This window comes from Ranitomeya variabilis, chromosome 2 (assembly GCF_051348905.1).
Source record: "Ranitomeya variabilis isolate aRanVar5 chromosome 2, aRanVar5.hap1, whole genome shotgun sequence".
NCBI classification, from domain to species: domain Eukaryota; kingdom Metazoa; phylum Chordata; class Amphibia; order Anura; family Dendrobatidae; genus Ranitomeya; species Ranitomeya variabilis.
The window spans coordinates 1096883458-1097027636 of NC_135233.1; positions in this window are offsets into that span (position 1 = coordinate 1096883458).

A 144179-nucleotide genomic window follows, 5' to 3' on the forward strand; every position below is an offset into this window, starting at 1 on the left:
CTTCCACAGAACGCAGTCTGCCAACCACTCCATCGGCAGATGACACTGTTGCACACCAGTTGTCCCATTATGGGCCAGCTACTGCCAAGCGTCAGCAGGCTGAATTGGCTATGAAGTGTTTGGGCGACAACAGACACACCGCGGAAGTTCTGTCCGAGTTCTTGCAACAAGAAACGCAGTCGTGGCTGGGCACAGTAGATCTTGAGGCAGGCAAGGTAGTGAGTGATAACGGAAGGAATTTCATGGCTGCCATCTCCCTTTCCCAACTGAAACACATTCCTTGCCTGGCTCACACCTTAAACCTGGTGGTGCAGTGCTTATTGAAAACTTATCCTGGGTTCTCCGACCTGCTCCTCAAAGTGCGTGCACTTTGCTAACATATCCGACGTTCGCCTGTACACGCCAGCCGTATGCAGACCTATCAGCGGTCTTTGAACCTTCCCCAGCATCGCCTCATCATAGACGTTGCAACAAGGTGGAACTCAACACTGCACATGCTTCAGAGACTGTGCGAACAGAGGCGTGCTGTTATTTATTTGTGGGAGGATACACGGGCAGGCAGTAGGATGGCAGACATGGAGTTGTCAGGTGTGCAGTGGTCTAAGATACAAGACATGTGTCAAGTCCTTCAGTGTTTTGAGGAATGCACACGGCTGGTTAGTGCAGACAACGCCGTAATAAGCATGAGCATCCCCCTAATGCGTCTGCTGATGCAAAGTTTGACGCACATAAAGGAGCAGGCGTCTGCACCAGAGGAAGAGGAAAGCCTTGATGACAGTCAGCCATTGTCTGGTCAGGGCAGTGTACAGGACGAGGTAGCGGGCGAAGAGGAGGTGGAGGACGAGGAGGATGATGGGGATGAGTATATTTTTAATGCCGAACCTTTCCCGGGGGCACAGGAAATTGGTTGCGTGTCACGGCCGGGTTCTGGTTTTTTGAGGGACACAAGTGACGTAGATTTGCCTGCAACTGCCCCTCAACCAATCACAACCGGAGATTTGACAACTGGAACTTTGGCCCACATGGCGGATTATGCCTTACGTATCCTAAAAAGGGACACACGCATTACGAAAATGATGAACGATGACGATTACTGGTTGGCCTGCCTCCTTGATCCACGCTATAAAGGCAAATTGCAAAATATTATGCCACATGAGAACTTGGAACTAATATTAGCAACCAAACAATCAACTCTTGTTGACCGTTTGCTTCAGGCATTCCCAGCACACAGCGCACGTGATCGTTCTCACACGAGCTCCAGGGGGCAGCAGACTAGGAGTGTTAGGGGTGCACACATCAGAAGTGGCGTTGGACAGAGGGGTTTTCTGACCAGGTTGTGGAGTGATTTTGCTATGACCGCAGACAGGACAGGTACTGCTGCATCAATTGAAAGTGACAGGAGACAACATTTGTCCAGTATGGTTACTAACTATTTTTCATCCCTTATCGATGTTCTCCCTCAACCGTCATTCCCATTTGATTACTGGGCCTCCAAATTAGACACCTGGCCAGAATTGGCAGAATATGCATTGCAGGAGCTTGCTTGCCCGGCAGCAAGTGTCCTATCAGAAAGAGTATTCAGTGCTGCAGGTTCAATATTAACCGAAAAAAGGACTCGTCTGGCTACCCAAAATGTTGACGATCTAACATTCATTAAAATGAACCACAACTGGATTTCGAAATCTTTTGCCCCACCTTGCCCGGCCGACACCTAGCTTTCCTATGAAAAGCTCTTGCCTGTGAATTACTTTTCTAATGTCTAATTTGCTGCAGCTGATTGTACAGCATACGACATGTTTACACCTCCCTAAATGGCCAAACTCCCCACACGGGGCCGTGGTATCGCGACTTGGCGCAAGCACCCGTGAGACTGCTGTTTGTCTGAAGAGGTGGGTGTGCTCGCTTTTGGTTGACGGCATTGCTACTGGGTCCCTCATAGTACAATGTAGTGTCTCTGGCGGTGGCGGTGCGCACCCAACGTCAGACACACCGTTGTAACATGAGGGGCCCTGGAGCGGTCCCGCCGGCCTCAAGAGAGTTCCCCCCTACCCCAGCTCAAAATGTGCTCTACCACGTGCAAAATTATGTCGCACAGCTCCACCAATCTTTAGTCTATTCGCTGACATCATTCAATGTCTGGCACTGACAATACAAATTTGTAGACATCTATGATGCAACTTAAAGTAGTCTGTGTCTGTGTCCTATATTGGCACCATTAAATAGTTACTGCCAAATTACTATGTCAGAAACTCAGTAGATGAGCCCACCCCTGTACCTAAGTATGCCACCTTTTTTTTTGTTTTGGTTGTTTTGCGAGACATTAACATCTATTTATATTTTGGGAGTACTGGGACAGACACTCCTTGCACTACTCCTCCACTCACCACAAAGCTGCCTGTGTATCCATGTAACCGCTGTAAAGCTGCCATGAGCCTATTGTTTGTTATTTTAGGCCTTTGATAGCCTGTCTGCGGTCCCTACTTTAAATACTCCTCCACTCACCACCACCAAGCTGCCTGCCCGTGTATCCATGTAACCGCTGTAAAACTGCCATGAGCCTATTGTTTGTTATTTTAGGCCTTTGATAGCCTGTCTGCGGTCCCTACTTTAAATACTCCTCCACTCATCACCAGCTGCCTGCCCGTGTATCCATGTAACCGCTGTAAAACTGCCATGAGCCTATTGTTTGTTATTTTAGGCCTTTGATAGCCTGTCTGCGGTCCCTACTTTAAATACTCCTCCACTCACCACCAAGCTGCCTGTGTATCCATGTAACCGCTGTAAAACTGCCATGAGCCTATTGTTTGTTATTTTAGGCCTTTGATAGCCTGTCTGCGGTCCCTACTTTAAATACTCCTCCACTCACCACCAAGCTGCCTGCCCGTGTATCCATGTAACCGCTGTAAAACTGCCATGAGCCTATTGTTTGTTATTTTAGGCCTTTGATAGCCTGTCTGCGGTCCCTACTTTAAATACTCCTCCACTCACCACCAAGCTGCCTGCCCGTGTATCCATGTAACCGCTGTAAAACTGCCATGAGCCTATTGTTTGTTATTTTAGGCCTTTGATAGCCTGTCTGCGGTCCCTACTTTAAATACTCCTCCACTCATCACCAGCTGCCTGCCCGTGTATCCATGTAACCGCTGTAAAACTGCCATGAGCCTATTGTTTGTTATTTTAGGCCTTTGATAGCCTGTCTGCGGTCCCTACTTTAAATACTCCTCCACTCATCACCAGCTGCCTGCCCGTGTATCCATGTAACCGCTGTAAAACTGCCATGAGCCTATTGTTTGTTATTTTAGGCCTTTGATAGCCTGTCTGCGGTCCCTACTTTAAATACTCCTCCACTCATCACCAGCTGCCTGCCCGTGTATCCATGTAACCGCTGTAAAACTGCCATGAGCCTATTGTTTGTTATTTTAGGCCTTTGATAGCCTGTCTGCGGTCCCTACTTTAAATACTCCTCCACTCATCACCAGCTGCCTGCCCGTGTATCCATGTAACCGCTGTAAAACTGCCATGAGCCTATTGTTTGTTATTTTAGGCCTTTGATAGCCTGTCTGCGGTCCCTACTTTAAATACTCCTCCACTCATCACCAGCTGCCTGCCCGTGTATCCATGTAACCGCTGTAAAACTGCCATGAGCCTATTGTTTGTTATTTTAGGCCTTTGATAGCCTGTCTGCGGTCCCTACTTTAAATACTCCTCCACTCACCACCAAGCTGCCTGTGTATCCATGTAACCGCTGTAAAACTGCCATGAGCCTATTGTTTTTTATTTTAGGCCTTTGATAGCCTGTCTGCGGTCCCTACTTTAAATACTCCTCCACTCACCACCAAGCTGCCTGCCCGTGTATCCATGTAACCGCTGTAAAACTGCCATGAGCCTATTGTTTGTTATTTTAGGCCTTCGAAGCCTGTCTGCGGTCCCTCCTTCCACTAGGCCTCCACTGACCAGACCACTGCTGCCCGTGTACCCCTGGAACCAATTTTAAAGTGCCTACAGCCAGCCCATTTTATTGTGTTAGGCCTTCGAAGCCTGTCTGCGGTCCCTCCTTCCACTAGGCCTCCACTGACCAGACCACTGCTGCCCGTGTACCCCTGGAACCAATTTTAAAGTGCCTACAGCCAGCCCATTTTATTGTGTTAGGCCTTCGAAGCCTGTCTGCGGTCCCTCCTTCCAATAGGCCTACACTGACAAAGGTACACCTGACAACAGACACATGGACCTGTAGGCATGGCCACGGAAGGTTACGTGTCCTTTGTGGCTCAATGAGTTAATGTATTGGATGCATGGTCCACACAGGGGACAGCCTGCTAAGTCTGTATGCAGTCCCTAATTCAAGTTGTCCTCAACTGAATAAAGCTGAGCTTCTACCTTCTGGCTCTCATTAAGTTTTTTTTAAAAAACAAAATGGTGGTTCCGGCCTACTAACGGTGTCTGCCCCTGCCTGGTGTTGCCCTCAACTGAATAAAGCTGAGCTTCAACCTTCTGGCTTTCATTAAGTGTTTTTTAAAAAACAAAATGGTGGTTCCGGCCTACTAACGGCTTCTGCCCCTCCCTGGTGTTGCCCTCAACTGAATAAAGCTGAGCTTCTACCTTCCGGCTCTGATTAACTGCTGTTTTTAAACACATTGCTGGTTCCGGCCTACTAACGGCTTCTGCCCCTCCCTGGTGTTGCCCTCAACTGAATAAAGCTGAGCTTCTACCTTCCGGCTCTGATTAACTGCTGTTTTTAAACACATTGCTGGTTACGGCCTACTAACGGCTTCTGCCCCTCCCTGGTGTTGCCCTCAACTGAATAAAGCTGAGCTTCAACCTTCTGGCTCTCATTAAGTGTTTTTTTAAAAAACAAAATGGTGGTTAGGGCCTACTAACGGCTTCTGCCCCTCCCTGGTGTTGCCCTCAACTGAATAAAGCTGAGCTTCTACCTTCCGGCTCTGATTAACTGCTGTTTTTAAACACATTGCTGGTTCCGGCCTACTAACGGTGTCTGCCCCTGCCTGGTGTTGCCCTCAACTGAATAAAGCTGAGCTTCAACCTTCTGGCTCTCATTAAGTGTTTTTTAAAAAACAAAATGGTGGTTCTGGCCTACTAACGGCTTCTGCCCCTCCCTGGTGTTGCCCTCAACTGAATAAAGCTGAGCTTCTACCTTCCGGCTCTGATTAACTGCTGTTTTTAAACACATTGCTGGTTCCGGCCTACTAACGGTGTCTGCCCCTGCCTGGTGTTGCCCTCAACTGAATAAAGCTGAGCTTCAACCTTCTGGCTCTCATTAAGTGTTTTTTAAAAAACAAAATGGTGGTTCCGGCCTACTAACGGTGTCTGCCCCTGCCTGGTGTTGCCCTCAACTGAATAAAGCTGAGCTTCAACCTTCTGGCTCTCATTAAGTGTTTTTTAAAAAACAAAATGGTGGTTAGGGCCTACTAACGGCTTCTGCCCCTCCCTGGTGTTGCCCCAAACTGAATAAAGCTGAGCTTCTACCTTCCGGCTCTGATTAACTGCTGTTTTTAAACACATTGCTGGTTCCGGCCTACTAACGGCTTCTGCCCCTCCCTGGTGTTGCCCTCAACTGAATAAAGCTGAGCTTCAACCTTCTGGCTCTCATTAAGTGTTTTTTAAAAAACAAAATGGTGGTTAGGGCCTACTAACGGCTTCTGCCCCTCCCTGGTGTTGCCCTCAACTGAATAAAGCTGAGCTTCTACCTTCCGGCTCTGATTAACTGCTGTTTTTAAACACATTGCTGGTTCCGGCCTACTAACGGTGTCTGCCCCTGCCTGGTGTTGCCCTCAACTGAATAAAGCTGAGCTTCAACCTTCTGGCTCTCATTAAGTGTTTTTTAAAAAACAAATAGGTGGTTAGGGCCTACTAACGGCTTCTGCCCCTCCCTGGTGTTGCCCTCAACTGAATAAAGCTGAGCTTCTACCTTCCGGCTCTGATTAACTGCTGTTTTTAAACACATTGCTGGTTCCGGCCTACTAACGGCTTCTGCCCCTCCCTGGTGTTGCCCTCAACTGAATAAAGCTGAGCTTCTACCTTCCGGCTCTGATTAACTGCTGTTTTTAAACACATTGCTGGTTCCGGCCTACTAACGGTGTCTGCCCCTGCCTGGTGTTGCCCTCAACTGAATAAAGCTGAGCTTCAACCTTCTGGCTCTCATTAAGTGTTTTTTAAAAAACAAAATGGTGGTTAGGGCCTACTAACGGCTTCTGCCCCTCCCTGGTGTTGCCCTCAACTGAATAAAGCTGAGCTTCTACCTTCCGGCTCTGATTAACTGCTGTTTTTAAACACATTGCTGGTTCCGGCCTACTAACGGCTTCTGCCCCTCCCTGGTGTTGCCCTCAACTGAATAAAGCTGAGCTTCTACCTTCTGGCTCTGATTAACTGCTGTTTTTAAACACATTGCTGGTTCCGGCCTACTAACGGTGTCTGCCCCTGCCTGGTGTTGCCCTCAACTGAATAAAGCTGAGCTTCAACCTTCTGGCTCTCATTAAGTGTTTTTTAAAAAACAAAATGGTGGTTCCGGCCTACTAACGGCTTCTGCCCCTCCCTGGTGTTGCCCTCAACTGAATAAAGCTGAGCTTCTACCTTCCGGCTCTGATTAACTGCTGTTTTTAAACACATTGCTGGTTCCGGCCTACTAACGGTGTCTGCCCCTGCCTGGTGTTGCCCTCAACTGAATAAAGCTGAGCTTCAACCTCCTGGCTCTCATTAAGTGTTTTTTAAAAAACAAAATGGTGGTTCCGGCCTACTAACGGTGTCTGCCCCTGCCTGGTGTTGCCCTCAACTGAATAAAGCTGAGCTTCAACCTTCTGGCTCTCATTAAGTGTTTTTTAAAAAACAAAATGGTGGTTAGGGCCTACTAACGGCTTCTGCCCCTCCCTGGTGTTGCCCTCAACTGAATAAAGCTGAGCTTCTACCTTCCGGCTCTGATTAACTGCTGTTTTTAAACACATTGCTGGTTCCGGCCTACTAACGGCTTCTGCCCCTCCCTGGTGTTGCCCTCAACTGAATAAAGCTGAGCTTCAACCTTCTGGCTCTCATTACGTGTTTTTTAAAAAACAAAATGGTGGTTAGGGCCTACTAACGGCTTCTGCCCCTCCCTGGTGTTGCCCTCAACTGAATAAAGCTGAGCTTCTACCTTCCGGCTCTGATTAACTGCTGTTTTTAAACACATTGCTGGTTCCGGCCTACTAACGGTGTCTGCCCCTGCCTGGTGTTGCCCTCAACTGAATAAAGCTGAGCTTCAACCTTCTGGCTCTCATTAAGTGTTTTTTAAAAAACAAAATGGTGGTTCCGGCCTACTAACGGCTTCTGCCCCTCCCTGGTGTTGCCCTCAACTGAATAAAGCTGAGCTTCTACCTTCCGGCTCTGATTAACTGCTGTTTTTAAACACATTGCTGGTTCCGGCCTACTAACGGTGTCTGCCCCTGCCTGGTGTTGCCCTCAATTGAATAAAGCTGAGCTTCAACCTTCTGGCTCTCATTAAGTGTTTTTTAAAAAACAAAATGGTGGTTAGGGCCTACTAACGGCTTCTGCCCCTCCCTGGTGTTGCCCTCAACTGAATAAAGCTGAGCTTCTACCTTCCGGCTCTGATTAACTGCTGTTTTTAAACACATTGCTGGTTCCGGCCTACTAACGGCTTCTGCCCCTCCCTGGTGTTGCCCTCAACTGAATAAAGCTGAGCTTCTACCTTCCGGCTCTGATTAACTGCTGTTTTTAAACACATTGCTGGTTCCGGCCTACTAACGGTGTCTGCCCCTGCCTGGTGTTGCCCAAAACTGAATAAAGCTGAGCTTCAACCTTCTGGCTCTCATTAAGTGTTTTTTAAAAAACAAAATGGTGGTTCCGGCCTACTAACGGTGTCTGCCCCTGCCTGGTGTTGCCCTCAACTGAATAAAGCTGAGCTTCAACCTTCTGGCTCTCATTAAGTGTTTTTTAAAAAACAAAATGGTGGTTAGGGCCTACTAACGGCTTCTGCCCCTCCCTGGTGTTGCCCTCAACTGAATAAAGCTGAGCTTCTACCTTCCGGCTCTGATTAACTGCTGTTTTTAAACACATTGCTGGTTCCGGCCTACTAACGGTGTCTGCCCCTGCCTGGTGTTGCTTTCAACTGAATAAAGCTGAGCTTCAACCTTCTGGCTCTCATTAAGTGTTTTTTAAAAAACAAAATGGTGGTTCCGGCCTACTAACGGTGTCTGCCCCTGCCTGGTGTTGCCCTCAACTGAATAAAGCTGAGCTTCAACCTTCTGGCTCTCATTAAGTGTTTTTTAAAAAACAAAATGGTGGTTCCGGCCTACTAACGGCTTCTGCCCCTCCCTGGTGTTGCCCTCAACTGAATAAAGCTGAGCTTCTACCTTCCGGCTCTGATTAACTGCTGTTTTTAAGCACATTGCTGGTTCCGGCCTACTAACGGTGTCTGCCCCTGCCTGGTGTTGCCCTCAACTGAATAAAGCTGAGCTTCAACCTTCTGGCTCTCATTAAGTGTTTTTTAAAAAACAAAATGGTGGTTAGGGCCTACTAACGGCTTCTGCCCCTCCCTGGTGTTGCCCTCAACTGAATAAAGCTGAGCTTCTACCTTCCGGCTCTGATTAACTGCTGTTTTTAAACACATTGCTGGTTCCGGCCTACTAACGGCTTCTGCCCCTCCCTGGTGTTGCCCTCAACTGAATAAAGCTGAGCTTCTACCTTCCGGCTCTGATTAACTGCTGTTTTTAAACACATTGCTGGTTCCGGCCTACTAACGGTGTCTGCCCCTGCCTGGTGTTGCCCTCAACTGAATAAAGCTGAGCTTCAACCTTCTGGCTCTCATTAATTGTTTTTTAAAAAACAAAATGGTGGTTCCGGCCTACTAACGGTGTCTGCCCCTGCCTGGTGTTGCCCTCAACTGAATAAAGCTGAGCTTCAACCTTCTGGCTCTCATTAAGTGTTTTTTAAAAAACAAAATGGTGGTTAGGGCCTACTAACGGCTTCTGCCCCTCCCTGGTGTTGCCCTCAACTGAATAAAGCTGAGCTTCTACCTTCCGGCTCTGATTAACTGCTGATTTTAAACACATTGCTGGTTCCGGCCTACTAACGGTGTCTGCCCCTGCCTGGTGTTGCCCTCAACTGAATAAAGCTGAGCTTCAACCTTCTGGCTCTCATTAAGTGTTTTTTAAAAAACAAAATGGTGGTTCCGGCCTACTAACGGTGTCTGCCCCTGCCTGGTGTTGCCCTCAACTGAATAAAGCTGAGCTTCAACCTTCTGGCTCTCATTAAGTGTTTTTTAAAAAACAAAATGGTGGTTCCGGCCTACTAACGGCTTCTGCCCCTCCCTGGTGTTGCCCTCAACTGAATAAAGCTGAGCTTCTACCTTCCGGCTCTGATTAACTGCTGTTTTTAAACACATTGCTGGTTCCGGCCTACTAACGGTGTCTGCCCCTGCCTGGTGTTGCCCTCAACTGAATAAAGCTGAGCTTCAACCTTCTGGCTCTCATTAAGTGTTTTTTAAAAAACAAAATGGTGGTTAGGGCCTACTAACGGTGTCTGCCCCTCCCTGGTGTTGTCCTCAACTGAACAAAGCTGAGCTTCCACATTCTGGCTTTCGGCCTATACTATCAGATATTAAACTGCATTTGGCCTACTAGTGTGGTTAGGCCCTTGAAACAGTGTCTGCTGCTCTTGGGTTTGCTACTCCACTGAACAAAGCAATGCCGCCTGTTTAGTCCTGTTACCAATTTTGATCTGCATTTAGCCTACTTTATTCTTTGGCCCTATATCTGTTTCCTCATCATCCTGCCCATTGCCCAGCCACTGCTAGATGAGTCTGCTGGTACATTGACCTAGACCACTACATTCCCCTGTGTACTCTACACAGCCAGAATCTGACCCTGCTGAAAGTAAGGTTCCCCTTCCCGCATATTATACCACCTTACACAGGGACAAAGAGGAAGGTGCAGATGAAAGTGCAGGTTCCTTCATCAGGTGGGCGGGCATACTCGTTGGCGACGTCACTGGCACAGGGCCACTCAGAGTACGCAAAAGTGTCGCTGCTGGTGGGAGGCGCCCCCGCCATGCAAACACACCGCCGTACTTTGAGGGGCCCTGTGCCAGTGCCAATGCGAACGAGTGGGCCCCCCCTGCTTGCTCAGGATCACAGCACTTGCAACGTTGAAATACTTACCTCTGCCTGCTCCACCGCCATGACGTAGTCCATGTTTCCTGGGCCCACTAAAACCTTGAACCAGCCCTACCCCCACAACTTTTGCCAAATGACCCCCAATTTCCAGTGCCCAACTATTATTATAAAGTTAATTAAGATTGACAAGCTTCAGAAAACAAGAATGGATGTTTTTGGCAGTAAAATGTGCACTGTAGGTGTTTTCCTGGCCTCCACTCACTGCCGGCTATGCTTCCCCATTGACTTGCATTGGGTTTCGTGTTTCGGTCGATCCCCGACTTTTAGCGATAATCGGCCGACTTCACTCGACTCGACTCTGGACTAAATCGGGTTTCACAAAACCAGACTCGATCTTAAAAAAATGAAAGTCGCTCAACCCTACCAGGCCCAATTATCCAATACAGTGTCTGACCTCACAAATGTTCTTCTGGATGAAAACTTTTCCATAGAAACTCTCCATCATCCTAGGCCTCCATTACACGTCCTGGTAATTCTTGTGTGGGAAAAACCAGCACTGATGAGATTCATGGTCCATATCTGTGTGCCATCCGTATGTATATATGTGACAACCATGGGATAACGCTGTATCCGTTTGATGTCCCTGTGTCCGTGTGTCCATGTGCTGTTCATGTGTCCAAGTGACAAGTACCGTCACCTGGTAAAAGCAGCACAGTACAGCTCTCATCACTGTGGCCTGGTCTCCCTGAGAATAGCGCACCCAGGTTACAATGATCAGAGTTGTATTAACCACCTGCTGTGTGCTGCCTGAGTAAAATAAAGAATTAACCCCCTTCATGACGGAGCCTTTTTCATTTTTGCGTTTCCGTTTTTTGCTCCACTGCTCACCAGAGCCATAACATTTTTATTTTTACATTAATATGGCCATGTCAGGGCTTGTTTTTTGCGGGACGAGTTGTGCTTTTGAAAGACACAATTGGTTTTGCCATATCATGTACTCACAAAGGGGAAAAAAATTCCAAGTCCTGTGAAATTGCAAAAAAAGTGCAAATCCACAACTGTTTTTTTTTATTTTATTTTATCATGTTCACCAAATGCTAAAACTGACCTGCTGTTATGATTACAAGTTCATAGACTCCAAACATGTGTAGGTTCTTCTTTATTTAAGTGGTGAAGAAAAAATCAAAAGTTTGGTAAAAAAATATATATATATTGCGTCATCTTCCGAGACTCGTAACATCTTCATTTTTCGTGATCTGGGGACAGGTGAGGGCTTATTTTTTGCGTGCAGAGCTGACGTTTTTAATGATACCATATCATACCATATGTTCTTTTAATTGCCTGTTATTGCATTTTAATACAATGTTGCGGTGACCAAAAGAACCTAATTCTGGTGTTTTACATTTTTTTCTCGTTCACCGTTTAGCGATCAGGTTAATTCGTTTTCTATATGGATAGATCAGGCAATTCTGAATATTATTGTTTTATTTTGAATGGGACGAAAGGGGGGTGATTTGAACTTTTATATATTTTTTATTTTTTTAGTATTTTTAAAAACAATTTTTTTACTTTTGCCATGCTTCAATAGTCTCCATGGGAAACTAGAAGATGCCATAACCTGATCGGCTCTGCTACATACAGGCGATGATCAGATCACCTTTATGTAGTGGAATTTCTGACTTCCTATGAGCACCGACCACCAGGCGGCGCTCATAGCAATCCAGCATTGACAACCATAGAGGTCTGCAGGAGACCTCTGGTTGTCATGCCCACTCATGATCAAGGGTCTCCGATGGGTGGGATTTCCGGCGCAATTGCAGGAAGCATGCATTAAATGCCGCTTTCAGAGTTTGACAGCGGCATATAACGGGTTATCAGCCGCTAGGGGGATCGCAATTCCACCCGCAGCTGTTCCGGGCACATGTCAGCTGTTCAAAACAGCTGAGATGTGTCGGGAAAGATGTGGGCTAAGCGCCAGAGTCCACATCAAAGGGACAGACACGACATGAGTAGTACTCGTACAGTGCATGTCGTGAAGGGGTTTAATGCAAAAAATGGCGTTGGCACTCGTGTAATTTTCATAAACAGCAGAGGAAAAGTCCACGACTGGTGGCTGATGTTAATAATCTGGGAAAAGGGACAATATCCCAAAAGGCTCCCAGGCTATTAATAACAGCTCACCATAACTATCTGATTAGCTTTTACTGGTGAATTTACAAGGGACCCCAGAAAAAATGATGTTGGGTCCCATTTTAAATGCAAATTAGCAAAGGCTTAACAGAAAACTGTGGTTTGATATTAATAGCCTGGAAGGGGGCCAGAGATATTGCCCCCCCCCCTCCACAGGTTACCAACATCAGCAGTTATGGGTGCATCTTAGACAGGAAGCTGTATAGGGGTGAAACAAGCAGAGAGCACTACCTGCACAAGGTAAGTATGATATGAATGATAATAATGCAAATGGTGTAAGCTCAACTGCGCTGGTTATGTGGGATAGGCACAACACTGTACAAAACCTTACATGTGTCTGAAATCTTTCTCTACGGTTTGCAGCTCATCCGGGAGGCGTGGAAGTGTGCTTGTCCCGGTGCAACACCAACTCCACTGGGGAGTGTGATTGAGAAGAGTGGATTCTGGAGGCGCTTCCATCTGATGGGCAAGATTCTTGTGTGACATAGAATGTTCAGACCGTACCTCCAGTCTATGTCAAGGATGGTGAAACAGTGATCCATACCAGTAATTAGGACCACAAGCAGTGATAACGAATTGTAAACTATTTATTCCAAGTGGTTGCAGACATTGTGAGTATACTGCATTTCAATAGTTTTTTAAAAAAAGATGCTATGATGATAAAATATTAAAAAATATAATAAAAAATCTTAACACAACATGTTTTCTGCTCTGAGAGCCTTCATCAGGTGTCTAGGACCATATAACATGGAATATTACAATTATCCCCATCAATTGTGGGTGCAAATTCTCATTTAAATGATCCAGCCAGGTTTGTTTTCTATGCTATGTTACTCTTGATCATCTTACCCCTTCGGAAAACTATAGGTCTCAGAGGGACCAACTCTTTCAATATTGGTTCTTTTTTTTATTAGGAACCAATATTTGTTCAAAATTCCACAAATTATTTGATTGCCCTTATTATATGTAGTGATATAGTGATATACCTTTGCGACGCCCCAGGGTCCTGGTTGTCACAGTGGCATTGCTTTCCTCATGGGGAGAGTGATGGAAGATTCCTTTTAACAGGTAATTAGCACATATAATACCATTCTGACTTCAGGCCAGAAGGGGAAGTTCTAGATCCAAAATCAGGGGAGCTGCACTCTCTTTGGTCGGGAGGAGGAGTTAGTTGCTAGACAGTTGGAAAGATTTAGACAGTTGGTGCCGAACAGCAGACTGGAGCAGTCTGAGGCAGAAGGACGGGTGAGGAGCTGTACAGCCTGAGGTGCTGTAGCTCCTAGATAGCAAGATAAAGAAGGAAGAACAGCCTTTAGCTAATGTGCCGGAGAGCGAAGCACAGGAGAGTGACAACAAGGGACAATAGCTGGGACTGGGCTACATCCCTGATTGAGCGCAGACACCGGTATCCGGAAGACCAAGAATTTTGTGGGACTCTAAGACACATAGCAGAAACCGGCAGAACAGCTGGATTATATATCACCTGTTTGTCCTAACACCCAGGAGACACAGTGATGTCATGTTGATGTATTTTCGATTGTATTAGATGTAGTAGTGGATTTATTTAGGCAGTCATTCTGAGTAAGAGCCACAATTTTTTGTTAAGCTATCTGTACCAGCAATTTTGGATACCTTTTTTTAACTGAATCTAGTGATTCGAATTTTGGATTGTTCAACGTACGCTGGAACTGGCTGAATGGTATATTAAGTTTCCACTTCGGATATTGTGGACTATAAAAAGCTAGATAACCATTAGTATCTACCAATTTGAAATGAATTTTACTATGAATAGACTGATTTTAAATAAGCACCTCCTGATCAAGAAACACTTATTTTCTCCTTGGAGATACTTGCTGTGAAGGAGAGTCCCCAATTGTTGTTAAGATTTTTAATACAGTATGCTTGTTATTGGTTTCCTAATGTATATTCATGACTAGAAATGAGCGAACCTTTGAAGGCTCGAATCGGTTCGATTTGACAAACGACCAGACATTCGCCAAAAGTAACCAAACCCCATTAGATTTAATGGGAGGCCAAACCAAACGTATACACAACACCTTAAGGGGTGACAAAAAGCTTCTCCAACCACTAAAATTATTGGTAGACACCAAGAAAACTGGCATCAATTGATCCACAGTAAAAATGTGCAAATGGCACAGCAACAGTCAGCCATGGGCCATGCATAAGGCATCAGGGTTTGGCCCAGCTCTTACAGCTTGGAATTGATGTTTCTAAGAGGACCTGGTGGTTAAGGAAGCGGTGTAAGCTTTTTTACCTGGGAGCCCAGATACTTCATGCAACAGCTATTTTTTTTTTACCTTCCCATTAACACTCCGGTGGCACAAACATCAGATTCATAGACTACTATCGGTAGAAAAATATAAGTATAGTAACACAGGTAATTGACTGATCAATTGACCCACAATAGAACCTTTTAAAATGAAGCAGAAGCAGTCAGCCATGTACCATGCATGAAGAATCAGAGTCTGTCCCAGCATTTACAGCTTCGAATTCAAGTTTCAAATAAGACGTGGTAGCTAAGGGAGTTGTGTAAGCCTTATATGCTGGGATCTCAAATACCTCATGCAGCACCCCATTTTTTTTAGTTTCCCAGGCACGCTCAGGTGGCACAAGCATAAGTTTCATAGACTACTATTGGTAGAAAAATGTAAGGAAAGTAGCACAGGTAAGTGACTGATCAATTAACCCACAGTAGAACATTTTATACTAGTACAGCAGCAGTCAGCAATAGGCCATGCATTTGGTATCAGGTTCTGGGCCACCATTTAAAACTTTGAATTTAAGTTTAAATTAAGATGAGGTGGGTAAGGGACCAGGGTAGCCCAGCTGTGCTGGGAGCCCTGATATCTCATGCAACAGCTCTTTTTTTCCCAACCAGACTCAGGTGGCACAAATATCAGCTTGGTAGAGCACTAATTTTAGAAAAATGTAGGATAGTAGTTGACTGATCAATTGACCCACAGTAGAACCTTTAATAATGGAACAGAAGCAATCAGCCATGGGCCATGCATGAGGTATCAGGATCTGAGGCAGCATTTAGAGCTTTGAATTGACGTTTCAATTAAGACATTGTGGCTAAGAAAGCGGTGTAAGGCGTCTTATCTGGGAGCCCTGATACCTCATGCAACAACATTTTTTTTGCCAGACACACTGAGATGGCACAAACTTCAGTTTCATAGACTGCTATTGGTAGTTTCAAACAGTACTATTGGTACAAAATTGTAAGGAAAGTAACACAGGAAGTGACTGAAAGTGAGTGCAGGTCTGCCTATCTGGAAGCCCTACTTACCCAGGCAACCCACCAGATGGAGACCCAACTTGGAGTCTCCACATTTCAAAAAGTAATTGTCACACACCACTATAGTGGCATCAATTTCCACAGAGAAGAAACAGTAAGGCTGGGATCACACATACGTGAGATACGGCTGAGTCTCGCAGGTGAAATCCCTCCTCTGGCACCGGAACTTGGGAGCGGAGCATGCAGCTCCATGTGTTGCTGTGTGGCTGCACTCTCCGCTCTGGAGTGTTGGCGCCAGAGGAGGGATTTCACCTGCGAGACTCGGCCGTATCTCGCTCATGTGTGATTCCAGCCTAAAATAGGCCTCTGACACACCTTCCACCACAGGCAACCCCTCTGATGGAGACCCAAATTTGAGTTTCCACATTTAAAAAAATATTTATCACACAGCACTAAAGTGCCATCTATTTCCACAGAGTAGAAACAGTATAATGGGCCTTTGACACACCTTCTACTACAGGCAACCTACCAGATGGAGACCCAACTTTGAGTCTCCACATTTCAAAAAAATAGTTTTCACACACTACTAAAGTATCATAGAATCTTAGAGTTGAAAGGAACCCAGACAGATGTCTGTCCAGCCTTTCTTTGAAGACTTCCATGGACGGAGAACTCACCATCTCTCATGGCAGCCTGTTCCACTCATTGATCACCCTAACTGTCAAAAAGTTTTTTCTAATATCTAATCTGTGTCTCCTCCCATTCAGTTTCATCCCATTGCTTCTAGTCTTTCCTTGTGCAAATGAGAATGAAGATGATCCTTCCACAATGTGACAGCCCTTGAGATATTTGTAGACAGCTATTAAGTCTCCTCTCAGTCTTCTTTTTTCACAGCAGACCTTGGACTTATCTGTCCGTCAATTTTATTACTGATCTACCTGTGTCTGCAGGGAACACTAAAATCCTGGTGGTGGTAGATAGGTTCTACCACCACTAACTCTGGAGCAAATCTTCCTCAGGGAAATAATAAGACTGCATGGTATTCATACGGATATTGTTTTGGATCGGGGGGTGCAGTTTATCTTTTCACCCACAGTCTAATGGGCAGACTGAACTGGTTAATCAGAATTTAGAGACATATCTTAGATGTTTTGTGTCTGAGAATCAGGAGCACTGGATGACCTACTTACCGTTGGCTGAATTTGCAGTTAATAATCGCTGTCTGGAATCATCCAGTAAGTCCTCATTTTTTCGTGGAATATGGGTTCTATCCACAGTTTAGTTCATTCAATGGTGATCAACCTTCTGGTTTACCGGAGGAGGAATGGTTCTCTTCTTCTATTTCTACTATATGGCAGGGGGTGATTAATAATTTGCAAAAGATAGGTTCCAAATATAAGAGTGTGGCTGATCGGAGACTTTTGGTGGGTCTGGACCTGTGTGTTGGTGACTTGGCATGGCTGTCCTCAAGGAACTTTAAGCTTAATGTTCCATCTTGAAAATTGGGTCCCAGGTTTATTGGTGCTTATAAGATCTTAGCCGTCGTCAATCCGGTAGGATTCCGCCTTGCTCTGCCACCTTCTTTTAAAATCCATAATGTTTTTCACTTCTCAATAAGTATGTGGCAGTTGTAGGATCTTCACCTCTGCCACCTTCTCCTGTCGTTGTTGATGGTAATCTGGAGTTCCACATAGCAAAGGTCTTAGACTCTCGTCTTGTTTGTCAGTCACTTCAATACATGTTACATTGGAAGGGGTACGGTCCTGAGGAGAGTTCCAGTTTCAGACATCCATGCGACCAGACTGGTTCGGGCCTTTTATGTGGCCCACTCAGATAAACCAGGCCCTGAGGTTCAAGAGGTCCCTCATAGCAGGAGGGGTAATGTCACAGAGTTACCATGACAGGGCAGTGCCAGAAGACCGCAGAGTCTGATGGCTCCTGCTTCACTGCTGAGAAGAAGCACTTCTCCAGTGTATTAAATGTGTTTGTTTTCTTTCAGCAGGACAGGGGTTAATCGGCCATGTGGAAATCCCTGCTTTCAGCTGTGCTTGGTTAACCACTCCTCTCTCCTATAAAAGCTAGGTCTTCTGGCCAGATCCTTGTCTGAGTTAGCACTTGCTAGAGATAGACCTGGAGAGTGGAGAGCTGGTGTATGGAGAACTGGATGAGTTTATTGTGTGACTGTTGCTTTGTTTGTACGCTTTGAAATTCATTCTTAAAGACTATTGGGCCATTTTCTATATTCAAGTGGTGTTGCATTAGGATCTTGATTTTGGTGTGAGTTGACACTGCTACAATAGAAGTTCCTTTCATTGTTTGATGTTATGATAAATCAAACCCTTATACAGAGATTTATGGTTTGAACCATTTAATACTCTATTTTACTTAATAAGACAATATTATTATCCATCTAAGCTTATATCTTTGTAGTGTACCATTTGTCTGTTAACATAACAGCACAGTACCATTGATACTATGGTGCCCCCCTGACTTGAAACTCTGCTATAATTTTAATGTTAATTTTTAGTCTATTTTTTTTTTCAATAAAGAGTTGGTTTTATCTAATGAGTCTCGTCTTTACTCGGAATATGGACCTTTGGTCCAGAGTATGTGATTATCTGAAAAAACCACTTAGAAATGTAAAAATTTTGAACATACAGTACATTAAAGTAAAAATGACTTGCCGTTCATATGTTCTGTATTTTTTAGTTAATTTGAGTTGCTTAATCCTTTAATCAGCTAAAAGAAAAGACCTGACGATGATTCCTCAGGTGTCTTCTATTTGGCAGATCTCTCGTACATGCTGCTTATCTTTTCCTTGCAGATTTGAATCTTTAAGGACTTTTTTCAAATGTATAGCCAGTCAGTTCTTTGAGCATTTATCATCCAATCAACTAAATGTGGAAAAAAAATGGAAGTAAAAATGCATCAAAAATGCCCCAGAAGCGTTCCTATTTTATGCAACATTTTTGACATTTGATTTATTGAAAACTATTACATTGCAAAGTTTTAGGCATTCCAGAAGACTTATTCAGAAGAGAGAAAATAAAGATAATCAATGTATATTTTTTCTTGGAAAGTTATATACCAAGCAACACACCGTTACACACCATTTCATAGTTGTAATGTTGGCGAAGCAAATAATTTATGCAACATTTTTTCCTCCAGACAAATCTGCTGCAAATGTTGAAAGTGTGCACATATTGTTATAGAGGCTTACAATCTTCTGCAGACTAAATGTATCAGGTATGAATTGATGAGCATTATTTATGATGTTATTTCTTTTTCCCTGTGGTCCCAAAGTACATTTATACTGATGTTCATTTTGTTTTTGTCCACACTGCACAGATACTGCTGATGTGTTCTGTTCACTACTGACAATTTTCTGCACATGAACCCCAGGACCGAGCTACTTTGCACATTTATGACCGAGTCTCATTTTTAAAATATGATCAGAGTCACTTTATCAAGTAATGACTCTGTAAAGCTTCAATATATCCCAAATGACTCTCAGTTCTAAATATTTTCCTATCCACTGGCTAACACAGTACCACGATATATATCATTTCTATATCAATATATCCCAGTGATTCTAAGAATGTTTTGCGAAACATTGTACATCATGTTAGAGGTAAATTTTGGTCGATATAATTTGTGTTTATTTATAACTATATTATAGAATCCTAGAATGTTGGAGTTGGGTCATCGTGTCCAACCCCCTCCTCAATGCAGGAGTCACTAAACCATCTCAGACAGATGTCTGTCCGAGGTATTATCAATAATTTGAAAAAAGTTAGAAAATGTTGCAGTTTTCAAATTTGAATTTTGAGGATTTACAGTATATGAAAGAAAATACCCAAAAGTCATATCATTTTAAAACCTGCACCCCTCAAAGTGCACAAAGCCACATTTAGTAAGTTTGTTAACCCTTACGGTGCATCACAGGAATTAAAACAATGTTGATGGAAAAAATGTTGAAACTTCCCACAAGTGACCCAAGTTTGGATTCTACACCCCTCAAGGAGCTTATCTAGAGGTGCAGTGGGAACCTTGAACACACATTTGCTTCACAGATTTTTCTATCATGACAGCAGAGATACACTGGGTTACTATCACGGAGTTACCGTGACAGAGCAGTACCAGAAGCCCGCAGCGTCTGATGGCTCCCGCTTCACTACTGAGAAGAAGCACTTCTCTGGTGTATTAAATGTGTTTACTTTCTTTCACCAGGACAGAGGTTAATAGGCCATGTGGAAATCCCGGCTTTCAGCTGTGCTCGGTTAGCCACTTATCTCTCATATAAAGGCTAGGCCTTCTGGTCAGATCATTGTCTGAGTTAGCACTTGGTAGATAGACCTAGAGTAGTAAGGAGCTGGTGTCTGGAGAGCTGGAGGAATTTATTGTGCGACTGTTGCTTGGTTTGTACGCTTGGAAATTCTTCATCCTTACCTGCTTTATTTTCTTCCCCCGTCCTTCACTCCTTGGTGAATACCTCTATTATTTGTGAGAGTTTGTGTGAGTGGAATTTTCTTTTACCCATGTCTTTGTTCCCCTGTCTATCGGGTTGGTGTACCGTGGTACACGGTGGTGCCTCTCTTCCCTGGGTGGGGAAAGGCGACAGACACAGGGCTGCAGTTAGGAGATAGGGCAAGGGCGGAGGCCCCGGCTTCCTTGCCATCTGAGGTATCCCAGGAACAGGGTGAGTTAGGGCGCCCCCTAGAGCTAGGGCCAGGAAAGGTGCCCCTGGTCCTAGTTTACTTGCCAGTCCTGTCGTAATAGTTAGGCTGGTTTCACACTTGCGTTTTTGTAAGCAGCGTTTTAGCGCTAAAAAATGCAAAAAAAGCATGCGTTTTTTTCATATACTTAACATTAAAAACGCATGCGTTTATTTGCATGCGTTTTGACGCGTTCTCGGCAACGCATGCGTTTTTTAACGCGTGCGTTCATTTGCAGAAATGCAACCTGTAGTAATTTCTAGCGGCATTTTTTTTGCCGTAAAAAACGCATGCGTTTTTTTTGCGGCAAAAAAATGCATTGCTGTCTATGTAAACGCATGCGTTTTTAAGCACATGCGTTTGTTTGCGTTAAAAACGCATGCGTTTTTATAGAAAAAAAACAGAAAACACACTGAAAAGTCACCCACCACCATCAAGGTGATAAAGGGATCCAAACCCTAACCCTAACCCTACCCCTAACCTCACCCCTAACCATTTAATGAACATTTTCTGACAGTCATAGTGCCACGTATTTCAGTGCCACGTATTTCAGTGCCACGTACTATAAATACTATAACTACGTGGTTATGCGTGGCACTGAAATACGTGGCACTGAAATATCATGGCATTTACGTGAAATACGTGGCACACAAGAAAACAAGAAAAAACCAAAAAACCCTAACCCTAACCCTACCCCTAACCCTACCCCTACCCCTAACCCTACCCCTAACCCTACCCCTAACCCTAACCCTAACCCTACCCATAACCCTAACCCTACCCCTAACCCTAACCCTAACCTGAAATACGTGGCACTGAAATACGTGGCACTGAAATACGTTTATATACGTATATATGTATATAAGTGCCACGTATTTAAGTGCCACGTATTTAAGTGCCACGTATTTAAGCGCCACGTATTTAAGTGCCACGTATTTAAGTGCCACGTATTTAAGCGCCACGCATTTAAGTGCCATGTATTTACGTGCCACGATATTTCAGTGCCACGTATAACCACTTAGTTATAGTATTTATAGTATGTGGCACTTAAATACGTGGCACTGAAATACGTGGCACTGAAAGACGTGGCACTGAAAGATGTGGCACTGAAATACGTGGCACTGAAATATCATGGCACTGAAATACGTGGCACTGAAATACGTGGCACTGAAATACGTGGCACTATGACTGTCAGAAAATGTTCATTAAACGGTTAGGGGTAGGGTTAGGGTTAGGGTTTGGATCCCTTTATCACCTTGATGGTGGTGGGTGACTTTTCAGTGTTTTCTGTTTTTTTTCTATAAAAATGCATGCGTTTTTAACGCAAACAAACGCATGTGCTTAAAAACGCATGCGTTTACATAGACATCAATGCTTTTTTTTGCCGCAAAAAAACGCCGCTAGAAATTACTACAGGTTGCATTTCTGCAAATGAACGCACGCGTCAAAAAACGCATGTTGCCGAAAATGCGTCAAAACGCATGCGAAAAAATGCATGCGTTTTTAATGTTAAGTATAGGAAAAAACGCATGCGTTTTTAATGTTAAGTATAGGAAAAAACACATGCGTTTTTTTGCATTTTTTAGCGCTAAAACGCAGCTTACAAAAACGCAAGTGTGAAACCACCCTAAGTCTAACATTCCACCTTATCGGGCACGCCAGAAATTTAACCATTGGCAACTAAGGGTGCCAATGAGGTTGAAAGAGGGAAACGTCGCCTTCTGGAAACCTTTTAAATGCTGCGATAGCTGTCATTTTTGGCATCTGTAGGGTCAATCAGCTAGGAGGGGTGCAAGTACCAGCACTGACTGTTCCCGCAGGAGCTCGGCTGTCAGATAAGCTGAGCTCCGGATAGTAATCTTGTAGGGAAGTGCTGATATTTCTGATCAATCACAGCAATCAGAGACCCTGGACCACTGAAATGGGTTTGTGTATTGCTAGCAGCTCTGGTCAGGGGTCAGTGACCGCTGTCAGCATAGAGCCATCTCTGTGTGTTTCCACACAGTGTCAGTAAAAGTTCATGACAAGTATAGCACATCATGATGCGGAAACTGACACCTGCTCATGTTGTGCTCTACCCATCATTAGTAGTGAAGAGGTTAAATATACCAGGTTTGAGTTGGTGTCAAGAATGTCTATAATGGGGCAGGTAATCATATGGTACATGTATAACAAAGCTCATTTTATCTTTAATCACATAGTGCATTTGATAACATTGACTTCATTTTATTAAATCCCGAAGATACCTGGCTTGACCTTTTTTATTTAGTCTACAGACCAAGTGCTAAATGTGAGCTCTCGCCCCAGTTGTACATGTGTCAATATAGTCTATGCCGCTTTTAGGGTATGAGCACATATTTAGTATTTGCAGTAGAAATTTCTGAACGCTTTTTCTTCCCCCGTGAAAACCCTACGAAAACGCTGAAGAAATTGACATTTAAAATCTTCAAGGAAAAATTAAGCAGCGTGTGCATGAAATTTCAGGGATCTCAGACATTTTGCTGGTTCTGTAATTTTCAGTGTCGAAATTTCAGCTGCAAAAACTTCTCGTGCATGAACTCTTACGTATTGTTATGCCTGAATATTGTTTTATCATAATTTGTAATTTATTTGATATAATTGTCAAATGATTGCTGTCAGATTTTAGATATTCAAAAATATATGGCGGGTTCAACTTTACTTTATGGATGCTGCTAATTTGCTATTTTTCCTGATTGCAGAACATGGTATCATTATACCCATATTTTAATCTATGTCATACAGTATTGTTCTATGAGATTTCATTTAAGTAGAAAGTAGAAAGGTGGAGAGAAAACAGCCCAAAAGGTCTGCGACCTGATCCGTAGAATTATGCATTTTGGAATGTTGTGCACCTGGTGGAGATCCACGTGTCATTGACCGATTGCAATAAAGTCTACATTTGTGGAATTCTTCGCGCTGCTGATTATTACAGATACCAAATTCAGAAGATTAATAGATGTGTGTTATATTCGCCTCGCTTCGAAGTAGGTTTTTCTTGAGTAAGAAGTGTATCGTGCTTTGAAACCCATTGGAATAAAACTACATGTCCATTAAGCTTCTGAAATCGGTGTTTTCAATAATAAGAAACGCAAACAAATATTCCCTTGAGTTTTCATTTAACCCCTTAGTGACGAAGCCAAATTTTTGAAATCTGACCAGCGTCACTTTATGTGGTAATAACTCTGGAACGCTTCAACAAATCCCAGTGATTTTGAGAATGTTTTTTCATGACACATTATATTTTATGATAATGGTAAATTAAGGTCAATATGTTTTGTGTTTATTTATAAAAAATATCAAAAATTTTTGAAAAATGTAAAAAAAATTAGCAATTTTCAAAGTTTTAATAATTATCCCTTTAATCCAGATGGTCACACCACAGCAAACCATTAATAAATAACATTTCCCTCATGTCGGCTTTACATCCTCACCATTTGTAAAATGTTCTTTTATTTTACAAAAAAATGAAGAAATAGGAGCGCACTTACCCAGGTGGGATGACAATCACTTTATTTGGACATATTACAAAAACGGCAGGGAGAGATGAAGATAGCCACGGACAACGGTCCATTGAAGTGCGGTGCAGCACGAAACGGCCGTTGTCCGTGGCTATCTTCATCTCTCCCTGCCGTTTTTGTAATATGTCCAAATAAAGTGATTGTCATCCCACCTGGGTAAGTGCGCTCCTATTTCTTCATTTTTTCGTTGGATTTTGCTTATTTGTTTTGGATGCAGCACCCCTACGAGAGTGTGGAGGAGACATACAGCTGGTGCAACCCTAAAAGTTTAGAGTCGGGTATCTATGGTGTTCACATTATCAGCAGTGCGGTTGTGCTTTTTTTCTTTTATTTGGACTTTGCATTGTTCTTTTATTTTGTTAGCATTTTAGGAGGTTTAAAAATGTAGCAGCAATTTTTCATTTTTTCAAGGAAATTTACAACATTTATTTTTTTAGGGACCTATCCATGTTTGAAGTGACTTTAGGGGTCTCATATATTGGAAAAAACCCCAAACGTGATACCATTTTAAAAACAGCACCCCCTGACATATTGAAAACTGCTGTCAGGTAGTATATTAACCCTTCAGGTGATTTTCAGGAATTAATGCAAAGTGGCATGACAGAAATGAAAATGTGTATTTTTACCACCTAAATGTCGGTAACTTCTGAACAGGTTACAACAGCCGTCAGACTCTAAGGCCGCTATTTGGTCGTGAATTGCCATCGCAAACATCAGGACTACACAATCATGATCTGAGGGCACCGATTGGGATAAAGAGGAAGCCCCCGCACTCTGTTAACCGTTTATAATGATGTAATCACTATTGACAGCAGCATCTAAGGGGTTAAACATATATGTATGGTGCCAACACTGATCGTGGCTGATGCAGCAAGTTGTCAGCTATAGTGGACAGCCGACAGCTGCTGGATTGTCTCCTGTATGGGGACGCTATTCTCTTATATCTCAGGTCAGTTAAAAGACGTATTGGCGGTCATTAAGGGGTTAATGCATATCAATCTGAAATGTGGAGGCCAGCAATACCAGCACTTAAACTTTAAGGTCCATAAAGTAAACCACACACTTTAGAAGGATTTTTTGTTGCTCCTGGAAATTCGTTTTTGAAGATACAAGTTTGGTCCATGAGATGCTTGGAGGTCCAGGAAAAGAAGTTCATGTTCCACATAGAACAGGCAGTGAGATGACTGCTTGTTTGTTCCTTGATTAGGAGAGAAAGTTGTAAGACACTGAAGATACTGTGCGTTAGCACAGCAGTGGAAACGTTTAGTGTATGAGGAAACGGCTAATCAGAGCTGGTCCTACAACCCCCATTACATTGATTGTCCATCTTATGAATTTACCTCATTGAGCTACTATTCCTATGTTTTCTTTGATTTCTGTCTCTCTACGTTGGAATAAGAAATCACTTACGTTCTTCAGAACCTTAGTCATCTGACTTCGGAGTTTGGATGTTCTGTAGAACAGATATGAAGAATGTAGAACCAGTAGGAACTCTAAAATAAAACAAAGCCATCTAGGATGTGAACAGAAAAAAGAGTAAAAGCAGCCCCAACAAAAAGTCCAATGAAGTACACAGTGCTTTATATAAAAGTGAAGCATACAAATTTCAACGCTGAGTAATATGTCTCCAAATTGATGGATAAATTCCTGCTCCTCTTCATCTTTACTGTGTGATGATACAATGAGGAGAAGAGGAGGATGGAGGAGATGAAGGAGATGAAATAGAAAAGCAGTGGGATGGAGGCTGCTATTGCAAAACTGTACATAGCATTGATATCAATGCAATGTTTGATTAGATTATCCATGGTTGTATTGTATGTTCCACTATTGGCCATCTCTGTCCGAGACACCAACATGTACATCAAACTACATAAAGCAGAAAGACATCCACAGGCTACAATGAGGTGAACAGTCCTGTGTACGATCATCTCCCTCAGAAACAGGAACAGTCTTGTTCGGAGATTGGAGATCTTCAGACAGAAGACCAGGGAGAGCAGAGATGTTATCCAAATATTGTCAAATATAAAAAAACCATAAATTCTGGATATGATAATCCAAATTTCACGTCTTCTCTTGGCAAGTGCAGCCACAAGTAAATGTAACGTAAGAGCACTTTGAGCGCACATCCGTGAAATTGCAAGAGAAGATGTAATGTGGTCAACAGAAGTCACCGATCGTCCTTTCCACCAGTCGTTGACATTGACGCCTATAATAAATTAATGTATCATCAGTCCGAAAATAAGAGTAATTATTGTTGAGGCCTGGAGAGCCAGTAAAAAAATACTTTGACCCTCTGTGGAATCGACCATCTCTCCTGAGCTATAAGGATCCTGTTCCACCTGATGAAGATGGGGTACCATTGAAACGCGTTGTGGTTTACACCAATATTTTTATCCTGGCTTCATTTCAGCGCTCCTGTGACCGTGCTTGTTTTATCAAGTTTCATAAGGATCCTGTTAACACAGCAAATCTTTGTTGAAGATTAAATGCTAAACTTGATATACTTTATTCAAATGCTTAAATATTCAAATTGGAAATTCAAACTGTATCACGGAGACTTTGAACCGGACCAGGTCTATAAAGGCAGAGCAGATCAGAAAACATATAAAGATCATTTTACAACTGGTACAACAGAAGTGGAAAAATCCAAATAATTTGTTCATCGATTTAATCATTTTCAATATAAATTAAGTTACTTATCCTGAAGTGATCCTAAGGTAGATTTAATGGGCAAAACTATTGACTTTGTCAATAAATACACATTTAGCATTCTATCTACTTGCCTTCAGAGTATAACATCCAGCCCCCTGCCATGCCATCTAACTAATATGAGACAATATGGGCAGTGGTAAAGAACTCACTGATACCAGTGTGATCCTGAAATACTAGCTGCAGGTGAAACAATTCCTTCCTTCCAATATATTCCCCATCAGTTGTGAGAGATATTATTGAAAAGCAGAAGGAACCTTAGAATGAAGTGTATACCATGTAAAGTTACAAAGTGAGATCACAGAGTTTTGAGGTGAGAAATGCGTTAAAGTCCCCGTAGTTGCATGCAAGCTTTATATCCTCAAGCAAAATATCAAGCACTGGATGAAGTGGTCTAAAGACACTGGGGTATTAACATGAATGCAGAACCAAGTTTGGAATATTTGAGAAAATTTGTAGTTTCTGCTCCAAAAAAATCAGTGTGAACATACCCAAAGAAGCTAAGGGCGAAATGCGTGTCGGGGCAAGGGGGAATCACCGGACCACTCATCTTTGTTTACGGCCATCTGTATTCAGGTATAGAATTCCATCACCTTGATACACACCTGGGGAGACCTTTTATGTGGGGCCACCTATTATTGGAATTAAGGGTTTTCTACTTTGTTTTGACATTATTCGGACCTTTATCAACATATTTACCCATTACTCTCATTGGTTGCGTCCCTTTACATTTATGGGAAAATGCCTTAAGGTGTGTACATTTTAATTAAATCTATTTAATTATTTATATGTTTGAACAACTACTTTACTCCTGAATTTTGGTCTGTCTATGGCCTGTCTACATGTCCGGATACTCCCTGCTGGGTATTTCTGTGTTAAATTGTCTTGTATCAGTATTTTAGTGATTATTAATAAAAGGTTTGTCTTTTTATTGAATCTTATGGTTCTTTTTGTTTATGTCCTCTGTTAAATTACAGCTGGACATTTGTTGTGTCTAGCCTTTCAAAGATGCAGCCTTTCGGGACCTTCCTAGTGGTCCAATCAGAGCTGCTATAGGACCTGAGCATATGACCTCCGACCTCAAATGAGAGGTCGTCCCATGGGCATGCTCAGAAGATGTAAAGCCGGACTTAGTCCCTGGAACGTCTGCTCGCCGCTGATCTATGCTGGTTACGAAGGCTGAACCTGTGTCGGCAGCTGTAACCAGACGCACAGTATCAGCTTGAGCCAGACACTGGGACAGACATCTCTGATGAGCAGACTCCACTGCGGCTGGGGAAGAATGGGAGACCGCAGAGGACATGGTTTGAGATTCTCCCTGTGCAGCAGCGAGAACTTGACACTTACCCCCCTTCCTTGGGCCTCGCTATGCTCAAAGGCAGCAATGAGCTGAGGAGCCTGAATGTGCTCAATAGGCTCCCAGTTCCTGTCTTCTGGGCCCCCTTCCAATCCACCAGATAATACTTTTTGCCGCATGTTAAACTAGATCCAGGGAACTAGTCTGATTGCCGTATGTGGAGTCGGGAAGGAAATTTTTTCCCCAATGTGGAGCTTGCTCTTTGCCACATGGGTTTTTTTGCCTTCCCCTGGATCAACATGTTAGGGCATGTTAGGTTATGCTATGGGTTGAACTAGATGGACTTAAAGTCTTCCTTCAACCTTAAAAACTATGTTACTATGTTACTATGTTACCACCTTACATCTAGTAATCATCTGTGGACAATCCCAATGTCCCGATGCTCCTCTCCATAATATCCTTCATACAGAGCTCCTCTCCAAAATGTACCCCCACACTGTTCCTCTCTATAGTGTGCCCCCCACACTGTCCATTTACATAATTTTCCCTCCACAGAGCTCCTCTTTGTAATATTCCCCCACCCTGCCCCTCTCTGTAATGTCACTCCCACAGAGATCATCTCCATAATGTCCCTCGACAATGAACCCTCTCTGCAATGTCTCAACCACAAAGCGCAAATATAATATTCCTCCCCGCAACCTGGGCTTCTCTGTACTATCAATACAAAAAGAAGAAATGGTCTCCACCATGATTAAGGCTCTTTGCTGAAACATGTTGGTTAAACTTGTGTGGGCTATCTGTTCTGTAACCTACACTGGCTGTAACATTTTAGTGGACTAATTAAATGCTAAGTTTTTTACTGTTATTATTGCATTTGAGTTTTTCATCACTGGAGACCATTTCTTATTTTTGCTTTGCTGATTGCCTCCTGGACTCGGATAGGTCCATGCAGATGATTTTAAACAACTAGGTGCATTGCAATAAGGTGAGCTGACTTTCCTTGTTCCCTCTCCCCTTTTTTATATCTCTGTACTTTCCTCCACACAACCTTCCACTTTGCATATTGTGTCTCATTCGTGCTCTACACTACCCTTTCCCTGTTGCCCCATAAGGTGCCCTCATAGCAACACCAACCCCATCCTACCAGGTCATTTAATCCTTGGCTCCTCCTGGAGCACTTACTTCTCTACACTGCACTGCGGTAATGATAGCAGCAGCATTGCATTGAGGTCACAGCATGATGAAAAGTGGGTGAGGGACCGGTGTAGGCATGCTGTGCTGGGAGCCCTGCCAAATTCAGGCAACACACATGAAGGAGATCCAACTTGCAGCCATAACATTTCCAAAAATTAGGGTCAGTTTCTATGAAAAGTGTCATCAATTGACCCACAGTAGAAATTTTATACTGGTGCTTCATTCAGGCATGCGCCATGAATGAAGCAGAGTCTGGACCAGCATTAACAGAGTTAAAATGAGTTTGAAACTGAGAGATTCACGAGAAACTGGTGTAAGCCTGCTATGCTGGGAGTCCTGCCAAAATTCAGGCAGCACACATGAAGGAGACCGAACTTGGAGTCAAACAGTTCCAAAAATTAAAGGCAGATACCAGGAAAAGTGACATCAATTGACCCACAGAAGACATTTTATAATGATGCCGCATGGATGGATGGAACAGGGCCTGGTCCAGCATCTCTAGATTACAAATTGATCAGTAAGAGGGTGATGAGTGACGAATGTAGGCCTGGCGCTCTGACACCCCGTCCACTGCAGACAACCCACCAGATGGAGACCCAACTTGGAGTCTCCAAATTTCAAAACATTATTGTCACACACCACTACAGTAGCATCAATTTCCTCAGAGTAGAAATAGTATAATGATGCTCTGAGACTCCTTTTCCACCTGCAACCCACCAGATGAAGGCCCAACTTGGAGCCTCCACATTTCAAAAAATCATGTACAAGGTGTACTGCTATGCGGCTGCGAAAGAAAGGAAGTTGAGTAGCCCGTCCAGTAACACAAGTTGTCAGTTGTCTTTGGACGAGCTCGTGTTTGTTCATTAGAGGTGTCAGTAACATTACCACCTAACCCACATACACCTCGAACACCACGCCTATTCTCCTTCCACCATGACCTCGCTTTTACCCATTCATGTTGGATGTAGCCTTCCCCTCTTTTAATCTGCTTTTTCACAACCCTAAGCCCAAATCTATCAGTCACCTGTCACTACATTAGCAATAAGTATTTATTTGTTGAGATAGTGTGGCTGGACTAAACAAATAGCATAAAGATTTATATGCAAAAATGTGGTCTGTTGGCCGGACCACACAATTAGCACAAAGGATTTAGATGCCGAAGTGGTGACTAGTCGCTGTACCACAGAAATGCCAGTACTATGGAATTATATGCTGAAGTAGTGACTTGTGACTACACCACAGAATTAGCACTTCAGATTTATATGCTGGAAGATCGAAAGTGACAAATGATTTTATCTATCTGAACTAGCTGAGATAAACCACCTGGCTAACTATCTGGCCACTTGCAGCAGCAGCAGTCTAATTAAGCTGTTACAGTCACCAAAAGGTGCCGGAATCACTTGTCCGCTTTTTATATGGAGAGTGACATTTGACTTCAGCAGCCAATGACAAGAGCCCTTATGTCTGGATGTTGTGGATGTTTTTGCATCTTGATTGGCTGCTGGAATCTCCACACACTAAGTTAAGAAAAAAAAATAATATTAGTCAGCTGTGCCTCTGATATCTCCCCAGACCCTCCCCTCATTAAACACATCCCCCTGCTTATCATACAGAACCAGAATATTAGCTAAAGTCCTAACAAAAGCATTAGTGGAAACTCGATCATTTACCAAATTTTGATGAAACTTCTCGGGAATCTAAAAATGAATCTGAATGTGCAATGTTCGTGCCGAAATTGAGATTGGTGAACATTTTCCGAACAAGTTTGATAATCTCTATCCAGGAGATCAAGACCATGATCTTCTCCCCCCAGCTAGATTGCTACTCCGGATTCAAGATTCTCTGCATCCGGTGTAGCAATCTACCTTTGAAATCAGCCACTCAACCTTTCCATCCAAAGAAACAAAAACGGTGTAACTCTCTGCCTCTCCATACAAAGTCTTCAACAGCCCATCAAAACACCCCTGCAGCAGGCCATACCTCAGAAGGAAAGACCAGAGATAATCATGATTGATATGCATTTTTCTAGCAGTTGTGTGACTGGCGCAAAGCCTGCTGAGATATACAAATGTCAATTTTCCTGAGTCTGCTGTTGGTGTTTGTAACAAAGGCACTATTTTGTCATGAATCCCCAATGGCTAGGGATAGCACAGGATAAGCAAAGTAATAATAAATATCGGACGAGCTCTAGGGTGATGGAACCTGGGCTGACCGCTGCCCTACGCCTGACAAACGCAACTAGAGATAGCCAGGGAGCGTGCCTACGTTGGTTCTAGACGCCACGCACCAGCCTAAGAGCTAACTAGTACTGCAGAGAAAACAAAGACCTCACTTGCCTCCAGAGGAATTAACCCCAAAGGTATAGTTGCCCCCCACATGTATTGACGGTGAAATGAGAGGAAGGCACACACATAGAGATGATGTATATAGTTTTAGCAAATAGAGGCCCGCTGAAAACTAGAAAGCAGAATGACACAAAAGGGAACTGAGCGGTCAGCAAAAAACCCTAATCAAAAAAACCATCCTGAGATTACAAGAACCCATGTGCCAACTCATGGCACATTGGGAGAACCTCAGTCCACTAGAGCAACCAGCTAACAAAGAGACATTCTAAGCAAGCTGGACAAAAAACCAAACAACTGAAAATCAGCACTTAGCTTATCCTGAAAGATCTGGGAGCAGGTAGGCAGGAACCAAACAGAGCACATCTGAACACATTGATAGCCGGCAAGGGAAATGACAGAAAGGCCAGGTAAAATAGGAAACACCCAGCCTCTGATGGACAGATGGAAACCAAAGGCCGCAACCCACCAAAGTCACCCAGTACCAGCAGTAACCACCAGAGGGAGCCCGCAAACAGAATCCACAACAGTACCCCCCCCTTGAGGAGGGGTCACCGAACCCTCACGAGAACCCCCAGGGCGATCAGGGTGAGCTCTATGGAAGGCGTGGACCAAATCAGTCGCATGAACATCGGAGGCGACCACCCAGGAATTGTCCTCCTGACCATAACCCTTCCACTTAACCAAATACTGGAGTTTGCGTCTGGAAACACGAGAATCCAAGATCTTCTCAACAACATACTCCAATTCTCCCTCCACCAGCACCGGAGCAGGAGGCTCGACCGAAGGAACAACAGGCACCTCATACCTCCGCAACAACGACCGATGGAACACATTATGAATAGCGAACGATGCTGGGAGATCCAAACGGAAAGATACAGGGTTAAGAATCTCCGAGATCCTATAAGGACCGATGAACCGAGGCTTGAACTTAGGAGAAGAGACCTTCATAGGGACAAAACGAGAAGACAACCACACCAAGTCCCCAACAAGAATTCGGGGACCCACGCGGCGACGGCGATTAGCAAACTGCTGAGTCTTCTCCTGAGATAACTTCAAATTGTCCACCACCTGATTCCAAATGTGATGTAGCCTGTCCACCACCACGTCCACTCCAGGACAATCCGAAGACTCCACCTGACCAGAGGAAAAACGAGGATGAAACCCCGAATTACAAAAAAAAGGAGAGACCAACGTGGCCGAACTAGCCCGATTATTAAGAGCAAATTCGGCCAGTGGCAAAAAAGCAACCCAGTCATCCTGATCAGCAGAAACAAAACACCTCAAATAAGTTTCCAAGGTCTGATTAGTTCGCTCCGTCTGGCCATTCGTCTGAGGATGGAATGCAGACGAGAAAGACAAATCAATGCCCATCTTGGCACAAAACGTCCGCCAAAATCTAGACACAAACTGGGATCCCCTGTCAGAAACGATATTCTCCGGAATCCCATGCAAACGAACCACGTTCTGAAAAAACAAAGGAACCAACTCAGAAAAGGAGGGCAACTTAGGCAAGGGCACCAAATGAACCATCTTAGAAAAGCGGTCACACACAACCCAGATAACGGACATTTTCTGTGAAACCGGGAGATCAGAAATAAAATCCATGGAAATGTGCGTCCAAGGCCTCTTCGGGATGGGCAAGGATAACAACAACCCACTAGCCCGTGAACAGCAAGGCTTAGCTCGAGCACACACTTCACAAGACTGCACAAAGGTACGCACATCCCTAGACAAGGAAGGCCACCAAAAAGACCTGGCCACCAAGTCTCTTGTACCAAATATTCCAGGATGACCAGCCAACACAGAAGAATGGACCTCGGAGATGACTCTACTGGTCCAATCATACGGAACAAACAGTCTTTCTGGTGGACATCGATCCGGTTTATCCACCTGAAACTCCTGCAATGCGCGTCGCAAGTCTGGGGATACAGCGGACAATATTACCCCATCCCTAAGGATACCAGCAGGCCCAGTGTCTCCAGGAGAGTCAGGCACAAAACTCCTGGAAAGAGCATCTGCCTTCACATTCTTTGAACCTGGCAGGTATGAAACCACGAAATTGAAACGAGAAAAAAATAACGACCAACGAGCCTGTCTAGGATTCAAACGCCTGGCAGACTCAAGGTAAATGAGATTCTTGTGATCAGTCAAGACCACCACGCGATGTTTAGCACCCTCAAGCCAATGACGCCACTCCTCAAATGCCCACTTCATGGCCAAAAGCTCCCGATTACCCACATCATAATTGCGCTCAGCGGGCGAGAATTTTCTAGAGAAGAAAGCACATGGCTTCATCACCGAGCCATTAGAACTTCTCTGTGACAAAACCGCCCCCGCTCCAATCTCGGAAGCATCAACCTCCACCTGAAAAGGAAGTGAAACATCTGGTTGACACAACACAGGAGCAGAAGAAAACCGGCGCTTAAGTTCCCGAAAGGCCTCCACGGCCGCAGGAGACCAATCAGCAACATCAGCACCCTTTTTAGTCAAATCAGTCAAAGGCTTAACAACACTGGAAAAATTAGCAATGAACCGACGATAAAAATTAGCAAACCCCAAGAACTTCTGAAGGCTCTTAACAGATGTAGGTTGTGTCCAGTCACAAATAGCCTGAACCTTAACGGGATCCATCTCAATAGTAGAAGGAGAAAAAATGTACCCCAAAAAAGAAATCTTCTGGACTCTGAAGAGACACTTTGAGCCCTTCACAAACAGAGAATTGGCCCGCAAAACCTGAAACACCTTCCTGACCTGTAGAACATGAGACTCCCAGTCATCAGAAAACACCAATATATCATCCAAATACACAATCATAAACTTATCCAGATATTCACGGAAAATATTGTGCATAAAGGACTGAAAGACTGACGGAGCATTGGAGAGTCCAAAAGGCATTACCAAATACTCAAAATGGCCCTCAGGCGTATTAAATGCGGTTTTCCACTCATCACCCTGTTTTATCCGCACCAGATTATACGCACCACGAAGATCTATTTTAGTGAACCACCTAGCCCCCTTAATGCGAGCAAACAAATCAGTAAATAATGGCAATGGATACTGGTACTTGACTGTAATCTTATTCAGAAGGCGATAATCTATACAAGGCCTCAGGGAACCATCTTTTTTTGCCACGAAAAAAAAACCTGCTCCCAGAGGGGACGAAGATGGACGAATATGTCCCTTTTCCAAGGACTCCTTAATATAATTCCGCATAGCAGTATGCTCTGGCAGTGACAGATTAAATAAACGACCCTTAGGGAACTTACTGCCAGGAATCAATTCTATAGCACAGTCACACTCTCTATGAGGAGGGAGCGAATTGAGCTTAGGCTCCTCAAAAACATCTCTATAATCCGACAAAAACGCAGGGATCTCTGAAGGAGTGGATGAAGCGATAGAAATCGGAGGTGCATCATTATGAACCCCCTGACATCCCCAACTTAGCACAGACATAGTTTTCCAGTCCAGGACAGGATTATGAGTTTGTAACCATGGCAGACCAAGCACTAGTACATCATGTAAATTATACAGTACAAGGAAGCGAATCACCTCCTGATGAACGGGAGTCATGCGCATGGTCACTTGTGTCCAATACTGCGGTTTATTCATAGCCAATGGTGTAGAATCAATTCCCTTCAGAGGAATAGGAACTTCCAGAGGCTCTAGACTAAAACCGCAGCGTTTAGCAAATGACCAATCCATAAGACTCAGGGCAGCGCCTGAATCCACATAGGCATCGACGGAAATGGAAGACAGTGAAAAAATCAGAGTCACAGACAAAATGAACTTAGACTGCAGAGTATCAATGGCAAAAGATTTATCAACCCTTTTTGTGCGTTTAGAGCATGCTGATATAACATGAGCTGAATCACCACAATAAAAACACAAACCATTTTTCCGCCTATAATTTTGCCGTTCACTTCTGGACTGAATTCTATCACATTGCATAGTCTCAGGTGCCTGTTCAGAAGACACCGCCAACTGGTGCACGGGTTTGCGCTCCCGTAAACGCCGATCAATCTGAATGGCCATAGCCATAGACTCATTCAGACCTGTAGGCGCAGGGAACCCCACCATAATATCCTTAATGGCCTCAGAAAGACCATTTCTGAAGTTTGCAGCCAGGGCGCACTCATTCCACTGAGTAAGCACCGACCATTTCCGAAATTTCTGACAATATATTTCCACTTCATCATGCCCCTGAGAGAGGGCTAATAAAGCCTTTTCAGCCTGAATCTCTAGGTTAGGTTCCTCATAGAGCAATCCCAATGCCAGAAAAAACGCATCCACACTGAGCAATGCAGGATCCCCTGGTGCCAATGCAAATGCCCAATTCTGAGGGTCGCCCCGTAGGAACGATATAACAATCTTGACCTGTTGAGCAGGGTCTCCAGAGGAGCGAGATTTCAAAGAGAGAAACAATTTACAATTGTTCCTGAAATTCAGGAAGGTAGATCTATCTCCAGAAAAAAACCCCGGAATAGGAATTCTAGGTTCAGACATGGGAGTGTGAACCACGAAATCCTGTATGTTTTGAACCTTTGCCGCGAGATTACTCAGGCTGGAAGCCAAACTCTGGACATCCATGATAAACAGCTAAGATCAGAGCCATTCAAGGGTTAAGAGGAGGTAAGAAGCAGCTAGACAGCAATTAAGGGCTAGGCAGCAAAACTCTGAAGGAAAAAAAATAAATAAATTTTCCTTGAACACTTCTTTTTCTCCTGCTTCAGCCCAAACAATTAACACTTTGTGGGCCGGCTATACTGTCATGAATCCCCAATGGCTAGGGATAGCACAGGATAAGCAAAGTAATAATAAATATCGGACGAGCTCTAGGGTGATGGAACCTGGGCTGACCGCTGCCCTACGCCTGACAAACGCAACTAGAGATAGCCAGGGAGCGTGCCTACGTTGGTTCTAGACACCACGCACCAGCCTAAGAGCTAACTAGTACTGCAGAGAAAACAAAGACCTCACTTGCCTCCAGAGGAATTAACCCCAAAGGTATAGTTGCCCCCCACATGTATTGACGGTGAAATGAGAGGAAGGCACACACATAGAGATGATGTATATAGTTTTAGCAAATAGAGGCCCGCTGAAAACTAGAAAGCAGAATGACACAAAAGGGAACTGAGCGGTCAGCAAAAAACCCTAATCAAAAAAACCATCCTGAGATTACAAGAACCCATGTGCCAACTCATGGCACATGGGGAGAACCTCAGTCCACTAGAGCAACCAGCTAACAAAGAGACATTCTAAGCAAGCTGGACAAAAAACCAAACAACTGAAAATCAGCACTTAGCTTATCCTGAAAGATCTGGGAGCAGGTAGGCAGGAACCAAACAGAGCACATCTGAACACATTGATAGCCGGCAAGGGAAATGACAGAAAGGCCAGGTAAAATAGGAAACACCCAGCCTCTGATGGACAGATGGAAACCAAAGGCTGCAACCCACCAAAGTCACCCAGTACCAGCAGTAACCACCAGAGGGAGCCCGCAAACAGAATCCACAACACTATTTACAAAAAAACTGGTTAAATAAATAGCATATATTTATATAGCAGTTGTGCTACTGGCGCAAAGCCTGCACAAACTTCACTATTTACTATTCATTTTGCTGAGTCTGCTGTTGACGAGTGTACTAAAGGTGATATAAAAAATTACTCTCCTATTGGTTAATTAGATAGCATATATTTAGGCAGCAGTTGTGCGACTGATGCAAAGCGTGCTGAGATACGTGTTGTGAACTCTGTTTTGGGGCTCCCGTTGATTTGACGTTGATTTAAACTATCCTGTCTCCAGGGACTTTATATTTGCCAAGGCCGTTGGTTTTATGAAGAAGTATATGACCCGTCTTATTGCTTCATATTTCATTTCATGATCTGAACTATTCGGTGTTCAAGATTTCTACATCTGTCCAGATTTCTGTTTGCATGAAGGATTGTATTATTAAACCATCAGGAATATAACTAGTGGACATTGATAGAAGGCTGAAAGGCCGAAGATCCTTCTTGGGCTGGAATGAAACGGCGATTTTTCCTGTTAAAAACCATATGACTGATTCATACCTGATTTATGGATTCCTATGTACTGCATTTAGTGATTAATATAGACTTATTTTGTATTTATGTGTTGTGTTTTGAGGTGGTAGTCATATTATATTTATACACACCGGGGGTATAGGGAGGAATTACCAAGTCTATGAACCTTTGTGCACTGTATTTGGCAATTAATATGGACTCATTGATATCCATTTTTATATTTATTAGATGGTGGTCATATTGAATTTATATATACCTGTGGCATAGGGAGAAATTACCAAGTTCAACTAAGGTAGCACCAGTATCAGCATATTATGTATTTCGGGTATTGGTACTATAGGGACAGGGTGCAATAGAATATCAATGGGTTCAGGTGGAGAATCATGCAGTGTGTTTTTATGAATCCGCATGGGTTTCATTTTGACTTTTCCCCTTTGCAGTGGGTATTGCGCCCTGTGGATCATGTGGGATCATGTGGGGGCTGATGGCATTGACTGGTGCTCCATCCTGCAGGGGTAGCTCCGATCATGCCTCACTGTCCTGTTACATGGCCCTTTTCCCTGGCGCAAACATAGGTTCTCTATATGGGTGGCTACAATTATGGTAGCACTGATGTTTTAGTTTATAATTTTTTTGGATGTGTATGGGTGTTTGATGCCGCTATTTATCTGGGAGATACCATGTGCGGTATGCGCTTCAATATGCGCGATCGCGGCTCTCTTAAGCCTCGTCATCAGATCTTTTGCTGTGAGATACGTCACCGCTTGTAGGTGTTCTAGGAAGTATGACTCATTTGGGGAATGCCCCGCCGCGGCTACTGGATTGGCTGCCTCGGTTTTTAAAAGATAGTGACGCCTTACCTATGACACGCCCCCAGGAAGAAGCGGGTGCGAAACGCGCGTCGGGGTGACGGAGCTTCAGCGTGCCACGAGGCCGGGATTCTGTGCTTGCAGTGACTGCGCTCAGGTAATATGTTTTGGAACCGGGATTATACCAGTGTCTTCCACTCTCTTTAACCACTTTCAGTTCACAACAGGGGAGGTGCAGGTGTGGATCAGCTGGGAACCTTTCGGTCTGGCTAGGTCGCTGTGCGTGTCTGGCTGGCAGCTTGCCCGTTCTAGTTTATTATGGGCTTTTTCGGTATATATGACCTATATGTTAAGGGGCTACTAGGTTCCATAAAGCATTGCATATGTTAATCTTAAACTAGGCATTTGTCCTATTGCTTGATGGAGTAATTTACTCCTCCAAGCGCTCATTGGAGGATAATAACGCTGCATAGTGCATTTTGTTACACCAATTTTCATTCCCCTGTTCACCGCACTGTTTTCCCATGAAATGATATTTGTGTATATAACTGAATAGGATTAAGGTTTACCTGGGTACACTTCATTTATATTTTGCTGATCTCTGTTTTGAGTCTATTCTTGATTGTGAGGCATTGTTTTAAATGTGTATGTTTTATATGTTAATAAAGAAATTTTGTTATTTAAATAACGCTTCTTGACTATAAGGAGTTTAAGAACTCCGGGGTCAGTATGTTGTCAAACGTCAATATTTACCAGTATTTTCATGAGTCTGCTGTTGGCATGTGGAATGAAAGCAACATTTTTTAAAACTTACTTTGATATTAGTTAAATAAATAGCATATATTTATATAGCAGTTGTGCGACTGGCGCAAAGCATGGCAGATTAACCGGCTCTTTTCACCCACAAGAATTTCAGTGGAGGGATACGCACACCAAATGCAGCTCAGGGGGGTTAAATGTCCACCAACTGAGGCTTTTTCATGAAATCGTCACATCAGCAAGGGCTATGTTTGGGTGTAACTATGATGAGAAGGGAGAAGACCAAGATGGTGAAGGAGTATTTAATTGACCATACCAGCATCCCTCTTGATTCTTCAATGCCCTTTAACTATTGGTTGTCCAAGCCGCACCCTTGACCCGACTTCTTCTTATATGCCTTGGAGGTGCTGCCATGCCCTGCCGCAAGTGTGTTATCTCAGCAAGTTCTTAGTTCAGCTGGGTTCAATCATAACAGATAGGCACACATGCCTGTCAACAGAAAATGCAGACAGGCTGACTCTTCTAAAATTGAACAAGGGCTGTATTTCTTCCGACTTTGTAAGCTCTACAAATGATAGCAACCCAATATAAATACAGTCCAAATGTTCTTTTTGTAAAATGTCTTAACGTCCATCCCTTACCATCCAAACCTATTTTGTTTTGGAAATCATGTCCTACTCCTCCTGTTTCTCCAGCAATTAGATTAACTGCAAAATTTATTGAGAGGTCCCAATCTAGGCCTCTTTCAGCGTGTATGATAAAGACCTCTTGGGTAATTTTTGGAAACCCGTGTTCATTGTGCAATGGTGAAACTTGTACTTTCAATCCATTCCCTATATATTTTATTATTATTATAATTATTTTATTGTGTTGCCCTTCTCACAGTCTCATTAATCATATATCTGGGAGGCTGATGTTGATTTTTGAGTCTGCTCTTGGACATTGTGGAAAATTAGTGCATTAATATGCTCCACGCAATTTTTCAGCTTTCAGCATTACACAGAATAATAATATGAGTAATGAAACGTGCTCTATATATATGTTGCTAGTTCAGAAATCTTACCCACACGTCCCTTTCTAAAAGGAAATTCGACATAATACCTCTGTTAGCATATGCCATATACTGCTGACATACACAGCACCCCAGTAGGTGGGTGAAACGTCTGGGTGCAAAATCTGTGTCTGACGGTGAAACCACTGGCCCTTCACCTGTGTTACGTCATTCCCACTCTGCTGTCCAGGAAGCAGGCGCTGAGGCCTCCTGCCCCTAACCTGCAGTTGCACATACAGTAAGAACATTCAGCAACCACGTCCACTTTTTGATCCCAGCACAGTGTTCATTATTCACTTGTCAGCATATATGTGTTTTCCCAAATTGTTACTTAGATAGGGCATACCTATTCATTAACACTTTACATTGTCCGATGCTGGACAAAGACCATTCCTGGTTTTTCCAGGCTCCTAAATGAGACTTGTGTCTCTTTATTAAACTGTCGCTTCCCTCAAGTTTTCTAAATTTTTGTTAAAAAAAAATGATGGTGGGGTCTTGGCCAATTTCTGTATATTTTAAGCATGTCTAAGAGACTTGGTTAATTCGCTCCACAGAACTATTCAGGCCACATTCTTACACAGATTGGAATATGGTCATTGCCACGCCAAGGCCTTCACATAAACTCTGTAGCACTGCCTGTCACCTGAGTAATACACTCCACAGACCTTGTCAATCTCTGGGACATATCCTGTAATTACTCTATTGCTGCTCAAAACCATGCACAAGTTACATTCTGCCTGTTGGGGTAGCTTCCAGAAGAAGTGCTTGGTCTTGTGCAGATTGGTCTATGGCGCTCCTGGTTCTTTCCCCTGAGACGGCTGCTTCCAAGTAAATGAGGCTTGTACATGTTCCTGACGTGGGTTTCAGGCCTGACAGACTGACCACAATACAGGCCCTCGCTTGTTACCCTGGATTCAGAATTTAATTCTAATGCTTTTGGTGTCTGATAGAATCCATTTTACCGACATTGATCATACAGATCCCCCAACTCCTGTATTATATTCACCTTACAGCTTCTTCACCCGCTATGACAGTGGCTCCTACATCTGAAAAGAAGGAGTGCTATAAACTAGGGATAACGAGATATCAAAAGTTTATTCATATAATCAAAATGTTACACACTTTTATTAAAAGTTACAAAAAGGACAGATAGCCTAGAAAATACCAGCAGCCTGGGGGAGACAAACACAAACAACTACTATCTAATCAAAGAGGATATAAATGGATAGAATTGTAGACAGATCAATTTAAGAAAACACCCTCAGAAAACTGATAAATACCAGCCATATTTCCCTGCGTTTGTCAGGTGGATGGTACTTGTGTATAGTCAATACAAAAATACCACTTTTCATGTGTGCAACGTATAACATAGGCAGCAGGAATATATATTCATTAATGGTGCTTAAACATATTGTGGCTTGTGTCCTCCAGGGTCTGGTACATATGGTATATCTACCTGTTGCATATGTTGCACATTGCACACATGAAAAATGGTATTTTTGGTGGAACATTGATGTGTTGTTCAAAAACATTTCCAACTTTTGTTGAGACTTTGCCACTCTCTATGAGTTAATTTCTATGACAGTGGCTCCATTGGGATCTGTGTTATGACCCCAATGGCGAGGGTCTCAGAGGAACGTGGAAGTCTGCAGAATACAAAAATCCAGCTCATAGGGCAGTGGTAACTGGGTTGACCATATATCTACTCCTAACGCCAACACTAGAAGTAGCCGGGGATCATACCTACGTTGATTCTAGATGACACGCGCCAGCCGGAGAATCTAGCTACCCCTAGTAGAGGAAAACAAAGACCTTTCTTGCCTCCAGAGAAGGGGACCCCAAAGCTGGATAGAAGCCCCCCACAAATAATGACGGTGAGGTAAGAGGAAATGACAAACACAGAAATGAACCAGGTTTAGCACAGAGAGGCCCGCTTACAGATAGCAGAATAAAGAAAGGTAACTTATATGGTCAACAAAAACCCTATCAAAATCCACACTGGAAATTCAAGAACCCCCGAACCGTCTAACGGTCCGGGGGGAGAACACCAGCCCCCTAGAGCTTCCAGCAAAGGTCAGGATATAGATTAGGAACAAGCTGGACAAAAATACAAAACCAAAACAAATAGCAAAAAGCAAAAGGCAGACTTAGCTGATATAACTGGAACCAGGATCAGTAGACAAGAGCACAGCAGACTAGCTCTGATAACTACGTTGCCAGGCATAGAACTGAAGGTCCAGGGAGCTTATATAGCAACACCCCTAACTAACGACCCAGGTGCGGATAAAAGGAATGACAGAAAAACCAGAGTCAAAAAACTAGTAACCACTAGAGGGAGCAAAAAGCAAATTCACAACAGTACCCCCCCCTTAGTGAGGGGTCACCGAACCCTCACCACGACCACCAGGGCGATCAGGATGAGCGGCATGAAAGGCACGAACTAAATCGGCCGCATGAACATCAGAGGCGACCACCCAGGAATTATCCTCCTGACCATAGCCCTTCCACTTGACCAGGTACTGAAGCCTCCGCCTGGAGAGGCGAGAATCCAAGATCTTCTCCACCACGTACTCCAACTCGCCCTCAACCAACACCGGAGCAGGAGGCTCAGCAGAAGGAACTACAGGCACAATGTACCGCCGCAACAAGGACCTATGAAATACATTGTGAATAGCAAACGACACAGGAAGATCCAGACGAAAAGATACAGGATTAAGGATTTCCAATATCTTGTAAGGCCCAATAAAACGAGGTTTAAATTTGGGAGAGGAGACCTTCATAGGAACAAAGCGGGAAGAAAGCCACACCAAATCCCCAACGCGTAGTCGGGGACCCACACCGCGGCGGCGGTTGGCAAAGCGCTGAGCCTTCTCCTGTGACAACTTCAAGTTGTCCACCACATGATTCCAGATCTGCTGCAACCTATCCACCACAGAATCCACCCCAGGACAGTCAGAAGGCTCCACATGACCCGAAGAAAAGCGAGGATGGAAACCAGAGTTGCAGAAAAAAGGCGAAACCAAGGTGGCGGAACTAGCCCGATTATTAAGGGCAAACTCAGCCAACGGCAAGAATGTCACCCAATCGTCCTGATCAGCAGAGACAAAACACCTCAAATAAGCCTCCAAAGTCTGATTGGTTCGCTCCGTCTGTCCATTAGTCTGAGGATGGAAAGCAGACGAAAACGACAAATCAATGCCCATCCTACTACAAAAGGATCGCCAGAACCTGGAAATGAACTGGGATCCTCTGTCTGACACAATATTCTCAGGGATGCCGTGCAAACGAACCACGTTCTGGAAAAACACAGGAACCAGATCGGAAGAGGAAGGCAGCTTAGGCAAAGGAACCAAATGTACCATCTTGGAGAAGCGATCACATATCACCCAGATAACGGACATGCCCTGAGATAGCGGAAGATCAGAAATGAAATCCATGGAGATATGTGTCCAAGGTCTCTTCGGGACAGGCAAGGGCAAGAGCAAACCGCTGGCACGAGAACAGCAAGGCTTAGCTCGAGCACAAGTCCCACAGGACTGCACAAATGACCGCACATCCCTTGACAAGGAAGGCCACCAAAAGGACCTGGCCACCAGATCTCTGGTGCCAAAAATTCCCGGGTGACCTGCCAACACCGAGGAATGAACCTCGGAAATGACTCTGCTGGTCCACTTATCCGGGACAAACAGTCTGTCAGGTGGACAAGACTCAGGCCTATCAGCCTGAAATCTCTGCAACACACGTCGCAGATCCGGAGAAATAGCTGACAAGATAACTCCATCTTTAAGAATACCAACAGGATCAGCGACTCCAGGAGCATCAGGCACAAAGCTCCTAGAAAGAGCATCGGCCTTCACATTCTTTGAACCTGGTAAATACGAGACAACAAAATCAAAGCGGGAGAAAAACAATGACCAGCGGGCCTGTCTCGGATTAAGGCGTTTAGCAGACTCGAGATACATCAGATTTTTGTGATCAGTCAAGACCACCACACGATGCTTAGCACCCTCGAGCCAATGACGCCACTCCTCAAATGCCCATTTCATGGCCAACAACTCCCGATTGCCCACATCATAATTTCGCTCGGCAGGCGAAAACTTCCTAGAGAAAAAGGCACAAGGTTTCATAACAGAGCAACCAGGGCCTCTCTGCGACAAAACGGCCCCTGCCCCAATCTCCGAAGCATCCACCTCAACCTGAAAGGGAAGTGAGACGTCAGGCTGGCACAAAACAGGCGCCGAAGTAAACCGGCGTTTCAACTCCTGGAAAGCCTCCACGGCAGCAGGAGCCCAGTTAGCCACATCGGAGCCCTTCTTGGTCATATCCGTCAAAGGTTTCACAATGCTAGAAAAAATAGCGATAAAACGACGGTAGAAGTTAGCGAAGCCCAAGAACTTCTGAAGACTCTTAACTGACGAGGACTGAGTCCAATCAAGAATAGCTCGGACCTTGACTGGGTCCATCTCCACAGCAGAAGGGGAAAAAATGAACCCCAAAAAGGGAACCTTCTGTACACCAAAGAGACACTTTGAGCCCTTGACAAACAAAGAATTTTCACGCAAAATTTTAAAGACCAACCTGACCTGCTCCACATGCGAATCCCAATTATCAGAAAAAACCAAAATATCATCCAGATAAACAATCAAAAATTTATCCAGATACTTCCGGAAAATGTCATGCATAAAGGACTGAAAAACTGAAGGCGCATTGGAGAGCCCAAAAGGCATCACCAAGTACTCAAAATGACCTTCGGGCGTATTGAATGCGGTTTTCCATTCATCACCTTGCTTAATGCGCACAAGGTTGTACGCACCACGAAGGTCTATCTTGGTGAACCACTTGGCACCCTTAATCCGGGCAAACAAGTCAGACAACAGCGGTAAAGGATACTGAAATTTGACAGTGATCTTATTTAAAAGCCGATAATCAATACAAGGTCTCAAAGATCCGTCCTTTTTTGCCACAAAAAAGAATCCCGCACCAAGAGGGGAAGAAGACGGACGAATATGTCCTTTTTCCAGAGACTCCTTGATATATGAACGCATAGCGGTATGTTCAGGTACCGACAGATTAAACAGTCTTCCCTTAGGAAATTTACTGCCTGGGATCAAATCTATAGCACAGTCACAGTCCCTATGAGGAGGCAGTGCACTGGACTCAGACTCACTGAAGACATCCTGATAATCAGACAAATACTCCGGAACTTCCGAAGGCGTAGAAGAAGCAATAGACACAGGCAGGGAATCCTCATGAATACCACGACAGCCCCAACTTGAGACTGACATAGCCTTCCAGTCCAGGACTGGATTATGGGTCTGTAACCATGGCAGCCCTAAAACAACCAAATCATGCATTTTATGTAAAACCAGGAAACGTATCACCTCGCGGTGTTCAGGAGTCATGCACATGGTAACCTGAGTCCAATACTGCGGTTTATTTGCTGCCAATGGTGTAGCATCAATACCCCTAAGAGGAATAGGATTTTCTAATGGTTCAAGAGTAAATCCACAGCGCTTAGCAAATGAGAGATCCATGAGACTCAGGGCAGCACCTGAATCTACAAACGCCATGACAGGATAAGATGACAGTGAGCAAATCAAAGTTACAGACAGAATAAATTTAGGTTGCAAATTACCAACGGTGACAGGACTAACAACCTTAGCTATACGTTTAGAGCATGCTGAGATAACATGTGTAGAATCACCACAGTAGTAGCACAAGCCATTCCGGCGTCTATGAATTTTCCGCTCATTTCTAGTCAGGATTCTATCACATTGCATTAAATCAGGTGTCTGTTCAGACAACACCATGAGGGAATTTGCGGTTTTGCGCTCCCGCAACCGCCGGTCAATTTGAATAGCCAGTGCCATAGTATCATTCAGACCTGTGGGAATGGGAAAACCCACCATAACATTCTTAATGGCTTCAGAAAGGCCATTTCTAAAATTAGCGGCCAGTGCACACTCGTTCCAATGTGTCAGCACGGACCATTTCCGAAATTTTTGGCAATACACTTCAGCCTCGTCCTGCCCCTGAGACATAGCCAGCAAGGCCTTTTCTGCCTGAATCTCAAGATTGGGTTCCTCATAAAGTAAACCAAGCGCCAGAAAAAACGCATCAAGATCAGCCAATGCCGGATCTCCTGGCGCCAGCGAAAAAGCCCAATCCTGAGGGTCGCCCCGTAAGAACGAAATAACAATTTTTACTTGCTGAGCAGAATCTCCTGATGAACAGGGTCTCAGGGACAAAAACAATTTACAATTATTCACGAAATTCCTAAACTTAAACCTGTCTCCGGAAAACAGTTCAGGAATCGGTATTTTAGGTTCTGACCTAGGATTTCTGATTACATAGTCTTGTATGCCCTGCACACGAGTAGCCAGCTGGTCCACACTTGTAATCAAGGTCTGGACATTCATGTCTGCAGCAAGCATAGCCACTCTGAGGTAAAGGGGAAGGAGAAAAAAAAAAAAAAAAACTCAGAATCTTCTTTCTTATAATCCCTCTTCTGCAATGCATTAAACATTTAATACTGGCCTGGCAAACTGTTATGACCCCAATGGCGAGGGTCTCAGAGGAACGTGGAAGTCTGCAGAATACAAAAATCCAGCTCATAGGGCAGTGGTAACTGGGTTGACCATATATCTACTCCTAACGCCAACACTAGAAGTAGCCGGGGATCATACCTACGTTGATTCTAGATGACACGCGCCAGCCGGAGAATCTAGCTACCCCTAGTAGAGGAAAACAAAGACCTTTCTTGCCTCCAGAGAAGGGGACCCCAAAGCTGGATAGAAGCCCCCCACAAATAATGACGGTGAGGTAAGAGGAAATGACAAACACAGAAATGAACCAGGTTTAGCACAGAGAGGCCCGCTTACAGATAGCAGAATAAAGAAAGGTAACTTATATGGTCAACAAAAACCCTATCAAAATCCACACTGGAAATTCAAGAACCCCCGAACCGTCTAACGGTCCGGGGGGAGAACACCAGCCCCCTAGAGCTTCCAGCAAAGGTCAGGATATAGATTAGGAACAAGCTGGACAAAAATACAAAACCAAAACAAATAGCAAAAAGCAAAAGGCAGACTTAGCTGATATAACTGGAACCAGGATCAGTAGACAAGAGCACAGCAGACTAGCTCTGATAACTACGTTGCCAGGCATAGAACTGAAGGTCCAGGGAGCTTATATAGCAACACCCCTAACTAACGACCCAGGTGCGGATAAAAGGAATGACAGAAAAACCAGAGTCAAAAAACTAGTAACCACTAGAGGGAGCAAAAAGCAAATTCACAACAGATCTGGTGGCCAAAATCAACTGTGGAGCTCAATAAACTCAGGTTTCATGGCACCTGAGTGGTGGTGACTGGCAAAGCCCAAAATTCAAATGGTAATGTTTTATTTGGCATTGCAAAGTGCTGGGGAATATGTATTCCACTATCCAGCTAACAATTTGGAATGAGGGAGGGTCCTCCCAAAAGTAGGAGTGAGAGCTCTTCCAACTGTGTGATACAGGGACACCTGAGGGCCCTTCCCAAGCTTAGATTTCACGGCACCTGTTGGCCCTATCAAAATGTGAAGCGAGGGCCGCATAATGACATGGCTAGTGGATGTGATGGTGGTGGCTGGTGAAGCCCAAAATTCAAATGGCCATGTTTTAGCTGACATTGTAAAGGGATAGGGAACATATATATTCAACTTTCTTGCTAACTACTTGGCATTAAGGAGGGACCTCCCAAATGTAGGAGCAAGAGCCCTCACAAATGTTGAAGAAAAAAATAAAGCCAAAATGCTACGTCTGATCATATGCTAAAGGGGAGGCATATCTTTTTGTTTTATTTTTTTTTTATTTAGTGTTATATACAAGTAATTATGAAGGAAAACAATGTTTCTTTTTTTCCTTTTAAAAAAAAGTAGGTTTGGTTTGGTAGGTCTACTTATAAACCTGTAAAACCGGCGCAATAATCTGACAACATTATTCCCAGATACCACTGAAAAAAGCTGAAATGGATGGGAAAGAACTGTTGTAGAGTAAAAAAAGCTATTTTATTCTGTTACAAACATGATACAGCACGCCATATCCCACCTCATTTTGTGGCGGTGAAATTCATCTGTATTATTATTTACTCTGCTGTTGCAGAGTAAAAAAAAACATATTTTTCTGTTGATAAACATGATACAGCAGGCCATATCCAACCTTGTTATTTAGTGGTGGTGAAATTCATCTGTGTGCAGAGCTGCTGAAGAGTAAAGAATATATATTTTTTTCTGTTGCGAATGTGATTCAGCAAGGCACATGTCACTTGTCATTTAGTGCCTCTGAACTTAATCTGTATGCAAATATATATATTTTTTCTGTTACTAATGTGATTCAGCACGCCATATCTCACCTTGTTATTTTCTGGCGGTGAAATTCATCTGTGTGCAAGGATGTTGCAGAGTAAAAAAAATATTTATTTCTGTGACAAAAGTGATCTGAGTTTGACATCACCGCACGAACACTGCCAGAAAAAGCTGAAGACTGCCGAGTGCAGTGAATACTGCCAGCAGTTAATGAGCGGCCCCGGAAGCAGATGTGGCCAGGAGACAGCGGGATGGAAGGACGCGTCGCTGTACAGGTAAGTATAATTCTAATGTTTATTATTATGGAGCGCCCCCAGACGCAGGGCCGCAGGGTACTCGGTACCGGGCTTCTCTGTCTCAGTCTTGGGGTTGTCACTGTGGCTGGGCCCGGTCCGTGACCCTGCTAAGGGGCCTCCAATGAAAGGTGTAGGTGGTGGTGCGTGGTGCAGATCGTGGTAAATAATGAGGACTAGTGTTGAGCATTCCGATACCGCAAGTATCGGGTATCGGCCGATATTTGCTGTATCGGAATTCCGATACCGAGATCCGATACTTTTGTGGTATCGGGTATCGGTATCGAAACAACATTAATGTGTAAAATAAAGAATTAAAATAAAAAATATTGCTATACTCACCTCTCCGACGCAGCCTGGACCTCACCGAGGGAACCGGCAGCGTTGTTTGCTTAAAATGCGCGCTTTTCCTTCCTTCCGTGACGTCATGGCTTCTGATTGGTCGCGTGCCGCCCATGTGGCCGCGACGCGACCAATCACAAGCCGTGACGTCACGGGAGGCAGGAGACGCGCGCATTTTAAAATGCGCGCGTGTCCAGCCTCCCGTGACGTCACAGCTTGTGATTGGTCGCGTCGCCCATGTGGCCGCGACGCAACCAATCACAGCAAGCCGTGATGTAATTTCAGGTCCTTCAGTATTTTAACCCCTTCCCGACCTTTGACGCCACGTAGGCGTCATGAAAACCCGTGCCAATCCGACCTATGACGCCTATGTGGCGTCATGGAAAGATCGCATCCCTGCAGATCGGGTGAAAGGGTTAACTCCTATTTTACCCGATCTGCAGGGAGAGGGGGAGTGGTACTTCAGCCCAGGGGGGGTGGCTTCACCCCCCCGTGGCTACGATCGCTCTGATTGGCTGTTGAAAGTGAAACTGCCAATCAGAGCGATTTGTAATATTTCACCTAAAAAACTGGTGAAATATTACAATCCAGCCATGGCCGATGCTGCAATATCATCGGCCATGGCTGGAAACACTAATGTGACCCCCCCACACCCCACCGATCGCCCCCCCAGTGCTCCGTTATAGGGTCCGGTCCCCTCCGTCCGCCTGCCGGCTCCCCCGTCCTGCTGTCCGCTCCCCCGTCCTCCTGCCTGCTCCCCCCCTGCTCCTATGTCACCCCCCCGTGCTCCGACGCCCCCCTCGTGCCCCGATCTCCCCCCCTTATACTTACCGAGGCTCCCGGTCCCCGTCCGCCTCCATCATGGGCGCCGCCATCTTCCAAAATGGCGGGCGCATGCTCAGTGCGCCCGCCGGCCGGCAGATTCATTAGAGGTACATTTTGATCGCTGTGGTAGGTTCTATCACAGCGATCAAAATAAAAAAATAATAAATAACCCCCCCCCCTTTATCACCCCCATAGGTAGTGACAATAATAAAATAAAGAAAATATTTTTTTTTCTTTTTCCACTAGGGTTAGGGTTAGAACTAGGGTTAGAACTAGGGGTAGGGTTAGGGGTAGGGTTAGGGTTACGGGTAGGGTTAGGGTTAGGGGTAGGGTTATGGCATGTGCACACAGAGCGGATCGGCCGCGGATCCGCAGCGGATCGGCAGCGGATCGGCCGCGGATCCGCAGCGGATCCGCAGCGGATCGGCAGCGGATCGGCAGCGGATCGGCCGCGGATCCGCAGCGGATGGGCCGCGGATCCGCAGCGGATCGGCAGCGGATCCGCAGCGGATCGGCCGCGGATCCGCAGCGGATTGGCCGCGGATCCGCAGCGGATTGGCAGCGGATCCGCAGCGGATTGGCCGCGGATCCGCAGCGGATTGGCCGCGGATCCGCAGCGGATTGGCCGCGGATCCGCAGCGGATTGGCCGCGGATTGGCAGCGGATCCGCAGCGGATTGGCCGCTGCGAATTCGAAGCAGTTTTCCATCAGGTTTACAGTACCATGTACACCTAAGGAAAACCAAATCCGCTGTGCCCATGGTGCGGAAAATTCCGTGCAGAAACGCTGCGTTGTATTTTCCGCAGCATGTCAATTCTTTGTGCGGATTCCGCAGCGTTTTACACCTGTTCCTCAATAGGAATCCGCAGGTGAAATCTGCACAAAAAAAACACTGGAAATCTGCTGTAAATCCGCAGGTAAAACGCAGTGCCTTTTACCTGCAGATTTTTCAAAAATCGTGCGGAAAAATCTCACACGAATCCGCAACGTGGGCACATAGCCTTAGGGTTAGGGTTGGAATTAGAGTTAGGGTTGGAATTAGGGCTAGGGTTTGAAATAGGGTTAAGATTAGGCTTGTGGTTAGGGTTACGGATAGGGTTAGGGGTGTGTTGGGGTTACAGTTGTGGTTAGGGTTGGGATTAGGGTTACGGTTGGGATTAGGGTTAGGATTAGGGTTGGAATTAGGGTTACGGGTGTGTTGCGGTTAGGGTTGTGGTTAGGGGTGTGTTGGGGTTAAGGTTGTGATTAGGGTTATGGCTACAGTTGGGATTAGGATTAGGGGTGTGTTGGGGTTAGTGTTGAAGTTAGAATTGAGGGGTTTCCACTGTTTAGGCACATCAGGGGTCTCCAAACGCAACATGGCGCCACCATTGATTCCAGCCAATCTTGCGTTCAAAAAGTCAAATGGTGCTCCCGCCCTTCCAAGCCCCGACGTGCGCCCAAACAGTGGTTTACCCCCACATTTGGGGTACCAGCGTACTCAGGACAAACTGGGCAACAACTGTTGGGGTCTAATTTCTCCTGTTACCCTTGCAAAAATAAAAAATTACTTGCTAAAACATAATTTTTGAGGAAAGAACAATTATTTTTTATTTTCACGGCTCTGCGTTATAAACTTCTGTGAAGCACTTGGGGGTTGAAAGTGCTCACCACACATCTAGATAAGTTCCTTCGGGGGTCTAGTTTCCAAAATGGGGTCACTTGTGGGGTGTTTCTACTGGTTAGGCACATCAGGGGCTCTGCAAATGCAATGTGACGCCCGCAGACCATTCCATCAAAGTCTGCATTTCAAATGTCACTACTTCCCTTCTGAGCCCTGACGTGTGCCCAAACAGTGGTTTACCCCCACATATGGGGTATCAGCGTACTCACAACAAACTGGGCAACAAATATTGGGGTCCAAATTCTCCTGTTACCCTTGTGAAAATAAAAAATTGCTTGCTAAAACATCTTTTTTGAGGAAAGAAAAATGATTTTTTATTTTCACGGATCTGCGTTGTAAACTTCTGTGAAGCACTTGGGGGTTGAAAGTGCTCACCACACATCTAGATAAGTTCCTTCGGGGGTCTAGTTTCCAAAATGGGGTCACTTGTGGGGTGTTTCTACTGTTTAGGCACATCAGGGGCTCTGCAAATGCAATGTGACGCCCGCAGACCATTCCATCAAAGTCTGTATTTCAAATGTCACTACTTCCCTTCTGAGCCCTGACGTGTGCCCAAACAGTGGTTTACCCCCACATATGGGGTATCAGCGTACTCACAACAAACTGGGCAACAAATATTGGGGTCCAAATTCTCCTGTTACCCTTGTGAAAATAAAAAATTGCTTGCTAAAACATCTTTTTTGAGGAAAGAAAAATGATTTTTTATTTTCACGGCTCTGCGTTGTAAACTTCTGTGAAGCACTTGGGGGTTGAACGTGCTCACCACACATCTAGATAAGTTCCTTGGGGGGTCTAGTTTCCAAAATGGGGTCACTTGTGGGGGGTTTCTACTGTTTAGGCATATCAGGGGCTCTGCAAACGTAACATGATGCCCGCAGACCATTCCATCAAAGTCTGCATTCCAAAACGTCACTACTTCCCTTCCGAGCCCCGGCATGTGCCCAAACAGTGGTTTACCCCCACATATGGGGTATCAGCGTACTCAGGAGAAACTGGACAACAACTTTTGGGGTCCAATTTCTCCTGTTACTCTTGCAAAAATAAAAAATTCTGGGCTAAAAAAATATTTTTGAGGAAAGGAAACACATTTATTATTTTCACGGCTCTGCGTTATAAACTTCTGTGAAGCACTTGGGGGTTCAAAGTGCTCACCACACATCTAGATTAGTTCCTTGGGAGGTCTAGTTTCAAAAATGGGGTCACTTGTGCGGGAGCTCCAATGTTTAGGCACACAGGGGCTCTCCAAACGCGACATGGTGTCCGCTAATGATTGGAGCTAATTTTCCATTCAAAAAGCCAAATGGCGTGCCTTCCCTTCCGAGCCCTGCCGTGCGCCCAAACAGTGGTTTACCCCCACATATGGGGTATCATCGTACTCAGAACAAACTGGACAACAACATTTGGGGTCCAATTTCTCCTATTACCCTTGGGAAAATAAAAAATTCTGGGCTAAAAATCATTTTTGAGGAAAGAAAAATTATTTTTTTATTTTCACGGCTCTGCGTTATAAACTTCTGTGAAGCACCTGGGGGTTATAAGTGCTCACTATGCATCTAGATAAGTTTCTTGGGGGGTCTAGTTTCCAAAATGGGGTCACTTGTAGGGGAGCTCCAATGTTTAGGCACACAGGGGCTCTCCAAACGCGACATGGTGTCCGCTAACGATTGGAGCTAATTTTCCATTCAAAAAGTCAAATGGCACGCCTCCCCTTCCGAGCCTTGCCGTGCACCCAAACAGTGGTTTACCCCCACATATGAGGTATCGGCATACTCAGGAGAAATTGCCCAACAAATTTTAGGATCCATTTTATCCTGTTGCCCATGTGAAAATGAAAGAATTGAGGCTAAAAGAAATTTTGTGTGAAAAAAAGTACTTTTTCATTTTTGCGGATCAATTTGTGAAGCACCTGGGGGTTTAAAGTGCTCACTATGCCTCTGGATGAGTTCCTTGGGGGGTCTAGTTTCCAAAATGGGGTCACTTGTGGAGGAGCTCCAATGTTTAGGCACACAGGGGCTTTCCAAACGCGACATGGTGTCCGCTAACGATGGAGATAATTTTCCATTCAAAAAGTCAAATGGCGCTCCTTCCCTTCCGAGCCTTACCATGTGCCCAAACAGTGGTTTACCCCCACATGTGAGGTATTGGTGTACTCAGGAGAAATTGCCCAACAAAATTTAGGATCCATTTTATCCTGTTGCCCATGTGAAAATGAAAAAATTGAGGCTAAAATAATTTTTTTGTGAAAAAAAAGTACTTTTTCATTTTTACGAATCAATTTGTGAAGCACCTGGGGGTTTAAAGTGCTCACTATGCTTCTAGATAAGTTCCTTGGGGGGTCTAGTTTCCAAAATGTGGTCACTTGTGGGGGAGCTCCAATGTTTAGGCACACGGGGGCTCTCCAAACGCGACATGGTGTCCGCTAAAGATTGGAGCCAATTTTTCATTCAAAAAGTCAAATGGCGCTCCTTCCCTTCCGAGTTCTGCCGTGCGCCCAAACAGTGGTTTACCCCCACATATGAGGTATCAGCGTACTCAGGACAAATTGGACAATAACGTCCCTTGTCCAGTTTCTCCTTTTACCCTTGGGAAAATAAAAAAATTGTTGCTAAAAGATCATTTTTGTGACTAAAAAGTTAAATGTTCATTTTTTACTTCCATGTTGCTTCTGCTGCTGTGAAACACCTGAAGGGTTAATAAACTTCTTGAATGTGGTTTTGAGCACCTTGAGGGGTGCAGTTTTTAGAATGGTGTCACTTTTGGGTATTTTCAGCCATATAGAACCCTCAAAATGACTTCAAATGTGAGGTGGTCCCTAAAAAAAATGGTTTTCTAAATTTTGTTGTAAAAATGAGAAATCACTGGTCAAATTTTAACCCTTATAACTTCCTAGCAAAAAAAAAAATTGTTTCCAAAATTGTGCTGATGTAAAGTAGACATGTGGGAAACGTTATTTATTAACTATTTTGTGTCACATAACTCTCTGGTTTAACAGAATAAAAATTCAAAATGTGAAAATTGCGAAATTTTCTAATTTTTTGCCAAATTTCCGTTTTTTTCACAAATAAACTCAAAAATTATCGACCTAAATTTACCACTAACATGAAGCCCAATATGTCACGAAAAAACAATCTCAGAATGGCTAGGATCCGTTGAAGCGTTCCTGAGTTATTACCTCATAAAGGGACACTGGTCAGAATTGCAAAAAACGGCAAGGTCATTAAGGCCAAAATAGGCTGGGTCATGAAGGGGTTAAAATTACGTTCCGGCTTTGTGATTGGTCGCGTCGCGGTCACATGGGCGACGCGACCAATCACAAGCCGTGACGTCACGGGAGGCTGGACACGCGCGCATTTTAAAATGCGCGCGTCTCCTGCCTCCCGTGACGTCACGGCTTGTGATTGGTCGCGTCGCCCATGTGACCGCGACGCGACCAATCACAAAGCCGGAACGTAATTTTAAAATACTGAATGCCTAGAAGGACCTGAAAATTACGTCACGGCTTGCTGTGATTGGTCGCGTCGCGGCCACATGGGCGGCACGCGACCAATCAGAAGCCGTGACGTCACGGAAGGAAGGAAAAGCGCGCATTTTAAGCAAACAACGCTGCCGGTTCCCTCGGTGAGGTCCAGGCTGCGTCGGAGAGGTGAGTATAGCAATATTTTTTATTTTAATTCTTTATTTTACACATTAATATGGTTCCCAGGGCCTGAAGGAGAGTTTCCTCTCCTTCAGACCCTGGGAACCATCAGGGATACCGTCCGATACTTGAGTCCCATTGACTTGTATTGGTATCGGGTATCGGTATCAGATTGGATCCGATACTTTGCCGGTATCGGCCGATACTTTCCGATACCGATACTTTCAAATATCGGACGGTATCGCTCAACACTAATGAGGACACAGGGTTGCAGTCTCTTTACCTCTTTACTGAAGGCTTCAAGATCCTCAATCCAGAGTACTATTAACAGGGCTGGCTGAGACCGGCCGGTCCGAAGGCACCTCCAGAGTTCCCTTCACAGGTGGAAATCTGTGCCTACCTTCTAGCGCCTGTGTGTTGTAGTACTTCCCTGCTGAGCACCACGGGATAGTCCTCACAACTATTGTGTCTGTTTCTGATGTTCTTTCTCACAACGCTCGTTTCTATTCTGATGTTCTTCTCTGTCCCCCAGATGATATGGCTAGGACGCACCCGTATGACTGGTAGGCCTGGAGTTCTTGCGGGACCCTAGTGTCGCCCCTCTCCCACAGTTGCCCCCTATGTCTGCTTAGGTGATTTAGGTGAGACAGCCAACCTATAATTAACTGTCCTGCCGTTGGTTTGAAGTAATGCTTGGAGCCCAATACTTCGTCGGCGTTCCGGCCACCGGCTACGCGCCTCAGTGGAATGTTGCCTCGATCTTACAGCATGACTCCTACTGGTGTTATCTCTTTTTTGCTTTGATCTCGTTTCTCACTCTCCACAATAAACCTCGCTTCTTGTCCTTTCTTGAGATATCGCCGCGATGTAGTGCAGGCGCGGTTCCTTAACAAGTTCTTTCCTGTTCGCTAGGCCTCTGTCAGGATCCCACCCCTGACAGGGACCCCCCCTGAATCTTCCCCTGCAACACCCTCTGCCACAGGATGTTGCCTGGTTCCAACCCAGTCAGCTTCTCATCTAACTTTCTATCCAACCCCCAGTTTTACCAGATTGTGAGGGGTGGTCTAGTACATAGCACCCTTAGCTCCCCCTGGAGGCCAGACTATGAAGTGTATTGGTGTCTGTGATACCTGGTCAGGTGAACTCCTTCAGTGCAATCAGACGTGCCATCACTCCCCTTAGTGGCAGAGCGATGTCACTGCAATGACCAGGTCTCTGGGGCGCTGCACTCCCCCCGGTTAAATCCAGTACTCCTGGACTGGGAAGAAAACAACAATACATGTCAGCAAAAAGACATACAAATCTTCAAATGCATGAAACAAGTAAATTTGAACAGAGCTTCTCTTTATGGGAGGTGAGGACACTTGAACGTTACAAACAGAAACATGGTTAAATATTTTAAATAACAGTCTATAAATAACTTTTCTTACCCAACCGGGTATTCTACTTAAGTGCAAATTCGGAACAATAATTTAACTTTGCCTCTAAGGACGTATAAGCTGGATCCACTGAAGGCCTACCAATAAACTTCTAAAATATAAATTAACTTTTCTTCTTACTCTCTGATTTGTCTTATGCAGGACCGCCTGTCTATCTGCCCAGGCCTACTGCCTCTTCTCTTAGTACAGGATCACTGAGCCATCTCTCTATGGCTCCTAGGAGGACTCACCCACTAACCCCTACGGGTTCACTTCCTGTCCTCAATTCCTAACAACATTATCAAACATTATTCTATAACTAACTAGCTGGCTACATATAACTTGCTATGTAAAACATTATTACTGTTCACTGTCTTTAAAGGCAACATTGTACATTAAGTGCAACTGGTGAACTTCCCCTTTAAGAGGGAACCGAGTCTCTTTGAAGTAGTGCAACTGCTCAAGTTGCAAGTCCGTGTAAAGCAGGAACTCCGGTACTGTTTCCAGGAACAGTTTCTTCGCAAAGAGTTCTTTTTCTTGTAAAACCAGTAGGGGGCACCCTTAATAGGGTGCGAACTATTTACATGACAGTTTGTGAACCATTCACCGTCCATGATTCGGCAGTCTTTTCAAGGTAGGGGGTATACAGGAACAAAAAGGAAAACAAAAGCAAAAATAAAAAAACAATAGGGATCCCGGGTAAACAAAGGGATCCCCTTTAAGAACAACCCTGGTCAGGTACTAGCAGCAGAAGACACACAAAGACAAACAGTTAACTATTTACATACTCGTGGTTCCGATGTTTATCCTCACAGAAGGTTACACTGCATCAACTGGGGATGGACACTAGCCAGCCGGGAAGGCTGCGGTCCCCTGTCCTCGGCAGATGCTGAATCGGTATCATTAGTTGGTCTCCCAGGCGCGGTCAGATCACCCGGTGTCTGGATTTGGATATCAGCTGTGGTTGCAAGTTCAGTAGCGGCGATAATACACACCGTGGCGACAGTAGTGGCGTTGGTCAAATCTGAGTTAGTCGTAGTCAGGACAGCAGGTGACACTACGCCGGCTCGCATCGCTGGACGTCTCGAGCGCACCACCCCTGCGCACTCCGGTGGCGAGTGTAGGTCACCTTGTCCCCTTTACATGATAGCTGATTGTCATATCGATTGCGGGACGGGGTTTTCACATTGTAGCTAGTAAAGAAGATCTCAGTCGGCAGTCCCGGTTCTTGTATGGAGCCCCAACCCCGCTTCGGGTGAAAGGCTAGTACAGTCCCCTGCTTTACCGAGTTCTTCCGGTTGTGTTCAGTCTTTGGTCTCTGGACTCTCGGTGGGTTATTTGGTTCTGTCTCTTTTTGGTTTTGCCATTGTCGAATTAAGCATTGCTTATACTGTTCCCAGGTGAGCGCAGCAATGCTGAGGCCCTCCTGCCTGGCCCCATCTGGCCCAATCCGTGGGGTGTCCCACTGGAAGGTCACCCCCTCTGAGCTCACGTCTAGCGGTTTCCCCATCGTTGTTGGTAACGGAGGCACCAGCTTCTCCATGGTGCCTGGAGTTAGTATTACCAGCTCAGCGGTGAAAACTCGGTTATTGTTGGGCTGGGGAGCGGTCACGGGAGTAGGGTCGGTCGGGAGAGCAGGATCGGTCGGGGGAGCAGGGAAGCTTTCCATACCTGCGCCTGATGTGATTCCACCGATGTCGATCTGTTCCGTTGACAAGGACACTGGAATCGGCTGCAGCCCGGACCGCGGTTCTTCCAGGGCGGTCTCCCGACACAACTCCGACCCCCATTGCTTCGCATCGGCTGGCTCCACATTCGGGATATGCTGGCTCAGCTCCGCCACCTGTAGCTCCGAGAGGTCCGGATCTTCCAGCTGCGGTGGGTTCGGGTCCGTCTCCGGTGGGCGAGGACAGGCCGGCATCACTTTGCCGTCGCTCTGGGACTCGCTGGTCGCCATCCCTGCTCCGGGATCTTCGGTGGCATATGCACACTGCCCCTCCATTTTCTGAGGGCGTAGCTTCTCCTTCCTCTCGTTCCCGCCATTGCAAATCAGGGGGCGGTTCTCCTCTGCTTCTGTGCAGGTCGTCATCTCACAGCAATAGTCGGAGGGGGCGGTCGCCACTTTTGGCTCCGCTTTGGTAGTCTCCTCCCATGGCACGCCCTTCTTCTTCTTCTTCGGCGCTGCAATAGCGGCGATTTTGGCGGGGATCTTTGGCGGTGATGGCAATGCACAGTCTTTGCAATAAATCATGGTGTAAGCACAGTTCAATCACAATTCCAAGGCACACATGACCTGCTTCTTCAGGCTTAAGTAGATCCTGTTCGTGACGCCAAGGTTTGGAGCGCCCCCAGACGCAGGGCCGTGGGGTACTCGGTACCGGGCTTCTCTGTCTCAGTCTTGGGGTTGTCACGGTGGCTAGGCCCAGTCCGTGACCCTGCTAAGGGGCGTCCAATGAAAGGTGTAGGTGGTGGTGCGTGGTGCAGATCGTGGTAAATAATGAGGACACAGGGTTGCAGTCTCTTTACCTCTTTACTGAAGGCTTCAAGATCCTCAATCCAGAGTACTGTTAACAGGGCTGGCTGACCGGCCGGTCCGAAGGCACCTCCAGAGTTCCCTTCACAGGTGGAAATCTGTGCCTACCTTCTAGCGCCTGTGTGTTGTAGTACTTCCCTGCTGAGCACCACGGGATAGTCCTCACAACTGTTGTGTCTGTTTCTGATGTTCTTTCTCACAACTCTCGTTTCTATTCTGATGTTCTTCTCCGTCCCCCAGATGATATGGATAGGACGCACCCATATGACGGGTAGGCCTGGAGTTCTTCCGGGACCCTAGTGACGCCCCTCTCCCACAGTTGCCCCCTATGTCTGCTTAGGTGATTTAGGTGAGACAGCCAACCTATAATTAACTGTCCTGCTGTTGGTTTGAAGTAATGCTTGGAGCCCAATACTTTGTCGGCGTTCCGGCCACCGGCTACGTGCCTCAGTAGGATGTTGCCTCGATCTTACAGCACAACTCCTACTGGTGTTATCTCCTTTTTGCTTTGATCTCATTTCTCACTCTCCACAATAAACCTCGCTTCTTGTCCTTTCTTGAGATACTGCCGCAATGTAGTGCAGGCGCGGTTCCTTAACATTCTTTCCTGTTTGCTAGGCCTCTGTCAGGATCCCACCCCTGACAGGGACCCCCTTGAATCTTCCCCTGCAACAACCTCTGCCACAGGATGTTGCCTGGTTCCAACCCAGTCAGCTTCTCATCTAACTTTCTATCCAACCCCCAGTTTTACCAGATTGTGAGGCGTGGTCTAATACATAGCACCCTTAGCTCCCCCTAGAGGCCAGACTGTGAAGTGTATTGGTGTCTGTGATACCTGGTCAGGTGAACTCCTTCGATGCAATCAGACGTACCATATCCCCCCTTAGTGGCAGAGCGATGTCACTGCAACGACCAGGTCTCTGGGGCGCTGCAATTATTTTTCTGGGGGTTTCTTAACAGCTCCCCCCCGCCCCATACCATATATGTAAAGTCCAAGTTCGGAGTTCAGATGCAAATTCGTGTCATCTCCGGCCCCGAACTTGAACTTTACAAAAAACTCAGGCGAACCCGACGATCCCAAACCATTCATTCTGCTAGTTAGAGGTATTTCTGTTCTACCCCCATTACTTTACTTGTCCATCCTATTAAATTCCATCATTAAGCTATAATTCCAATGTTTTCTCTGATTTTTGTATCTTTACTTTGGAATAAGAAGCCAATAACTTTCTGCAGAACCTCGGACATCTGACTCCGGAGTTTGGATGTTCTGTAGATCAGGTAGGAGGAATGTAGAACTGGTAGAAAGTCTAGAGGAACATAAACCCATCTAGAGTGAGCCCAGCAAAAATAGTAATAAAAGCCAAAAACAATATGTCCAATGAAGTATATAGTGCTGTATATAAAGGTGACGGATACAAATTTCATCGTTAAGTAATAAGTACCTAAATTGATGGATAAATTACTGCTCCTCTTCATCTTTACTGTGTGCTGATACAATGAGGCGAAGAGGAGGATGGAAGAGAAGTAATAGAAAATCATTGGGATGGAGGCTCCTATAGCAAGACTGTGTATAATATTAATATCAATGCAACCTGTGATTAGCTCATCCATGGTTGTATTGTATGTTCCACTATTGACCACATCAGTGGGAGGCATAATCAAGTGCATCAAACTACATAAAGCAGAAAGACATCCACAGGCTACAATGAGATGATCAGTCCTGTGTATGATAATTCTCCTAAGATACAAGAACAGTCTGGTGCGGAGGTTGGAGATCTTTAGACAGAAGATTATAAGGAGCAGAGATGTTAACCAAATATTGGCAAATGTAAAAAAACCATAAACCCTGCATATGATAAACCCAATTACACGTGTTGTTGGGATTCTGAAGAGAAGTGTAGAAACAAGTAAAAATAAATTATTGATACATTGAGCACACATCCTGGAAATCGCAAGGGAAGATGTAATGCGGTCAACAGAGGTCACTGAACGTCCTTTCCGCCAGTCACTGACATTGATGCTTGCAATAAATGAATGTATCACCAGTCCAGAAAAAAGAGTAATTACTGTCAAGGCCGGGACAACCACTAATGAAATGGTGTCGCCCTCTGTGGAGTCAGCCATCTCTTCTGTGAGGATCCTCATACCACAAGAAGGCTTTATTGAAGATTTAATGGCAAAAGTTTAAATAATTTATTCAAAAGCTGAAATATTCACATTAAAAATGCAAACTATATCACATAGACTCCGAGCCGGAGCAGATCTGCAAATGCAGAGCAGATCACGTAACATATCAAGCTCAGTTTACAACTGGTAAGACAGAAGAGGAAAAATTCAAATAGTCCTTTTCAATAAAATAATAAAATATTTGACATGTACCGATCCAAAGATAGACTTAATGGATAAATTATTGGGACACATGACCTAATCATTGAGTTCACATTTATCGTACAGTACCATAGCCCACAGTATGTAATCTCTGGCCCCCATCTTGCCAATGGCATTTACTTGTGATAAAACGACTGGTAGTAAACAGCTCTCTCATACCAGCGTGATCCTGTAATAGTAGCTGACGGTGAAACAAGTACATTTATGAATTTTCTTCCTTTCAATATATTCTAAATCACCTGTGACGCATCCTGTATAATTTAATGAAGGAGTGACTCTGAAACTCACAAAGCCTGTGCAGACAATGCAAGAACTGCCAAAAATTAGGTAAAAGAGGGACTCGAATATACCCTGTATTATATATAAAAAAGAGTCTCATACACAGTCTGTAAAAATTGTTAGGTACTGGTGACAAGCACAGCAGGGCTGTGGGGTACTCGGAACCGGGTCGGACAGTTCTTTGGAGAAGTCATAGGGTCATGACCCGACTCCGTGGCCCTGGCTGTGCCGTAAAATGGGGAATATGTATATGGGATTTAACGTGACGCCACCTGTAGTGTTTGGCAATGGATGACCGACGCTGCTAAAGGAGACTGCTGGAGCTGATGGAGACGTAGCTGGGATGGTTCTGCTCACGACAGGTGGAGCGGGGCCCCAGGGCTACCGTTCCCATTTATGTCAGGCTTCATGTACCTTGTGGTGCAGGACTCAGGGTGCAAGAGATCACTGAATGGAGCAAGGGCTGTAGTTTTCTTTTCCTTTACTTGATAGTTGATTATACAGACCGGGGTACTGGTAACAGATCGTGATGGAGAGCTGGGCTGCCTGGAAGCAATTTTGGATACACCTGGCCAGGTAGGTACGGAGCCTTCCTTCTGTGCTGTCCTCCCTTTTTCCTTGCTGTCACACCACTCGTCCTCCTGCAGCAAACTGTCACTCTCTGTTTTTTTTTAAAAACTGTTGCCTGCATGTCAGGCAGTTCGAGCCTATCACAGGTGCCGCTCCTTTGTGTCGTCTCCAGTCTCCGGTATACTGCTGTGCCGCTAGGTATTAGATCCGGTCAGGAGACCTGCAGTCCCCTGCCCTCTGGATTTAGCTTCCGGGACTTCAGTACCCACGCAACCATGGACTCCGGTATCCGATTCCTAGCACTCAGCTCTGGGGCAAGTTTAATCACAGCTCCACTCCCCAGGTTCTGCTCTACTTCTCTCCTAATGACACCTGGTAAAGGGACCCCTCCTTGCTTCAAAGCATGACATTACTGCCTGTGAGGGAGGCAATGCCACTGTGGCAACTGGACTCCTGGGGTGCCACACTGGGACTAGTAATGGATGTTCGGGTTTGCTGGGTTCAGCGGGACTTTTAAAAAGTCCAATTCGGGTCTCGAACCATATATAAGTCAATGGGGACCTGAAGTTCAGTGCCGTAAAATGAGTGTAAGATCGTTGGAGAAAGGGCTAGGGGCAGCAAAAGGAAGAAAAATGGGGGTAATAGCAGCATAATTGCCCTTCAAACAAATGTGCATAGGGAAAAGACTTCAAGGGAACCTGTCACCATAGCAATCATGGTAAAATAGAAAATCAGTTAATAACATAAAACACGTTTCCTCATTTATCACACAGAAGCTGACAACAAATTTCACTCACAGAGCATGTTTTTACATTTCTCTGTAAAAGCATATTAAAAATTTCACACACAAACAATTGGGCACAGCACCACCACAAGCAGGGTTGCAGAGTACACACAGCGTCCTAAAGGCACAGTACTCCCATAGAGGCTGATAACAGTTTTCACCCTCAGAGCATGGGGCACAGTACTCCCTCAGCATCTTAATAAAAATTTCACCCACAGAGCATGGTCCAAAGTACCCCCACATATGCTAATGAATAGCGTCACCCACAGGCCATATATTCACATTTCCTCCACAGCTCCAAAATGTTATGTCTAGTAGTGCACAAGCAGTCACTGATAACAAGTTGGTAGTATGATCTTGGATCAAGCTGGCAGTCCACTGCAAGGCTTGCTACCAGCAGTTCAGGTTAAAATTTTACCCACAAAGCATGGAGGAGAGTACGTCCGCAGAGACACCCACAGTGCCTAACTTTTTTGTTCAGTAGTGTACAGTAGAGTAGCCGCAGATAAAAATCTTGTACTTTGATTCTGGATTAGAGATGAGTGAACATTTCAAGGTTCGGTTTGGTTTGGATTTGGCAAACGGACTGATGTTTTCCGAGCTGTTCACCAAATGGTTTGTCAAAAGTATTGAAACCTCATTGAATTCAATGGGAGGCAAAATCAAATGCATAGACAACACCTTCGGGATGGGGTGTGGGGGGTAAAAAGCTGCCCAAAAATCTCAAATTGGGGGCAGACCCCATGAAAAGTGGCATCAATTTACCCACAGTAGAAATTTTATAATGATGCAACAGTCAGGCATGGACCATTTACAGCTTGGAATTGAAGTTTCAATGGGGACCTGGTGGTTAAGGGAGCGGTGTACTGTAAGCCTACTTAGCTGGGAGAACTGATATCTCATGCAACACCGACAATTTTTTTATTATTATTCCAGCCGCATTTAAATGGCACAAAAATCAGTTTCATACAGTATTATTGGTAGAAAAATGTAAGGAAAGTAACACAGGAAGTTGCCTGAAAGTATGTGTAGGCTTGCCTGTCTGGGAGACATCACTTACACAGGCAACCCATGAGATGGAGCCCGAACTTGGCATCTGCACATTTCAAAAAAGTAATTGTAACACAGCACAAAAGTGGCATCAATTTTCACAGAGTAGAAACAGTATATTAGGCCTCTGACTAGTGTTGAGCGATACCGTCCGATACTTGAAAGTATCGGTATCGGAAAGTATCGGCCGATACCGGCAAAGTATCGGATCTAATCCGATACCGATACCCGATACCAATACAAGTCAATGGGACTCAAGTATCGGACGGTATCCCTGATGGTTCCCAGGGTCTGAAGGAGAGGAAACTCTCCTTCAGGCCCTGGGAACCATATTAATGTGTAAAATAAAGAATTAAAATAAAAAATATTGCTATACTCACCTCTCCGACGCAGCCTGGACTTCAGCGAGGGAACCGGCAGCGTTGTTTGCTTAAAATTCGCGCTTTAACTTCCTTACTTGAAGTCCCGGCTTGTGATTGGTCGCGCGCCGCCCATGTGACCGCGACGCGACCAATCACAGCAAGCCATGACGTAATTTTAGGTCCTTCAGGATTTTAACCCCTTCACCCCCGGAGCTTTTTCCGTTTTTCCGTTTTCGTTTTTCGCTCCCCTCCTTCCCAGAGCCATAACTTTTTTATTTTTCCGTCAATTTGGCCATGTGAGGGCTTATTTTTTGCGGGACGAGTTGTACTTTTGAACGACATCATTGGTTTTAGCATGTCGTGTACTAGAAAACGGGAAAAAAATTCCAAGTGCAGTGAAATTGCAAAAAAAGTGCAATCCCACACTTGTTTTTTGCTTGCCTATTTTGCTAGGTTCACTAAATGCTAAAACTGACCTACCATTATGATTCTCCAGGTCACTACGAGTTCATAGACACCTAACATGACTAGGTTATTTTTCACCTAAGTGGTGAAAAAAAATTCCAAACTTTGCAAAAAACAAAACAAAACAAAATTGCGCCATTTTCCGATACTCGTAGCGTCTCCATTTTTCGTGATCTGGGGTCAGGTGAGAGCTTATTTTTTGCGTGCCGAGCTGGCGTTTTTAATGATAGCATTTTGGTGTAGATACGTTCTTTTGATCGCCCGTTATTGCATTTTAATGCAATGTCGTGGCGACCAAAAAAACGTAAATCTGGCGTTTCGAATTTTTTTCTCATTACGCCATTTAGCGATCAGGTTAATGCTTTTTTTTTATTGATAGATCGGGCGATTCTGAACGCGGCGATACCAAATATGTGTAGGTTGGGGTTTTTTTTTATTGATTTATTTTGATTGGGGCGAAAGGGGGGTGATTTAAACTTTTATGTTTTTTTTATTTTTTTCACATTTTTAAAAACTTTTTTTTTTTACTTTTGCCATGCTTCTATAGCCTCCATGGGAGGCTAGAAGCAGGCACAGCCCGATCGGCTCTGCTACATAACAGCGATCATCAGATCGCTGTTATGTAGCTAAAATGCAGGTGTGCTGTGAGCGCCGACCACAGGGGGGCGCTCACAGCCACCAGCAATCAGTAACCATAGAGGTCTCAAGGACCTCTATGGTTACAATGGAGGAGCATCGCCGACCCCCGATCATGTGACGGGGGTCGGCGATGCGCTCATATCCGGCCGCACGGCCGGATGCGGTAGTTAAATGCCGCTGTCTGCGTTTGACAGCGGCATTTAACTAGTTAATAGCGGCGGGTGATCGCGATTTCACCCGCCGCTATTGCGCGCACATGTCAGCTGTAAAAAACAGCTGACATGTCGCGACTTTGATGTGCGCTCACCGCCGGAGCGCACATCAAAGCGGGGGTCCCGACATGTGACGTACTATTCCGTCACATGTCGGGAAGGGGTTAAAATTACGTTCCGGCGTTGTGATTGGTTGCGTCGCGGTCACATGGGCGACGCGACCAATCACAAGCCGTGACGTCACGGGAGGCAGGACACGCGCGCATTTTAAAATGCGGAAAAAAAACGCGCGGAAACGCTGTGGTTTTTTTTCTGCAGCATGTCAATTCTTTGTGCGGAATCCGCAGCGGTTTGACACCTGCTCCATATTAAAAAACCGCAGCAGAATCCACACAAAAACCACGGTAAATCCGCGGTAAAGCCGCGATAAAGGAAAAACGCAGTGTTTTTGCCCTGTGGATTTATCAAAAACAGTGCGGAAAAATCCGCAGACCAGGACGCAGCGTGTGCACATACCCTGACACCTCTCCCACGAACATGTCTAACACCAAGCATATTCCCCCTTTCACCACGACCTGACATTTTCCAACTCATGTTGTAAGCAGCCTTCCCCTGCTGTCAGTCACCTGTCACTAAATGAATAATCACTATTTTCTTAGATAGTGTGCCTGAACAACACTATTATACCTAACAATTTTTAAGTGGAAATCTAGCCTTCTGATTTGCATCTGGAACGCAGTTTTATCAGAAACAATTTGGAGAAGCTAATTGGGCTTCGTGGCTGCACCACTATATTAGGCCTAATGATTTTCAAGTGGAAACCTGACCTTCTGATTTACCACTGAAACACAGTTTTGTCACAAACTATTTTGAGTAGATAATTGGGCCTCGTGGCTGCACCACAATAATAGGCCTAAGGCTACTTTCACACTAGCGTTAACTGCAATACGTCGCAAATGCGTAGTTTTGCCGAAAAAACGCATCCTGCAAAAGTGCTTGCAGGATGTGTTTTTTCTGCATTGACTAACATTAGCGACGCATTTGCGACGCATTGCCACACGTCGCAACCGTCGTGCGACGGTTGCACCGTGCTGTGGCGGACCGTCGGGAGCAAAAAACGTTACATGTAACGTTTTTTGCTCATGACAGTCCGCTTTTTCAGACCGCGCATGCACGGCCGGAACTCCGCCCCCACCTCCCCGCACTTCCCCGCACCTCACAATGGGGCAGCGTCGGCCCGACGCTAGTGTAGTGAGCTGGCCGGCTGTGACTGTTCTATTATCATTGACATAGAATCTGTGACAGACACTGCCCCCGTGTGACCAGAAGTTATACCTATGCCGAATGTGATTACAGAGAAACAAACTGTATTTGCAAAACTCCCCCCTGCTGTGTCATGTGAACAGGAAGGGGAGGGAGGAAAAAAACCCGGGAAGCCTGTCTGTGCAGAGAGAGGTCTGTGTGTGCTGGCGTCCTCCTGTAGATGTGATATAGAAGATTGCATGGATGATTCCTCTCCCTTGGAAGCTGACATCCAGATTGTTCCCAGCTCCCACACTGCGGAGCACTCAGCGGTGACATCTTCACAGATCCTGGAGCCCATGAACTGTAAGCGGGTCCTCTATTGAGAGGCCGAAGATTCCCCATTTGCAGTACCCACAAGAATCACGGCCTGGACCTGAGAGACAAAGTTTGGTTTAATCCTTTTTTCTCTTCGGCTGGAGCGTCTCCCTGCAGTGACAGACAGGCCTGCGACGTGGGAAGATAACCTCCTGGAGCAAAGGAACTGGTAACGTGTGGATAGGGACAGTGAGGGACAGTTTGTTATTACACGTTATCTCTGTGAATAAGCATACTGTGTATTGTCTATTATTGTGTGCTGCTGTGTTAAGAAGAATGTATAGCAGTAAAGATATGTTTGTTAAGATGGAATCTGAGTGTGGGAGTTTTTCTGGGCCAGATCATGGATATACATGGGCGGCCTTACCCCCGGACACTTCACTTGGCGTAGTCGGCAGGATCTGTGCCCAGCAAGATTCCCACCCAGGCCCCGTGTACAGTCAGAAACCGCTGCCGGTGTCCATCGTAAACCAGGTCAGGAAGTTTGGCGGGCGAAACTACCCTGTACCAGAGTGGGCGGAACAAGTGCGGATACTGGGAGAAATGTATAATATTGACCCTAAGACCTTGGCAGAAATGGCGGTACTGACGTTAGAGGGGGAGGCATGGACGACGGTCAGACTGGAGACGGTCAGGGGCCAGCGTACGTTGGAGGATTTGGTGCGGGTGCTGGAGAAGACCTATGGGCCTACTACGTACCAGGGAACACTGCGATACCTGTTCTTTAGACGGACGCAGCTTGAATGGGAGGACATTCCCCAATATGCAAATGCCCTTCGGGTACTCCTCGAACAAGTCTGTGCAAAAGGGGAACAACTGGCTACTATAGCTCCTCGTGACCTGGTACTGAGAGACCAATTCGTTATAGGGCTGAGGGACCAGTATCTTAACCGTACGCTACAGGACTTGATTCGGATGACGCCGACTCTCACCTTCGCTGAAGTCAAGCAAGAAGCCATAGAACGTTCTAGGGGACTCAAAGCGCTGCGTGCAGATCCATATTAGACATTAAACAGCCCAACAGTGACACCGAGGAGCTGAAGCAGATGGTAGCAGATTTACAGCAACAGATGTCACGGTTAACACTAGAACGACAGAGAGACCAGCGGATGCAACCTAGCCATCCCGCAGGACCGTGTTGGTCATGTGGTGACCTTCGCCATAGGGCGAATCGTTGTCCTCAGCGAACAAACCATCAGTTACCACGACGAACAGAATATCAGCTACATCCACAAGCAGAGCCACCACGCCAGGCCTCACCACAATGGCCGCCATTAAACTAGACACCCCTGCAGCTGAGGTTCGAGCAGCAGGGGGGGGCAAGGAATGGGGTGTAGAAAAACAGAGCCAGCAACGGAGTGCTCTTGCCTCGAGTAGTCCGACACTTGAAGTTATCCTGGAAGGAGTTGCAGTGTAAGGATTGATGGACACTGGGTCGCAAGTGACCACGATCTCTGAACAGTTTTATGAAAAGTACCTCAAACCAAGAACTGCTTGTGATACAGATACCACCATTAAGATAATTGCGGCTAATAACCTACCCGTTCCAGTAACCGGAGTCGCCTGGATGGATACGAAGGCCTGCGGACAAGACCTAGGGAAACGAGGAATCGTCATTGTCAAGGAAGGCTTCGGCTCCGAGACCCCAGTAATAATTGGAATGAATATCTTGAAAGACCTGGATCTTATGCTGTTGACAAGGAAAGGGCCCAAGTACTGGCGGAAAGTTACCAAACATAAACCGACTCGTCTGGCGTTCCAGCGCGTAATCCGGACCGTTGGACTTCAACAGATGGCAAAAGGAACAACTACTCCTGGCAGCCATTAAAGTGCCCCGCTGTACCCGGATTACTTTGCACGCTGAAAAAGAGACAGTCATTTCCCTACCTCTTAACACCAACCGACAGCTTGAAGGAGTTGAAGTGTTAATCGAGCCGAGGGCTCCAAGTGGGAGTAAGCTAAACCCATTAGTTGCCCGCACCCTAGCCGTCGTGAGGAACGGAAGGGTCCCTGTCAGGCTAAACAACACCGCAAACGTTGGTGTAGCCCTTGAAGCCGGCACGCAACTTGCCAGAGTATATGCTCTACCCACAGAAGTGAACCCCATGGGACCCTTACAATTCACCCCGTCTACAGAAGATGGCTGGACGGTAACTGTCTCAGCCATAAATGCTCAAGCAGATGATGAAGACATTGGGCGAAAACTACTGGAAAAAGTACAACTGGACCCATCCCAGTACACCGAACAGGAAGTGTCTCAAATGGAGAAACTACTGCGAGAACACCAAGACTCCTTTGCAAAGCATGACACCGACTTCGGGTGCACCACCAGTATCCAACACGAGATTCCCACGGGCGATACTGCCCCTATTCGCGAGAGGTACCGACAAATACCACCTCAACAATACCAGGAGGTGAAAAGCCTCTTAGAATCTATGCTACATGCCGGAGTGGTGCGGGAAAGCCAGAGCCCATGGGCTGCACCCGTGGTGATAGTCAAAAAGAAAGATGGATCCCTGAGATTTTGCGTAGACTACCGTCGGCTGAACGCTTGCACGATCCGGGACTCCTATCCACTCCCCCGGATCGAGGAGTCACTGACCGCCCTGAAAAAGGCCAAATATTTTTTGTCTCTAGACTTGGCCAGTGGATATTGGCAGGTCCCCATGAGTGAGAAAGACAGAGAAAAAACCACCTTCATCCTTCCCATGGGCCTGTACGAGTTTGACCGGATGCCATTCGGCTTGAATAACGCACCAGGGACCTTTCAGAGACTGATGGAACGCTGTCTGGGAGATTTCAACTTCGAATTCACGCTGATATACCTTGATGACATCGTGGTATACTCCGCCACCTTTGAGGATCATCTTCACAAGCTTGGCAAAGTGTTCCAGCGCTTGAAGAGACACAGCTTGAAGTTGAAGCCCAACAAGTGCCGTCTATTCCAGCAGGAGATCGATTACCTGGGACACCGAATCTCAGCCGAAGGTGTCCAACCCTCTCCAGAGAAGATAGCAGCTGTCCGAGAGTGGCCGCAACCAACTACCATCAAAAAAGTCCGGGCTTTCCTGGGGCTAACGGGCTATTACCGCCAATTTGTCAAGGACTTTGCCCGGCTTGCGGAACCACTGCATGAGACCCTCCGAGGGACCGCGAACAGTCCCAGAGGACGACGCATCAGCTGGGGGCCCGACCAAGAAAAATCCTTCCGGGCGCTTCAAGCTGCTCTAACATCACCCCCTATTCTGGCATATGCAGACTACACCTTGCCGTTCCAGTTATACACCGACGCCAGCCTTCAAGGTCTCGGGGCGGTTCTCTCCCAAGTCCAAGATAACAAGGAACGTGTAATAGCCTATGCCAGTAGATCCCTCCGTGACACCAAAAAGAACCCCGTCAACTACAGCTCTTTCCGCCTGGAACTCCTGGCCCTGACCTGGGCTATGACAGAGAAATTTGCTGGCTACCTGACAGGGGCAGAGGTGCTGGTCGTGACAGACAACAATCCTCTTGCCCACCTAGAAAATGCCAAACTAGGGGCAATGGAACAGCGCTGGATGGCAAGGCTCTCTAGATTCCAATACAAAATTAAATACAGAGCGGGGAAGGAGAATCAGAATGCTGACAGCCTTTCCAGAGTGACATCATCCCCGCCAGTGGGGGACCGGGATGAAGAGTTGGAGGAAGATGAACTGCCCGACTTTGCCTGGCTAGCTAAGCAAATAGAAGATAGCCGTCAGTATGCTGTAGGCGGGATCAAAGCCGTAGTGGGGTCCCCCCTGTCCCAACAAGAATGGGCCAAGCTTCAAGATCGAGACCCTGAACACATCTTGCTGAAACAGTACGTGAAGAAACAAGAGAAACCACCCTCCGAAGTAAGAGCCCGACTATCAACCAGGGCCTCTGCCCTACTTGCCCAATGGGATCGGCTGATCGTGAAGGATGGAGTCTTGTATTGCAGGGCCCTTTTATCCCATATGCTGGAAGAATGTTTGCAGATTGTCATCCCAGTACAGCTGGCCCATGAGATGGTGGCTGAAGCCCACAGAAGGAACGGCCACTTCGGCATAGACAAGACCCTCCGGTGGACCCAACAATTCATTTTTTGCCCAGGACTCCGTAAGGTGGTTGAAAACGTCTGCCAAGGATGTCGTACATGTGAAGTCCACAAGTCTGCTGAGCAGCGTGCAACCGTCCAGACTATTAGCACATCCAGACCCCTCGAATTGTTGATGGTGGACTATCTGTTGATCGGAACGGCGAATAGTGGCTACCAGTACTGTCTGGTGATGGTGGACCACTTCACGAAATTCGCCATCGCTGTTGCTACCAAAGATCAGACTGCCGAATCAGCTGCACAGGCCATCTGTCAGCACTTCGTTCGGATCTACGGGTGTCCGGAGCGGCTGCACTCTGATCAGGGGGCGTGTTTCGAAGGGCGAGTCATTGAAGAACTTCAGCGGATGTATGGAATCAAGAAGTCCAGGACCACCCCGTATCATCCACAAGGGAATGGCGCGTGTGAACGTTTCAACCGGACCCTCTTACAACTGATCCGAACCTTGGCAGAAGACAAAAAACCCGACTGGCCTCGATTCCTCCCAGAACTGCTGTGGGCCTATAACAATCAAGTCCATTCTATCACCGGATACATGCCTTACACCCTCCTTTTTGGCCGCCCAGGCCAAGGCATCCATGAGCTACACCTGTCTAACTCTGAAGAAAACACCTGTGGTACCTATCCTTCCTGGCTACAAGCACACCGTCAAAGGATGGAGACTGTCTACCGGCTGGTGGAACAGCAGATCCAGGACCAGGTCCACGCTGATCCACTTCCAGTACAAGAAGACCTACTGAATGTGGGCCAACTAGTCCTAGTTCGTATAAAGAAACCGCAAGGAAAACTCTGGCCCAAGTGGGAGACCGAAGTCTATCGAATAATTGGACACCCGTACCCTGATGGCCCCGTCTGTCAAGTACAAGGCGAAGACAGCGGCAGCCTCTGCACCCTGCACCGTAACATGTTGCGCCCCTGCCGTTCTCAGCCTGACTCCCCTCCTGTGATACCTAGAGAGATGGATATCACTAATACTGTGGGAGACACCGACACCGGGGATGTAGGGGTAGGAGACATACCTACCCCTGCTCGCCTGACTGACGCGTCTGAACCCCTTACCTCCTCGACTAACTTACCGACTGGGGCAGAGAGTGGGGTGACTGATCGGGGGGAGGGATAAGCACCCGTTAGATGGACAGCGAGGACCACCGCAGGAGTACCCTGGGGACATTTATACAGAGACCAATATGTGTGGCCCTCTTCACAGCCGGGTCCTACAACCTCCACAGCCATCGCCGCCCTGGAGTCAGTCGTTGACAGGGACTGCCAACCTTTGAGCGGGGGGGCGTGTAGTGAGCTGGCCGGCTGTGACTGTTCTATTATCATTGACATAGAATCTGTGACAGACACTGCCCCGTGTGGCCAGAAGTTATACCTATGCCAAATGTGATTACAGAGAAACAAACTGTATTTGCAAAACTCCCCCCTGCTGTGTCATGTGAACAGGAAGGGGAGGGAGGAAAAAAACCCGGGAAGCCTGTCTGTGCAGAGAGAGGTCTGTGTGTGCTGGCATCCTCCTGTAGATGTGATATAGAAGATTGCCTGGATGATCCCTCTCCCTTGGAAGCTGACATCCAGATTGTTCCCAGCTCCCACACTGCGGAGCACTCAGCGGTGACATCTTCACAGATCCTGGAGCCCATGAACTGTAAGCGGGTCCTCTATTGAGAGGCCGAACATTCCACCCCTACCTGTTGGACCCCAAGGACTACAGTCTGGAGCCCATGAACTGTAAGCGGGTCCTCTATTGAGAGGCCGAAGATTCCCCATTTGCGGTACCCACAAGAATCACGGACTGGACCTGAGAGACAAAGTTTGGTTTAATACTTTTTTTTCTTCGGCTGGAGCATCTTCCTGCAGTGACAGACAGGCCTCCGACGTGGGAAGATAACCTCCTGGAGCAAAGGAACTGGTAACGTGTGGATAGGGACAGTGAGGGACAGTTTGTTATTACACGTTATCTCTGTGAATAAGCATACTGTGTATTGTCTATTATTGTGTGCTGCTGTGTTAAGAAGAATGTATAGCAGTAAAGATATGTTTGTTAAGATGGAATCTGAGTGTGGGAGTTTTGCTGGGCCAGATCATGGATATACATGGGCGGCCTTACCCCCGGACACTTCACTAGTGTGAAAGTAGCCTTACAATTTTTAAGTGGAAATCTGGCCTTCCTATTTGCCACTGAAATACAGTTTTGCACAGTCCAACTATGAGGTTATTAATGGGGTTTTGTTGTACACGCCTCTCCACTACTGACCCCTGAGCTTCATGTCAGTGGCCATAAAACAGCTGACATCAACTCCAAACCTATTACCCCATTTACTCCACACCAGGGCAAGTGGGAAGAGTCAGGCAAAGAGCAAGAATTGGCGTAACTAATAGATGTGCCTTTTCTGGGGCGGCTGTGGACGGCTATTTTTAGGCTAGGGTGGGCTAATATCCTTATCGCCTTCCATGTCTAAGAATACCAACCTTCCCCGGTCTGGATTAGCTTGGCTGGTTGTCCAAAATCAGGGGGAACTCACAACATTTTTTAAATTACCGTATATACTCGAGTATAAGCCGAGATTTTCAGCCCACTTTTTTGGGCTGAAATTGCCCCTCTCGGCTTATACTCGAGTCATACCCGGGGGTCGGCAGGGGAGGGTCAGCGGGGGCTGTCTAATTATACTCACCTAGTCCAGGCGCGGTCCCTGCAGGTCCCTGCTTCCCCGGCGCCGGCAGCAGCAGCTTCTTCCTGTACTCAGCGGTCACATGGTCCCGCTGATTATAGTAAATAAATATGCGGCTCCACCTCCCATAGGGGTGGAGCCGCATATTCATTACTGTAATCAGCGGTACCATGTGACCGCTGAGTACAGGATGAAGCGCTGTGGCGTCGGGGAAGCAGGATCTACACAGCGCCAGGACCAGGTGAGTATACGGGGAGGGGAGCGCAGCGCTGCGCGATAGTCACCTCCTCCTCGTTCCGGGCGCCGATCTGTCTCCAGCAGTGACGCTGAGGTCAGAGGGCGCGGTGACGTGGTCAGTGCGCGCCCTCTGCTGAACGTCAGTGCTGGAGACAGATCGGCGCCGGAAAGAGGAGCAGGTGACTATTGAAAGTGCTGGGACCTGAGCGACGGAGAGGTGAGTATGTGATTTTTTTTTTTTATCACAGCAAATGGGGCAAGTGTCTGTATGGAGCATCTATGGGGCCATAATGTTCCTGCAGCATTATATGGGACCATAACATTCCTGCGGCACTATATGGGGCCATAACATTTGTGCAGCACTATATGGGGCCATAACATTCCTGCAGCACTATATGGGGCCATAACAATCCTGCGGCACTATATGGGGGCCATAACATTCCTGCAGCACTATATGGAGCCATAACATTCCTGCAGCACTATATGGAGCCATAACATTCCTGCGGCACTATATGGGGGCCATAACATTCCTGCAGCACTATATGGGGCCATAACATTCCTGCAGCACTATATGGGGCCATAACAATCCTGCAGCACTATATGGGGCCATAACATTCCTGCAGCACTATATGGAGCCATAACATTCCTGCAGCACTATATGGAGCCATAACATTCCTGCGGCACTATATGGGGGCCATAACATTCCTGCAGCACTATATGGGGCCATAACATTCCTGCAGCACTATATGGGGCCATAATGTTTCTGCAGCACTATATGGGGCGATAACGTTTCTGCAGCACTATATGGGGCCACAACATTTCTGCAGCACTACATGGGGCCATAACGTTTCTGCAGCACTATATAGGGGCATAATGTTTGTGCAGCACTATATGGGGCAAGTGTCTGTATAGGGCCATAAATAACTTTGTAGGGCACTACAGCATATGGGGCAAGTGTCTGTATGGAGATCTTATAGGGCCATAATGTTTGTGCAGCACTATATGGTGCCATAACGTTTCTGCAGCACTATATGGGGCAAGTGTCTGTATGGGGCCATAATTAACGTTTGTAGGGCATTACTGTATATGGGGCAAGTGTCTGTATGGAGCATCTTATAGGGCCATAACGTTTGTGCAGCACTATAAGGGGCAAGTATCTTTATAGAGCATCTTATGGGGCCATAATCAGCATTTGTGCAGCATTATATTGGGCAAATGTGTCTATGGAGCATCTTATGGGGCCTTTATTAACCTTTATGCAGGATTATATGGGGCATATAGTATTTTAATATGGAACATCTTATGGGGCCATAATGAACAGTATGGAGCATTATATGGGGCTCCAGATTCAATATGGATATTCAAAGACACTTAACCTACTGATGTCTCAATTAATTTTACTTTTATTGGTATCTATTATTACTTTTGACATTTACTGGTAGCTTCTGCATTTTCCACCCTAGACTTATACTAGAGTCAATAAGGTTTCCCATTTTTTTGTGGCAAAATTAGGGGGGTTGGCTTATACTCGGGTCGGCTTATACTTGAGTATATACGGTATTTATAAAACATAATTAAAAAGAGCATTGGGGCTCTCTATTCTCGATATCCAGCCATGATAAAACTGACAGCTAGTGATTAGAGCCCACAACTGTTTGCTTTTCATGCAGTGGTTATCAAAAATAGAAGAGACCCCACATCATGTAAAAAAAATATATATTTATTGCAGAGGTACCTGCTGATGAATACTCTCATCAGCCTCCCTTGCTCTCGCTGCTATCAGCGACAGCAGGCAAACACTGATGAGAGTAGTACAAACAACGTATTTTCAGGTAACCCCATTCTTCTGAATTGATTCCGGGTTCAGGGTTGAGTTTGGGTACTGCACATGTACTCGAACCAAACTTTTTTTAAATGATCGGCTGAGCTTATCGAACCTGAACATCCACGGGTTCGCCCATCATGATGTCAATGATGACAAAGGGACACCTGAGGAGACGAGGAGGAGAAATGTTGTATAATGAAGACCTAAAGCAATCTTATCTTCTGGGCAGCCTACACCCAGAAGATTAAAATTATAAAAGATGATTGTTACTGATCAAGCCCACATTCAGGAGGAATACAGGTATGACTCATTTCAGCTTTATAAAACCTATATGCCCATATTAAAAACTCAAAAAGCTAAAAAGAGTGACAGATTCCCTTTAGGAATAAGGTGCAGGATCAGGTTTCATCGAATTACTTTGTAAAAGCTATTTCTAGTCAACACATACAGTGCCTTGAGAAATCGATCCATGATTATTCAGCACATCTTCTTGATTATAAAAAAACTTTTTCTTTATTCAAATCCTCTTAAAAACATTGTTAGAGATCAAGACAGAAAAGGATAGCTAATTCCACATTTTGGGATCTGTCTCTACCAGCTTTTCACATCTAGAGGTGACAGATCCATTGTCCATTGTCCATTCTTCTTTGCACACTAGCTCAAGCATGAATATCCATGACAGAAGAAAAATAAATGCGGCACTCACCCGAAAGAATGCTGTGAATCGTGAATTTATTGAAGACAAGTTTTTACATCCATAAGGACTGCAGGTGCATGAGGAGGGTGCGGTATTGGAGTGAGGACACACTCAATACCGCACCCTCCTCATGCACCTGCAGTCCTTATGGATGTAAAAACTTGTAAAAACTTGTCTTCAATAAATTCACGATTCACAGCATTCTTTTGGGTGAGTGCCGCATTTATTTTTCTTCTGTCATGGATTGCACCGTTGTTATTTCATGCTGAGCACCATATGCCCACAGCTGTCGTGATACCTGCTTCATCAGCGGTCCGTCAGTCAGTCCTATTTAGTGGATTCCGTATGGTTTCTAGTGCCGTCCTATTTGCTCTTTTCATTTTTTCAAGCATGAATATGCATTGATCTAAATCATCCATTGTAGCCCTAGCAGAATGTTTAGCGTTGTTGTCCTACTGGAAGGTGAATCTACGCCTCAATCTCAAGTCGTTTGCAGACTCATACAGGTTCTCCTAGAGGATTGCCCTGTATTTAACTCCATCCACCTTCCCATCAACTCTGACCAGCTTTCCTGCTCAAGCTGAACAAAATCCTCCCCACAGCATGATGTCGCCACCACCATGTGTGACGGTGGGGATGGTGTTTTCAGAGTGATGTGCAGGGTTCTGTGAAGTGTTTAGAGCTTGCGTTATTTTTTATAACCTAACCCTGTTTTCCTCTTCTTCACAACTTTATCCCTGACCTGTCTGGTGTGTTCCTTTGCTCTTATGAAAACCTCTGCAAGCTTCACAGAACAGCTGTAGTTGAACTGTGAATAATTATGAATAATTGGACTCAATTTACTAATTATGTGATTATGGAGGGAATTGGTCACACAGAATTGTATTGAGTGGTATCAAACAACAGGGGGCTAAATATAAACACACGTCACTGTTTCCAAACTTATATTTTTAAAAATATTTAGAAAACAATGTGTCTTTTCCTTTACACTTAACAAACACTTGCCACTTTGTGTTGCCGTCACATAAAATACATTTAGGTTTGTGGGTGTACTGTGAAAAAATATGGAAAAGTTAATGGGGTATGAATACTTTTTCAACTCCTGTATGATCCTCCTGATTGAGGTTGAAGTCACTTAATTCAGAAGAATATCAGAGCATGGCCACGTTCACACATTCAGTATTTGGTCAATATTTGACATCAGCATTTGTAAGTCAAAACCACTAGCGGGTGAAAAATGCAGAAGTGGTGACGGGTTTCTATTTTCATATGAAATTTCCACTCCTGGTTTTGGCTCACGAATAGTGTTGAGCGATACCTTCCGATATTTGAAAGTATCGGTATCGGATTGGATCTGCCTATATCCAAAAAATATCGGATATCGCCGATACCAATTCAAGTCAATGGGACACAAATATCGGAAGTGATCCTGGATGGTTCCCAGGGTCTGAAGGAGAGGAAACTCTCCTTCAGGCCCTGGGATCCATATTCATGTAAAAAATAAAGAATAAAAATAAAAAATATGGATATACTCACCCTCGGACGAGCCCTGGCTGTCACCGCTGCAAGCGTCTGCCTCCGTTCCTAAGAATGCAGAGTGAAGGACCTTCGATGATGTCGCGGTCACGTAAATGGTCACATGAGCGGTCACGCGACCAATCACAAGCCGCGACGTCATCGCAGGTCCTACACTCACTGCATTCTTAGGAACGGTGGCTGCCGGTTGCACCGCTGAGGTCCAGGGTCCGTCGGAGGGGTGAGTATATCCATATTTTTTATTTTTATTCTTTATTTTTTACATGAATATGGATCCCAGGGCCTGAAGGAGAGTCTCCTCTCCTCCAGACCCTGGGAACCATATGCACCGCACACGCCTGGGAACTTATAGGAACTTCCGATTCCGATTTCCGATATCACAAAAATATCGGAACTCGGTATCGGAATTCCGATACAGCGAATATCGTCCGATACCCGATATTTGCAGTATCGGAATGCTCAACACTACTCACGAATACTGATGTAAAATACTGGCCAAATACTGAACGTATTAACTTGGCCTCAACCTGAAAACAAGAGAAAATGTCAAGTGGTAAATATTTTTATACAACTACATAAAATTTCATACATAGAAAGCTTTGGGGATACAGTTTTTGTGAGTAGTACCTCTTTGAGGAGAAGGGCAAACACCATAGAAAAGTATTTAAAAAAACTGCAATTTTTAGGTGCATCCATCACAAGAAACAAAACTAATGCATGCCCTGCCCCCCCCCCCCCCCCCAAAAAAAAAAAAAGCAGCCTTGGAGCATCAAAAAAACCACAAAATGCATATATTATATTCTTCTGTGCAAATTTAGTATTAAGACATTAAAAAACTACAAAAGAAGACATACTACAGACAAAAAAAATTAAGACGGTGTGCAATCTAACATATATATATTTTACAAAATATTTGCAAACATAACATCACACATTCAAATGTTACAATATTTTTGCAGAACAACTGGCAGCAATATATATATATATATATATATATATATATATATATATATATATAATGTCACAAAAGAGAGTACACCCCCTCACACTTTTGTAAATATTTTGTATATTTTCATTGGATAACAGTAAAGTAGTCAGTAAACAGCTAGTATAGCAATGTAAATTTGATGTGCCCTCTAAGTAACTCAACACACGGCCATTAATGTCTAAACTGTTGGCAATAAAAGTGAGTAAACGCAATAGCATTTAGTTCTGGAGATATGCATGGTCAGTCCAGCACTTTTACCTTCAGTTTCTTTAGCAAGGCAGTAGTCCTGTTGGAGGTGTGTTTGGGGATATCATGTTGAAATACTGCCCTGTGGCCCAGTTTCTAAAGGGAGAGGATCATGCTCTGTTTCAATATGTCACATTACATGTTGGCATTTATATTTCCCTCAATGAACTGTAGCTTTCCACAGCCAGCAGCACTTATGCAGCCCCAAACCATCACACTCCTACCACTATGCTTGATTGTAGGCAGAACACACTTGTCCCTGTGTAAGGAGGAGAGCCAGACTCAGTTTGCTTCATCCGAGATGGATCCGGAACCACCGGTGCTGTCATCCGAGTTGCAGGGGGAAGGGTTTAGTTCCCCGGACTGACCTTTGAACCCAAAGCAAGTGGGAGTGGTTAAGATAAAAGGGCGGCAGTGCATGGGAACAGCTGGAATTGCAGCGGGAATTGGCAGATCACAGAAGCAAGGTGTTAGGCTCCCTGCGCAGCAGTGTCAGGAGAAAGCAGGCCCAAGCTATATGGGCCCACAGGTGACTGCCAGAGACTACCAATGGGGACGTACAGAGATACCGCTGTCCCTGCCGACTTCCGTGACATTGCTTGGCATGAATAACTTTCCCCCATGACCAGGAGCTGAGTTGAGCACTCCTCAACAGAGAAACCAGGCCGCACTCGGAGTGCGGCTGTTTGATTTACCTGCTCCCATACACTCACGGGCAGTGCCAGCCATGAACAAGAAGGACTGCTTCTCTCCCAGGTTTTCTTCTTCCGAATGCAGGAACTGTGGCTGGACATCAGAGGATCATCGATGACGCCAGAACCCTGGTCTCCTTCCTCAGCAGGACAACACTGGATCCTTCAAGTGTCCAGGCCGGGACGCGACCACCATCATTTCAGCGACTGCTCCTCCACATCGCTGGATCAATAAGTTTGATTTATTTGAACTCTACCCTCCCCCCATTTACCCTTGTTGCCTTTAAGTTTCCAAGTATATTTGTTATAGGAAATTCCCATGGTAACTCTTGCTCTGCCTCCGACTCTTACTGCAGACAAAGCAACTGGAGAGTACCCCAGGTCTAATATCTACTTAGGGGCCATGTTAACCAACCTGCCAAAGTTTAATGGAAGCAATGCCATGTTGTGGAGCTGGACTGGGTGTATTAGGGGGATGATGAGGATGCACCCCATGGTACCCGCACTGCAAGCAGAGGTTGCCATAATGGCACTGGAGGGAGAGGCAAAAGATTCTGTGATGTTGCAACCCCCCGACAGCGTGAAGCATTTGACAAGGTCCTACGTAAACTGGAAGAGACACATAGGGACCCCACAGATGTAGGAGAGTTGAGGTCACATTTATTTAGTCGTATGCAAAGGGAGGGGGAGACAGTGACCCAGTATTTGAATGTCCTACAGGAGATCCACACAGCTGTAACCAGAAAAGATGGGGTGGGGTAGATTAGATTGATGTAGTACTGCGGGATCAATTAGTGACTGGACTGAGAGACACACTGCTAAAACAGGCCCTGTGAGAGTGCTTGAGAGTGAACCCAAACATGACATGTGTGGAGGTGGGAGGTGAAGCGTGGGCACGAGAGCAGGAGCAGGGGGTGACAGTTCTGGTGGCGAGGGTCTGAAGCGGAGAGCTAGCCGTGAGCTCAGCGGCTGAACCAGGATGGGCAGATGATCTGCGAAGAGAAATCTTAGCAAGGAGAGAGGATTTGACAGAAACTAAAAGGAAGATGGCTTTACTGAGTACCCTGGGGGGCAAGAAGCTATTCAGAGTCAAGAAGGGGAGGAAGAGCGGCTCGTCGGGAAGAACTCCCAACCTACTTTCTCTGTGGAGAGCCAGGGCTTATGGCTCGGGTATGCCTACAGTGGAGACGGCCCCTACAGCGCTGCCCGCTAACCTAGAAGGCTCTGAGGCTGGGGGATGCCACCCGGAGCAAGAACAGCCAGTAAAGAGTACCAGAAGTCCCTCTAATATAGATTCAGTGTGTCCTTTAGTTTGGGCCAAAATTGATTTACGGGCCGTGCATTGTCTAGTGGATACCGGCTCTCAAGTAACCACAATGCCGGAAGCATACTATAGAAAACACTTTCCAAAGCTAATGAGGCCTGAATGGGGACAAGTGATAAGGTTGACGGCCGCCAATCAACTTCTCATTCCAGTCGCAGTGGTGGTGTGGATGCAAATGACCGCAAGTTGAATGTCTGCACTGTCCGAGATTCTTATCCGCTGCCTCGAGTTGAGGAGTCTTTATCTGCTCTGGGACACCACACAAAGTATTTCTCCACACTACACTTGGCGAGTGGCTATTGGCAGGTACCCATGTCAGAGCATGACCGAGCAAAGATGGCCTTTATTCTACCCATGGGGCTGTTTGAATTTAACTTTATGCCATGCGGGCTGGCAAATAATCCAGGAACTTTTCAACGACTCATGGAGAAGTGCCTGGGAGACTTGACTTTGGAAGCCATGTTGATCTAACTGGATGACATAATTGTCTATGCTGATACGTTTGATGAACACCTGTAACATTTAGAGCAAGTACTAAGCCGACTCCAAGGACACGGCTTGAAGATAAAGCCTTCTAAGTGTCAACTGTTCTGCACCCAGATCAAATACTTAGGACATTTGGTGTCAGCTGAAGGAGTGAGGCTGTCACCAGAAAAGATTGCGGCAGTACAGAATTGGCTACCCCAAAGACAGTAAAAGATGTTAGAACCTTCCTAGGATTAACTGCGTATTACAGTCGGTTCGTGAAAAACTACACCCACATCGTGAATCCGCTACTGGAGCTGTTGAGAGGAGTTCCATCCGGAGCAAAGAACAGAGACATTCAGTTGGGAGAAGAACAGGAGCAAGCATCTCAAGCTTTAAAAAGGTTCTGACAGAGGCGCCGATGCTGGCCTACCCTGACTTCTCACAACCCTTCATCCTCCATACCGATGGAAGCTTGCAGGGATTAGGAGCAGTGTTGTCCCAAATTCAGGGTGGAAGAGAATGGGTGATTGCACATGCGAGTCACTCCCTACATGGTTCTGATCAAAATCCGGACAACTACAGTTCGTTCAATATTGGCACTAGTGTGGGCTATGATGACAGAAAAGTTTGCAGAATATTTGGCGGGTGCATTGTCCAGAGTGACTCACAAGAAGCCGGGATGAAGAACTTGAAGATGAGGCAATCCCTGTCTTCTGGAGTACTGTGAGGACGATGTCAACAATGCATTATCCGGTGCTGGTGGACACTTCAGGAAGCATCCTGAGGCAATCTCGTGATGAATTGATACGGATCCAACAGGAAGATTGGCAGCTTTCACAGATCCAGCTCTGGGTGGCCCAAAAACAACTGCCTAGTAATAATGAGGGGGAGGCCTTGACCACCAGAGCCTTGCAGATACTTTGGCAAAGAGAAAGACTACACCTGAAAGATGGACTTCTGTATCTGAAGATCCAGCCACAGAGAGTTTTGTCTGTCACCTGGCAACTGGTGATTCCTGAAGCACTTTTACACAAAGTGGCCAAGTAAGCCCATGAGAAAGGAGCACACTTTGGCCCAAGAAAGACCTTACAATGGTTACAGAGGACGGTCTATCACTCCTTGCTGAAGACAGTGGTCGAATGAGTGTGCCGACAATGCAGGAGCTGTGAATTGTCCAAACTTCCGGAACAGAGGGCTACTACACAGACTCTTGTGACTTTGGCTCCACTGGAAGTTATCAGGGATATGAACATTGCCTGATAATGGTGGATCATTTCACCAAATTTGTGGTAGTGACCCCGTCCCGAGACCAAACTGCAGAGTCCGAGGCTCGCCATTTGTAAAAATTTTATTCAAGTATATACTGTAGCTGACAGCAAAGGATACACTCGGAACAGGGAGCCTGTTTTCTGGGAAAAGTGATGGAAGAACTGCATTGGTTGTACCAGATCGAAAAGTCTTGGATAATTCCCTATCACCCTCCTGCGAACGTTTCAACCAAATCCTCATCCAAATGTTGATGACCCTGGAGGAAGATCCTGCTGGCCAGACTTTGTACCCTCCCTCCGTTTACACTTGTTGCCCTTAAGTTTCCAATCACTTGTTCTACCATACTGTCTATCTCACACCTCCTCCCTGCATGGAGTATATCTGTTATAGTAAATTCCCACGTTAACTCTTGCTCTGCCTCCGACCGTTACTGCATACCTGTCCCTGCTTTCACTTGTACCCCCCATCTGTTTGCTGAAACACACGCGTGAAACCATTTGAACAAAATCAGTTTATCTTTGTCTCATCAGACCACAGAAGATGGTTCTCATAAGCCATATCCTAAGTCTGCTGCTTTCATCAAACTGTTTTGTGGGCTTTCTAGTGCATCATCTTTAGAAGAAGCTTTCTTCTGTGCCATCAGCCATGCAGACACATTAGATGCAGTGTGCTACATATGGTCTGAGCACTGAAAGGTGGACCCCCACCACTTTAACCTCTACAGCAATGTTGGCAGCACTCATACATCTATTGTGAACAGACAACCTCTGGATATGAGGCTGAGCACGTGCACTCAACTTTTGTGGTCGACCATGGTGAGGCCAGTTCTGAGTGGAACCTGTCTTGTTAAACCGCTGTATGGTCTTGGCAGCCGTGCTGCAGCTCAGTTTCAGGATGTTGGCATCTTCTTGTAACCTAGGCCATCTTTATATAGAGTAACAATTCTTTTTTAACGATCCTCAGAGTTCTTTGATATGAGGTGCCATGTTGAAGCTCCAGTGACCGGTTTGAAAAAGTGTGAGAGTGATGAAACCAAATTTTACACATCTTTTCCCCAATTCCCCCTGAGACCTTGTAATACTAATGATTTACATGACACCAGGGAGGGAAAATGGCTTTTTTTGGAACAATTTGATCATTATCACTTAGGGGTGTACTCACTTTTTTTTGTTGCCAGAGGTTTAGACATCGATGACTGTTTGTTGAGTTATTTAGAGGACAGACCAAATTTCCACTGTTATACAAGCTGTACATTGACTAATTTACACTGTATTCAAGTGTCAGATCTTCAGTGTTGTCCCATAAAAAAATTTAAAAAATATTTACAAAAATGTCAGGGATGTACTCACTTTTGTGACATATACTGTATATATCACGGGAATCTTGTTTTGTGCTGCTTTTGTTAAAGTGGAAAATGTTTTAAAACCGTTAAGTTAAAATAGGATCTGTTTGCATCCACATTTGGCAGAAGAACAGTAAGCATTTATGCACTTGAATATGATACTATGCTACATTACTAGTCACAGCTACAAACATCTGTTTTTGATTTTATACATTTTTATTTCAATCAAAAACTAGTAAACTATTGGAGATGTGTCATTTCTGAGCAAAATGAACAGGTAAGATAATTCATCTAACGAAATATATTTCCGACCACGGCCACTGCACAGTTGATGGAGCTGTGCTCTGCAGCTCCATAACTTAATAGTTCAGGCCGCCACCAACTCTCGGAACACCTGATCGATGAGGGTCCCAGGCATCGCACCCCTACCAATTAGATATTGAGGGCCCATGATAAGTTCATTAATGTTAAACATCAACAGGTGCACAACTTTGTGCAGCAAGAGATCCCCCTCCTGACATCTTGGGGGCGTTCATCTTTCTCAAGCAATGGGGAAAGCCCCTGAGAGATTGCGAGTGTGGCCTCTCGCTGCACAGTTGTGCCTCTACTGATGTCTTCATGAAGCTCTTTGCAGCCACTTCTAAGGAGAGAATTTCTGAAACATAACCACTGAAATTCATATTTTCTGCAGTTTTTGCATCTTTATATTTGTTTTTCAAAAACAATGAAGAACATGTCATTGAATTGTGGAGCACTGCCTTCTTGCATTTTTTTCACTCCAGATATCATTGTCCATGACTTTCCTTGACTTCTTCATCCTACAGTAATTTAAAATCTTTGTCTAATTAAAATATCATAATTTATTATATACATAGTATAATCCATGTGTTTAGTGTAGATAAGCTACGAAGGAGTGGAGTCCTCCAGCAAGGTCAAGGTCGCTATGTTCTTCGGAGCAGTGCAATTCCTAGACAAACATTTATCACATATTAATTTATTCTATTGAGCTACTAATTCTAAGTTCACTTTCTTTTCTATATCTTTACTTTGGAATAAGAAACCAATGACATTCTGTAGAACCTTGGACATCTGACTCTGGAGTCTGGATGTTCTGTGGATCAGGTAGGAGGAATGTAGAACCGGTAGCAAATCCATGACAAGATAAAGCCATCTAAGATTTAAACAGAAAGCACTTTGATATAGGACACGAACAAAATGTCCAGAGAAGTAAATAGTGTTATATATGAAGGTGACAGATACAAATTTCATCGTTGAGTAATACGTCTCCAAGTTGATGGATAAATTACTGCTCATCTTCATCTTTACGGTGTGATGGTACAATGAGGCGAAGAGAAGGATGGATGAGATCAAATAGAAAAGTAGTGGGATAAACACTCCTGAAGCAAAAATATATATGGAGGTAGTGTAATGGCAATCCATGCGTTCATTACCCATGGTTGAATTGTTTGCTCCACTGATCGTTACCTTACTGTAAGGTGTCAAGAAGTAAACCAAGGAATTAAAAGCAGATAAAAGTCCTGAGGCTATGATGAAACGACCAGTCCTGTGAACAATAATTCTCCTCAGATAAAGGAACAGTCTGCTGCGGAAGTTGGAGATCTTCAGACAGAAGACAATGGAGAGAAGAGATGTTAACCAAATATTGGAATAAGTAAAAAAAGAATAAACCCGGCCTATAATCACCAAAATGACATGTGATTCCTGGCTGCTGCTGAGGAAGAACGTGAGCACAACCAAATATAAAGTAAGAGAACTTTGAGAGCACATCCTTGAAATCCCAAGAGAAGTTATGATGTGGTCAACAGAAGTCACTGATCGCCCTTTCCACCAGTCACTGACATTGGTGCCTATAATAAATGAATGTATCAGCAGTCCGGCTGTGAGAGCGATTACAGCTGGGGATAGGAAAAGTAGCAAAAAATCCTTCGTTTCACCATTAGTGGAATCAGCCATCTCTCCTGCACTATGAGAATCCGAATAACACAACAAAGCTTTATTATAGATTTAATGACAATTTTGTTTTCCATTTATTCAAATGTTACAATATGTACTAGGAAAATGCAAACTACATCACATAGACTCCGAGTCAGGCTATTTCAACAAATGCAGAGCAGATCACTCTGACACGATTTGACAACTAGCGCAATGGAAGAGTAAAAATAAAAATATCAAAATGAAATGTTGACTGCTCTAGTCACTGTAAATATAAATTAAATTGCTTTTCTTGTGCTAATTTTGAGTGACATTCTGTTTCATACTCCAGAGCTTCACTCACTATTCTGCTGGTGCAGTCACTGTCTATATCCATTACAATAATTCGCAACAGATTTTTTTTTTCACAAACAGATTAAGAAATTAGAAAGGCTTTTTGTAAAGCCGTCCAAAAATTATCCCATTATTGGAGGGATTTAAAAGGCTTGCTGCTTTACAAAGTGTAGAGCCTTTTCAAAAATTAGTTCTGTCTTTGGAGCTGTTTCATGGTTGTATACCTTAAAACGAATGTATTTTGGAAATGCGACACCCGCTAGGGCTGTGGAGTACTTGGAACCGGGTCGGATGGCTCTAAAAAGGGTGGTCATGGCCCTGGGTGCCCAATTAAAATAAGAAAGGGGAAGTTCATAAGGGATTGTACGTGACGCCATGTGTGGTGTTCGGCTATAAATGGCCGATGCTGCTTAAGGAGACTGCTGGGGCTGATAGTGATACAGCTGGGATGTTAAATATGCTTATTTTGCACATTTATTTAATTAGGACTCTTTACCAGATGTGATACTCTTAAAAAAAAATGTCATGATATTTTCATAAAAAATGTAGTGGTTTATTGAATTGTCCACAGAAAAACCACATTGCAACAAAACATAAAATAGGTGAAGTAGTTACAAAGAGAATGTCCATTTGTCCATATCGTTTGTTCCCCATCTTTCCTGAAAGTTTTAAATGGTAAATAGTGTCTGTTCCTGTCATGGAGTATGGTAAAAGTCTTCATAAGCACAGCTACCAGCTGTTCATTCCGTCTGTGTGAAGTCTGTAGTCCATAGAGAGTGAAGGAGAAGGCAGGAGGATGCCCCAAGTGACTCCCTCCACATGACCACCCCCACCCTCCTAAAAGCCTTGGATATGTCTCATAGAACACGTGTTCTCTCTATATGGTGTTAACTTTTACTCTGAGCTAAGCATACAGGAATACCTAATGCAATTGTCAGCAAAAGGCAATGTGCTCAGTACAAAACTGAGAATAAGAATAATTCAATTAATAATTAACACTGCTCCCCTCCGGTGGCGCGGGGCACAGGGCTACCGGTGCAGTTTTGTAAGGGACTTGTGGACATTGGGGAGCAGGACTGAGGATCCAGAACTGAGGGTGCAGGAATAACTAGAGGACACAAGAGTTGCAATTTTCATTACCTTTAATCCCAGGTTGAAGGTGCAGTCTGGGGCACAAGTCACAGCTGGTGATGGAGATCTGGGCAACCAGGAAGCAAGTCAGAGTCCACCTAGCAAGGTGGAGTTGGAGGCCTTCATACTGTGCATTTCTCTGGGTGCTTGGTACTTTTAGTTCTCCTCAAGTCCCTCTCTCAGTCTGTCCACTAAATGGTAAGAAAGGATTTTAGCGTGCACTCAGTCTTAATAACTATGAAGTGCTGGTGTAACAGACCAGAAGGTCGAAATATAGATTAATTAAAGTTCACCGAACACTCTTGTGGCTTATCTTACACAATAGTATAGGCTTTATTATGAGAACAATCATAGGGAGCCTAACAGAAATATGCGGTGGGAGCGATAATTATAGAGACGTTTCGGCTCCGCCAGAGCCTTAATCACATAATCGCTTAGTCCAATGTCAAGTAAAGGGAAAGGATGCAGTGTGAAGGGATTTAGATCCCTGTAATGCCAAAAAGCAGAGGCTGGCTAGAAATTGTTATCCCAGTGCTTGTGCTGTATCACCATGGAACGGTGATAGAGGTCTTGTATAGTAGATGCTTCCACTGCATATTTCTGTTATGCTTCCTATGATTATTCACATAATAAAGCCTATACTATTCTGTAAGATAATCCACAAGAGTGTGCGGTGAACTTTAATTAATCTGTCCACTAAATGGAACACTACCCACATGGCAGGCAGCTTGAGCCGCTTCCAGGTGTCACTCCCTTGTGGTGATTCCAGGCTCTCGTATGCTGCTGTGCCTCTGGGTATCAGCTGGGGCCAGGAGACCTGCAATCTCCTGTCCTCCGGATTTGGTTGCGGGGCCTGCAGTTCCCAAACAACCATTGACTCCGGTGTTGGATCATCAGTGCTCAGTCCTGGGGTGAGCATAGTCACAGCTCCTATCACCCAGATTCTCCTCACTTCTCTCCCTCCAGACTCTCACTCTCTGACCCACTAACTTCACCTCCAGACCAGAACTTATAGGGAAGTTCCCTGCAAAACCGGGACAGTGCTCCCCCTACTGGTCTGGAGTCAGGAAAGTGTTGGATGTGGACATCAGCTGGTAAGGGGACTCCTCTTTGCTTCCAGGCATGGCATCAACCCCCCCGAAGAAGGCAATGCCACTGTGGCAACTGGACTCCTGGGGTGCCACATTCCCCCCTAGTGCAGTTCAGTACTCCTGGACTGAGGAAGCATAAAAACATGTTAATAGGTGAACAATTAGAACTGTTACAAAATTTCAAAAAGATAAAAATTACTAAAATCTTTAAAATGATAAAAATTTGCCAATCAAGTTCGTGAGGGCAACACTGGTCTATTTGCGTTACCCTAGAGACGTTTGAGTTTCCTCTGTGGGAACCGCCCCAACCCACCTTTGTTTCATTCCTGGGCATGGCTACGGGACTCTAGACCTGACGTTTTCTGGCTCTTTGGCCACGCCGACAGTTTATATTTACATCAGGTCGGGGAACTATATACAGTGAAGGTCCTGACCACACATCGTCCTGTGGCTCAATTGTCCTTCAAAAGGTTATAATGAATATTTTTTTTAAAGTTTTTACAGACTCTCTGTAGGCTCATACGTTTGGTGGTTGCAAATATATACATTTCAATTTATTTGCATTATTAATACATTGACATTTTAGTCCCTATACCAGGCTAGGATCTGACCTCTGGTACAACGGGTGGATCTAAGCAGTACAGGTATTGATAGTGACCTGACAGGATTCACTATGCTTGCTACCACTGGTGTAGTGCACTCTCTGTTGGCTATGCTATAGGTGACTCTACATAGCACAGGTATACCCAATTTTCTAGTACTACTCCTGCTCACTGTGGGCATGACAGATTCACTGCTGGCAGGGGGTGGACTCTCTTGCTCCGCTGCTGGTGTGGGATATGTTGCTTGAGCCCCCTGGTCATAAGGCTGGTCTTGAGTCACCTCTCTTTCTGGCACTACTAGCTGGGGAAAGGTCAAAACGGGCACGACTATGGCCTAGTTCACTCTTGTCCAATTTGGAGGGAACTCGACGAGTACTATGCTGATCTTTTCCTCCTCTTTTTTTATGAGCTGAGGAATGATTTGATCTTCAATCCTCTCCTTCAGTTGGTCAGGGCATGGTTTTAGATGATCCCTCGACACTGCCGCTGAAGTTTCTCCTCCATCTTTACTGATGAGAAACACCTTGGTATTATCAATGTCTGAAGGTAAAATGGTGTATGGCTCAACCTCCCACTAATCATCTAGTTTGTGCATCCTCCTCTTTGTTTTGAGAACCTGTTCTCCAGGTACTAAAGGAGTAGCCGGAGCTCGTTGGTTGTAGTTCTTTTCCTGTCTCTGTCTTGCCTGTGATAAGCTTTTCTCTACACATTCTTGCACTTTACATTATTTATGTTGCCGCTCTGTATCCCAATCTGCATCTAGTGATGTTGCTTCTGGTGTTAAGATTCCCATGTCGAAATCAACAGTTAATTTGCCGGGTCTCGCTCTCATCAGGTAGGCTGGTGTACAGTTGGTGGAGTTCACTGGGATATGGTTGTATAGCTCCACCAAATCTGGCAACTTCTCTGGCCACAAGTTTCTCTCTTTCAGGGGCAAGGTCTTCAACAGGTCAATTACCACCTGGTTCATTTTCTCGCACATGCCGTTTGTCTGTGAATGGTACGCCGTCATCCTGATTTTCTTGCAGCCTTATAGGTTACAGAACTCCTGGAACACTTCTGCCTCAAAGGTTGGGCCTTGGTCGGTGAGCACTTTTTCAGGGTTACCGTGCGGGGGGACAAAAGTGTTGTTGAAATGCCTTGGCTGCCTTCTTTGCTGTTTGGTCCTTGACAGGCAAGACTACCAGGAGCCTTGGGTAATGGTCCACTATGGTCAGAGCGTAGGTGTAGCCAGTCCTACTCAGAGTTAACTTCACGTGATCCAAAGCTATCAGTTCAAGAGGTTGTTTGATGACTATGGGCTGAAGGGGAGCCCTCTGGCTGTTATGGTCTTTCCTGCGTAGGCTGCATGGGCCACATTCTCAGCACCACCTCTCAATGGCTTTCCTCATGCCGATCTAGTAGAATCTCTCACGAAGTAGGACCTCCAACTTCTTCCACCTGAAGTATCCTGCTCCATCGTGGTATGCTTCTAAGACCATCGGCGCATCTCGCTTTGGGACTATCACTTGCCAGACCAGTTCGTGTGTGTGCGTGAGTTGATGTTCCCCCGACACAGCTTAGCCTCATAGATGAATAGCTTGCCCTTCCCCTTCCATTACTGTTGTGTTTCCTGTGGGGCATCTGGGCCAGGGTGCGAGTCAGCTTGTGGCAGCAATTCCTTCACTAGGCAGATGGCCAGGTCGCTATCCTGTGTCTCTGCCCATCCATGGTGGGGCATCTTGCATAACAAAGCGCTTGTTCCTCACACAATGGGAGGACTGGGCCACCTCGGGGCGGTGGAAGGCTGGTCACTCGATTTCTTCTAGCTCTTCCGAGTCTTCTCCCTCATCTGGTAAATTGGGCATCCTGGACAGCGCATCAGCATTAGTGTTCTTATGCCCCGTTCAGTACTTGATTATAAATTAATAGTTGGACAGCTGGGCCATCCATCACTGTTCCAATGCACCTAGCCTTGTGGTGTCAAAGTGAGTCAGCGTGTAATTGTCCGTGAAGATGGTAAATTTCGCTGAAGACAGGTAGTGCTTGAATCGCTCGGTCACAGCCCAGACTGTGGCGAGAAACTCCAACTTGGAGGAAATAGTTGTCAGGGTTCCTTTCAGTGGGATGAAGCTTCCTGCTGGCATAGGCAATCACGCTCTCTGCCTTTCTGCACTTGTGACAGCACTGCTCCCAATCCCACGTTGCTGGCATCAGTGTAAATTATGAATGGTTGGTCATAATCAGGATAGGCCATGGCTTCATCTCCCGTGAGAGCCAACTTCAACTGGGTGAAGGATTCTTCTAGCCTGCTGTTCCACTTGAACAAAGGATTCTTGTTCTTGGTTTTCTTGGATTGGCCCACTAAAAGGTCTTGCTGGGGTTTGGCCATCTTAGTGAAGCCCATGATGAAACTCCAGGTGAAACCTACCAACCAGAGGAACTGTTTGAATGGTGTTGGGATTTGGCCAGTCCCTGATAACTGTGGCTTTGTCAGGGTCTGGTGCCACACCTTCCATACTTACTACATGGCTTAGGTACTGCACCTTGGGCTTCAACAGGTGGCACTTGGACGGCTTCACTTTCAGGCCAAGGTTGGGCAGGGCTTCAAACATCTCGGCCAGGTGCTTCAGGTGGTCTTCATAGGTTTTGGAGAAGATGATGACGTCATCCAGGTACAATAGAACCGTTTCGAAGTTCTTGTGCCCAAGGCAACACTCCATCATCCTCTGAAATGTCCCTGGTGTGTTACAAAGCCCGAACGGCATGTAGTTGAACTTGCTTAAGCCCATGGGTGTAGCAAAGGTGGTCTTTTCTTTATCCGCCACTGCCACGGGAACCTGCCAATACCCACTGATGAGATCTAAGGTGGTGGAGTCAATGCCTACGTGTTATTTCTGACACCAATCCTCCAGCTGCCCCACAGAGCCATTGTCTTCTACCTGGACAGATGGAAGCAAGGGTTCTACTGTCTGTATTGCATTGTTATTTACAGTGAACAGCTTAGCAAGGGAGGCGTATTGGGGTAAATTGACCTCTTTCTCCCCACAATTCAGGATGCATATCAGTACCCTCCCCTTGCGGACATCGACTACCCCCCTGGCTGTCAGGACAGTGGGCCTACTATCAGAGTACATTGGTTCCACCAGGGCCTGGTAATCTTGACCCCTGAGGCCTATTGCTGCCCAACACCAAATTAACATTTCACTCCTTGGGGGTACTGCAATGGAGAATTGATCACTCACTCTGACACTGCTGACTTCACCAGACAATTCTACATGTTGTCTCTGCCTCAGTGCTTTGATCTCCATTTGCAGGACTAGTTGTTGACTGGAACTGGGGGTCTCGGCTACCTATTGCAACAAAACAATAATTTATCCAAGACAATGTTCTATTACATTGGTGCGTAAAGTGATCATAGGACGGCATTCTCGTTTGTCAATATCAACTATAATCAAACTTTGTGACTGGGCTGGAATTCTGCTCAGCCAATCTAAATGGTCACTTCCTTGTAGCCTACTTGTGGCAAAGGCTGACCATTGCTGGTGACTATGGTCAGATCATTATCTGGGCCGCGGGTATTATCAGAGTCAGCCCAGTACTGTTTGTAATAGAATATATGGCATAGTCGTTACCTGGAATCCGGTGTCCAGTAAATCATTCATTGGGATGCCATCAATCATAAGTGGGAGGACAGGTCATTCTCTGACATACTTGTCTCACCAGCTTTGTGGGCCTGATAGTCTTACTCCTCGGGGTTGGCCCTCTGCCCCAGGGGTTGCTTGTTTCAATTGCAGAATCTTGCGATGTGTCCCGGTTTGCTGCAGCGGCGACAAAGGGGTCATCCATCCTGGTTGTAGCTATCGCTGTCTCTCCCTCTGGTCGATGGGATCCTCCTCTGCCGTCGCCATGGGACGTCATCTGGGCTGGAGGCCAGCTGGATCTTCTCCTTAAGGGATGCTTGCATGGACTGCACAGTTTTGGTTAGTGCAGCCACACTTTTGGTCAACTCCTGGACCTGGAGACGTAGTTCTGCAGAAGGGTCATTATCTACGGTCTGCGAGTCAGCTTCCACGATGGTCTGGGGAAGGGATGAAGCTTCCTTGTGGTAGGTAATTGCTGGGTGCCTAGGGGGCGTTGTGCCACTGGAATTTGATTCACGCAGCACCTGGATGGCCCTATCTTAAAAGTGCGCAAAGTCTAGGTAAGGGTTTTGTAGGGCCATGAGTCACAGCTGTGTCCCCATCTTGCACGGTGTTGGGGTCAACCTGCTTACTGGCCCGCAGCGTTTCCTGGAGATTAAGGGCATAGTCCCGTATCCTGTCCTGCACCCTTTGTTTACACCCAAAGAATCTCATTTTTATCTCTGCTGCAGTGCAGGTGTCAAAGGGTCATTCAGCCTGGCCAAGATTTGCTCAACAGTTCATTTATCAGTGTCCAGCCAGGACTTTACCACCCTCTGAGCTGCAATAGTTAACTGGCCAGTTAGGATGCTGAATTTTTGATTTTCAGACTGGGGTAAACTTAAAACAAACTGCAGAGTCTCTCATTAAAATCGCCCAGAGTGTGTGACTCCCCTGTGTACTGCGGTAGTCAGGCTGCTCCTGTTATGTACGGCATTTATAATGGCATTATGGAAGCTGTGGCTGCGGCTGCTGCTGGATCCGGCCGGTTTATGGGGGCTGCGGCCGTCGCTGGATCTGGCTGCAGTATGGGGGTTGCGGCTGTGGCTGCCATTGAATCTCCACCAGGATTGGACATTTTCTCCTCCCCCCCTAGTGAACCTCAGCCAGGTCCTGCATTTCACTACAGGAGTCAGCGGCTGCTCCACCGCGGTCTGGATGGTGCTTCTTCCAGTTTTCAAGTTGGGGCCTCCTCATTTTTCATCCGGTGACTGCAGAGCACGGAGCACAGCTTCCCTTCGCGCTCTTTCTTTGGGTCTGCCCATGAAGACACATTCCCTCTGCTCCTCGCACGCTGCGAGGCATGAAAAATGGCAGTTATCACACAGTTTAATAAAGTCTATGGCGCACAGGACCCAGTTCACTGGACCGGTGCATCCTGTTCGTGACGCCAAAAATGCGACACCCGCTAGGGCTGTGGGGTACTCGGAACTAGGTCAAACGGCTCTTAAAGGGGTGGTTATGGCAGCGGTGACCCGGTCCATGGCCCTGGGCACGCAACAAAAATAAGAAAGGGGAAGTTCATAAGGGATTGTAAGTGATGCCACCTGTGGTTTTCAGCTATAAATGGCCGATGCTGCTTAAGGAGATCAGTGGGGCTGTGATAGAAAGATATATATATATTACATATAGATCTCACTTGCATATAAACTCATATTTGCTCACAGCTAATATATTCACTATAATCAATTGCTTAAAATGGCTGACATAAACTGATATAAGCCAGACAGACTGTTTGGGGCTTTCCAGGGAAAAGCGGAACAGCACCAGATGTACTAAGCGATGATCAGATGTCTCAACTTTTTCCTAGATGCAGAAAACGGAGACAGCTACACTTTAGTTGTTTAATCAGCATTCATATGTGCATTAATCACAATATTCCATATCTAGTTAGATAACCAATAACAGAGGAGCTTGACAATATGGTAATTAACTAACCACCCCTAACCACCCCCTTTCTATATGCAATTATAAAACCATGTATGTGCAATAAACAGTCAGTATTGATGGAATGTTATTCTGTCACCATTGTGTGCAGTCGCATTCTTGATGAGCGCTCAAAATACTCAGTCTTAATGGGAAAGGCCGCAGCACACACAGGCATAGATTTAGGCAAACCAAATTTCCATAACAGGGCCGATGGTGATGTAGCTGGGATGGTTCTGCTTCCCACAGGTGGAGCAGGGCCCAAGGGCTACCGGTGCTGTTTTGTAAGGGACTTGTGGACATTGAGGCACAGTACTAAGAGTCCAGGACTTAGGGTGCAGGATAACTAGAGGACACAAGGGTTGCAGCTTTCTTTACCTGTAATCCTAGGTTGAAGGTGAAGTCTAGGGCACAAGTCTCAGCTGGTGGTGGAGATCCGGGCAGCCTGGAAGCAATTAAGAATTCACCTAGCCAGGTGGAGTAGGAGGCCTTCCTACTGTGCTGTTCTCTGGGTGCTTTGTGCTTTTAGTTCTCCTCAAGTCCCTCTCTCAGTCTGTCCACTATATGGAACACTACCCGCATAGCAGGCAGCTTGAGCTGGTTCCAGGTGTCACTCCCTCGTATGCTGCTGTGCCGCCAGGTGTCAGCTGGGGCCAGGAGACCTGCAATCTCCTGTCCTCTGGATTTGGCTGCTGGGCCTGCAGTTCCCACACAACCATGGACTCTGCTGTCCGGTCTTCAGCGCTCAGTCCTGGGGTGAGCTCAGTCACAGCTCCAATATTAGGGCTAGCGGAGCGCATCAAATAATATAATGAGAGATATGAGGTGCATTCGCAGCCTGGGGTCGACCGTGCAGAGATGGAACCTGCTGCTAAGTAATGACGGACTATATGGCGATATAAAATGAACATACACAGGTTAACTTTACATGGTATGTAGAAGGCGCAACTCTGTTGCATCACAGAGCCACAATACCGCAGAGTGAATGCTAATGTTCTGGTCACAGGACCCTGCCCCAAAGACACGGGGTTAGAGTCCCTCTAGACCCACTAGCGTTCGGTGCCACAACTGCTGTGCCAGGGAAAACTCTAACTAAAGATTCACTGCACTATGTGCGTACTACGCCGCTCTGGCAGATGCCGCTAACCACCCTAACTAGGGCCTGGAAAGGGCACTACTTGTGCACGGTGTCGCACTGGCGGTCGCTACTGAAAGACGCAGTATGCTCATGCCTAAAGCTGGATGGCACAGTCTGGTGCTAGATAGCTCACTCACCCAAGAACATGCAACAATGCTAGGAATGGGTATGATTAGGAGCTTTCACCAGATTCAGTCACACATTCACATACACATGAGTACAACTCTATACTAGCACATGGCTGAGTAGCCATGCGGCCATGCCAGTCTTTTATAGATGCAGCCTTCCGGGACCTTCCTAGAGGTCCAGTCAGAGCCGCTACAGGACCTGAGCATGTGACCTCCCACCTTCAATGAGAGGTCGTCCCACGGGCATGCTCAGTAGACAAAAAGCAGGACTTAGTCACTGGAATGTCTGCTTGCCACTGATCAATGCTGGTTACAAAGGCTAAACCTGGGATGGCAGCTATAATCAGATGTACACTATCAGCTTGAGCCAGATGCTGGGACCGACGTCTCTGCTGTGCAGAGTCCACTGCAGCTCTGGGAGAATAGGAGACCGCGAGGACATGGTTCGAGATTCCCCCTGCGCAGCGGTGGGAACTCGACACCTAACATCCTATCCTCCACATTCTCCTCAACTCTCTGCCTCTAAACTCTCACTCTCTGACTCATTAACTCCGCTTTCAGTCCAGAACTTATAGGGAAGTTCCCCTGAAAACCAGGTTAGAGCTCTCCCTTCTGGTCGGGAGTCGGAAAAGGTGTTGGATGCGGACATCAGCTGGTAAGGGGACTCGTCTTTGCTTCCAGGCATGGCATCACCCGCCCTGAGGAAGGCAATGCCACTGTGGCAACTAGACTCCTGAGGTGCCACACATCAGCAATACAGTCTATCACTTTGAAAGATAGTAGGCATTCAGGAAATGTGTTGCAAGCGTAGCTGTGCAGTGACAGATGCAGAAGCCGGAAGGTAGAAAATTAGGATGGGGCAGAAAAGGAGAAGTCTGATAGCAGCAGTATGGTATAGCACTATAAAACACAGTAATCAGCCAAAAGATGTGTGGCTAGCAATGCTGTGCAGTGGCAGAGGCAATGGCAAAAGCCACGATGTAGAGAACCAGATAAGGCAGGCAGCAAAATGGTGTACAGGGCAGATAATGGACAATCAGTCAGGCAGGTGGTGTGGCCAATGTAATTATTGGCATCAGCTGTTGGGGCATGAAAGTCTGCACTGGTTTATGCCTGATTTATTGTGATGGATGTTTGTTTTTCCACAATTTTGATGAATAACCTGTTATGCTTGGGTGTGCCAGAGCCACCGGCCTTTCTGAACATCTTTGAAATTACTCTGGAGGCTTGACATAAGAGTATGCCGTACCAAACTGGGCCACTTCTTGGCACTGATCAAAAATGTTAACCCAAAAGTCCATGGGATTGGAGCTCCTGATATCTGCCTGAAAAGGGACACAGTCACTGAGCCTGGCAATTATGATTGTATAACAACTCACACAGAAAACTAAGTAAATCACTAAAAACTGCAACTGATTCAGCCAGTTCCGGTACAGACAAGAGATTCAGACCCAGCAGGCCCTAATGATACCTACATGGGGTGGAATGGCCAAAACAACAGACTAAATGATGACAGCTCAAACCTATGCTGCCTGAAAGGCCATCAAGTGCTTCACGTCCCTTATAAGGAATCAGAGGGCAGAGCATATCGCTGAGATAGAAAGAGACCCCAGAGTGAGTTAATACAAACCACAAAATACAAAATGAAAATATAAAGTATGTACTCCTTGAGAGTATGCCGCCTACTTCCTAAACAAGTAATAGAAGATAGGGTGCAAGGTGAAAAGCATAATCAGCAAAGAGATTAATCCTAGCAGAACTTTCACTGACTAGCATAAACAATGGCAGTATAGCCCGGACATCCAAATGAGAATATCACCAGCAGGAAATTCCAGCAGTGCAAAAGTAGATATAGCCGCACCCGAAAGGTGATAGGGCAGACAAATGAAAACACTCGTTAGCCTAAAGAGACTCAGAGAAAATGTGTAAGTGCTGTGAATCAGCGGATAAAGAAGCCGTGTTACAAAGCACAGGGTCATGGGTTTGAACCAAGACGCATGACACTGGCTGTCCATCTGGTGCATCTCTGTATGCTGATGAAAAAATATATTTAGAATTGAGAGTCCTCAGTGGTTGATACCTCTTAATGGCTAATTGAAAAGATGGTAACAAATTGCAAGCTTTCGAGACTACTCAGGCCTCTTCATCAGGCATAGATGAATGGCATGGGTCTCCTGCCATTTACCGCAGAACCGGGGCATACATCGTTTACAGGCAGTACAGCCATGGTGATTGCTACACTGTAAAACTTCATTATACAGATTTGGCTTGAGAAAGGCATTATGTTGCCGAAACATCGAGGCTGAAGTACAGTATGTCAGTATAGACCGACATTTTATTTTTTGCCTGTGTATGTGGTGGATGTTTTAGCTCTTTTTTTCGCTTTTTGAACACTGAATAATAAATTGTTCTCATTGAGTGCTGATGCTCTCTTCTCCATAATTGCTTTGCGCTGTAGTTCCATGCAGCGGCGGTGGCGGGGGGGAGTTGGCGCTGGCAGCAGGGACTGGCTGGGGGCCCCTGCAGGAGCCAGGGCCCTAGGCAGATGCCTAGCCTGTCTGCTGCTAGCGCTGGCCCTGCAGGTAATATCAAGGAGTAAAGCTTACCAGTGGTAAATAGGGTGGCCAAGGACTGGAAGGCAGGACCCCGATGCGTGTTTCACGGGAACAGGACATCGCTTTATCAAGACAATGCATTAGGTTGCAGCAAAAGGACCTTAAAATAGCCCCGCTGACTGGTGACATAGTCTCTATGGACCAATTACACTGACACATATGTAATATTGAAGCCTTATTTTTCTGCTGATGTAATCATGGCGAGCTTGATACAAATGCCCCTGAAGGAGAGGATGGGTTGAAAGGCCGAGATGAAGATCAATGTGCACACTTTAGGTCAAAAGGTCACTGTAAATGATATAAATAACAAGAAAATATAAAAATAAGAATAAATAAACAGTTAAAAACAAAAACAACAAGCAATTAAAGAATAGGGCACATAAAAAGTGGGCACAAAAGACCACAGACCACTACTAAGGATCATTCAACCATTACAAAAAGGGGGGGAAACTAAGGGATTCATTCAAACCATTAGGGGCCATAGTATCCAGGGTAACTATCTATTTAGTTTCCATCTGAGCAAGAAGTTTTTTGTTATCACCCCCTGATATCCATATGAATGGTATCAATCCCCCTAACCCTAAGTGATTTTGCAGCACAATCGTGATAAAACTTAAAATGGCAGGGAAATTGTTTTTAGGTCACAGAGGTCGGACACCATCTTGACTGTGCCAATGTCCTGCACATGATCCCATACCCGTACTCTTAGCTCCCTCAAGGTAAGGCCAACGTATATCTTGGAGCACCCACATGTGGAGTAATAAATTACATTGGTGCTACCACAGGATACACGTTGGCGAATATCAAATTATTTAGAGCCATCTGAAGAACTAAAGGTGGAGCAGCGCAGGATATTGGCTCAGGCAAGGCAGTGGCCACATGGGATTGAGCCCTAAATCGGGCCCCTTGTACCAAAAGGATTGCTTGGAGCAGGAATGTAATGGCTTCTGATCAGTAAATCACTTTCATTTTTAGATCTCCTTGGGGTCATTCAATGGAAACTGCCCAGAAAGGCCCCCAGTGAAGGTTCAGCCCCAAGAATAGCCCAGTGTTTGACTGGAACATCTCGCATATTGTCCCATTCATGATTATAGGTGGAGATGAACCAAATCGGTCAATCGCCACCAACCCTATTATGATCTTTAGTTACATGTAGGAGAATACTGCATGGAGTTTTTCTAGCTCGATCATACCCATGCCTGATGCACCTACGACTGTAACTTTGGGCCTCAAAGTGAGCTTTCAAATCCAATGCTTGTGCCTCGAACTTGGCACAAGAGTAGCAAATCTGTCTCATCCTGAGGAACTGTCAAACAAGGATGACCCAAATGGTGATTGAGTTGTTGGCTGATTTGGCATGTATCAAAGAATTAACAGATGTAGGCTTCCTATAGACATCTGTCTGGATGCGCCGATTGGTGTCAACCTCCAGGAAGATGTCCAGGAAGTCACTTTTCTTATCATTAAAAGTGTAGGTCAGACAGATGTTAGATGTATTGCCATTAAGATATGTCATAATTTCCTTGAGCTGATGCACCATCCAATCCCACAACAAAAAAAGTCATCAATATATCTGAGCAGCACAGAACATGGGAAGCGGCCAGCGCGCCCCCTTCGCCAAAAAAAGATCTCTCCCAGGAACCCAGAAAGAGATTGGCATACAAGGGCACACAGGCCACTCCCAAGGCTATGGCGCGCTTCCGCATGTCCTTAAAAGCAAAAAAGTTATGGGTAAGGATGTAGTGCATCAGCTCAAGGATCAGCTCACACAAAGGGCCATCCAGGTCTTAGGCCCCCAAGAAAAGACAGACTGCATCCAGGTCCTGTGAATGGCCAATACAAGTATAACAAGATTCCACGTTAGCTGTGACGAGAAGAGTATTCTCATCCACGATGATGCCATCAACCTGTGCCTGGATGTCTGTCGTGTTACGGACGTAAGAAAGTAATGTTTCAACAAGGGGTTTGAGATTGAAATCTATAAATTTACAGATGGATCACAAAGTCCCTTGATCCCTGACAAGATAGGAAAACCCAGGGTTGGGGGCATCCTTGTGGACTTTTGGCAATAAATAGAATGTAAAGATTCTGGGAGATCTGACAATGAGTTGGTCAAACATTCCCCTTGTAATGATATTACCCTCATATGACCTGAAGTCCTGAACAGGATCTGCTTGAACTCAAGTGAAAAGGAGGACACGGGATTAAAATATAGTTTAACATATGTACTGCAATCTCTCAGTTGGCAAAAAACTTCACGCTCCTATTTCTCCTTAGGTCAGATGACGATATTCGCCCCCTTGTCCGCTGACTTAAAAACAATATCAGAAAAGAATTGAAGCTGTGTGATAGCTTATCGCTGTTTAAAGGTCAAGTTGTCATATCTGCGTCTTGAAGATAGTTTTTTAAAATGTTAAGACACCAATCTAGTAAAAATTTCTACCTCTGGACTCAAGGACAAGGAGGGGAATCTGTTCAATCTGGGTAGAATGGAAGAAGGAAACCTACTTTGATGTAGAGTAGTTTGTTCCCCAAGAAGGTCATCCAGGTTGCATAGTGCCACCTTCTCCTTTTCGCTTATAGGCTCCAAAGATTGATTTTTGCTGTGAAGTTTTTTTAAAGCCAGCTTACGGGCAAAAAGTTGCAAATCCTTCTAGGCTGTAAATAAGCTAAAGGAGTTATAGGGAGAAAAAGTCAGGCCCTTACCCAGAACCTCCAGTTTTGCCTCACTAAGAGCATGGGTAGAGAGATTTAATACCTGTAGTCCTCCCTGGGAGCCAATCCTTTTATTATTAGAGTCAGAGGTAGATGTACCCCCCGATTAAAACTTTTTTGATACGGTTTCCTCATCACCGGATCTGTTGGATCGCATGGAAGTAGATCTAGATCGAGAGTATGAGGAGTTCCTATACTGTGAACGTGAACATTCTGGGGGTGTTCTACCATCTATAGACCTTGGAAAATTGTTTATCCTGAATATTCCTTTTGGCCAATTTTGTAATTCAGTATCAATCTCATACCATTTTTTGAGAGCATCACCCATCATGTCCCTCTGCAAAATTACTTGTAGGCCTTCAATTTCAGTCTCAAGAGACTCCAATGAATCATAGTTCATTTTTTTCAATAAGACCATAAACCCCTTGGAACATGCATTGGTCATTTCCTCCCATTTGTTCTTAAAAGTCTCATACTGTATAGGAAATGAGGGGAAGACCTGTAAAGTATACGAAGTCCCCTGGGGATGAGATCCTTTTGGAATTCCTTAAAATGATAGATGACCTCCCATCAATACCCTTTTCTGTACTGTCTTGGAAAACATCGTTAATCTGTGCACGCCATGTGCAATCACATGCAAGAAAATCGATAGAAAAACTGGGGATAACTGTGGGGCACACAAGCTCGCACGGCAATGTAAGCATAGTCTGGCCAGGCGGAAGAACATGTTCAGCAGCTGCAGGGACTAGCACTTTTCCTTCACTCGACATTTCGTGGGCCTGGGTCACCCGTATCGACTGTTGAATCACCTTCCTCTGGGGAGTTCGTGAGCACCACTGATCCAGGAAAGCGTCCAGGGACTCGCTGATAAGGATGGTCCCAAGCTCTTTTAGCACGTTCATTCCCAGAGTCACTGGAGCGCCATTGCTGTTTTTTCTGGTGGTCAACACAACTCCTTTCCGGCCCACATCTATGCCGCACACTGTAATTTGCATCCAGACCACCCCTGCAACTGGGATGGGTAACTGATTGGCTGCAGTCAGCTTGAACACTGGGCCCCACTCCAGGTGCATCACCTCCAGCAAACGGCATCTGAAATATGCTTCTGGCCTGGTGGTCACCTGGGAACCAGTGTCAACTAGGCAGCAAACGGCTCAACCATTCATTTCGGCCCATACAAGGGGATTCACAGAAATTAGACTTTCGAGACTGGCTTCTGTCTTCCTTGGCCTTTCAGGCTCCGGGAAGTGTCCCCCAGCCACAAAGCTCACTAGTTTAATGGCTGCTGAATAAGAGGCTGCCCTTGTCTCGCACAGCCTTGGGCATAGTGTCCAATGTCCCCACACTTGAAACAAATCAGATGTCTCTCGGCCCGGGCTTGTTCCCTTTCCCAGCGGGGTACAAGGTGCAAGCGGGACTCAGGGTCACTCCTGTCTTTGACTCAGATAACAACATGACAAACAATGTATGTTTAAGCCCCCATTCAGATGAAAAAGGTCCTGGTTTGGGTTTAAGTTCAGGCAGTCTTCTGGTACCCAAACAGCGTCGGACTGGGGTGTCTGGGGCCCACCAGAGGAATGGACTCTAGGGGCCCACCCTACAGCTATATGCAAATATCTGTCATTATAGTGGAGCATCGGCTGTAAAACACCGGCGGCTGCTGCACATCTACCGTGTACCCCAATAACTGGGATGTATAATTACGGTAGTATACATTAATGGGGTTCTTGGTTAAAACAAGTTATCACTGATCCATGGGCTCCACAGGATAGGTGATCGCTTAGATCCGACCATTAGAAATTGCACCGATCGGAAGAATGGGGAAGTTTTATCCCTGACAGGACACTTTTATCACTATTTTAAAATGCAGCGGCAGGTGGGATATCTGACCGCAGCTCCATTCATTCTCTTTGGGGCTTCCAGAAAAAAACAAGTGCAGCCACTAAGGGAATGAATGGATCAGTGATCTAGTCGGACATGCCACTCCAGTCTAATGGGGATAAAAAGTTCCACATTTTGCGGAGTGGGTCCAAGCAGTCAGACCCCCACCAATCAATACGTTATCACTTATCCTGTGGAGAGGTGATTACTTTTTTCCACAGGAAACCCCTGTAAGTGCATCTCCGCCGCTGTGTACAAAGCATTACAACTCTAATGGAAATAAAGAATCTTCTCCTAATTAATATCAGAGAGAACAAATGACCGCCATACACAACATAATCCACTATACCAAGACCAATAATACCACATACAGGAAGAAATACCACCACACCATGACCAGACCACATAGTGACCGAATAATACTACATACAAGGGACAAATACCACCGCACCATGTCAAGACCACATATTATCACCACTTGGTGACCAAATAGCACATACAAGGGACAAATACCACAACACCATTTCCAGACCACATATTACCACCACATAGTGACTGAATACTACAACACTGATCAGAAATAAAAAAAAACAAACAAAACACAATACTATCATCATAAGGCTGCCGTCACACTAGCAGTATTTGGTCAGTATTTTACATCCGTATTTGTAAGCCAAAACCAGGAGTGGAACAATCAGAGGCAAAGTATAATAGAAACATATGCACCACTTCTGTATTTATCACCCACTCCTGGTTTTGGCTTACAAATACTGATGTAAATTACAGACCAAATACTGAATGTGTGACGGCAGCCTAAGTGACATTATACACAGGAGATCTGTACTTAGTATGCAGTGTCTGTGTAGAGGTAATACAGAGATCACTGGTGACATTATACACAGGAGCTCTGTATATAATGTATAGGTAATACAGTGATCACTGGTGACATTGTACACAGGACCTCTGTATATAGTATACAGTGTATAGTGTCAGTGTATAGGTAACACTGACTCACCAGTGACGTCTCTAGGTGAAGTCCTTCATCTTTCATCCAGCACAGACCGCCGTCACTTCACCAAGCCAGGACTCGTTTCTGCAGGAAATAACACAGTTATCTCGAGCTCCGCTTGCAGAACACATTACTTAATTTTTCACAACTTCTACATTACACCACATGAAGAAAAAAAGGCGTTATAGTGTCACTCTGCACACTAACAGGACCGCCCCCCCCCATTTAAAGCAGTGTCCTCAAAAAATAAAATAAATACATCACTGCAGTAATAATATCCCTTAATTAGCCCCTATGGTAATAATATTCCCCACCCTGGCCCCGTTTATCTCATTCCTGACTCCAGCCATATGTTCTCACATCCTGCCCTCATGAGTATCCATTCTACCCCATATGATCTCCCCATCCTGCCCCATTCTGTCTCCTTCGTATGCATCCTGCCCCATGATCCAATCCTGCCCCATGTCTTTCATTCTGCCCCGTGTCTCCAATCATGCCTTGTGTCTACATTCTGCCCATGCCTCCAGTCCTGCCCCCAATGTGTCCAGCATATTACCCCAGAGTGTCCAGCATTGCCCCCAGACAGTGTGTCCAGCAATCTGCCCCAGTGTGGCCAGCATATTACCCCCAGTGTGTCCAGCAATCTGCCCCAGTATGTCCAGCACTGCCCCCAGTGTGTCCAGCAATCTGCCCCAGTGTCCAGCATTGCCCCCAGACAGTGTGTCCAGCAATCTTCCCCAGTATGTCAAGCATATTACCCCCAGGTTGTCCAGCAATCTGCCCCAGTATGTCCAGCAATCTGCCCCAGTGTGTCCAGCACTGCCCCCAGTGTGTCCAGCACTGCCCCCAGTGTGTCCAGCACTGCCCCCAGTGTCCAGCATTGCCCCCAGTGTGTCCAGCAATCTGCCCCAGTGTCCAGCATTGCCCCCAGTGTGTCCAGCAATCTGCCCCAGTGTGTCCAGCAATTTGCCTCAGTGTGTCCAGCAATCTGCCCCAGTGTGTCCAGCAATCTGCCCCAGTGTACAGCATTGCCCCAGCGTGTCCAGCACTGCCCCCAGTGTGTCCAGTAATCTGCCCCAGTGTCCAGCACTGCCCCCAGTGTGTCCAGCAATCTGCCCCAGTGTCCAGCATTGCCCCCAGTGTGTCCAGCAATCTGCCCCAGTGTCCAGCATTGCCCCCAGTGTGTCCAGCAATCTACCCCAGTGTCCAGCATTGCCCCCAGTGTGTCCAGCAATCTGCCCCAGTGTCCAGCATTGCCCCCAGTGTGTCCAGCAATTTGCCCCAGTGTCCAGCATTGCCCCCAGTGTGTCCAGCAATCTACCCCAGTGTCCAGCATTGCCCCCAGTGTGTCCAGCAATCTGCCCCAGTGTCCAGCACTGCCCCCAGTGTGACCAGCAATCTGCCCCAGTGTGCAGCAATCTGCCCCAGTGTCCAGCATTGCCCCAGTGTACAGCACTGCCCCCAGTGTGTCCAGCAATCTGCCCCAGTGTCCAGCATTGCCCCAGTGTCCAGCACTGCCCCCAGTGTGACCAGCAATCTGCCCCAGTGTCCAGCAATCTGCCCCAGTGTCCAGCATTGCCCCAGTGTCCAGAATTGCCCCAGTGTACAGCACTGCCCCCAGTGTGACCAGCAATCTGCCCCAGTGTCCAGCAATCTTCCCCAGTGTCCAGCATTTCCCCAGTGTCCAGCATTGCCCCAGTGTACAGCACTGCCCCCAGTGTGACCAGCAATCTGCCCCAGTGTCCAGCATTGCCCCCAGTGTGTCCAGCAATCTGCCCCAGTGTCCAGCACTGCCCCCAGTGTGACCAGCAATCTGCCCCAGTGTCCAGCAATCTGCCCCAGTGTCCAGCATTGCCCAGTGTACAGCACTGCCCCCAGTGTGACCAGCAATCTGCCCCAGTGTACAGCACTGCCCCCAGTGTGACCAGCAATCTGCCCCAGTGTCCAGCATTGCCCCCAGTGTCCAGCAATCTATCTGCCCCATTGTCCAGCAATCTGCACCAGTGTCCAGCATTGCCCCCAGTGTGTCCAGCAATCTGCCCCAGTGTCCAGCATTGCCCCAGTGTCCAGCACTGCCCCCAGTGTGACCAGCAATCTGCCCCAGTGTCCAGCAATCTGCCCCAGTGTCCAGCATTGCCCCAGTGTCCAGCACTGCCCCCAGTGTCACCAGCAATCTGCCCCAGTGTCCAGCATTGCCCCAGTGTCCAGCATTGCCCCAGTGTCCAGCATTGTCCCAGTGTACAGCACTGCCCCCAGTGTGATCAGCAATCTGCCCCAGTGTCCAGCAATCTGCCCCAGTGTCCAGCAATCTGCCCCAGTGTACAGCACTGCCCCCAGTGTGACCAGCAATCTGCCCCAGTGTCCAGCAATCTGCCCCAGTGTCCAGCATTGCCCCAGTGTACAGCACTGCCCCCAGTGTGACCAGCAATCTGCCCCACTGTCCAGCATTGCCCCCAGTGTCTAGCAATCTATCTGCCCCATTGTCCATCAATCTGCCCCAGTGTCCAGCATTGCCCCCAGTGTGTCCAGCATTGCTCCAGTGTCCAGCACTGCCCCCAGTGTGACCAGCATTCTGCCCCAGTGTCCAGCAATCTGCCCCAGTGTCCAGCATTGCCCCAGTGTCCAGCACTGCCCCCAGTGTGACCAGCAATCTGCCCCAGTGTCCAGCAATCTGCCCCAGTGTCCAGCATTGCCCCAGTGTACAGCACTGCCCCCAGTGTGACCAGCAATCTGCCCCAGTGTCCAGCAATCTGCCCCAGTGTCCAGCATTGCCCCAGTGTACAGCACTGCCCCCAGTGTGACCAGCAATCTGCCCCAGTGTCCAGCAATATGCCCCAGTGTCCAGCATTGCCCCAGTGTACAGCACTGCCCCCAGTGTGTCCAGCAATCTGCCCCAGTGTCCAGCAATCTATCTGCCCCAGTGTCCAGCATTGCCCCAGTGTACAGTACTGCCGCCAGTGTGACCAGCAATCTGCCCCAGTGTCCAGCATTGCCCCAGTGTACAGCACTGCCCCCAGTGTGACCAGCAATCTGCCCCAGTGTCCAGCATTGCCCCAGTGTACAGCACTGCCCCCAGTGTGAAAAGCAATCTGCCCCAGTGTCCAGCACTGCCCCCAGTGTGTCCAGAAATCTATCTGCCCCATTGTCCAGCAATCTGCGGCAGTGTCCAGCATTGCCCCCAGTGTGACCAGTAATCTTCCCCAGACTTACCCCCCCCGCCGCCGCCGCCGCCGCCACCGCACCCGCACCCGCACCGCGCGCCGGCTTATGTCCTCCTTCAGCCCCCAGTACCCCCGTCCTCATACTCACCTGTCCCACACACTGCGTGCCGACATCCCTCGCGCTTTGTCCCGACTCCCGGTGGCGGCGCAGCATCGCATCTGCTTCCTGCTTGTGCGGTCATGTGATACTGTCATTAAGGTCATGAATATGCGCATATTCATGGCCTTAATGAGCGGTACCTCGTGACCGCACAAGCAGGACGAGCTGCAGTGCAGACGCCGAGACCATCGCTGGAGCAGGGTCCTGGTGAGTATGTCTTCAAGGGAGGGCGAGCGGGGGGGGCCCTGGAGCAGTGGGGGCCCTGGAGCAGTGGGGGCCCTACCAGCAGGTGTCTGTGCCTGGGCCCACCGGAGGATCCTCCGGTTCTCCGGTGGGCCAGTCCGAGCCTGTACCCAAATCAAACTTTCTTTAAATGATCTGACGAACCCAAACATCCACTAGTTCACCCATCACTAGTTTTTGGTTTATTTCTACAGTTCATGTCATATGTGGTGTCATTAATAAACACAACTTGCCAAGAAAAAAAACATCAGAAAAAATAAAAATTATCACTCTCCGAACCACCACATTAGCTCCGAACCACCACATTAGCTGGGTAAATAACAACTAAATTAAAAGGACCATGCCACAAAGTTTATTATTTAGTTGATTTAGTTTATTAAACTTATCATTTACATCTTCATCTGTTTTACAGTGGCACAGAAATTTCAGTTACCCATGGCGGTATTTCACTTGTAAGCAACATTTTTAGCAATATGGTTTGCCTGACTCAAACTCTCCAATATTTTATTATATGTTCATTGTCCTCATTCTTCTTCAGTGATACTCTTGCTCTAGTATGTTGAATCTGTTATATATTTACAAAGGCTCCCAGGTCTGGACTACACGTTACCTCTTCAGCCCACTTCTCTACTAGCTGCCTTGGGACCACAACCCACAGATCTATTTCTGGATTATGTTTGTATTCACTACAGCTGGGGTCTCTTTCTATGTTTTTTCCATTTTACCACATAGAGTCCAGGATGCACCAGCCGTATTGCTATGTCACCGGATACAGAATCTTGCTATCTCTTTTCTGCTTCTTCCTTTTGTGAAGAAGAGAATGGCTAATGAAATCAATCATTAAACCTTATATAAGTCAGTTCAGATATGGTGTAGCAAGATGGCGTCTATTTCCTGATCAGCAGCACACTGGAAGGAATTTTTGGAATGTGAAGAAGTCACTGGACACTGGACATTGGACTGAATACCATATATGGAAGTGAAGTTGGAAATGAAGTTGGAATGAACCAATCAGAGTGACACTAACTATTCAAAAGTTGTGCAACCCCCCATTTGCTGCTTGTAGTATCTTCCTTTGTTCTGAAAATAAAGTTAAGTTGTGTACCATCTTTGACTGAGGCAGATACTCTGCGCCTGGTTACTGCTGTTCTTCCAGGTTCTGCCATTAAGACCAGTGCTGGGCAGCAGCGAGCAGACGCTTTTGGGACTAAGTCCTGCTTTTCACCTTCTGAGCATGCCCAGGGTGAGATCTCTTATTGGAGGTCGAGGGTCACATGCTTTGATACTGCAGCAAAACCCATTGGTCCTCCAGGAAGGTCCTGAAGGTGCCCAGGCTCTGTGGTAGCCTCTCATTGGTCCTTCTTGGAAGGTCATGTACCTGCTGCAGCTATAAAGGGTTTGCATGGCTGCACGGCCATGCGCTAGTATCAAATCTGTTATGTGCATGCGCCAGTGTGGTCACATTTATGTGTGTTCAGGGACTCGGCTGAAATAAGCCCCTAGAATGCCGGCACCTCCTGCGAGGAGATTGTGTGCGTGGATTTAGGGCCCCGGCTGAAATAAGCCCCTAGAATACCGGCTTCTCCGGTGAGGAGATTGTATGTTTGCGTGACCACAGACTGCCTTCAGCTCGGCAGTTAGCTGTGAACTCCTGTGGGGTTAACAGGGCACAGCGTCTTGTTTCCGTGCGACTCTGTGAAGTAACAGAGTTCGCTTAAACTGCCATATAGTGCCGTCATTTGCTAGCAGCAGGTTCCTCCTGCACGGTGGACCCCGGGCTGCGAACGCACCAATAATAACATCTATATTTACTCGGTGCGTTCCGCTAGCCCTACCAATCTGTCTAAGGAAAGTTGGGTGACTGACTTAATGAGGGTTTTCTGGAAGTGTATTGAAGGAAAAAAGAGGATCTTTAAATGATGCTGGCTTGTTAGATCAGGCTGAGATATGATGGAAAAACCTGTCTAATTAGAGGTGATGTGCAGGAATAAAAATATGGCATGCTGCTCCCAGTTTGTCTCCACCCCCTTACATTGTCCCTAGAGGATGCACATGTTGTGAATGTAGGAACTAGAATTTAGTTTGGTTAGAGACCTGTCCAGTATGTGGTGCCCCCTGTTGGCACATAAGAACTATTAAACTTTCAATTTCTAAGCTAGGATTGAATCCTACCTACAATTCATGTGCATAGTGTGCCTCTTGGCCAGTGTTCTAAATGCTACGCCCCCATAAGTCTTGTCCATGCCCTCAATGAATATTATGCCTGCACTGGATGGCACCAGCACCCCCTTCAGGCCCTGCCCTCTAGTTCCTTTCCTGATAGAGCCCAAATGGATGCAGCAGTTATTAATGCGTCTGTCATTTGCTGCCATCTGAGACTCACTAGGACAATTACTCAGCCAGGGTGGGCAGCCCACCTCAACCCCCTGCTGTTCTATTGCAGTGCTTACCTGGGTTATAGCCACCAGCTAGCCTTACATCTCAGCCTAGGGGACCAGTTATGGTAGAGCCCCAGGAGGGTGTAGGGCGTCCCTGGGATCCTAGTGAAATGCTGGCCATAATGAGTAAAAAAGTAAAGAAAAACATTTTCCACATGTGTAAAAAAATAAATAAAAAATAAATTCCTAAATAAAGAAAAAAAAATATATATTATTCCCATAAATACATTTCTTTATCTAAATAAAAAAACAAACAATAAAAGTACACATATTTAGTATCGCCGCGTCCGTAACGACCCAACCTATAAAACTGTCCCACTAGTTAACCCCTTCAATAAACACTGTGAGAAAAAAAAAAAAACGAGGCAAAAAACAACGCTTTATTACCATACCTCCGAACAAAAGTGGAATAACACGCGATCAAAAAGACAGATATAAATAACCATAGTACCGCTGAAAACGTCATCTTGTCCCGCAAAAAACAAGCTGCAATACAGCATCATCAGCAAAAAAATAAAAAAGTTATAGTCCTGAGAATAAAGCGATACCAAAATTATTATTTTTTCTATAAAATAGCTTTTATGGTATAAAAGCGCCAAAACATAAAAAAAGATATAAATGAGGTATCGCTGTAATCGTACTGACCCGAAGAATAAAACTGCTTTATCAATTTTACCAAACGCGGAACGGTATAAATGCCTCCCCCAAAAGAAATTCATGAATAGCTGGTTTTTGATCATTCTGCCTCACAAAAATCGGAATAAAAAGCGATCAAAAAATGTCATGTGCCCGAAAATGTTATCAATAAAAACGTCAACTCGTCCCGCAAAAAACAAGACCTCACATGACTCTGTGGACTCAAATATGGAAAAATTATAGCTTTCAAAATGTGGTAACTCAAAAAATATTTTTTGCAAAAAAAAGCGTCTTTCAGTGTGTGATGGCTGCCAATCATAAAAATCCGCTAAATAACCCACTATAAAAGTAAATCAAACCCCCCTTCATCACCCCCTTAGTTGGGGAAAAATAAAAAAATAAAAAAATGTATTTATTTCCATTTTCCCATTAGGGTTAGGGTTAGGGCTAGGGTTAGGGTTAGGGCTAGGGCTAGGGTTAGGGCTAGGGTTAGGGCTAGGGTTATTGCTAGGGTTAGGGTTAGGGCTAGGGTTATTGCTAGGGTTATTGCTAGGGTTAGGGTTAGGGCTAGGGTTAGGGTTAGGGCTAGGGTTAGGGTTAGGGCTAGGGTTAGGGCTAGGGTTAGGGCTAGGGTTAGGGCTAGGGTTGGAGCTAGGGTTAAGGCTACAGTTAGGGTTGGGGCTAAAGTTAGGGTTAGGGTTTGGATGTTTGGATTACATTTACGGTTGGGAATAGGGTTGGGATTAGGGTTAGGGGTGTGTCAGGATTAGGGGTGTGGTTAGGGTTACCGTTGGGATTAGGGTAAGGGGTGTGATGGATTAGGGTTTCAGTTATAATTGGGGGGTTTCCACTGTTTAGGCACATCAGGGGCTCTCCAAACGGGACATGGCATCCGATCTCAATTCCAGACAATTCTGCATTGAAAAAGTAAAACAGTGCTCCTTCCCTTCAGAGCTCTCCCGTGTACCCAAACAGGGGTTTACCCCAACATATGGGGTATCGGCGTACTCAGGACAAATTGGACAACATCTTTTGGGGTCCAATTTCTCCTGTTACCCTTGGGAAAATACAAAACTAGGGGCTAAAAAATAAGTTTTGTGGGAAAAAAAAGATTTTTTATTTTCACGGCTCTGCGTTGTAAACTGTAGTGAAACACTTGGGGGTTCAAAGTTTTCACAACACATCTAGATAAGTTCCTTGGGGGGTCTAATTTCCAATATGGGGTCACTTGTGGGGGGTTTCTACTGTTTAGGTACATCAGGGACTCTGCAAATGCAACGTGATGCCTGCAGACCAATCCATCTAAGTCTGCATTCCAAACGTCGCTCCTTCCCTTCCGAGCTCTGCCATGTGCCCAAACAGTGGTTTACCGCCACATATGGGGTATCGGCGTACACAGGACAAATTGGACAACAACTTTTGGGGTCCAATTTATTATGTTACCTTTGTAAAAATACAAAGCTGGGGGCTAAAAAATCATTTCTGTGAAAAAAAAGAGGAATTTTTATTTTCACGGCTCTGCGTTATAAACTGTAGTGAAACACTTGGGGGTTCAAAGCTCTCAAAACACATCTAGATAAGTTCCTTAGGGGGTCTACTTTCCAAAATGGTGTCACTTGTGGGGGGTTTTAATGTTTTGGCACATCAGGGGCTCTCCAAACGCAACATGGCGTCCCATCTCAATTCCAGTCAATTTTGCATTGAAAAGTCAAACGGCGCTCCTTTCCTTCCGAGCTCTGCCACGCGCCCAAACAGTGGTTTACCCCCACATATGGGGTATCAGCGTACTCAGGACAAATTGTACAACAACTTTTGGGGTCCATTTTCTCCTGTTACCCTTGGTAAAATAAAACAAATTGGAGCTGAAATAAATTTTGTGTGGAAAAAAGTTAAATGTTCATTTTTATTTAAACATTCCAAAAATTCCTGTGAAACACCTGAAGGGTTAATAAATTTCTTGAATGTGGTTTTGAGCACCTTGAGGGGTGCAGTTTTTAGAATGGTGTCACACTTGGGTATTTTCTGTCATATAGACCCCTCAAAAATGACTTCAAATGAGATGTGGTCCCTGAAAAAAAATGGTGTTGTAAAAATGAGAAATTGCTGGTCAATTTTTAACCCTTATAACTCAATAATAAAAAAAAAAATTTGGTTCCAAAATTGTGCTGATGTAAAGTAGACATGTGGGAAATGTTACTTATTATGTATTTTCCATGACATATGTCTGTGATTTAAGGGCATAAAAATTCAAATTTGGAAAATTGCGAAATTTTCAAAATTTTCGCCAAATATCCATTTTTTCACAAATAAACGCAAGTTATATCAAAGAAATTTTACCACTATCATGAAGTACAATATGTCACGAGAAAACAGTGTCAGAATCGCCAAGATCCGTTGAAGCGTTCCAGCGTTATAACCTCATAAAGGGACAGTGGTCAGAATTGTAAAAATTGGCCTGGTCATTAACGTGCAAACCACCCTTGGGGGTGAAGGGTTTAAAGTCATATTCCCAGCTCTGATAACTAGTGTTGAGCGATACCGTCCGATACTTGAAAGTATCGATATCGGATAGTATCGGCCAATACCCGAAAAGTATCGGATATCACCGATACCGATACCCGATACCAATACAAGTCAATGGGACACCAAGTATCGGAAGGTATCCTGATGGTTCCCAGGGTCTGAAGGAGAGGAAACTCCCCTTCAGGCCCTGGGATCCATATTGATGTGTAAAATAAAGAATAAAAATAAAAAATATTGATATACTCACCCTCTGACACGCCCTGGTTGTAACTGCCAGCCTCCGTTCATAAGAATGAGCGCTTGAAAGTCCTTAGATGACGTCGCGGCCTGTGATTGGTCGCGGAGCGGTCACGTGACCGCAACGCGACCAATCACAAGCCGTGACGTCATCTAAGGTCTTTCAAGCGCTTGAAAGACCTTAGATGATGTCACGGCCTGTAATTGGTCGCGTTGCGGTCACGTGATCGCTCCGCGACCAATCACAGGCCGCGACATCATCTAAGGACTTTCAAGCGCTCATTCTTATGAACGGAGGCTGGCGGTTACAACCAGGGCACGTCAGAGGGTGAGTATATCAATATTTTTTTTTTTTATTCTTTATTTTACACATTAATATCGATCCCGATACCGATTCCCGATACCACAAAAGTATCGGATCTCGGTATCGGAATTCCGATACAGCAAATATCGGCCGATACCCGGTACTTGTGGTATCGGAATGCTCAACACTACTGATAATGCAAAAACCTGGTCCAGAGCCCCTCTTATGTAGACCAAGCAAGGGCAAAGAAATTTAATGTGCAAAGTAGAAAAATATTTAGAACTGAAAGTCCTTAGTGGTTGATACCTTTTACCAAGATATATATATTTCTTATACACTATGTTCCAAATTATTATGCAAATGACATTTTTCTCTGATTGTCCTAAATGGTTGGTGCAAATGACCGTCAGTCTAATAAAAGTCGTCACCCGTTAGTGTATACATTGAATTTTATTGAAGAAACCTCCCAATGATAACAGTATAATCTCTAAAATGAATAAAAACTCAAAATGCACTGTTCCAAATTATTAGGCACAGTAAAATTTCTAAACATTTGATATGTTTTAAAGAACTGAAAATGCTCATTTGAAGAATTTGCAGCATTAGGAGGTCACATTCACAGAACAAAAAAGCTATTTAACTCCAAAACATCCTAACAGGCCAAGTTACATGTTAACATAGGACCCTTCTTTGATATCACTCTCATAATTCTTGCATCCATTGAACTTGTGAGTTTTTGGAGAGTTTCTGCTTGTATTTCTTTGCATGAAGTCAGAATAGCCTCCAGAGCTGCTGTTTTGATGTGAATGGCCTCTCACCCTCATAGATCTTTTGCTTGATGATAATCCAAAGGTTCTCTATAGGGTTGAGGTCAGGGGAAGATGGTGGCCACACCATGAGTTTATCTCCTTTTATGCCCATAGCAGCCAATGACTCAGATGTATTCTTTGCAGCATGACAGCATGAGATAGTGCATTGTCATGCATGAAGATGCTTCTGCTCTTGAAGGCACGTTTCTGCTTTTTATACCATGGAAGAAAGTTGTCAGTCAGAAACTCTATACACTTTGCAGAGGTTATTTTCACACCTTCAGGAACCTTAAAGGGCCCTACCAGCTGTTCTGGACCAAAACATGACTCCTCAACCTCCTTGCTGACGTCGCAGCCTTGTTGGGACATGGTGGCCATCCACCAACCATCCACTACTCCATCCATCTGGACCATCCAGGGTTGCTCGACACTCATCAGTAAACAAGACTGCTTGAAAAATAGTCTTCATGTATGTCTGGGCCCACTGCAACCATTTCTGCTTGTGAACACTGTTTAGGGGTGGCCGAATAGTAGGTTTATGCACCAAAGCAAGCCTTTGAAGGATCCTACACCTTGATGTTTGAGGGACTCCAGAGGCACCAGCAACTTCAAATAACTTTTTGCTGCTTTGTAATGGTATTTTGGCAGCTGCTCTCTTAATTCAATGAATTTGTCTGGCAGAAACCTTCCTCAATATGCCTGTATCTGCATGAAATCTGTTTCAGTCATAAATCTCTTCATAGTATGATGATCATTCCTAAGTTTTTGTGAAATATCTAATGTTTTCAAACCTTGTCCAAGGCATTACACTATTTAACACTTTTCAGCAGCAGAGAAATCGTTTTTATTTCTCATATTGCTTGAAACCTGTGGCCTGCATAATAATGTGGAACATCATTTTTAAGTAGTTTTCCTTTAATTAGAATCACCTGGAAAACTAATTATCACATGTATTTAAGATTGATTTCAGTGATCCATTGAGCCCTGAGACACAATACCATCCATGAGTTTATTTGAAAAACAAAACGATTAAATCTTTATGACACTTAAATCCAATTTGCATAATAATTTGGAACACAGTGTATGTGTAAAGTATGCACACAGAGGCTGCACAGGTAGATAGCCCCCTCCTTCTCCCCTCTTCAGTCTTTTAGGGTGGAGTCAGGGTCATAAAGCTGTGCTGCTGTGATAGCCCTCTCCTTTTCTCTCAGCACTGCTTGACATGTCAGGTTTCACTGTGCATCCTTGTGTCTGATAACATCAGCATTCATGGTGCACTAGTGATTTCAGCCATCCTGCTGCCTCTGGGGGGAAGAGGAGGGAAGTGGGTGGTAGTGGAACCTGCCTGACCTGCTAGGTGAACTATAACAGGACCATGACTGTGTACAGATAATTTCCCACAGGGAGGTTTCAGTCATGTTGCCAATGTCCCACTAGATAACCCAGACCATGAGCTCTTTGTGGACGGATTGCAGTATTGTGTGGATGACCAGTTCTACACCGAATATGCTGTTGGTCCATGAAACCTTAAATGTGGAACCGTTGCCCCCCCACCTGTCGGTCCAGGAAGAGTACTCTGACATGACGCACGAACATGACTGCATAGATGAGTCAGGAGACCGTGGGTTTTACATATGTTCATGATAGACCTGTTCCTAATGCTGATATTGAGTTTTTTTCCTGTAGATGGCTCCAGATACCACCAGGATGGGTGATTCTACACTGGACATGCAGTAGTATCCTCACATGAGGTAATCCGAGCTGAACCACTCGCTTCTCACATGTCGGTGCAGGAGGCAGAGTTGAAGTCACTCACTGAGGCGTGTAGAGCTGCTGCAGGTAAAGTCTCTAATATAGACACAGATTTGAATTGTGCATGGGGAATATCCCATGATTATGGCCCTATTTGGAGAGGCACAGTGTTTTTTACATGAGCCGGTAAGCCCATTAACAATGCAGAGCTGGTGAAACAATTAATGGAGGCATTGATGTTACCAGTCCAGGTTGGCATCGTCAAGGTGAAAGCACACACAAACAGTGACTTCGTGGAGGTAGAGGGCAACAGAAGGGCGGACGAGGCTGCTAAAGTAGCAGCAAGGTGGCCTAGGGAGCAGTGGACGGTGGAGGGGAGTCAGCGTATTCCAGCCACACTGAGCCTAGATGTCCTAAAGTCCCTCCAGCTGCCCAAACAGAGAAGGAACACTGTGGAAGAATGGGAGCTGAGCTGAACTCAAAAGGAGTATGGGAGAATAAGGATAAATTGTATATACCAAGGTCCCTGTTCCCAATCATGGCGCAAGCAATATATGGCACCACTCACACCTCAAAATGTCACATGTGTACCATGGTAAATGCCTTCTGGATCGCTCCTGGTGTCAGTTCCGCAGCCACAAAACTCATGCAGTCCTGCCCCATCTGTGCACAGTACAACCCAGGTAACACAGTAAAAGTCCCTAAGAAAGCGACACCAAGGCCTCTCTACCCGTTTCAGAGACTGCAGATTGGTACATACTACAGCTACCCAAGGTAGGAGTGTGTGAATATATACTAGTATGTGTAGATCTCTTCTCTAGTTGACTGGAAGCCTATCCAGTAAAATGTGCTAATTAATGCTAAAATGACACATAAACTTAAAAAATTCAGAAGGCCATGTCAGACACATGAAAGAATTGGGTACAGTGCTTGTCTCTTGCACCCTCTTCAGTCAGACACAATCCAAATAGAAAGACAGGTTTGTCTCCTTCTGAAGTCCTGTTTGATAGTGCGCCAAAGAGGGGTCTATACTTCCCATAAGTACTACAGCCTATGTCCAGGCCTTGTAGAAAAAGACTTAATGTGGTGCATAAACATGTATTCTCATCCATTCCAGATCCTAATTAAAGTGCAGATGTGCATCAGTTGAATGCAGGTGATTGGTGATGATATGCAGACACGTGAGAAGAAGCCTAGATCCACATTTTGAGGGGCCATACCAAGTACTCCTGACAACACCTATCTCAGTGAAACTCTAAGGGAGACCACCATGGATTCATGCCTCACATTGAAAAAGTGGACTAAACACCCGAGTAATACATATCCTTGCCATCATCTACCTAATGATGTAATGTATAGGAAATGGGCAACAGGTAGCTGTAACTAAAGAAAAGGCAATTATCACTTTCTGGTACAATTCCTCGAGTACAGTGGTGGCTACATATGGGTTTGATGCCTGTGACATAATACAGGGAAGTGGGAGTGGTGAGCCAGGAGTGTCGCGACTCTCGGGAAAGACAGAACAGTTTGTATTCTTTATTTGTGGTAATTGGGAAGCCTTAAAAAAAAAGAAAAAAAAAAGAAAAAAAAACTGTGTTTCCTGGACATCTGTAGGATGGGATAAAAGTGATAAAGGGTAGGGATATAAACTGACCCCTGCCTTCAAACAAAAAAGTAGTAAAGGGAAGTACTTGCTTATGCGGATGACCCTACTCAAGTCCGACTCTAGTTACCCATGAAAGACAAAATGTCATCCTTTGATACTCAGTATTGAGGAGGATCCATCACCCAATGATACAGGAGAGTATACTCTGGGGGCATATTATAGTTAGGGAGGAAAGACCCAGCAGGCAATTTCCAACTTAAAGATACTGTATGTTGGAGTCTCAGGAATGGGCAAATGTGCAGATTGAAAGTGACAAATTAGGAATACCATTGATTCCACTTCTTCAACATCTTCGTGTTTTTAGGGGCATGACTGCAATTCAGAACCCCACTTATGAGGATACACTTGCTAAAGAGACGGGGTATACAGATGTTAACGCCTGGGTTGAGTGGATGAGGTTCACTGCACAATAACAAAATAGGACCAACTGTTATGTGTGTGCGGCAGCCAGGCCCCATTTGGGATCTGTTCCCCTATAAATCCCTGAATTGGAGAAGGAGTGTGTCCTTGCCCTCTTTACAAACACCTCCACTAATTATACACAGTGTGGGAGATGGAGGGATAAATATCCTGTATTTGATAAAACTTCATCTTTCAGTCGAAGCATTATTATGGGAATTACACCTGTATGCAAATACAAGGAGATTGCTGTTTCATTTTTTGGGGAATTTTAGTAAGGGTTTTTGTCATAATTGCTCCTGAGCAACCTCCGAGAAGTAAACACAGCAGGTCTCCTCAGTAGCGGACATATTTTGGATATGTGGGGATATGAAGATAAGGTCTAAGTTAGAGGGTAATTGGATGGGCCAGTGTACTATGGCCAAGGCCATCATGCCTTTTCATCTTATTCCTGAAGGTTCGCCTTTGACTAATCAGAAACAGCCCAGACGTATGAAAAGGGGAATTGCCCCCAAAGAAAGTTTTGACCCTCACGAGTATATTTATGCTATAGGGGTACCAAGGGGGGGGTCCCTGATGAGTTTAAAGCAAGGGACCAGGTTAAAGCAGGATTTGAGTCTATAATCCCTATTGTAACTGTCAATAAAAACATAGATTGGATTAACTACATATATTATAACCAACACAGGTTTATAAATTATACTAAGGATGCATTAAAGGGGATATCTGAACAGTTGGAGGCTACATCGACCATGGCTTTCCAAAACCGGATGGCTTTGGATATGTTACTAGCAGAGAAAGGAGGGGTATGTAAAATGATTGGAGAAACTTGTACCTTTATCCCTGATAACACAGGTCCAAATGGAAAGGTCACTGTTAGAATCTATTTCGTTTTGACCATCCGCCATTTTGTTGTGGTTTTCAGGCTGCTGGTCTTTTTCCTCTGGTGCTGGGTTTGTCCAAGGTCAGGTGATTCTATCACCCTTTATTAACCAGCACCTGCCTCCCAGTCCTTGCTGGACAACAGTGTTAATCCGCTAGTAGGGTTGAGCGACTTTCATTTTTTTAAGATCGAGTAGGGTTTTGGGAAACCCGATTTTGTCCAGAGTCGAGTCGAGTGCAGTCGGCCGATTATCGCTAAAAGTCGGGGATCGACCGAAACACGAAACCCAATGCAAGTCAATGGGGAAGCATAGTCGGCAGTGAGTGGAGGCCAGGAAAACACCTACAGTGCCCATTTTAATGCCAAAAACATCCATTCTTGTTTCTGAAGCTTGTCAATCTTAATTAACTTTATAATAATAGTTGGGCATAGGGAATTGGGGGTCATTTGGCAAAAGTTGTGGGGGGAGTAGGGCCGGCTCAAGTTTTTCGTGGGCCCAGGAAATGCGGACTACGTCACGGCGGTGTTGCAGGGAAAGGTAATTATTTAAAAGTTGCAAGTGCTGTGATCCTGAGCAAGCAGGGGGGGGGCCCACTCGTTCGCATTGCCACTGGCACAGGGCCCCTCAAAGTACGGCGGTGTGTTTGCATGGCGGGGGCGCCTCCCACCAGCAGCGACACTTTTGCGTACTCTGAGGGGCCCTGTGCCAGTGACGTCGCCAACGAGTATGCCCCCCCACCTGATGAAGGAACCTGCACTTTCATCTGCACCTTCCTCTTTGTCCCTGTGTAAGGTGGTATAACATGCGGGAAGGGGAACCTTACTTTCAGCAGGGACAGATTCTGGCTGTGTAGAGTACAAGGGGAATGTAGTGGTCTCGGTCAATGTACCAGCAGACTCATTTAGCAGTGGCTGGGCAATGGGCAGGATGAGGAGGAAACAGATATAGGGCCAAAGAATAAAGTAGGCTACATGCAGTTCAAAATTGGTAACAGGACTAAACAGGCGGCATTGCTTTGTTCAGTGGAGTAGCAAACCCAAGAGCAGCAGACACTGTTTCAAGGGCCTAACCACACTAGTAGGCCAAATGCAGTTTAATATCTGATAGTATAGGGCGAAAGCCAGAATGTGGAAGCTCAGCTTTGTTCAGTTGAGGACAACACCAGGGAGGGGCAGACACCTTTAGTAGGCCGGAAAAGCCTATTGCATTTTTTAAAATGGTAATTTGGAGCAGAAGGTTGAAGCTCAGCTTTATTTAGTTGAGGGCAACACCAGGGAGGGGCAGAAGCCGTTAGTAGGCCCTAACCACCATTTTTTTTTTAAAACCACTTAATGAGAGCCGGAAGGTTGAAGCTCAGCTTTATTTAGTTGAGGACAACACCAGGGAGGGGCAGAAGCCGTTAGTAGGCCCTAACCACCATTTTTTTTTTTTAAAACCACATAATGAGAGCCGGAAGGTTGAAGCTCAGCTTTATTTAGTTGAGGACAACACCAGGGAGGGGCAGAAGCCGTTAGTAGGCCCTAACCACCTTTTTTTTTTTAAAACCACATAATGAGAGCCGGAAGGTTGAAGCTCAGCTTTATTTAGTTGAGGACAACACCAGGGAGGGGCAGAAGCCGTTAGTAGGCCCTAACCACCTTTTTTTTTTTTAAAACCACATAATGAGAGCCGGAAGGTTGAAGCTCAGCTTTATTTAGTTGAGGACAACACCAGGGAGGGGCAGAAGCCGTTAGTAGGCCCTAACCACCATTTTTTTTTTTAAAACCACATAATGAGAGCCGGAAGGTTGAAGCTCAGCTTTATTTAGTTGAGGACAACACCAGGGAGGGGCAGAAGCCGTTAGTAGGCCCTAACCACCTTTTTTTTTTTTAAAACCACATAATGAGAGCCGGAAGGTTGAAGCTCAGCTTTATTTAGTTGAGGACAACACCAGGGAGGGGCAGAAGCCGTTAGTAGGCCCTAACCACCTTTTTTTTTTTTAAAACCACATAATGAGAGCCGGAAGGTTGAAGCTCAGCTTTATTTAGTTGAGGACAACACCAGGGAGGGGCAGAAGCCGTTAGTAGGCCCTAACCACCTTTTTTTTTTTTAAAACCACATAATGAGAGCCGGAAGGTTGAAGCTCAGCTTTATTTAGTTGAGGACAACACCAGGGAGGGGCAGAAGCCGTTAGTAGGCCCTAACCACCTTTTTTTTTTTTAAAACCACATAATGAGAGCCGGAAGGTTGAAGCTCAGCTTTATTTAGTTGAGGACAACACCAGGGAGGGGCAGAAGCCGTTAGTAGGCCCTAACCACCTTTTTTTTTTTTAAAACCACATAATGAGAGCCGGAAGGTTGAAGCTCAGCTTTATTTAGTTGAGGACAACACCAGGGAGGGGCAGAAGCCGTTAGTAGGCCCTAACCACCTTTTTTTTTTTTAAAACCACATAATGAGAGCCGGAAGGTTGAAGCTCAGCTTTATTTAGTTGAGGACAACACCAGGGAGGGGCAGAAGCCGTTAGTAGGCCCTAACCACCATTTTTTTTTTTAAAACCACATAATGAGAGCCGGAAGGTTGAAGCTCAGCTTTATTTAGTTGAGGACAACACCAGGGAGGGGCAGAAGCCGTTAGTAGGCCCTAACCACCTTTTTTTTTTTTAAAACCACATAATGAGAGCCGGAAGGTTGAAGCTCAGCTTTATTTAGTTGAGGACAACACCAGGGAGGGGCAGAAGCCGTTAGTAGGCCCTAACCACCATTTTTTTTTTTAAAACCACATAATGAGAGCCGGAAGGTTGAAGCTCAGCTTTATTTAGTTGAGGACAACACCAGGGAGGGGCAGAAGCCGTTAGTAGGCCCTAACCACCTTTTTTTTTTTTAAAACCACATAATGAGAGCCGGAAGGTTGAAGCTCAGCTTTATTTAGTTGAGGACAACACCAGGGAGGGGCAGAAGCCGTTAGTAGGCCCTAACCACCTTTTTTTTTTTTAAAACCACATAATGAGAGCCGGAAGGTTGAAGCTCAGCTTTATTTAGTTGAGGACAACACCAGGGAGGGGCAGAAGCCGTTAGTAGGCCCTAACCACCTTTTTTTTTTTTAAAACCACATAATGAGAGCCGGAAGGTTGAAGCTCAGCTTTATTTAGTTGAGGACAACACCAGGGAGGGGCAGAAGCCGTTAGTAGGCCCTAACCACCTTTTTTTTTTTTAAAACCACATAATGAGAGCCGGAAGGTTGAAGCTCAGCTTTATTTAGTTGAGGACAACACCAGGGAGGGGCAGAAGCCGTTAGTAGGCCCTAACCACCTTTTTTTTTTTTAAAACCACATAATGAGAGCCGGAAGGTTGAAGCTCAGCTTTATTTAGTTGAGGACAACACCAGGGAGGGGCAGAAGCCGTTAGTAGGCCCTAACCACCTTTTTTTTTTTTAAAACCACATAATGAGAGCCGGAAGGTTGAAGCTCAGCTTTATTTAGTTGAGGACAACACCAGGGAGGGGCAGAAGCCGTTAGTAGGCCCTAACCACCATTTTTTTTTTTAAAACCACATAATGAGAGCCGGAAGGTTGAAGCTCAGCTTTATTTAGTTGAGGACAACACCAGGGAGGGGCAGAAGCCGTTAGTAGGCCCTAACCACCTTTTTTTTTTTTAAAACCACATAATGAGAGCCGGAAGGTTGAAGCTCAGCTTTATTTAGTTGAGGACAACACCAGGGAGGGGCACACAGACAGACTCCTTTAGTAGGCCTGAAAAGCCTATTGCATTTTTCAAAATGGTAATTTGGAGCAGAAGGTTGAAGCTCAGCTTTATTTAGTTGAGGGCAACACCAGGGAGGGGCAGAAGCCGTTAGTAGGCCCTAACCAAAGTTGAAGGCCAAATGCAGTTTAATTTCTGATACTATAGGCCGAAAGCCAGAAGGTGGAAGTTCCGATTTAGACAGTGGAGCACAATTTGAATTAGGGACTGCAGACAGACTTAGTAGGCTGTCCCCTGTGGACCATGCATCCACCACATTAACCCATTGCGCCGTAATGGACACGTAATCTTCCGTGGCCATGCCTACAGGTCCATGCGTCTGTTGTCAGGTGCACCTTTGTACTCACAGATTGCCAGAGCGCATGGACAATGCGGTCTTCTACATGCTGGTGGAGGGTTGGGATGGCTTTTCTCGCAAAAGAAGTGTCGACTGGTTAGCTTGTAGCGTGGTACAGCGTAGTCCATCATGGCCTTATTAATAGTAAATAAAATATATAACTAGGCTCTATGAACTTTTAAATAGGTTCCAGGGGTACACGGGCAGCATTGGTGTGGTCAGTGGAGGAGTATTGCAAGTAGGGGCTGCAGACAGGCTATCAAAGGCCTAAAATAACAAACAGTAGGCAGTCATGGCAGTTTTACATCGGTTACATGGATACACAGGCAGGCACTCCAGGCAGCATTGTGGTCAGTGGAGGAGTATTGCAAGTAGGGGCCGCAGACAGGCTATCAAAGGCCTAAAATAACAAACAATAGGCTCATTGCAGTTTTACAGCGGTTACATGGATAGACGGGCAGGCAGCTTGGTGGTGGTGAGTGGAGGAGTATTTAAAGTAGGGACCGCAGACAGGCTTCAAAGGCCTAACATAAGAAAATGGGCTGGCTGTAGGCACTTTATAATTGGTTCCAGGGGTACACGGGCAGCAGTGGTCTGGTCAGTGGAGGAGTATTTAAAGTAGGGACCGCAGACAGGCTTCAAAGGCCTAACATAAGAAAATGGGCTGGCTGTAGGCACTTTATAATTGGTTCCAGGGGTACACGGGCAGCAGTGGTCTGGTCAGTGGAGGAGTATTTAAAGTAGGGACCGCAGACAGGCTATCAAAGGCCTAACATAACAAACAATAGGCTCATGATGGCAGTTTCACAGCGGTTACATGGATACACGGGCAGGCAGCTTGGTGGTGAGTGGAGGAGTATTTAAAGTAGGGACCGCAGACAGGCTATCAAAGGCCTAAAATAACAAACAATAGGCTCATGGCAGTTTCACAGCGGTTACATGGATACACGGGCAGGCAGCTTGGTGGTGGTGAGTGGAGGAGTATTTAAAGTAGGGACCGCAGACAGGCTTCAAAGGCCTAACATAAGAAAATGGGCTGGCTGTAGGCACTTTATAATTGGTTCCAGGGGTACACGGGCAGCAGTGGTCTGGTCAGTGGAGGAGTATTTAAAGTAGGGACCGCAGACAGGCTTCAAAGGCCTAACATAAGAAAATGGGCTGGCTGTAGGCACTTTATAATTGGTTCCAGGGGTACACGGGCAGCAGTGGTCTGGTCAGTGGAGGAGTATTTAAAGTAGGGACCGCAGACAGGCTATCAAAGGCCTAACATAACAAACAATAGGCTCATGGCAGTTTCACAGCGGTTACATGGATACACGGGCAGGCAGCTTGGTGGTGAGTGGAGGAGTATTTAAAGTAGGGACCGCACACAGGCTATCAAAGGCCTAAAATAACAAACAATAGGCTCATGGCAGTTTCACAGCGGTTACATGGATACACGGGCAGGCAGCTTGGTGGTGAGTGGAGGAGTATTTAAAGTAGGGACCGCACACAGGCTATCAAAGGCCTAAAATAACAAACAATAGGCTCATGGCAGTTTCACAGCGGTTACATGGATACACGGGCAGGCAGCTTGGTGGTGGTGAGTGGAGGAGTATTTAAAGTAGGGACCGCAGACAGGCTTCAAAGGCCTAACATAAGAAAATGGGCTGGCTGTAGGCACTTTATAATTGGTTCCAGGGGTACACGGGCAGCAGTGGTCTGGTCAGTGGAGGAGTATTTAAAGTAGGGACCGCAGACAGGCTATCAAAGGCCTAACATAACAAACAATAGGCTCATGATGGCAGTTTCACAGCGGTTACATGGATACACGGGCAGGCAGCTTGGTGGTGAGTGGAGGAGTATTTAAAGTAGGGACCGCAGACAGGCTATCAAAGGCCTAACATAAGAAAATGGGCTGGCTGTAGGCACTTTATAATTGGTTCCAGGGGTACACGGGCAGCAGTGGTCTGGTCAGTGGAGGAGTATTTAAAGTAGGGACCGCAGACAGGCTATCAAAGGCCTAACATAACAAACAATAGGCTCATGATGGCAGTTTCACAGCGGTTACATGGATACACGGGCAGGCAGCTTGGTGGTGAGTGGAGGAGTATTTAAAGTAGGGACCGCAGACAGGCTATCAAAGGCCTAAAATAACAAACAATAGGCTCATGGCAGTTTCACAGCGGTTACATGGATACACGGGCAGGCAGCTTGGTGGTGGTGAGTGGAGGAGTATTTAAAGTAGGGACCGCAGACAGGCTTCAAAGGCCTAACATAAGAAAATGGGCTGGCTGTAGGCACTTTATAATTGGTTCCAGGGGTACACGGGCAGCAGTGGTCTGGTCAGTGGAGGAGTATTTAAAGTAGGGACCGCAGACAGGCTATCAAAGGCCTAAAATAACAAACAATAGGCTCATGGCAGTTTTACAGCGGTTACATGGATACACAGGCAGCTTGGTGGTGAGTGGAGGAGTATTTAAAGTAGGGACCGCAGACAGGCTATCAAAGGCCTAAAATAACAAACAATAGGCTCATGGCAGTTTCACAGCGGTTACATGGATACACGGGCAGGCAGCTTGGTGGTGGTGAGTGGAGGAGTATTTAAAGTAGGGACCGCAGAAAGGCTTCAAAGGCCTAACATAAGAAAATGGGCTGGCTGTAGGCACTTTATAATTGGTTCCAGGGGTACACGGGCAGCAGTGGTCTGGTCAGTGGAGGAGTATTTAAAGTAGGGACCGCAGACAGGCTTCAAAGGCCTAACATAAGAAAATGGGCTGGCTGTAGGCACTTTATAATTGGTTCCAGGGGTACACGGGCAGCAGTGGTCTGGTCAGTGGAGGAGTATTTAAAGTAGGGACCGCAGACAGGCTATCAAAGGCCTAACATAACAAACAATAGGCTCATGGCAGTTTCACAGCGGTTACATGGATACACGGGCAGGCAGCTTGGTGGTCAGTGGAGGAGTATTTAAAGTAGGGACCGCAGACAGGCTATCAAAGGCCTAAAATAACAAACAATAGGCTCATGGCAGTTTTACAGCGGTTACATGGATACACAGGCAGCTTGGTGGTGAGTGGAGGAGTAGTGCAAGGAGTGTCTGTCCCAGTACTCCCAAAATATAAATAGATGTTAATGTCTCGCAAAACAACCAAAACAAAAAAAAAAGGTGGCATACTTAGGTACAGGGGTGGGCTCATCTACTGAGTTTCTGACATTGTAATTTGGCAGTAACTATTTAATGGTGCCAATATAGGACACAGACACAGACTACTTTAAGTTGCATCATAGATGTCTACAAATTTGTATTGTCAGTGCCAGACATTGAATGATGTCAGCGAATAGACTAAAGATTGGTGGAGCTGTGCGACATAATTTTGCACGTGGTAGAGCACATTTTGAGCTGGGGTAGGGGGGAACTCTCTTGAGGCCGGCGGGACCGCCCCAGGGCCCCTCATGTTACAACGGTGTGTCTGACGTTGGGTGCGCACCACCACCGCCAGAGACACTACATTGTACTATGAGGGACCCAGTAGCAATGCCGTCAACCAAAAGCGAGCACACCCACCTCTTCAGACAAACAGCAGTCTCACGGGTGCTTGCGCCAAGTCGCGATACCACGGCCCCGTGTGGGGAGTTTTGCCATTTAGGGAGGTGTAAACATGTCGTATGCTGTACAATCAGCTGCAGCAAATTAGACATTAGAAAAGTAATTCACAGGCAAGAGCTTTTCATAGGAAAGCTAGGTGTCGGCCGGGCAAGGTGGGGCAAAAGATTTCGAAATCCAGTTGTGGTTCATTTTAATGAATGTTAGATCGTCAACATTTTGGGTAGCCAGACGAGTCCTTTTTTCGGTTAATATTGAACCTGCAGCACTGAATACTCTTTCTGATAGGACACTTGCTGCCGGGCAAGCAAGCTCCTGCAATGCATATTCTGCCAATTCTGGCCAGGTGTCTAATTTGGAGGCCCAGTAATCAAATGGGAATGACGGTTGAGGGAGAACATCGATAAGGGATGAAAAATAGTTAGTAACCATACTGGACAAATGTTGTCTCCTGTCACTTTCAATTGATGCAGCAGTACCTGTCCTGTCTGCGGTCATAGCAAAATCACTCCACAACCTGGTCAGAAAACCCCTCTGTCCAACGCCACTTCTGATGTGTGCACCCCTAACACTCCTAGTCTGCTGCCCCCTGGAGCTTGTGTGAGAACGATCACGTGCGCTGTGTGCTGGGAATGCCTGAAGCAAACGGTCAACAAGAGTTGATTGTTTGGTTGCTAATATTAGTTCCAAGTTCTCATGTGGCATAATATTTTGCAATTTGCCTTTATAGCGTGGATCAAGGAGGCAGGCCAACCAGTAATCGTCATCGTTCATCATTTTCGTAATGCGTGTGTCCCTTTTTAGGATACGTAAGGCATAATCCGCCATGTGGGCCAAAGTTCCAGTTGTCAAATCTCCGGTTGTGATTGGTTGAGGGGCAGTTGCAGGCAAATCTACGTCACTTGTGTCCCTCAAAAAACCAGAACCCGGCCGTGACACGCAACCAATTTCCTGTGCCCCCGTGAAAGTTTCCGCATTAAAAATATACTCATCCCCATCATCCTCCTCGTCCTCCACCTCCTCTTCGCCCGCTACCTCGTCCTGTACACTGCCCTGACCAGACAATGGCTGACTGTCATCAAGGCTTCCCTCTTCCTCTGGTGCAGACGCCTGCTCCTTTATGTGCGTCAAACTTTGCATCAGCAGACGCATTAGGGGGATGCTCATGCTTATTACGGCGTTGTCTGCACTAACCAGCCGTGTGCATTCCTCAAAACACTGAAGGACTTGACACATGTCTTGTATCTTCGACCACTGCACACCTGACAACTCCATGTCTGCCATCCTACTGCCTGCCCGTGTATCCTCCCACAAATAAATAACAGCACGCCTCTGTTCGCACAGTCTCTGAAGCATGTGCAGTGTTGAGTTCCACCTTGTTGCAACGTCTATGATTAGGCGATGCTGGGGAAGGTTCAAAGACCGCTGATAGGTCTGCATACGGCTGGCGTGTACAGGCGAACGTCGGATATGTGAGCAAAGTGCACGCACTTTGAGGAGCAGGTCGGAGAACCCAGGATAAGTTTTCAATAAGCACTGCACCACCAGGTTTAAGGTGTGAGCCAGGCAAGGAATGTGTTTCAGTTGGGAAAGGGAGATGGCAGCCATGAAATTCCTTCCGTTATCACTCACTACCTTGCCTGCCTCAAGATCTACTGTGCCCAGCCACGACTGCGTTTCTTGTTGCAAGAACTCGGACAGAACTTCCGCGGTGTGTCTGTTGTCGCCCAAACACTTCATAGCCAATACAGCCTGCTGACGCTTGGCAGTAGCTGGCCCATAATGGGACAACTGGTGTGCAACAGTGTCATCTGCCGATGGAGTGGTTGGCCGACTGCGTTCTGTGGAAGAGCTGTAGCTTCTGCAGGAGGACGAGGAGGAGGAGGAGGGGGTGCGAACGCCTACAGCCAACTGTTTCCTAGACCGTGGGCTAGGCACAACTGTCCCTAAATTGATGTCGCCTGTGGACCCTGCATCCACCACATTCACCCAGTGTGCCGTGATGGACACATAACGTCCCTGGCCATGCCTACTGGTCCATGCATCTGTAGTCAGGTGCACCTTTGTACTCACAGATTGCCTAAGTGCATGGACGATGCGCTGTTTAACATGCTGGTGCAGGGCTGGGATGGCTTTTCTGGAAAAAAAGTGTCGACTAGGTAGCTCGTATCGTGGTTCAGCGTACTCCATCAGGGCTTTAAAAGCTTCGCTTTCAACTAAACGGTAGGGCATCATCTCTAACGAGATTAGTCTAGCTATGTGGGCGTTAAAACCCTGTGTACGCGGATGCGAGGATAAGTACTTCCTTTTTCTAACCAGAGTCTCATGTAGGGTGAGCTGGACTGGAGAGCAGGAGATCGTGGAACTTTCGGGTGTGCCGGTGTACATGGCAGACTGAGAGACGGTTGGAGACGGTATTGTTTCCGCCGGTGCCCTAGATGCAATATTTCCTCCTACTAAACTGGTGATTCCCTGACCCTGACTGCTTTTGGCTGGCAAAGAAACCTGCACAGATACTGCCGGTGGTGCGGAAAATGGTGGCCTTACAGTGACGGAAGGGATGTTGCGTTGCTGACTAGCTTCATTGGCCGAGGGTGCTACAACCTTAAGGGACGTTTGGTAGTTAGTCCAGGCTTGAAAATGCATGGTGGTTAAGTGTCTATGCATGCAACTAGTATTTAGACTTTTCAGATTCTGACCTCTGCTTAAGCTAGTTGAACATTTTTGACAGATGACTTTGCGCTGATCAGTTGGATGTTGTTTAAAAAAATGCCAGACTGCACTCTTCCTAGACTCGGATCCCTTTTCAGGGATTGCAGACTGAGCTTTAACCGGATGGCCACGCTGTCCTCCAACAGGTTTTGGCTTTGACACGCGTTTTGGGCCAGATACGGGCCCGGCAGATGGAACCTGTTGCGATGTTGATGCCTGCTGCGGCCCCTCCTCCACCTCCGCTTCTGAACTACTGCCGCCTGCACCCTGTTCCCCCAATGGCTGCCAATCGGGGTCAATAACTGGGTCATCTATTACCTCCTCTTCGAGCTCGTGTGCAACTTCGTCTGTGTCACTGTGTCGGTCGGTGGTATAGCGTTCGTGGCGGGGCAACATAGTCTCATCAGGGTCTGATTGTGGATCTGTACCCTGAGAGGGCAATGTGGTGGTCTGAGTCAAAGGAGCAGCATAGTACTCTGGCTGTGGCTGTGCATCAGTGCACTCCATGTCAGAATCTACTTGTAATGGGCATGGCCTGTTAAATGTTTCACTTTCTAAGCCAGGGACGGTATGTGTAAAGAGCTCCATGGAGTGACCCGTTGTGTCGCCTGCTGCATCCTTCTCTCTTGTTGTAGTTTTTGCTGAGGAGGACAAGGAAGCGACTTGTCCCTGACCGTGAACATCCACAAGCGACGCGCTGCTTTTACATTTACCAGTTTCGGAAGAGGAGGCAAAAGAGCTAGAGGCTGAGTCTGCAATGTAAGCCAAAACTTGCTGTTGCTGCTCAGCCTTTAAAAGCGGTTTTCCTACTCCCAGAAAAGAGAGCGTTCGAGGCCTTGTGTAGCCTGACGACGAAACTGGCTCCACAGCTCCAGACTTAGGTGGAATATTTTTATCCCCACGACCACCTGATGCTCCACTACCACTACCATCATTACCAGCTGACAATGAACGCCCACGACGACCTCTTGCACCAGACTTCCTCATTGTTTAAAAATCGTAACCAAACTAACTTTATTTGTTGCTGTCAAACAACTTACACGGTGAGCTATAACTTCAGTATGATTTCAATATCCCTTAACAGGTTGGTGAGACCACAAGGAAAATCAGGCACAATGTTACACACTCTGTTTTCTGTGACACCAAATCACAGAGATGACACACACGCAGGACTGTCACTCAAGCACTAATGTCAATATTAATCTCCCACCTAATTTATTTTTTTTTTTTTCTCTGTGAGACTTTAGAAACCAAATAATATTTAAAAAAAAAACAAAAAAACAAGGCTTTCTATGGCCCACTGAATGAGAGATGGCACGCACAGGAGTGGCACACAAGCCCTGACTGAGGCCAATATTTTTCTCCCACTGATTGATGTAGTGTTTTTGTGTTGAGGTTGATTTTAAAACACAAATGAAGGAAAAAAATAAAAAGGCTTTCTATGGCCCACAATTAGAGAGAGAGGTGGCACACCCAGGAGTCAAGACTGGCACACAAGCTGAAATGGCAATATTACTCTCCCACTGTTTTTTTATGTATTTTTTTTTTATTTTCAGGGAGACTTTAGAAACCAAATAATATTTAAAAAAAAAAAAAAAAACAAGGCTTTCTATGGCCCACTGAATGAGAGGGACAGAGGTGGCACACCCAGGAGTCAAGACTGGCACACAAGCTGAAATGGCAATATTACTCTCCCACTGTTTTTTTATGTATTTTTTTTTTTTATTTTCAGGGAGACTTTAGAAACCAAATAATATTAAAAAAACCAAAAAATAAATAGGCTTTCTATGGCCCACTGAATGAAAGGGAGAGAGGTGGCACACCCAGGAGTCAAGACTGGCACACAAGCTGAAAGGGCAATATTACTCTCCCACTGTTTTTTTATGTATTTTTTTTTTTTATTTTCAGGGAGACTTTAGAAACCAAATAATATTAAAAAAACCAAAAAATAAATAGGCTTTCTATGGCCCACAATTAGAGAGAGAGGTGGCACACCCAGGAGTCAAGACTGGCACACAAGCTGAAATGGCAATATTACTCTCCCACTGTTTTTTTATGTTTTTTTTTTTTATTTTCAGGGAGACTTTAGAAACCAAATAATATTAAAAAAAAAACAAAAAAACAAGGCTTTCTATGGCCCACTGAATGAGAGGGAGAGAGGTGGCACACCCAGGAGTCAAGACTGGCACACAAGCTGAAATGGCAATATTACTCTCCCACTGTTTTTTTATGTATTTTTTTTTTTTATTTTCAGGGAGACTTTAGAAACCAAATAATATTAAAAAAACCAAAAAATAAATAGGCTTTCTATGGCCCACTGAATGAAAGGGAGAGAGGTGGCACACCCAGGAGTCAAGACTGGCACACAAGCTGAAAGGGCAATATTACTCTCCCACTGTTTTTTTATGTATTTTTTTTTTTTATTTTCAGGGAGACTTTAGAAACCAAATAATATTAAAAAAACCAAAAAATAAATAGGCTTTCTATGGCCCACAATTAGAGAGAGAGGTGGCACACCCAGGAGTCAAGACTGGCACACAAGCTGAAATGGCAATATTACTCTCCCACTGTTTTTTTATGTTTTTTTTTTTTATTTTCAGGGAGACTTTAGAAACCAAATAATATTAAAAAAAAAACAAAAAAACAAGGCTTTCTATGGCCCACTGAATGAGAGGGAGAGAGGTGGCACACCCAGGAGTCAAGACTGGCACACAAGCTGAAATGGCAATATTACTCTCCCACTGTTTTTTTATGTATTTTTTTTTTTTATTTTCAGGGAGACTTTAGAAACCAAATAATATTAAAAAAACCAAAAAATAAATAGGCTTTCTATGGCCCACTGAATGAAAGGGAGAGAGGTGGCACACCCAGGAGTCAAGACTGGCACACAAGCTGAAAGGGCAATATTACTCTCCCACTGTTTTTTTATGTATTTTTTTTTTTTATTTTCAGGGAGACTTTAGAAACCAAATAATATTAAAAAAACCAAAAAATAAATAGGCTTTCTATGGCCCACAATTAGAGAGAGAGGTGGCACACCCAGGAGTCAAGACTGGCACACAAGCTGAAATGGCAATATTACTCTCCCACTGTTTTTTTATGTTTTTTTTTTTTATTTTCAGGGAGACTTTAGAAACCAAATAATATTAAAAAAAAAACAAAAAAACAAGGCTTTCTATGGCCCACTGAATGAGAGGGAGAGAGGTGGCACACCCAGGAGTCAAGACTGGCACACAAGCTGAAATGGCAATATTACTCTCCCACTGTTTTTTTATGTATTTTTTTTTTTTATTTTCAGGGAGACTTTAGAAACCAAATAATATTAAAAAAACCAAAAAATAAATAGGCTTTCTATGGCCCACTGAATGAAAGGGAGAGAGGTGGCACACCCAGGAGTCAAGACTGGCACACAAGCTGAAAGGGCAATATTACTCTCCCACTGTTTTTTTATGTTTTTTTTTTTTTTTCAGGGAGACTTTAGAAACCAAATAATATTAAAAAAAAAAAAAAAAAAAAAATAGGCTTGCTATAGCCCACTGAATGAGAGATAGCACACACAGCAGTGGCACACAAGCCCTGACTGAGGCCAATATTTTTCTCCCACTGATTGATGTAGTGTTTTTGTGTTGAGGTAGATTTTAGAACACAAATCACGGAAAAAATAAATAGGCTTTCTATGGCCCACTGAATGAAAGGGAGAGAGGTGGCACACCCAGGAGTCAAGACTGGCACACAAGCTGAAAGGGCAATATTACTCTCCCACTGTTTTTTTATGTATTTTTTGTTTTTTCAGGGAGACTTTAGAAACCCAATAATATTTAAAAAAAAAAATAAATAGGCTTTCTATGGCCCACTGAATGAGAGGGAGAGAGGTGGCACACCCAGGAGTCAAGACTGGCACACAAGCTGAAAGGGCAATATTATTCTCCCACTGTTTTTTTAGGTTTTTTTTTTTTTTTTCAGGGAGAATTAGAAACCAAATAATATTAAAAAAAAAAAAAAAAAATAGGCTTGCTATAGCCCACTGAATGAGAGATAGCACACACAGCAGTGGCACACAAGCCCTGACTGAGGCCAATATTTTTCTCCCACTGATTGATGTACTGTTTTTGTGTTGAGGTAGATTTTAGAACACAAATCACGGAAAAAATAAATAGGCTTTCTATGGCCCACTCAGTGAGAGATGGCACACACAGGGATGGCACTGTAGCAGAAATGCCAATCTTAATCTCCCACAAAAAAAAAAAACAAAAACAAAAAAAAAACTGTCCTACAATTACTATCTCCCTGCAGTAATGTAAGCCAGGTATGGCAGGCAGCAATAGGAGTGGACTGATGCACAAATTAAATAAAAAGTGTGGAAAAACAGAAAAGATAGCTGTGCAGAAAGGAAGGAACAAGAGGATATGTGCTTTGAAAAAAGCAGTTGGTTTGCACAGTGGCGTACACACAGCAATACAGCTATCACGGAGCCTTCTAGGGCAGCCCAATGAGCTACAGCGCTGAGGGGAAAAAAAAAAAAAAATAGCTTCCACAGTCCCTGCACACCGAAGGTGGTGTTGGACAGTGGAAATCGCTGCAGCACAAGCGGTTTGGTGGTTAGTGGACCCTGCCTAACGCTCTCCCTGCTTCTGATGAAGCGGCAGCAACCTGTCCCTAAGCTCAGATCAGCAGCAGTAAGATGGCGGTCGGCGGGAACGCCCCTTTATAGCCCCTGTGACGCCGCAGACAGCAAGCCAATCACTGCAATGCCCTTCTCTAAGATGGTGGGGACCAGGATCTATGTCATCACGCTGCCCACACTCTGCGTTCACCTTCATTGGCTGAGAAATGGCGCTTTTCGCGTCATTGAAACGCGACTTTGGCGCGAAAGTCGCGTACCGCATGGCCGACAAGCACAGGGGTCGGATCGGGTTTCATGAGACGCCGACTTAGCCAAAAGTCGGCGACTTTTGAAAATGATCGACCCGTTTCGCTCAACCCTATCCGCTAGTGTTCTGTCTTGGTGCTTTGTTAGCTTTCTGTGTTTGATATTGCGCAGTTCTGGGATCTCTAGTTCTGTCAGTTTTGTTTTTGGTTTTCCATTTGTTCCTGCAGTTCCCTCTATTTTCCTACTAGGAGGTTACCAGTTTATGTTCCCAGTCCCTAGATCGTTCAGGGATACCCTTTCCCCCCACTTGTAGGTCTTCATTCGAGTTTAGCCTGGGAAACGTCGGGGTGTCTATTTACAAGGAATAGGTCGCCCACTCCATCGTAGGGTTTCAGCCTAGACCTAGTACAGGGTCAGCTTTTCCCCCTTCTACACTAGTCCTAAGTTGCAGATCTGTAACAGTCACCTTAGCCATAAAAAAGCTTGAATCCTTATCTGAGGAACTTAAGAAAAATTCAGGAATTGGTGAGATACTTGTTATGGGTGGATGATGGGATGGCAGAAATGGTTGGCACAGATTGGTACAATTATTATTGTAATCCTTATTTTCATGGCTGAGGTTTATTGTTGTATATTTCTTTGTGTTAAACAGATGGTCATTAAGAGCGTGGACAGCCTGACCACTACCCTGGCTTTCCAAGAAGATGGTGATGGCCATGATTCTTCCTATAAAACCCCTGAAGACCAATTTAATTTATTAAACAGGGATATATATATATATATATATATATATATATATATATATATATATATATATATATATATAATTTCCCCATGTGTAAAAATTGCATAAAGGGGTGTAAAAGCTTGGCATTGCCAGTTTAATGGACAGCTCAGATGTCACGATCTATGTTCTGTGTTTTCTCTTTGTCCTTTTTGTGTTTGTCACTGTCCCCTGTGTGTATTATCTGCAGTGGTGAGGCTAGCGTCCCTTGCTGGCCAGTGCACTAGTCAGGTGTTATGATCCGGTGGTAGGATCACAAAACTGACCTGACAGGTAAACCAGAATATTAGTACAAGCTCTGGGGATGTGGGAGCTATACTGACCGCAACCCTGATCCTATCCACACACACTAAAGGCAGCCGTGGAGCGTTACCTAAAAACCTAGACGCCTCTTCACAGCCTGAGAAACTAGCTACCCCTAGAGAGAAAGCAAAGACCTCACTTGCCTCAGAGAAATAACCCCAAAGTTTAGACAGCCCCCCACAAATAATAACGGTGAGGTAAAGGGAAAATACAAACGTAGAAATGAAACAGGTTTAGCAAATGAGGCCCGCTAATACTAGATAGACAGAAGATAGCAAGAATCTGTGCGGTCAGTACAAAAACTATCAAAAACTATCCACGCAGAGAATACAAGAACCTCCACACCGACTCACGATGTGAGGGGCGCACTCTGCACCCCAGAGCTACCAGCAAGCGAAAAAATCACATAAAAGCAAGCTGGACTGAACTCATTATATACTGAGAAACGTTTTCAAGGAAATAATGAGCAAAATGAACAAGCAAGACTTAGCTTCTCCAGAAGGAGACAGGTCACAAGGGAGGTCCAGGAGAGATCAGAACCAGGACTGAATACAACGACAGCAGGCAACAAGTAAAGGTCCAGGTGGAATTAAATAGGAGCCAGCATAGCAGGAAATGAGACAGCTGAGCCCAGCTACAGACCCGCAGTATCGCTAAAGGCCACCAGAGGGAGCCCAGACGGAATTCACAACAGTACCCCCCCTTGAGGAGGGGTCACCGAACCCTCACCAGAGCCCCCAGGCCGATCAGGACGAGCCGGATGAAAGGCACAAACCAAATCGGCCGCATGGACATCAGAGGCGACAACCCAGGAATTATCCTTCTGACCATAGCCCTTCCATTTAACTAAGTACTGAAGCTTCCGTCTCGAAACACGAGAATCCAAGATCTTCTCCACCACATACTCCAATTCTCCCTCGACCAAGACCGGAGCAGGATGATCAACAGAACGAACCACAGGCACCACATATCTCTGTAACAACGACCTATGGAACACATTGTGAATGGCAAACGATACTGGGAGATCCAAACGAAATGACACAGGGTTGAGGATTTCCAAAATCTTATAAGGACCGATGAAACGAGGCTTGAACTTAGGAGAGGAAACCTTCATAGGAACATAACGAGAAGACAACCACACCAAATCCCCCACACGAAGTCGGAGACCCGCACAGCGACGGCAGTTAGCAAAGCGCTGAGCCTTCTCTTGTGACAACGTCAAATTGTTCACCACGTGGTTCCAAATCTGCTGCAACCTATCCACCACAGAATCCACCCCAGGACAGTCAGAAGGCTCAACCTGACCTGAGGAAAAACGAGGATGAAAACCAGAATTGCAAAAAAGGCGAAACCAAAGTAGCAGAACTAGCCCGATTATTGAGGGCGAACTCAGCCAATGGCAAAAAGGTCACCCAATCATCCTGATCAGCAGAAACAAAACATCTCAGATAAGTTTCCAAGGTCTGATTAGTTCGTTCGGTTTGGCCATTCGTCTGAGGATGGAAGGCCGACGAAAAAGATAATTCAATGCCCATCTTAGCACAAAAGGACCGCCAAAATCTGGACACAAACTGGGATCCTCTGTCAGACACAATGTTCTCAGGAATACCATGCAAATGAACCACATTCTGAAAAAACAGTGGAACCAAATCAGAGGAGGAAGGCAGCTTAGGCAAGGGCACCAAATGGACCATTTTAGAAAAACGATCACAAACCACCCAGATAACAGACATCCTCTGAGAGACTGGAAGATCCGAAATAAAATCCATGGAAATGTGCGTCCAAGGCCTCTTCGGGACAGGCAAAGGCAAAAGCAATCCACTGGCACGAGAACAGCAAGGCTTGGCCCGAGCACAAATTCCACAGGACTGCACAAAGGAACGCACATCCCGCGACAAGGAAGGCCACCAAAAGGACCTAGCCACCAAATCCCTGGTACCAAAAATCCCAGGATGACCCGCCAACACCGAAGAATGAACCTCGGAAATGACTCTACTGGTCCATCTATCCGGTACAAACAGTCTCTCCAGTGGACAACGGTCAGGTCTATCGGCCTGGAACTCCTGCAGCACCCGTCGCAAATCAGGGGAGATGGCAGACAAAATCACCCCCTCTCTGAGGATACCAGCCAGTTCAGAAACTCCCGGAGAGTCAGGCACAAAGCTCCTAGAAAGGGCATCAGCCTTTACGTTCTTCGAACCCGGAAGGTATGAAACCACGAAATCGAAACGGGAGAAAAACAGCGACCATCGAGCCTGTCTAGGATTCAACCGTTTAGCAGACTCGAGATAAGTCAAATTCTTGTGATCCGTCAAGACCACCACACGATGTTTGGCTCCCTCAAGCCAAGGTCGCCACTCCTCAAATGCCCACTTCATTGCCAGCAACTCCCGATTACCAACATCATAATTCCGCTCGGCAGGCAAAAACTTTCTTGAAAAGAAAGCACATGGCCTCATCACAGAGCCATCAGCGCTTCTCTGCGACAAGACAGCCCCTGCTCCAATCTCAGAAGCATCAACCTCGACCTGGAAGGGAAGAGAGACATCCGGCTGACGCAAGACAGGAGCCGAAGAAAACCGACGTTTCAGCTCCTGAAAGGCCTCCACGGCCGCAGGAGACCAATTCGTCACATCAGAACCCTTCTTGGTCAAATCCGTCAAAGGCTTAACCACACTGGAAAAATTAGTGATGAAGCGACGGTAAAAATTAGCAAAACCCAAGAACTTCTGAAGACTCTTCACCGATGTAGGTTGAGTCCAGTCATAAATAGCCTGGACCTTGACTGGATCCATCTCAATGGTAGAAGGAGAAAAAATAAAGCCCAAAAAGGAAACCTTCTGGACTCCGAAGAGACATTTAGAGCCCTTCACAAACAAGGCATTGGCTCGCAGGACCTGAAATACCATCCTGACCTGCTTCACATGAGATTCCCAATCATCAGAAAAGACCAAAATATCATCCAGGTACACAATCATAAATCTATCCAGATACTCTCGGAAGATGTCGTGCATGAAGGTCTGGAACACAGAAGGGGCATTAGAAAGCCCAAAAGGCATCACCAAGTACTTAAAATGGCCTTCGGGCGTATTAAATGCTGTTTTCCATTCATCGCCCTGCTTTATACGCACAAGATTATACGCTCCACGAAGATCTACCTTGGTGAACCAACTGGCCCCCCTAATCCGAGCAAACAGATCGGACAACAGTGGCAAAGGATACTGAAACTTGACCGTGATTTTATTTAGAAGGCGATAATCTATACAGGGTCTCAGAGAACCATCCTTCTTGGCCACAAAAAAGAACCCCACACCCAAAGGGGACGAGGACGGGCGAATATGCCCCTTCTCCAAAGACTCCTTTATATAACTCCGCATAGCGGCATGTTCTGGTACAGATAGATTAAAAAGTCGTCCCTTAGGGAACTTACTACCAGGAATCAAATTTATAGCGCAATCACAATCCCTACGAGGAGGTAGGGCACTGGATTTGGGCTCATCAAATACATCCTGGTAGTCCGACAAAAATTCAGGGACTTCAGAAGGAGTAGAAGAAGCAATTGACACCAAAGGAGCATCGCCATGAATCCCCTGGCAACCCCAACTTGATACAGACATTGCTTTCCAATCCAGGACTGGATTATGAGCCTGCAGCCATGGCAGACCCAACACGACAACGTCATGCAAATTATGCAACACAAGAAAGCGAATCACCTCCTGATGTACAGGAGTCATGCACATGGTCACTTGAGTCCAGTACTGAGGTTTATTCTTGGCTAATGGCGTAGCATCAATTCCCTTTAGTGGAATAGGGAATTGTAAAGGCTCCAAGATAAAACCACAGCGCCTGGCAAAAGACAAATCCATCAAATTCAGGGCAGCACCTGAATCCACAAAAGCCATAACTGAGTAGGATGACAGAGAGCAAATTAAAGTAACAGACAAAATGAATTTAGGCTGTACAGTACCAATGGTGACAGACTTAGTGGAGTTTTTTGTGCGCTTAGAACAATCTGAGATAACATGAGCAGAATCACCACAGTAATAGCACAACCCGTTCTGATGTCTGTGATTTTGCCATTTAATTCTGGTCAGAATCCTGTCACATTGCATAGACTCAGGCTTCTGCTCAGAAAATACCGCCAGATGGTGCACAGGTTTGCGCTCCCGCAAACGCCGATCAATCTGAATGGCCAAAGACATTGACTCATTCAGACCTGCAGGCGTGGGGAACCCCACCATAACATCATTAAGGGCTTCAGAAAGACCCTTTCTGAAAATCGCTGCCAGGGCACACTCATTCCATTGAGTGAGCACAGACCATTTCCTAAACTTCTGACAGTAAACCTCTGCTTCATCCTGACCCTGGGAGAGAGCCAGCAAAACCTTTTCCGCTTGATCCACTAAATTTGGTTCCTCATAAAGCAATCCAAGCGCCAGAAAAAACGCATCCACATTTAGCAATGCAGGATCTCCTGGCGCCAGAGAGAATGCCCAATCTTGAGGGTCACCATGTAACAAAGAAATAACAATTTTAACTTGCTGAACAGGATCACCAGAGGAACGAGGTCTCAGAGAAAGGAATAATTTGCAATTATTTTTAAAGTTCAAAAACCTAGATCTGTCTCCGGAGAATAGCTCAGGAATTGGTATTTTAGGCTCAGACATAGGACTGTGAATTACATACTCCTGAATGCTTTGTACCCTTGCAGTGAGATGATCCACACTAGAAGACAGACTCTGAATGTCCATAGCAGCAGCTGAATTCTGAACCACCCAGAGATTAAGGGGAGGAGAGAGGCTAGACACACTACAGAGGAAAAAAAAAATGAACTCAGGATTTCTCTTATCCCTCTTTTGCGATGCATTAACTCTTTATAGGCCTGCTGTACTGTTATGATCCGGTGGTAGGATCACAAAACTGACCTGACAGGTAAACCAGAATATTAGTACAAACTCTGGGGATGTGGGAGCTATACTGACGGCAACCCTGATCCTATCCACACACACTAAAGGCAGCCGTGGAGCGTTACCTAAAAACCTAGACGCCTCTTCACAGCCTGAGAAACTAGCTACCCCTAGAGAGAAAGCAAAGACCTCACTTGCCTCAGAGAAATAACCCCAAAGTTTAGACAGCCCCCCACAAATAATAACGGTGAGGTAAGGGGAAAATACAAATGTAGAAATGAAACAGGTTTAGCAAATGAGGCCCGCTAACACTAGATAGACAGAAGATAGCAAGAATCTGTGCGGTCAGTACAAAAACTATCAAAAACTATCCACGCAGAGAATACAAGAACCCCCACACCAACTCACGATGTGAGGGGCGCACTCTGCACCCCAGAGCTACCAGCCAGCGAAAAAATCACATAAAAGCAAGCTGGACTGAACTCATTATATACTGAGAAACGTTTTCAAGGAAATAATGAGCAAAATGAACAAGCAAGACTTAGCTTCTCCAGAAGGAGACAGGTCACAAGGGAGGTCCAGGAGAGATCAGAACCAGGACTGAATACAACGACAGCAGGCAACAAGTAAAGGTCCAGGTGGAATTAAATAGGAGCCAGCATAGCAGGAAATGAGACAGCTGAGCCCAGCTACAGACCCGCAGTATCGCTAAAGGCCACCAGAGGGAGCCCAGATGGAATTCACAACAGTCAGGGCAGAGTTAGGTATCAGCGAGGGACGAGGTTCCTGGCGGCGGTGGGGGGAAGGACCCACTTAGGGCGTTAGGGCAGTGAAGGGACAGGCTCAGGTTAAATTCAGGTGGTGACCATTCCCCATTTCCCTATCGGTAAGGCCTTCCTTTCCCCATTTTCCACCCCTTTGTGTGTGTTGCGCCATTCATTGACCGACCACCTGTTGGGTCATATTACATCGTGATATCAGGTTAATAATTGATTTAGGGCGGACTGTGGAGAAGAGAATGGCTAATGAAATCAATTATTAAACCTTATATAAGTCTGTTCAGATATGGTGTATCAGATGGAGTCTATTTCCTGATAAGCAGCACACTGGAAGGAAGTTTTGGAATGTGAAGTCACTGGACACTGGACATTGGACTGATTGCCATATACGGAAATGAAGTTGGAATGAACCAATCAGAGTGACACTAACTATTCAGAAGTTGTGCGACCCCCCATTTGCTGCTTGTAGTAACTTCCTTTGTTCTGAAAATAAAGTTCAGTTGTGTACCATCTTTGACTGAGAGAGGTGTTATGATCCTTAGTGGTTGAGGATCACAAATTACTCCAGCAAGGTGACTAAACATAGGACAAGCTCTAGAGAGGTGGAAAACTGGACTGACCGCAAAACTGAACCTATCCAACCACACTAGAGGTAGCCGGTGAATGTGTCTAAAATCCTAGACGTCTCGAGCCAGCCTGAGGAACTAACTACCCCTAGAGAGAAAGAAAGACCTCTCTTGCCTCCAGAGAAATAATCCCCAAAGATATAGAAGCCCCCAACAGATAATAACGGTGAGGTAAGAGGAAGGCACATACATAGGGGTGAAAGCAGATTCAGCAAAAGAGGCCCACTAATTCTAAATAGCAGAAAATACAAAAGGGGTCTATGCGGTCAGTAAAAAACCCTTACAAAATATCCACACTGAGATTTCAAGAACCCCCACACCAACTAACGGTGTGGGGGGAGAAACTCAGTCCCCTAGAGCAACCAGCAAGTAAGAAATCACATTTTAACAAACTGGACAAAAAACATGATGAACGCTGATAATCAGAAACTGAACAAACAAAAACTTAGCTTGTCTTGGAGAGACTGGGAGCAAGGTAGTCACCAGGAATCTGAAGAGCACTGAATACATTGATAGCAGGCAAGGAACTGAGTATCCAGGTGAGCTAAATAGGAAACCAACCAAGGATAACGAACCAGCTGATGAAGCCAACCTGCGGAAAGACAACACTACACAGTACCGCTTGTGACCACTAGAGGGAGCCCAAAAATAGAGTTCACAACAGTACTTCCCCTTGAGGAGGGGTCACCGAACCCTCATCAAGACCCCCAGAGCGATCAGGACGAGCTGCGTGGAAGGCACAAACCAAATCGGCCGCATGAACATCAGAGGCGACAACCCAGGAATTATCCTCCTAACCATAGCCCTTCCACTTAACCAGATACTGAAGTCTCCGTCTAGAGATACGAGAATCCAAAATCTTCTCCACCACGTACTCCAATTCGCCCTCGACCAGCACCGGAGCAGGAGGCTCAACAGAAGGAACCACAGGTACCACATACTTCCCCAACAAAGACCTATGGAACACATTATGGATGGCAAACGATGCCGAGAGATCCAAACGAAAAGACACCGGGTTAAGGATTTACAAGATCTTATAAGGACCGATGAAGCGAGGCTTAAACTTAGGAGATGAAATCTTCATAGGAACATACCGAGAAGACAGCCACACCAAATCCCCAACACGAAGTCGGGGACCCACACCGCGGCGGCGGTTGGCAAAGCGCTGAGCCCTCTCCTGTGACAATTTCAGATTGTCCACCACATGGCTCCATATCTGCTGCAACCTATCCACCACAGAATCCACCCCAGGACAGTCAGAAGACTCAACCTGACCCGAGG